At 41.4% G+C, this 121896-nt stretch overlaps 5 protein-coding genes across 8 annotated transcripts; 4 read left to right on the forward strand and 1 right to left on the reverse strand.

Annotated features, from left to right (window-relative positions):
• Positions 1-5601: 5601 nt before the first annotated feature.
• LOC107326716 (T-cell-interacting, activating receptor on myeloid cells protein 1-like) lies at positions 5602-21850 on the forward strand. Its single transcript, XM_088142708.1, has 4 exons — positions 5602-5891; positions 11241-11543; positions 15786-16076; positions 20078-21850. The coding sequence occupies exons 1-4, from the start codon at positions 5750-5752 to the stop codon at positions 20185-20187; spliced, it is 846 nt and encodes a 281-aa protein (XP_087998834.1). The 5' UTR covers positions 5602-5749; the 3' UTR covers positions 20188-21850.
• A 6278-nt stretch (positions 21851-28128) lies between these two features.
• On the forward strand, positions 28129-42040 carry LOC112542990 (T-cell-interacting, activating receptor on myeloid cells protein 1-like). 4 transcript variants are annotated; one of them, XM_088142706.1, is made up of 8 exons: positions 28129-28770; positions 28890-28925; positions 31549-31851; positions 32695-32982; positions 36527-36583; positions 38465-38563; positions 39779-39816; positions 41205-42040. In XM_088142706.1, exons 1-8 carry the CDS (start codon positions 28740-28742, stop codon positions 41361-41363), a joined length of 1011 nt encoding a protein of 336 aa, XP_087998832.1. In that variant the 5' UTR covers positions 28129-28739; the 3' UTR covers positions 41364-42040. The 4 variants fall into 4 exon arrangements, with proteins under 4 accessions (XP_087998832.1, XP_087998830.1, XP_087998833.1 ...); XM_088142704.1 differs by having other exon boundaries at positions 28129-28925; XM_088142707.1 differs by lacking the exon at positions 28890-28925 and having other exon boundaries at positions 28129-28822.
• A 3894-nt stretch (positions 42041-45934) lies between these two features.
• Positions 45935-66537, forward strand: LOC112543258 (immunoglobulin superfamily member 1-like). Its single transcript, XM_088142710.1, has 9 exons — positions 45935-46135; positions 46261-46296; positions 47092-47388; positions 52482-52775; positions 55190-55480; positions 57755-58045; positions 60147-60248; positions 61251-61288; positions 64586-66537. The coding sequence occupies exons 1-9, from the start codon at positions 46105-46107 to the stop codon at positions 64742-64744; spliced, it is 1539 nt and encodes a 512-aa protein (XP_087998836.1). The 5' UTR covers positions 45935-46104; the 3' UTR covers positions 64745-66537.
• Positions 66538-72664: 6127 nt separating this feature from the next.
• Positions 72665-96620, forward strand: LOC103066371 (immunoglobulin superfamily member 1). The gene is made up of 8 exons (XM_025167652.2): positions 72665-72789; positions 72917-72952; positions 81239-81535; positions 85642-85935; positions 89685-89975; positions 91061-91174; positions 92771-92808; positions 93319-96620. Exons 1-8 carry the CDS (start codon positions 72759-72761, stop codon positions 93472-93474), a joined length of 1257 nt encoding a protein of 418 aa, XP_025023420.1. The 5' UTR covers positions 72665-72758; the 3' UTR covers positions 93475-96620.
• Positions 96621-99517: 2897 nt separating this feature from the next.
• On the reverse strand, positions 99518-120940 carry KMT5C (lysine methyltransferase 5C). Its single transcript, XM_007429784.4, is given in 10 exon segments — positions 99518-104038; positions 104040-104877; positions 105606-105790; positions 106304-106440; positions 107010-107029; positions 110189-110352; positions 110733-110842; positions 112838-113003; positions 113163-113302; positions 120852-120940. Coding segments are annotated over 9 exon segments (1752 nt in total). The 5' UTR covers positions 113273-113302; positions 120852-120940; the 3' UTR covers positions 99518-104016.
• Between the last annotated feature and the right edge of the window lie 956 nt (positions 120941-121896).

The following is a 121896-nucleotide window of genomic DNA, read 5'->3' on the forward strand; positions in this document are numbered from 1 at the left end:
AGAGAGAAATATTGGCATACAGGCTGATAGGTAGACTCTCCTTTTTTTTTACTAGGCTATAGTGATAAAATTAATAAACATAAGAGTCTGAGAAAGAGACAGAGATGCATAAGGGCGGATAGACACATACTGCAATACTTCTTTACTTTTCAGTCATTCTTTCCACAGAGACATACATTCGTCTTGGACTTGCTGGCCTGATCTTGTTTGCCCTGATGTTGATCATAGGATTTGACCATTTCGACCCTTTAAGCAAGTCCTAAATACCTTTGTTCCATTAGCTGAGACATTTCCTCTTAGACCATAAGGGGAGTAACTGGAACCGGTGCCTTGGTGTATAAATGAAAGCACCAAGGTTTCTTTGCGTGAATAGAAATGGCTTCAAAGGAAGATTCAAAGCCCTGTTGGACTGGACCTCAAGAGATGTGCAGAAGGCCAACATTGCTCTGCTTCTCCTTTTTTAGATGCATCTATTAAATGGCAAAGTTCCTTGTGATAAGAAAATATCTGGTCAAGCATTTTTTTAAAGTTCTTATGTTTCCGGCTTTCCCAAAATATTTCTCAAGATTCCTACTTTTGCTCTGGACTTAATTCTGTCCAGTCCTGGTGCTCTTTACAATTGAAGGAGGAACCTGTCCTACAAGGAATCTGTGGACCAGTTCTGGTATCTCAACCACTTTCCCTAGCATGGTGCCCTTCAGTTGCCTTGAACAGCCACTCCCATAGATCATCACTGCCCTAGTGGCCAAGCCCCAGGATATTTCACATCTATCAGTATAGGCCAAATGTAAGTATCAATTAAAGGGTCACAATTAACAATAAAGATGATGTGAAAGACTTCCTGAATTCTATGTTTTGTTACCTTAACTGATAGATTAAGCCCATGCCAAGAGATGCACACTTCCTGAGGAACACCTTCCTCACAACTTTCTTTAGTAGGAAAGCAGTTACTGTAATACAGTAGAAAAGTTGAGCAAATATACTGATGCCATTGGCATGTTGTATGTCAAAAGAGTGTAATGAAATGAATTCCTCTCTAGAGGAATCTTGGGGTGGGAGAGGAATTCCTTTTCCCATTGTTGCGGTTCAATTCATCTTTTGCAATTGGTTTATGATTTGATTTATTTCCAAATTTCAAACGAGTTTTGACTATGAATTTAACTTGTGGAAGAGTAGATAGAATGCCTGTTCAAAGAACAAGACTGTTGGTTTTACCATCCTGATCTGTCTTCCCGTAAGACTACACACAAGCTATCCAGGGAGATCCCACTACCAGTTACTTGCTCTCCTGCCCACCTTTGAGTCTCCTCCAATGTTTTTGCTGCTGCATCCAAAGAGATGGGCCCCCCGATGTAAACCCACCCTCTTCCCCAGTCGACGGGTCAGACATTCCCAGGAGACATCCCCTTTTGTGGACGTTGGGCTGAACAGAGGATCCACATCCCCAAAGGAGGCATGGCTTTCGGTCAGGCACAGAGGCCCATTATCCCGGCTCCTCCCTCTGCTGGAGTCAGGAAAAACTTGGTCCTTTTAAAACCAAGGAGCAGAAGTCTATGGACTGATGCTGCATAAGAGTGAGGTTTACTATCTACTCGGTAACCTCTGATTTTAATGGAATCTCCCAAAAGAACTTTTCCTTCTTAAAATGGCTGTTTTTATAGGAACAGGTAACCAGTCCATGACTGTGTGTAATCTCAGCTGGGCATGAACACATCATACTGTCTTTAAACTATTCTTGTACATTGTCCTCTTTGCCAGACATCTTCTGTTTCACCTTCTTTGGTGAAATATGTTTTGTAAATTTCCCATTCCAGTTGCCAGATCTGACACTGTGATCTGAGCAGCTGTATAATTCATCTTCACCAACATTGACTAATAAAGACTTTGACTATTTGCCTCTTGTGAGATTCAGCCATCTCCCTAAAAGGGGGAGAAAGGGGGGAAATCTTGAGCCACATACCTCTCTGTTATATGGGGAACAGGTTATATTATAGCAACTATTTCCATTGCTGCTTTTGTTTCAGAGCAGGGTGCCGAGATCTAGAGGGCTTCTGGGAAAAGGGTTAAGACCTCCAGCCTGCATGGTATGGGCTATTCAGCCTGCTGAAACTGCCATGAGTGAACATACCTCTGAAACCTTCAGGAGAGAATCTTCAGGCACAATGCAGAGTTAAACTTTTGGGTGCCCTTTGGGAGTTCTCTTGAATCCCTGGAAAGCCACCAGCAACAAGAGATGGCCCAGACACTTTATGCTCTGCCTGTCAAACTATTCTGGTTGACTGCCACGTTGTCTAAAGAACTCTGGGAGATGAAGGTGAAAAGTGATGCCAGGAAGACTGGCATAAGAAGACAAGAAGTCATTCTGTCCAAGCACAGGTCTCAGTTCAAACTGGACCCTCTAGTGTGGTCATAGGGGAGCCAAAGTATTGTTGCTCTTCCTCCCTTACCACATTGATGGACTGTCAGGCAGCAGCCTTGTTTAGGGTCCTCTAGCCCTTTTAGGCAAGGGGCAGCAGGTAGATCTCCCACTTGGTGGGATTTTGCAAGTGGTTGTTTTTAAAGAGACATCTTCTGACAAATTGTGGTATTCACCTCCTCCTTAGAAGGCCCTCCTTGAATCTGATGGTACTTGAAAACGACTGCTCTATCTCTAATCCTTACTTCTTTGGGAAGGCTATTAAGGTTACGAAGAGAGATTATCTGGATCATTTTCTCTCAGAGTTCTGGCCTGGGCCTGGGATGAAGACAGCACTGGCTTCTCTTCTTAGCACCTAGATGGAGGAGTGTGCCCTTTCTGGCCCTACTGGAGCTCACTGGCAGCCTCCAGTGCAATCAGTCGGACAGCCCTGTAGACTCTCTGTGAGAGCTGAAATTTTGAGGCAATGTTTTGCAGTGGCTCCACTCATTCCTTAGTGGGCAGTTCAGTTGGTGGGAGAGGGAGGGCAGGCCAGCTCAGTGGTTGTTCCTGTGTGGGGTACTGCAGTGTTCAGGTCTCTCCCCTCTCCGTGATGCCTCTGGGGAGGTCATCCATCCGTCTGGGGTATGGCATCAGCACTATGCTGAAGACACCCAATTACATATCATTTCCCAAGGTCGTGCAGGTGATGTTAGAAATATCTTATCTCAATATCTGGAGGCTGTCAGGATCTGGATGAGATAAAAGGCTAAAGTTGAACCCAAGCAGGACAAGATTACTGTTTGTACATCAGAGTGCTATGAGACTAGTGTTGTTTCTTGACTGGGTGGCAGTCTCCCTGAAAGATTTTGGAATGTGATTCAGAGATCTCATGACAGTGACTATTGCCTTCATCACCATGCAGGTGGACTACTACATGGAGCAACCTGTAAAGACTACTTGGAAGATACAGCAGGGTCCATAATTCAATAGCCCACTTGTTGGTTGGTGCTTATCTACAGTTTTCCAATGTTGGACAATTATTATTTTGGCTGCTAAAATTAAATGGATACAGGTAGTCCTCGGGTTAAGAATGAGTTCTGTTCCTAAGTCCTTCTTTAACCCAAATTTGTATGTAAGTTGGAATTTGTACTTACGAACGGGATGCCTGTTACTAAATATGGCAGATGTGGTTCCCCTTTCTTCAGCCAACAAACCGCCGAAGCTGCACAAATCTATCTTAACAGTTGCCTACAGCTGGAGCAGAGGGAGGTAGGTAGACCACCTGGAACTCTGAGAGGATGGGCAGGATATAAAGCTAAGAAGGAAATAAGTTATATCTGACATTTACCCTCTTTCACATCTGATCCTGACATTCAATGGAGGCCTTCACTGTTCTGTGATCTCAGGGCAAAACTACCTTAGTTTGGAAAGCAGGCTTGAACTCTCCTGGGGTTGGGCCCTTCAAATCTCCCTCTCCCACCTCTTTTTCCCCAAAGAGCACATATGGGGGAACATGTTCAGAGCTCCAATCCGCATCAGGGCCCTATGGCTTCTCTTCACCTTAGATTTGCTGCTGTGGATGGGTTATAGAAAAAGAAAAAGGAATCTAGCTTTGCTGTTCTTACAACATTCTTCAGTGGGCCAAGATGTTGGCGGTGGAGGTCAACTACAATGTGGGAACACCAAAAAGAAGTCAACTGACTCAGCCACGTAATCCCAGGGAATTAAATGTAGCTCAGACCAGGCCATGGACAGGCTTTAAAATCACTCTACCAAGTTAATTTGATCGTGGGACCATCTCATCCCACTCCATAGAGCCATCTTGCCCAACTAGCCAGAGGGGGCCCAAAGGCCAGCACCTCCATTACCAAACTCATTGCCAAAGCATGAGGATGCAGGTGGATCCTCAGCTCAGCCCCACCTCCTGCTTGCCCTGATGCAAGGACAGCCCATTACCCATCCCGTGAGGGGAGCAATGCGTGAAGCCATCTTCTGCCTGCTCCAGTTCCCCATGAGGTCAACTTCTCCCTTCTTTTCCTGCTCTCCGTCAAAGCGGGGCTCTGCAATGGGGTGAGATGGCATTTTCTCTCTGCTCACTAGTCCCACCCCTCCTGAAAGGACCTTTGGAACAGTGAAATGCTGAAATATGGTTGGGCTTTGTTCTGTTTTTCAGTTTTGCTAGTGGTCTGGTGAAATGGTGAACTTGGGGGATTTTGTTTTTGTTTTTTACAACTTTATTGGTGGTTATTTCTCATTTTCTTTTTATAGGTGCACAGTAACTTTTTTCTAGATAATGTTATTTTAATTTAGAAGGAGATCTGTCTAATTCTCCTTCTAGCTAAGTGACTGGAAGAATAGTGAAGAGTTGGTTCTTTCTTTCTTCCCATCCCCCTCCCCAAATTGGCCCACCACTGGATGTCTTGGATGGGAAGTGGAGGGTCCACCAGTGGATGGCTTGGATGAGAAGACATAAAGTAGGAAGGAGAGTGAACAGAGGGGGATTGTGCAACAGGTCTTCTAAGCACAAGTCCTCTGGACCCACCCATGGAAAAGAAAGTGAGTGGGAGAGGTAAAGAGGACAGTAAAAAAATGGGACAAGTAAAGTGTGCGTCATACTTGACCCTTCATACTACAGGTGCTGGAAGTTGTATTCCTCAGAGATGCAGGACCATCTATTCTCCACTCCTGTAGTCACTGCTTGGGGCTTAATGACAACTGGGTTTTTTTCTAAAGTAGCAGACTTGGAAGCTTACACATCCTCTGTGCAATCTTTCAAGTTTTTCGGTGTGCAATTTTCCTCTTCTTTACAGGACAGGCCATCATTCCCCAAGGATGTTGGTGTGTAAGTTACCACCATCCCATCCACCTAGGAACAGGTCCTCCAGAGGATGGAGAAGGAGGAGGCACGAAGCAAGATGCTCTCCATTCCAGAGGTCATAATCCTTTTCGTGAGATAATGGACCCTTTTCATAATGCTAAAGGGAAAAACTCATTAACTTATCCAAGTTCATCTTGAGGAATCCTCACAATTCTGTCTGTTTGGAGCACATTCCTCCCTCTGGGTACATTTTATGCTTCTTCTGCAATACAAAATGGGATGTGGTTTTGCAGATGACAAGTCCTGCTCCCTGTGGACAACATTACGGTGAGATCTCACCAAGTTCCTGTTCATGATTGCAAATTACCATATACGTAGTCCAGTCCTTGTTGTATTTTAGGAGGTACAAATCCTCAGTGGAGACCATTTCCTATAAAAGAGGAGAGCTGAGAAGACTGTACTGGGTGCAGAGCAGAGGAACCTTTCAAAATGAAGTTATCCCCCAACTTCCTCTTCCTGGGTTGGTATTTGACATGGAAGGGGAAGAGAATCATATATGCTGCTTGACAGAGGTGGGAGACTCACAACTGCTTTGTTTGCTCAATTGCTTTGCCTCTAATGGCCTGATCTCCTTTCCAGGATGGTGGCTGGCCAGGCAGTGTTGGACCTCTAGAGGTGAGTCAATATGGTTCCTTGCCCTCCTTTCCCTAAATGCTGAGAGGTTGTTGGGGGGCAGGGAGGCTTGGCTTACCTGAGGTTGTATTCCTTGGAGGACGTGGTCCTTGGGTGGTTATGGACCTTCTGAAATAAATGTTTACACCTGGAGGATTTAAGCTTAGACGGAGGTGTAAGGTAAGCACTCCAACAAGCAGTCACATCCATAGATGATTATTTTAGACCTAGGCTTCAACGACAAGGGTCAGTCACAGTATTTCTCTCAAAGGTCTCTTCTGCAGTGAAATTTGGGAGGAATCCTTTGCTCTTCAGAACCTCAGGGGAGCATCTTTCCCAATCCTACTTGGAAACGCCGTAACTGGATGGCCGAGTTTGTTTAATCTTTCTTTATCTGTTGTACCCTAGTGTGTTGTCAGTTCAAGTCACTTTAACTGAGTTAAACACGCATCCAGGGTGCGCAGTCCACGTAGTTAGATTATTAGATGCACCAGCTGAGCGACCAGGATAGCTATGGGTGAGTGCCCTTCTGCGTAAGCATCACTGGGGGAGAACCGACTGAAAAGAAGCCGCTGTGGGGTTTGTGTGTATCTTTGCTGCACTCCTGGTGTTTTGTGTGCACTTTTCTGTGTGCAGTTTGCAAGTGATGACCAGTAGTTGGCTGACAATCTGAATGATTTGCAGGGAATATTTGAATATTGTCTGATAAAATACTAATCTGAAGGTTAATGTACTGAAGACCAGGGGGGTTGTATTTGGCAAAGTAAATAGAGTGAAGAGCTGCAGGTGATGATGAAAAACTGTAGCAGGTAGACAGTTCTGTGCGTCTTGGTAAAAAGCATTGCTATGGCTGAAGTGAGAAGAGAGTTTATTTCTAGGACACCCCCCCCTGACCTTGGAAACATGACGAGGACCAGGTTCAGTTCCCCACTTTGCATAAGCCCCTCAAATCCCCCAAAAAAGTATTCCTGCCCCTAAAGAGAGCCCACCCCAACTAACCCTTTCCTTGCTGAAAAGAAAGAAATATCGCTCACCACTAACAAGGCAGATGAAATTGACGAGAGGCAGGGAAAATCTAGCCCCTTGCAATTGACTAGGGCAGTGCTTCTGAAAGTGTGGTCCTAGGACCCTGGTGGGGGTCACCCAACACCCTCTCAGCAGTCCATGAAATCAAAATTATTTGTCACCCTATGTTCAGAAGAATACACCAAGAAAATCCCATCAAACAATCATGAGAAGCAATAGTGGCAGTGGCTGCACCAATTTTAATTTTTAATGCAATAAACATCAATAAGAATAACGAAACAAAAGCTCTTTGGGTCCTCCATAATTTTTAAAAGTGAGAAGGGATCCTTAGAGAAAAAAGTTTATCAAACACCGGGCTAAGGCAAACCTAACTGGCCCCTAACCCCACCAATGGTTCTCTCCTTGCTAACAAGAAACAGTGTCTATTTCCAGCATCTCTGAAAAGTTTAGTGTTTCTTAACAATAAAACAGCTCTCTTACACAGTCAGACTTACCCAGTTTTCCCTATATGGTCCCAAGATCCTGAGAGTGAATCAGAGCCCTAGAATTTCCCACCCCATACTTCAAAACCCTTAGAAAAGACCTTCCTTTCTATTGTTCCCTGTTCCTCTTTTTGGTAAGCTGGAACTCGGTGATTGTTGTTTCAACGTGTGCAATCTTCTTCCCCAGAATTGGGCTCCATCTTTCTCATCCACCACATTTCCTAAAGTTGGGGAAATGGAGGGAGAACCTTTAAGAGCTCTGAGTCCTGGTAGAAGGTAGTGGACAGCATATGGCTTGCTGTGAAGAATGAATGTCAAAAGGAGTGAAAAGGGCAGTTTGATACCAGAGTGAGCTTCTGCCCCCTTTTCAAGAGGGTTGGAGGGGGGCAATGAGGAACAAACAAGTTCAGCTGCTTTTGTACATGGATACGGTTGCACACCGTATGAAGCACATTGAGGTCTCATCATAAAGAGACAAGGTAGGGGGATGAAATCACAGAAGGAAATAGGAAGGATGAGCAAAGGTTGTGTTGAGAGGAAGGGAGGAAATGGAAGGAACTGTGATTAGATGGAGTTGATTAGATCCTGAGTAAGTGAAAAGCCAGACGTTTAAAGAACAAAGATCATTATGAAACTGTGTATGGATGTAGTGAACGCAAAGACAGTGGTTTGCAAGAGCAGAAAGTGACAGCGGTATAGTGAATCATGTAGCTATAAACCTGATTCAATTTCTTTTCCTTTATCTCCTACCTGTAATGTCATAGTCTTATGCTTCCTGCTCTTTTTCTGTGCTTTGCATAAAGTTCCTCACTCCACTGGGTATGTATCTCGCCATATATGTTAGTGCTCCAGACAAAAGGGAGCCCTCTCCAGTTGGAGTTTCAGATTTTATGGCCCCCTTTAACGGTGTTCAGTGGATCCTAGTTCCTGAGTGAAGCATGGAGGGGACATTCTTATCTACATATAGCACCTTTGGTTGGAAGGACAGCATGAGGATCTAAATACACAGAACTCTAATATCTTTGGAAATAATTATGTCAGTTAGTAAGCTATGGAATGTAATGTCTAATAAAAAAAGATCTGATCCCTTTTCCCATGCTAAATTGACTCTATGGGGAAACCCAACATTAAAAATTGGGGAAAAGATGGTGATATGGAAAAGTTGAATGGATGCAGGGATATTGACTCTGGACTAACTGATAGAAGATGAAAGTGAATTTTTAACATACTCTGCATTAAGAGATAAATATCATCTACCAGATGTAACCCAATGGCAATATCTACAGCTACAACATTTGTTAACATTGTTTGGACCAGCAGCATTTTCAGCTTCCAAGACCCTGAGATACTAAGAGAACTCGTTAAATCCTTTCAAACTAAAAATCTACAATTAGCTTTTATAGATATTTGTTATCAATAAATAAATTTGATATGCAGATGTTAAGGATTGAGTGGAATAAAGAATTAGAGGTTTCTATATTGCCTAGACAATGGGTAAGTGTCTTAACTTCTATAGCAAGAGTGTCAATGAACCTTAAACTACAACTTATATAACAAAAACTAATATTTAGAATTTACTGGACTACACTACGTTTGTACAGAAAAGGATTGTCAAAAAAACCAGCATTTTGTTGGAGATGTAATAAGGATACTGCTTCTTTGAAACAGATGTTTTTACAATGTCCTATACTTACTAAGTCTTGGAAGAAAGTAGTGGATTATGTATACATGATTGTGCATCAAAAGCTAACATTTTCAGAGGATAATATTCTTTTGAACTATATACCTAGTACATGGAATTTGACATCTGGACAACGTAAATAAATCCTTTGTGCCCTTTCTATGGCCAAAAGACTGATATTGCAGCACTGAAAAGATAAATGTATGGCCCCATTCACTCAGTGGATTGAAGACCTGGTTGCACTTGCCACCTATGAGCGGATTGCCTATAGACGTAGACTTTGTATGGACAAGGATAATGGAATATGGGACTCAGTTATACAAAATACAGTAGGTTAAAAAAATGATATCAATGTATTGGCAATATATGCATTTGAATAATATTTGCATTAGCTAAATATATATAGATTTGTAACTATTTACTGTTATAATGGTATACAATGCTTTTATTTTTTTGTTGTATTTTTATCACTTTTTTGTAATAGCACCTTTTAATGTTTTTTTTTCTTCTTCTTGTGTATTATTATTTTTGTGTGTTGTTTTTCTTTTTTCCTTTCTGTTATTAATGAAAGAACAATAAAAAATTATAAAAATAAATAAATACATGAGGTACAACGAGAAAAGGTGAAATATAGAATATTGAATAAACTAGATGATCGTGATAGTGGAATAGGATCTTCTCTAATCTACTTCCTCGGCTTAAACACATCAACCAATTTGCAGATCATTACTGTGGTATCATATCACTAAAAACATCAACAATCTGAAAGCATGAAAAATGGTAATAAATGGCAACAAAATGGATATTATCGAAGGCGTATTTTCTGGTTAAGGCGCCTGACAATGTTACACACAATATGAAGCACATTGAGGTCTCATCGTAAAGAAACAAGGTATGGGGATGAATTCACAGAAGGAACGTAGGAAGGATGAGCAAAGGTTGCGTTGAGAGGAAGGGAGGAAATAGAAGGAATTCTGATTTGATGGAGTGGGCCAAGAAAGTTTGTAGGAATAGAAAGATATGGAGCAATACATTGAATCATGTAGGTCTCAATAAGATTTAGTTGCATTTTCTTTCCTATTCCCTTATCTCCTACCTCTAATGAATGTTTCATGCTCTTTTTCTGTGCTTTCCATAAAGTTCCTCCCCACACTGGGTGTGTATCTCACCGTGTCTGTTAGTCCTCCAGGCAAAAGGGAGTCCCGTCCAGTTGGGGTTTCAGATTTATGGCGCCCTTTAACTGTGTTCAGTGGATCCTAGTTCCTGAGCGAAGCATGGATGGGAAATTCCTCTAGAAATCCTATCCTGGGGCTGTTTAGTTTCAGACAAAAACTTTCCAAGCAGTGTATATGATGGGTGTTCAAAACATTTCAAAGCCAAATGCCTCCTTTCGAATTCAAATTACCACACTACGCATGCAGATCAGTCCACTTTGAACTAAGCAGACTTCAGGTTTGGGTCATCATTAATGGAAATGTCCCTATTATAGAGAGAGAAGAGATGAAAGGGTTATCACACAAAAAAAAAAAAAACCAGGAAGGCAAACAGAATCCAGTGCTGAAAAGCAGTTTATATGAGAAAGAGTCACTAACTGGTTTTGACCAGTAAAGGAAGTGGTGCAGAGGTTATACTAAAAAAAATGGATGTCATAATCTTTCCATGATGTCCCAGAATAAATAACAAATGCATGAGGTAGAACTAGAAAAGGTGAAGTATAAAATATTGAATAAACTGGAGGACGGTGATAGTGGAATAGGATCTTCCCTAAACTACATTCTGGGCTTAAACACGTCAACCTGTTTGCTAATCACTATTGTTGTATCATATCACCAAAAACTTCAACGATCTGAAAGCATGAAAAATGTTAATTAATGGCAACAAAATAGAAAACTTCAACGATCTGAAAGCATGAAAAATGTTAATTAATGGCAACAAAATAGATATTATTGGAGGGTGTATTTTCTGGTTAAGGCTCCTGATGGTTATCATGCCTTCCAAAAAGCATTGGCCGCTCTTCATGAAGGAAAATTCTGCTTCTGAACACAGCAGACGTCTCGCTTTTTCCTTTGGTTGTTCCATTTCTGAGGAGGGGGATAAACGGATGCTCCATCATCCACATTTTATGCCGCTGATTTTTTTTTTTTTTTTTTTTTTCTTGTCCAGGTCAAACTCCCCCAGAGGCATTTATATCCATCAGGCCCAGTGGGATGGTGGCTCTTGGGGAAGAGGTCACCATCTTCTGCAGAAGTGAGGAGGAATTTCATGGAGACTTCTATCTCACCAGACATGAAAACTCATCTGATGGAGGGACAACTGCAGGTACCAAGCAGGCAAAATCCAACGAGGCTGCATTTTCCTTGACCAATCTCAACCCATCAGATGGAGGCCTCTACAGCTGTAGATCTCACCGGCCTGAAGGCGATAAATTCTCGCCTCTCAGTGAGAAAGTCTATCTCAGTCTAAGAGGTGAGGTCTGCTCACTACTTATTTCTTTTTCACACCAATGACACTGGAAAGAGTTCCACAGTTCTGCACGAGCCAAATATTTCCTTCCCCTGCCAGAGAAGCTCATGAGTAACTTTGGGGAAACTTCTCTCTATCTACCAACATACTTCACAGGGTTGTTGCTGGGGGGGAAAAAGGAGGAGGGAGCACTCTGCACACCACCCAGAGCACCTCTGTGAGAGGTGGGAAATAAGGCTTTATAAGGCATGAACCCCCTTCATGGATCACTGCCTTGTCGTGGCGAAGGGGCTTGCGTAACTCAGTGAAGCCATGAGCTATACCGTGCAGGGCCACCCAAGACGGACAGGTCATGACAGAGAGTTCTGACAAAATGTGGTCCACTGGAGAAGGAAATGGCAACCCACTCCAGTATCCTTGCCAAGAAAACCCCATGGACAATGTTAAAAGGCTAAAAGATATGACGCCGGAAGATGAGCCCCTCAGGTCGGAAGGTGTCCAATATGCTACTGGGGAAGAGCGGAGGGCAATTCCAAGTAGCTCCAGAAAGAGTGAAGCGGCTGGGCCAAAGCCGAAAGGACGTTCAGCTGTGGATGTATCTGGAAGCGAAAAGAAGGTCCGATGCTGCAAAGAACAATATTGTATAGGTACCTGGAATGTAAGATCTATGAACCAAGGCAAGCTGGATGTGGTCAAGCATGAGATGACAAGACTGAACATCGACATCTTGGGAATCAGCGAACTGAAATGGACAGGAATGGGTGAATTTAATTCGGGTGACCATTATATCTACTACTGTGGGCAAGAAACCCTTAGAAGAAATGGAGTTGCAATCATAGTCAATAAGAGAGTGGGAAAGGCAGTAATGGGGTACAACCTCAAAAACGACAGAATGATCTCAGTGCGTATCCAAGGCAAACCATTCAATATCACAGTCATCCAAGTCTATGCCCCAACCACTGATGCTGAAGAAGCTGAGGTTGACCGCTTCTATGAAGACCTACAACATCTTCTAGAACTAGCACCAAAAAGATGTCCTTTTCATCATAGGGGATTGGAATGCTAAAGTAGGAAGTCAAGGAGTAATCGGAATAACAGGCAAGTTTGGTCTTGGAGTACAAAATGAAGCAGGGCAAAGGCTAATAGAGTTCTGTCAAGAGAACAAGCTAGTCATAGCAAACACTCTTTTCCAACAACACAAGAGACGACTCTACACATGGACATCACCAGATGGTCAATACCGAAACCAGATTGATTACATACTTTGCAGCCAAAGATGGAGAAGCTCTATACAGACAGCAAAAACAAGACCAGGAGCTGACTGTGGCTCAGATCATGAGCTTCTTACTGCAAAATTTAGGCTTCAATTGAAGAATGTAGGGAAAACCACTAGACCACTCAGGTATGACTTAGATCATATTCTTTGTGAGTACACAGTGAAGGTGATGAATAGATTTAGAGGATTAGATTTGGTAGACAGAGTGCCTGAAGAACTATGGACGGAGGTCCGTAACATTGTACAGGAGGCAGCAACTAAAACCATCCCAAAGAAAAAGAAATGCAAGAAAGCAAAATGGCTGTCTGATGAGGCTTTACAAATAGCTGTGGAAAGAAGGAATGCGAAAAGCAAGGGTGAAAGGGAAAGATATAAGCAACTGAATGCAGATTTCCAGAGAATAGCAAGGAGAGATAAGAAAGCCTTCTTAAATGAACAATGCAAAGAAATTGAGGAAAACAATAGAATGGGGAAGACTAGAGATCTCTTCAAGAAAATTGGAGATATGAAAGGAACGTTTAGTGCAAAGATGGGCATGATAAAGGACAAAAAAGGCAGGGACCTAACAGAAGCAGAAGAGATTAAGAGGTGGCAAGAATACACAGAAGAACTATACAAGAAAGATCTTAATGTCCCTGATGTCCACGCTGGTGTGATCGCTGACCTTGAGCCAGACATCCTAGAGAGTGAAGTCAAGTGGGCCTTAGGAAGCATTGCTAACAACAAAGCTAGTGGAGATGACAGTATTCCAGCTGAGTTATTTAAAATACTAAAAGACGATGGTGTTAAAGTGCTGCACTCAATATGCCAGCAAGTTTGGAAAACGCAACAGTGGCCACGGGATTGGAAAAGGTCAGTTTACGTTCCAATTCCAAAGAAGGGCAATGCCAAAGAATGCTCAAACTATCGCACAATTGCACTCATTTCACATGCTAGCAAGGTTATGCTCAAAATCCTACAAGCTAGGCTTCAGCAATACATGAACCGAGAACTACCGGATGTACAAGCTGGGTTTCGAAGAGGCAGAGGAACTAGAGATCAAATCGCCAACATTCGCTGGATCATGGAGAAAGCACGAGAGTTCCAGAAAAATATCTACTTCTGCTTCATTGACTATGCAAAAGCCTTTGATTGTGTGGATCACAACAAACTGTGGCAAATTCTTAAAGAGATGGGAGTACCAGACCACCTTACCTGTCTCCTGAGAAATCTGTATGCAGGCCAAGAAGCAACAGTTAGAACCAGTCACGGAACAACCGATTGGTTCAAAATAGGGAAAGGTGTACGACAAGGCTGTATACTGTCACCCTGCTTATTTAACCTATATGCAGAGTACATCATGAGAAATGCCAGGCTGGAAGAATCACAAGCCGGAATTAAGATTGCAGGAAGAATCATCAACAACCTCAGATATGCAGACGATACCACCCTAATGGCAGAAAGTGAAGAAGAACTAAAGAGCCTCTTGATGAGGGTGAAAGAGGAGAGTGCGAAAGCTGGTTTGAAACTCAACATTAAAAAAACTAAGATCATGGCATCTGGACCCATCAATTCCTGGCAAATAGAAGGGGTAGAAATGGAAGCAGTAACAGACTTCATTTATTTGGGCTCCAAGATCACCGCAGATGGAGACTGCAGCCATGAAATTAAAAGACGCTTGCTCCTTGGGAGGAAAGCTATGGCAAGCCTAGATAGCATATTAAAAAGCAGAGACGTCACCTTGCCGACAAAGATCCGCATAGTCAAAGCTATGGTTTTTCCAGTAGTAATGTATGGCTGTGAGAGCTGGACCATAAAGAAGGCGGAGCGCCGAAGAATTGATGCCTTTGAACTGTGGTGCTGGAGAAGACTCTTGAGAGTCCCCTGGACTGCTAGGAGGTCAAACCAGTCAATCTTAAAGGAAATCAACCCTGATTGCTCATTGGAAGGATCGATAATGAAGCTCAAGCTCAGATACTTTGGTCACCTAATGCGAAGAGAGGACTCTTTGGAAAAGACCCTGATGCTGGGAAAGATTGAAGGCAAAAGGAGAAGAGGACGGCAGAGGATGAGATGGTTAGATAGCATCACTGAAGCAATGAGCATGAAACTGAGCAAACTCAGGGAGGCAGTGAAGGACCGGAAGGCCTGGCGCAGTATGGTTCATGGGGTCACGGAGAGTCGGACACGACTTAACGACTAAACAACAACAACAACAAGGCATGAACAGAAAGCCAAGTTGCTTTGACTAAAGCATCCATGCATTTTGCAAGAGATTCCCCACCTATGTCCATAGTGATGCAATCTAGAGTAAAATATGTTCTCTTTCTTGACCTGGGGTGAATTAACTTCTTTCACAATCCCTGAAATGCTAAATTCGTATCTCTGTTGGGCATCCATGGGGGGTAGACAGAAAGGAGCAACTGATGGCATGTGCATAATAATATCAAAATGCAAATAATGTAACTCACACATTTATGGTCACGTATAAATCAAATAAATAAATAAATAAATAAATAAATAAATAAATATTCCTGTCAGGTGTCAAGACATGACCCAAGTCCTGACACCTGATGGAAATATTTATTTATTTATTTATTTGATTTATATGTGACTATAAATATGGAAGTTATATTATTTGCATTTCATGACATCATGACACCTGCACCATCATTTTGACATCTTTCTGCTTTTATAGATGCCATTCCTCTCTGTGAGCTAAAAATGTTTAGGGTATTGCTTTGAAGACACAGAATGTAATCTATGGGAAATTTGGGATCTGGGATGGGAGGGTGAGGGAAGGGGAGACGATAAAATGAGCTTTCTCATCAGCATCTGACGAACTTATATCTGAGAATGAAGAAGAGGAGCCTTCTCTTCCAAAAAGGTTGAAAATGAGAGGAGGAAGGGATGTTATTCATGGCTGAATCAGCAGGAGATATTTGCCGACAAGGATCTCTGACCTTTCACTGAATCCTTCCTCCTCCTAGATCCCAGCCTGACCAAGCCTTCCATCCAGATTATAAATGAAGACAAAGATGCTCCAGAAGCAAATGTCTCTATATGGTGCAATGGGACAAAAGAAGATCTGGCTTTTGCTCTTCTGAAATCAAGGGAGCAGATAGTTTACAAGGCTGCAAAGCCAGAGGAAAAGGCAGTGGATTTTTTTCTCCACCAGATGAGGTTGGAAGAGGCACAAAATTATACCTGTCAGTACCACCACAAAAGCAGGCCCTTTGTCTGGTCAGAGCCCAGTGACCCGCTGGAGCTGCCTTGGGGAGGTAAGATAGCAAACTCAGCATATTTCCTTTTCTCCATTCCCCCCCATCAATGAATCATACACAGACTGGATTTCCGGAAGTTCTCATAAGATGTGGGGAAGACCAGAAGGCTTCAAATGGATCACAAGAATGAGGCGCACAATTTGGAGAATGGGGTGAGCGATTTGGAGAATGGGGCACGCAACTTGGGGAATGAGGTCTTCCAAAGCACCCTGAGAACAGGGCTCCTGCCATTCCCCAAAGTGTGCCCCCATTGTCGTGAGACCTGGGGAAGATCAGAAGGTTTCCAAAGGATCGTGAGAATGGGGTGTGCAGTTGGGAGAAAGAATGGTGTGAGCAGCTTGGAGAACAGCGTGAGTGGCCTTGTGAAGAAGGCCAGTAGCTGCCTCACATACAGGAGGGTCGGGTTGCATGCGCCTCATCAGCAGTGGGAGGAAAACGGTACAGGTCAGCTGGGCACAATAGAGCTGGGAAGCACAGGGCGGTTAGGGCAACGGGGGCTTTGCGTGATGGTGCTGGGGTGACTGGCCGCAGTGTGGGGCTTCAGGTGGCATTTCTCAGTGGCAGTAGCGGTGTTGGCGCTGAAGCAGAGGCCTGGGGCGCTGGCAGGTGGCCACCTTTTCTAGAACCTCTTCTAAATCCGCTTTTATGATAGCCGACAATCTTAAGAGTGACTTCTCCACCTACGTCAGTGGTCCAGGCAATGGGAAGCCCTGCGAAGTTGGAGTTTCAGATTCTATGGAGCACTTTGTGCATGAAGAAGTAATATTGCTTTGTAATTACTCTTGTAATTTGCAATATAATTTGGAAGCTGGTTTGGATGTGATGGAAGTAAGGATGGTTTGTAGGAACAGAAAGATACGGAGCAGTATATTAAACCCTGTAGGTCTAAATAAGATTTAGCTGCATTTTCTTTCCTATTCCCTTATCTCCTACCTCTAATATCATTGTCTTATTGCTTCATGCTCTTTTTTCTGTGCTTTGCATAAAGTTCCTCACCCCACTGGGCATTTATATCCATCAGCCCTAGTGGGATGGTTGCTCTGCGGGAAGACGTCACCATCTTCTGCAGCAGTGAGGATGAATTTCACCTGGCAGGAGATTCCCACCGGCTGAACTTCACCCTCAGAGAACTCGCTTTCCAGCATCAATGGGACTTGACCATTCTCCTCCGCTCCCGAAGCAGCTCTTCCTTTCTTTTCCAGCCTGGGACTCCTCAGCGGGTTCCTTGCCAGCTTGGGTTTTGCTGCCGTCTGCGCAGGACGGTTTTGAGGGCAACTCCCGACATAGTGCCCCTCTTCTCCGCACTGGAAGCATGAATGACTCCCTTGTCTCTGATCCTGGCCACTCCCCTTGGTTTTCCAACCCGGTTTTCTGGGTATCGGCCCAGACAAATCCACGGGGGGTCGATTGCCTTTCCTTTTAACAGACATCCAATCGGCCTCCATTTTCCTGTGAGGATGACCCACTCCTCTAGGGTCTTGGGGTTATCTCTGGCCAGCACGTGCTCCAAAAGATCAGGTTGCAGCCCCTTTTGGAAATACTCGACTTTTAATTCCTCAGGCCAGTTTCGGAGCTTCCCGGCTAGCCCCTTGAATTCCAGAGCGTAGTCCAAGACCATTCGATTCCCTCGTTTGATTTGCTTGATAGTCCTCTTTGCCTTGATGACTGCAAAGGGGTCTTCAAAGTGTCTACGCAAGACAGTCATGAACTCATCCAAATTTCTCAGTTCAGGAGCCCCTGCTTCATGCATTGGGACAACCCAATCGGCCACCTTGCTCTCAAGATAGCCCAGCAGATAGGCTACCCTCTCTGCATCATTCTGAAAGAGGTGGCCACATCCTTCCATGTAAATCCACACTTGCCTTAGAAAACACACCAACTGGTCGGGATCCCCCCCGAATTTCATCTTCAGACCCCACTGCTGTAAGCAGATTCTTCTCCTCTCTCACGCTCCTTCTAAGCGGGATGTCCTCCTCCTCTTCACTGGACAACGACCCTTTGCTTGCCACCTCACTGCCCCCCAGGGACATTGGGGGACCCCCAGCCTGAAGTTGTCCAGTCCCGGTTCCCAGTGCTCTCTTGAGCATGGACTTCAATGACCTCACGTCACCTGCCAAGGAAGTTAGCTGCGTCTCCAGCCTATCCACACAACCCTCCAGCACCCCGGTTCAAGTCTCCAACTCCTTCTGGGTTTGGGTCGCTTGTATCTCACCAAAGCCCATTGACCACCTAGTCACCGACTTCTCCCTCGAGGGATTGGCAACTGCACCCTCTTCCAGAACCCTGGTGTCTTGGAATTGAGCCCCGTGTGTGGCTGGCTTCTGCTCTCTCCTATTCACTGCTGGTTTCTCCACTGGCTTCGGTGACGACACATCCGGTCTGTCCACTGGATGTTTCACAACACCGCCAATAGCTCCAGCATCCACCTTGATGATTTTGTCTGGCATCTCTTCACGAACCCCAACTTCTGTCAGAGCAATCCGCCAAATTTTCCTCAATGAGCTTTCGCTCTGGGTAAAATCCGAAAAGGGAGTTTCAGTAATATGTAAGAAACTGTGATGGAATGGTTTGGTGAAGGCCGCGCTCGGGGAGATAAGCATTTTCTTAGCCCCCAGAATGAGCGTGGGAAGGTGAAGAGGATGAGACTGGCACCACCATAAGGAATTTGCAGTGTTTGCTTGCTGGCTTGGGAAGTTTAGATTCAGTCTGGCAAGATTCTGTCTTGTAGGTGGAAGCTAATAACTGCTGTGGAACTATATCTATACTGTCTCATGGAGTTCTTTGGGCTGAACCTGACAGAAACTGCCTGGCTTGGTTCCCAATGAAAGCAACTCCCACTGAAACCAATGTAGGTTCAAAGAAGAATTCATTTATTGAGGACTAGTGTATAGACCTAGAGCATTGCTGAAACTAAAGCCTGCACGTGCCAAACTCAATTTTACCCCTTTCCCCTTTCACCTCCCCCTTCTATCCCACAGTCCTTCCTGCCCATGCCACTGGGTCTCTCTTGGTCTCACGCTGGTACGACCTTGGGCGTTCCCGAGAAACAGATAACAGTCCATTTGCGCCTAACGGCTCACCTCCTAGCTCTTCCCTCCCCCCCCGCCCCCCCCCCCCCCCGTAATGGCAGAAACGAAGCAAGCAAACTAGCAAGACGGTTCATTCATTGCGAGGCTTCTGACCCTTCCTGCTCAGAGAAAAGATTGTGATGGACTTTTAGAAGGGTGGTGGTGGTGGCGATGATGGTGGCGGTGGCGGTGATGGTGGCGGTGGTTATTTTCTTGTTTTCTGAAGCCTGCCTCTTTACCTAAGGAAACTCTGAGGCTTATTTGAATGATTCCTAATTCCATTTATATAATATCTAGTGTTACAGTATATTTGTACATTCTTTTTCAAAATCCTGTATTTGATTCCAAGCATAGAATCTCCTTGTGCGTATATATCTTTGAGGACCCATATAGAAAGATAAAAGCAGCAAACGATGAAAGAGGCTTACATAAAGGGGAAATAATTCACACAGTGATGATCAGGTGGCAGAGAAGCAGTATTTTGCAAGTGGGAATGTCCTGAAAATGGCTTGTGTGAGGCTTTGGGTCCATCACTCAGACTCTGATCTTCAACGGGACTAGAGGAAGACATCTGATGATGGACTAGGGTCAATTGTGTTGTGATGGTTTCTGGGTTTCTACGGGTGGTGACTTGAGGGTGGGACAGGAGCAGGGCAGGGCAGTCACTCTGATTCCTAGCCTTGAAAAGACAAAAAAGGGACAGGAGCAATTGTTAAGCACTTATTAAGCTAAAGAAATTTAGTGGTTTTGGATGCTGAAGTCTTGGCTACTACAAACGGCAGGTGGATGCAAGTGGAGTAGTAGCCTGCATGAAATCTGTGGACCATAGGTTGGCCAACCCTAGTTTAGAAGACGCCTTATTAGTTACATCTTCACCATTAATTTCATTGCAAGCAATTGTTGACCATTCTTCTCTTCTTTACTTTTCAGTCATTCTTTCCACAGAGACATACATTCGTCTTGGACTTGCTGGCCTGGTCTTGTTTACCTTGATGTTGATCATGGGATTTGTACATTTTGGCCCTTGTAACAAGTCCTAAATGCCTTTGTTCTGTTAGCCAAGACATTTCCTCCTTGCCTCTTAGACTGTAAGGGGACTACCTGGAACCGATGGCTAGGTGTATAAATGAAAGCACCCAGGATTCTTTGTGTGAATAGAAATGGCTTCAAAGGAAGATTCAAAGCCCTGTTGGACTGGACCTCAAGATATGCACAGAAGCCCACATTGTCCCAATTTTGCTTCTGACTTTTTAGATACATGTATTAAATGGCAAAGCTCCTTGCAGTAAGAAAATATGAAGCAATCTGGTGAAGCAATTTTTTAAGTTTTCATGTTTCTGCTTTTCTCAGAATGTTTCCCATAGCTCCTTACTTTTGCTCCGGACTTAATTTTGTCCAGTCCTGGTACTAGTTAGAATTGAAGGAGGAACCTGTCCTACAAGGAATCTGTGGACCAGTTCTGGTATCTCAACCAGCTTTCCCTAACATGGTGCCCTTCAGTTGCCTTGAACAGCCACTCCCATAGATCGTCACTGCCCTGGTGGCCAAGCCACAGGATATTTCACATCTATCAGTATAGGCCAAATGTTTTATAGAAAGGTACAGGTGTAAAACATTCAAATCAAACAGTGCATCCTCTCATGCCCATACAAGGGATTTTTGGGATAGTCTAGGGGAGAGGTAAAGGTGGGTCCTAAAGAGGTGAATCTAAGTTTAACTTTTTTCTTCTGGTTACCAAGGAAACATCCCAGATCAGTCCTTATCTCTTTGTTATTCAGGGTCTCTCTCTTGACAACTTTCTCTACCTGGTACCAAGCTAATTTATGGTTTGTTTATTCAAAGACAGGTATCTAATCAGCTGGCTGCCTCACGGCGAAAGAAAACCAAAGGAAAATGGGGTGGGGGAATGCTGTGCTCTTTAAAAGGCAAAAAGCAAGTTAAAGTTTTAAACATACTGTGAGGTAGAATGCACTATTAAATGTATGTTATACATTATGTGAAATATATATATATATGGTATAAAATTATGTATTAAAATAATGCCCTTCAGGTGCTTCTCTGTATAAAGACTCCAGAACCTTTTGGAAATAAATTTCCAGGGCTTTCACTGCTCCCTCTGTTCTGGATTGTTGTATCCCTTCCAAAACCTGGTGAAAATATTTTAAATCAATGTTAATGGAGCAGGAGCAACCTGTCACAAATATAGCAAATAACATTAGATCAAAGTTACTTACCCTTCCACAGTGGGAACCAGTGCTAGAGAAAGAGATTGTTATATTAAAAGTAACAACTGGCAAGGTTCCTGGCCAGGATAATATATCCATTGAACTCCTTAAACAAAATCTGGACTGGTGGGGCCCCTTATTAGCGGCCCTATTCCCTGCAAGAGATAGCTCTGGTTTAATTCCCTCGAGCTGGAATAGGGCTATAGTCGTCCCCCGATATAAGAAGGGAGATATAGAAAACCCTGCCCAATATAGGCCAATCACTTTGCTATCAGTCCTGGGAAAACGTTATGTAAGACATTTAAATGAAAAATTAATTTCCTACCTTGAGGAGCGTTGCCTTTTAACAAAAGCTCAGGCTGCTTTTAGAAAAGGCAGATCAACAATTGATCAATGTTTTGTATTAGCCTATCTGACAAGAAAATATTCTATCTTCCTGAAAGGTAAACCTGCTTTTATAGATTTTAAAGCCGCTTTTGACTCTGTTAACAGAACCAAACTTTGAGTTCAATTAGAAAATGTGGTTCCTGACAGGCGTCTTACATACCCAATAGAGGCACTGTATCAAGATAGTATAAGGCACGTTAGATGCAACAGAAAAGGGTCACCTGCAGATGATATTACAATGAAGAAGGAAGTGAGAAGAAGGTTGGATCCTGGCCCCTACACCATGTAACATCTATCTCAATGATCTGGAGACCATATTACTTCAGGTTGAGGGCCGTTGTCCATCTTTAGCCAAAAGGAAAATTTGTGCTTTGTTATATGCAGCTGACGCTGTTCGTCTTTCACATACTAGATTGGGCCTGAAACACCTACTTGAGGCCCCAGTTAAGTAGTGCCAAGAAAATCAATTACAAATGAACTATGATAAAACTAAAATTTTGGTTTTTGGGAAAAAAGTTTAAAAGTGCATCTGACAAATTCAAGATCATATAATAACACACGTAGAGGATTTTAGTTATCTGGGCATTTTATTTGACCGTGCTCTAACCTGGCAACTTCATCGTAAGGCAATATTTCCAAAAGCAAAATCTACCACGACGGGCTTGCTTCGATATTTTTACTCAGAAGAAGGAAGATTTGTTCCCGCAGCAATAAAAGTTTTCAGTGCATGCCAAAATTGCATCACAAATTCTATATGGAGCTCCAATCTGGATCCCATTTGCTAATGATAATGAAGGGCATTATTTTGATACACAATTTTATATTCTATATATACACAATTTTATATTTTATATATATATATATATGTTTTACATCATGTATAACCATATCTGTAACAGTGAACTCTATTTTATTTCTAAAGGGTTAACTTGCTTTTGTTTTGTAAAGAGCACTGGTTTCTTTCTTCCCCCCTTATCTCTTTGCTGAATGCCCGATTGTCTTCGAATAAGCAATTAGCCGAGTACAAGCTGTTTGTTGTACCAAGCTTTTTGCAACAGTTGTGAGGCCCTGCATTCTAGAGAAAGATAAGAAAAATCTTGTATGCCATTCCCTTGGTAACCAGAAGAAAAAGTTACAGTTAAGTTTACCCTCCTAAGAACCACCTTTCACTTGCTCAGACCGTCCCAAAAATCCCTTGTATGGGTATGAGGGGATGTACTATCTGATTACAGATTTAAATGTCTATAAAGCCTCTGATGTTTGTTTTGTGAGGTGTGATTCCATCAACATCTCTTGTTAATGTGTTGATTGGGGTCACCCAGCTGTGTGTTGATCAAAATACATCTGCTATTCATCAGAAGTCTCATCTCAAGTCTTCTTATTGGCATTTTATTGAAACTTGGGAAATAAAAGTGCCATACAATAACATAGCACAATTGCAGGCAAATGTTTTAAGATCTCTTTAAGTGTCCCAAGCTCTGCTCCAAATTCTGTTATTCTCTTGGAAACTGGGCAATGCTCTTTGAAAACAAAGGCCCGGTTAAGCACTCTTAAGTTTTGGGGACAAATATACAGTATGTTTTTAAAAATAAGGAAGGATTCCTTCAGGAAATTCCAAATGAACCTTTTGTAGATATGCAGTTTAAGCAAGTGACTCAGAAAAATAAGTCAGATTGGCATTGATCCTGATTATTTGTTTTCCAGGGGTATGTCATCAGCATTTCATTGTATCAAACAGAGGTTATGGGATAACTCAGTACAGGAATTAACGACCAAAGCCAAAGTATCATGTTCACCTTTTGGCATTAATTACAGGTATATTTTCAACTCCGTAAATATTTGGAAAGCTTATATTTAAGTAAATACAGAATAGCTTTCTCAAAAGCCAGATTAACTGTATTGCCATCAAATATGCTATATGGAGACTTCAAAAAATTCCCATCTCTTAAAGACTTTGTCCCTGTAATGATACTGATCCTGAGACAGTGGATCGCATTTTATTGTACTGTGAATTTTGTAAGAGTCTTTGGCAGGAAGTTGTCTGGCCTATTTTTAAATCTAAACCAGGAAGGGATACTTCTGAGTATGTAAAAAGTTTACTTGCAGATGAAAATCCTGAGATTACAGTGGCAACAGCCAGATTTTTAACTATGGCTATAAAAACAGGTTTCTTAGTAACAAATCAGTGAGTTGGGCTTTTAAGTATATCATGTAATATTTATTAAATATGTTATCTGTTAAATTGCTTTCTTTAATGTCAACTCTAGATTATATTTGTAACTTGTTGTCGGACCTTTGGGCTGTAAATAAATGAAAATAAAATAAAATATTTAAGGTATGATCACTTTAAGTTAATGTAGATTTTAAAAATCATTTTATTAGATGTGCCATCTTGAGGAAATGGAACAGATAGATCTCCCACCTGGTGGGATTTTGCAAGCTGTTGTATTCAAAGTGGCATCTTCTGGCAAATTGTGGTCCGCACCTCCTGCTTAAAAGGCCCTCCTTGGATCTGATGGTATTTGAAAACGACTGCTCTATCTCTAATCCTTACTTCTTCGGGAAGGCTATTAAGGTTACGAAGAGAGATTATCTGGATCATTTTCTCTCAGAGTTCTGGCCTGGGCCTGGGATGAAGACAGCCCTGGCTTCTCTTCTTAGCACCTGGATGGAGGAGTGTGCCCTTTCTGGCCCTACTGGAGCTCACTGGCAGCCTCCGGTGCAATCAGTCAGACAGCCCTGTAGACTCTCTGTGAGAGCTGAAATTTTGAGGCAATGTTTTGCAGTGGCTCCACTCATTCCTTAGTGGGCAGTTCAGTTGGTGGGAGAGGGAGGGCAGGCCAGCTCAGTGGTTGCTCCTGTGTGGGGTACTGCAGTGTTCAGGTCTCTCCCCTCTCCGTGATGCCTCTGGGGAGGTCATCCATCCGTCTGGGGTATGGCATCAGCACTATGCTGAAGACACCCAATTCCATATCATTTCCCAAGGTCATGCAGGTGATGTTAGAAATGCCTTATCTCAGTATCTGGAGGCTGTCAGGATCTGGATGAGATAAAGGCTAAAGTTGAACCCAAGCAGGACAAGATTACTGTTTGCACATCAAAGTGCTGTGAGACTGGTGTTTTTTCTTAACTGGTGGCAGTCTTCCTGAAAGATTTTGGAATGTGATTTGGAGATCTCACAACAGTGACTATTGCCTTCCTCACTATCCAGGTAGACTACTATAATGCACTCTACATGGGGCAGCTTCTGAAGGCCACTTGGAAGATACAGCAGGTCCATAATACAATGGCCCACTTGTTGGTTGGCACTTCTCACCATGGGCCTATCGATTGGTGTGCTGGACTTTGTGCTGACTCCCATTGGGCTCAATCCAAGGGCTGGTCTCAAACTTTAAAGACCTATATGGCCTGGCACCAAGGTTCCTGCAGGGCTGTCTTCTCCAATCACCATCAGACTGCCTGATTTGTGCATCTGAATCAGGTGGGATACAAGATCATCATCATCATCACCACCAACAACAACAGAAACAACATCATCATCCTTGGTGAAACAGCTAGTGGCCTTCTGCTTTTGTGATGTGAGGGGGCTGAGAGTCAGGGTTGCTACTCTCTGGCTGGTGCACCTAAGTATGGAACAGCCTCTGTAAATGGTGAAAACAGAATGGAATCTTAGAGCTCTTGCTGAATGAATCCACGCCATTGGGTTCTCAGTTGCTGTGACACTTAGAGATGTTATTTTTTTATTTTTATTTTTGTGAGCTATAGCTCATTGCATCAGATGCATTCAGTAGCTCCCCATTTTTTAATTCAACTATGATTAACAAAGAATATTAAGTAACAACATTAACATAAATCCCAAATGCATAGAGAAAAAATATATACTACAATGTAAATAAAGAGACAGGTATTATACATGTAAAAATTTACCATATATGTACTGTATACTCTATTGCAATAGTCTGTTGCTATTGATGTAAACCATCAAATCCATCCAAGTTTGATCAAACTGTGGTTCCTGCCTCTGGTGTCTCATTATTTTAACTTTCTCTGTAATTTTTCTAACGTAGCAAATGAAGAGGCCCTGTTCATCCACATTTCAACTGTTATATTATCTAAAGTTTTCCAATGTTGGGCAATTATTATTTTGGCTGCTAAAATTAGATAGATACAGGCAGTCAATGGGTTAAGAATGAGTTCCGTTCCTAAGTCCGTCTTTAACTCAAATTTGCATGTAAGTTGAAATTTGTATTTATGCCTGTTACTAAATATGGTGGATGGTGTTCCCCTTCCTTGAGCTGACGAACTGCTGAAGCTGCGCAATGTTTTCATGAACCACTGAAAACAGGCTGTATGTTAAAAACTTGCAGCTTCAGCGGTTCATGAAAATATTGCGACATTGCATGGCTTCAGTGGTTTGTCCACTCAAGGAAGGAGAATGTCAGTCCTTTTGTCTCTGCAGTTGGCTACAGTTGGAGCAGAGAGAGGTAGGTAGACCACCTTGAGCTCTGAGAGGATGGGCAGGATATAAAGCTAACAAGGGAAAAAGTTATATCTGACATTTACCCTCTATCACAACTGATCCTGACATTGGATGAAGGCCTTCACCGTTTTGTGATCTTGGAGCAAATCTACCCTAGTTTGGAAAGCAGGCTTGAACTCTCCTGGGGTTGGGCCCTTCAAATCTCCCTCTCCCACCTCTTTTTCCCCAAAGAGCACATATGGGGGAATCTGAAGAGGAACGGGATCAGGCCCCCATGGTTTCTCTTCACCTTAGATCTGCTGCTGTGGATGGGTTATAGAAAAAGAAAAAGGAATCTAGCTTTGCTGTTCTCACAACATTCTTCAGTGGGCCAAGGTGTTGGGCGTGGAGGTCAACTACAGTGTGGGAACACCAAAAAGAAGTCAACTGACTCAGCCACGTAATCCCAGGGAATTAAATGTAGCTCAGACCAGGCCATGGACAGGCTTTAAAATCACTCTACCAAGTTAATTTGATCGTGGGACCATCTCATCCCACTCCATAGAGCCATCTTGCCCAACTAGCCAGAGGGGGCCCAAAGGCCAGCACCTCCATTACCAAACTCATTCCCAAAGCCTGAGGATGCAGGTGGATCCTCAGCTCAGCCCCACCTCCTGCTTGCCCTGATGCGAGGACAGCCCATTACCCATCCCGTGAGGGGAGCAATGCGTGAAGCCATCTTCTGCCTGCTCCAGTTCCCCATGAGGTCAACTTCTCCCTTCTTTTCCTGCTCTCCGTCAAAGCGGGGCTCTGCAATGGGGTGAGATGGCATTTTCTCTCTGCTCACTAGTCCCACCCCTCCTGAAAGGACCTTTGGAACAGTGAAATGCTGAAATATGGTTGGGCTTTGTTCTGTTTTTCAGTTTTGCTAGTGGTCTGGTGAAATGGTGAACTTGGGGGATTTTGCACAGTAACTTTTTTCTAGATAATGTTATTTTAATTTAGAAGGAGATCTGTCTAATTCTCCTTCTAGCTAAGTGACTGGAAGAATAGTGAAGGGTTAGTTCTTTCTTTCTCCCACCCCACCCCACCCAATTGGCCCACCAGTGGATGGCCTGGATGGGAAGACATAAAGTACGAAGGAGAGTGAATGGAGGGGGATTGCGCAACTGGCCTATTAACAGAGACCACAAGTCCTCTGGACCCATCCATGGAAGAGAAAGGGATTGGGAGAGGTGAAGAGGAGAGTAAGGAAATGGTACAAGTAGAGTATGTGGCCAGGCTATTGACAGTCTATAACCACAGAGGCAACACGTTTCTCATGCAGGGACTAGGTGGCCCCATCAGCGGAAAAGTCATTTTCATTCTAATCAGAACACAGAGGAATAACATCCGTGCATTGACTCCTCAGGGTTTGACATCCCCAATTTGTTCGCTATAAAAAGGCCCTTTGGGACCATAAACAAGTCTTCATTAGTTGCTTTTCCTGGTAAAAAGCCTCACTCACCCACTCACGTCTGCCTTCATTTTCTTCTCCCCTCGCCAGGTAACGGCCCCTCCTCCACCATCCCCACTATCCTCTACAGGCACCTAAGGATGAAATTAGCCATGCAGTTGTCCATCCATGAAGGGAAGCCAGGGAGGGATAGGACCCTTTATAGTCGCCGCAAGGGAGGGGGTGTGGTGGGTGAGCTTGTCCCAGTAGAGTAGCCTCTGAAGCCTGTGGAAGCTGGACTGAAGCAAGAGGTGGCACCAGACTCTGATGACAGGGGCTGGGGACTCTGCAGCCCTTTGGATGTTGCTGACTACAGCTCCCAGGATGCATCATACTTGATCCTTCATGCTAGAGCTGCTGGAAGTTGTATTCCTCAGAGATGCAGGACCATCTATTCTCCACTCCTGTAGTCACTGCTTGGGGCTTACTGAAGACTGGGTTTTTTTCTAAAATAGCAGGCTTGGATGCTTAAACATGCTCTGTGCAATCTTTCAAGTTTGTTGGTGTGCAATTTTCCTCTTCTTTACTGGACAGGCCATCATTCCCCAAGGATGTTGGTGTTTAAGTTACCACCATCCCACCCACCTTGGAATAGGTTTCCCAGAGGCTGGAGAAGGAGGAGGCACGAAGCAAGATGCTCTCCATTCCAGAGGCTGTAATCCTTTCCATGAGATAACTGGCCCCCTCGATACTGCTAAAGGGAAAAAATCATTAACTTATGCTGGTTCACCGTGAAGAATCCTCACAATTCTGGGTATGTGAAGCACATTGCTCCCTCTGGGTACATTTTATGCTTCTTCGGAAATATGAAACGGGATGTGGTTTTGCAGATGACAACTCCTGCTGCCTGTGGATGGCATTACTATAAGATCTCACAGAGTTCCTGTTCATGATTGCAAATTACCATATACGTAGTCCAGTCCTTGTTGTATTTTAGGAGGTACAAATCCTCAGTGGAGACCATTTCCTATAAAAGAGGAGAGCTGAGAAGACTGTACTGGGTGCAGAGCAGAGGAACCTTTCAAAATGAAGTTATCCCCCAACTTCCTCTTCCTGGGTTGGTATTTGACATGGAAGGGGAAGAGAATCGTATATGCTGCTTGACAGAGGTGGGAGACTCACAACTGCTTTGTTTGCTCAATTGCTTTGCCTCTAATGGCCTGATCTCCTTTCCAGGATGGTGGCTGGCCAGGCAGTGTTGGACCTCTAGAGGTGAGTCAGTATGGTTCCTTGCCCTCCTTTCCCTAAATGCTGAGAGGTTGTTGGGGGGCAGGGAGGCTTGACTTACCTGAGGTTGTATTCCTTGGAGGACATGGTCCTTGGGTGGTTATGGACCTTCTGAAATAAATGTTTACACCTGGAGGATTTAAGCTTAGACGGAGGTGTAAGGTAAGCACTCCAACAAGCAGTCACATCCATAGATGATTATTTTAGTCCTAGGCTTCAACGATAAGGTTCAGTCAGGGTATTTCTTTCAAAGGTCTCTTCTGCAGTGAAATTTGGGAGGAATCCTTTGCTCTTCAGGGCCTCAGGGGAGCATCTTTCCCAGTCCTACTTGGAAATGCCGTAACTGGATGGCTGAGTTTGTTTAATCTTTCTTTATCTGTTGTACCCTAGTGTGTTGTCAGTTCAAGTCACTTTAACTGAGTTAAACACGCGTCCAGGGTGCTCAGTCCACGTAATTAGATTATTAGATGCACCAGCTGAGCGACCAGGATAGCTATGCGTGAGTGCCCTTCTGCATAAGCATCACTGGGGGAGAACCGGCTGAAAAGAAGCTGCGGTGGGGTTTGTGTGTATCTTTGCTGCACTCCTGGTGTTTTGTGTGCACCTTTCTGTGTGCAGTTTGCAAGTGATGACCAGTAGTTGGCTGACAATCTGAATGATTTGCAGGGAATATTTGAATATTGTCTGATAAAACACTAATCTGAAAGTTAATGTACTGAAGACCAGGGGGGTTGTATTTGGCAAGGTAAATAGAGTGAAGAGCTGCAAGTGATGATGAAAAACTGTAGCAGGTAGACGAGTCTGTGCATCTTGGCAAAAAGCATTGCTATGGCTGAAATGGGAGGTGGGTTTATTTGTAGGACACCTCTCCCTGATCTCGGAAACATGATGGGGACCAGGTTCAGTTCCCCATTTCACATAGTTCCTTGCTGAAAAGAAAGAAGTATTGCTCACCATTAACAAACAGAATAAAATTGACGAGAGGCAGGGAAAATCCAGCCCCTTGCAATTGACTAGGGCAGTGTTTCTGCCTTCAAAATCCTTATAAAAGACCTTCCTTTCTATTCTTCTCTGTTCCTCTCCTTTTATCAGCTGGAAGTCAATGATTGTTGTTTCAAAAAGTCTTCCACAAAATTGTTCTCTATCTTCCTCATCCACAACAGTTTCCTAAAGATGGGGAAATGGAGGGAGAACTTTTAAGACCTGTAAGTCCTGGTAGAAGGCATATGGCTTGCTGTGAAGAATGAATGTCAGAAGTAGTGAAAATGGCAGTTTTCTACCAGAGTGAGCTTCTGCCCCCTTTTTCAAGAGGGATGGGGGGGGGGCAAGTTCTGTTCCTTTTGTACACTGACAATGTTACACACAATATGAAGCACATTGAGGTCTCATCATAAAGAAACAAGGTATGGGGATGAATTCACAGAAGGAACGTAGGAAGGATGAGCAAAGGTTGCGTTGAGAGGAAGGGAGGAAATAGAAGGAATTCTGATTTGATGGAGTGGGGCAAGAAAGTTTGTAGGAATAGAAAGATATGGAGCAATACATTGAATCATGTAGGTCTCAATAAGATTTAGTTGCATTTTCTTTCCTATTCCCTTATCTCCTACCTCTAATGAATGTTTCATGCTCTTTTTCTGTGCTTTCCATAAAGTTCCTCCCTGCACTGGGTGTGTATCTCACCGTGTCTGTTAGTCCTCCAGGCAAAAGGGAGTCCCGTCCAGTTGGGGTTTCAGATTTATGGCGCCCTTTAACTGTGTTCAGTGGATCCTAGTTCCTGAGCGAAGCATGGATGGGAAATTCCTCTAGAAATCCTATCCTGAGGCTGTTTAGTTTCAGACAAAAACTTTCCAAGCAGTGTATATGATGGGTGTTCAAAACATTTCAAAGCCAAATGCCTCCTTTCGAATTCAAATTACCACACTACGCATGCAGATCAGTCCGCTTTGAACTAAGCAGACTTCAGGGTTGGCTCATCATTAATGGAAATGTCCCTATTATAGAGAGAGAAGAGATGAAAGGGTTATCACAAAAAAAAAAAAAACCAGGAAGGCAAACAGAATCCAGTGCTGAAAAGCAGTTGATATGAGCAAGAGTCACTAACTGGTTTTGACCAGTAAAGGAAGTGGTGCAGAGGTTATATTAAAAAAAATGGATGTCATAATCTTTCCATGATGTCCCAGAATAAATAACAAATGCATGAGGTAGAACTAGAAAAGGTGAAGTATAAAATATTGAATAAACTGGAGGACGGTGATAGTGGAATAGGATCTTCCCTAATCTACATTCTGGGCTTAAACACGTCAACCTGTTTGCTAATCACTATTGTGGTATCATATCACCAAAAACTTCAACGATCTGAAAGCATGAAAAATGTTAATTAATGGCAACAAAATAGATATTATTGGAGGGTCTATTTTCTGGTTAAGGCTCCTGATGGTTATCATGCCTTCCAAAAAGCATTGGCCGCTCTTCATGAAGGAAAATTCTGCTTCTAAACACAGCAGACGTCTCGCTTTTTCCTTTGGTTGTTCCATTTCTGAGGAGGGGGATAAACGGATGCTCCATCATCCACATTTTATGCCGCTGATTTTTTTTTTTTCTTGTCCAGGTCAAACTCCCCCAGAGGCATTTATATCCATCAGCCCCAGTGGGATGGTGGCTCTTGGGGAAGAGGTCACCATCTTCTGCAGAAGTGAGGAGGAATTTCATGGAGACTTCTATCTCACCAGACATGAAACCTCATCTGATGGAGGGAAAACTGTAGCTACCAAGCAGGCAGAATCCAACAAGGCTGCATTTTCCTTGACCAATCTCAACCCATCAGATGGAGGCATCTACAGCTGTAGATCCCACCTGCGTGAAGACTATCAGTTCTCATCTCTCAGTGAGAAAGTCTATCTCAATCTAACAGGTGAGGTCTGCTCACTACTTGTTTCTTTTTCACACCAATGACACTGGAAAGAGTTCCACAGTTTTGCACCAGCCAAATATTTCCTTCCCCTGCCAGAAAAGCTCATGGGTAACTGGGCAAATTGCTCTCTATCAACCAACGTACTTATTGTTGGAGGAAATAAAAGGAGGAGGGAGCACTCTGCACACCACCCAGAGCACCTCTAAGAGAGGTGGGAAATAAGCCTTTCTAAGGCATGAATAAAAAACCACGTTGCTTTGACTAAAGCATCCATGCATTTTGCAATCTAGATTAAAATATGTTCTTTTTCTTGCCCTGGTGTGAATTATCTTCTTTCACAATCCTTGAAAGGCCAGATCCATATCTCTGTTGGACATCCGTGGGGGGTGGACAAAGAGGAGCAACTGATTATGTTCATGATTAGGTCAAAATGCAAATGTGATAATTTACATATTTACATCAGATGTTGTGATATCATGACCTAGATCTTCCATTCGTATAAAGACATCCTAACAGCTGCATCATCATTTTAACACCCTTTTGCTTTTACAGATGCCATTCATCTCTGTGAGCTAAAATTGTTTAGTATATCTCTGTGAAGACACAGAATGCAATCTATGGGAAATTTGGGATCTGGGATAGGATGATGGGGCAAGGGGAGACAATACAACAAGCTTTCTCATCAGCATTTGAGAAACAAGTATCTGAGAATGGAGAAGAGGATCCTTCTCTTGCAAAAAGATTGAAAATGGGAGGCGGAAGGGATGTTATTCATGGCTGAATCAGCAGGAGATATTTACCAACAAGGATCTCTGATTTTCACTGAATCCTTCCTCCTCCTAGATCCCAGCCTGACCAAGCCTTCCATCCAGATTAAAAATCAAGAAGAAAAGAGTCCAGAAGCAAAAATCTCCATACGGTGCAAGGGGACAAAAGACCTGGCTTTTGCTCTTCTGAAATCAAGGGAGCAGATAGCTTACAAGGCTGCAGAGCCATACAAAAAGGCAGTGGATTTTCTTCTCCACCAGAGGAGGTTGGAAGAGGCACAAAGTTATACCTGCCAGTACCACCACAAAAGCAGCCCCTTTGTCTGGTCAGAGCCCAGTGACCCGCTGGAGCTGCCTTGGGAAGGTATGATAGCAAACTCAGCATATTTCCTTTTCTTCATTCCCCCCATCAAAGTATCAGAGACGGACTGGATTTCTTGAAGACTTGGAACCAGGGCAGATCTCCTAGTAGAGGGTATCAGATAGGTTGCTGGTCATATAAATTAGGGCAGGAGTAGGTGACCTTCCTTGGGTCCGGGTCTACCTTGGGTCCTTTGAAATGTTTTGTGGAGGCAACCAAGTAAAGGCAGAGAAAGAAAAACATTGGCATGCAGGCTGACAGGTAGTTTCCCCTTTTTCGGTAGGCTATAGCGATAACATTAATCACCATAAGGGACTGAGAAGGAGGCAGAGATGCAGAAGGGTGTATAGACACATACTGCAATAGAGACCCGAGGCTTATCTGCACTCCCAGATTGTTCCACCACCAGTTTATAACAGATCATAACAATTGTACATATTGTAGGATATTGCTCAAATAGTGAGTCCTGGCAACGGTTGTCTGGCTTAAGCATAAAACAAGGAGATTTGGATGATAATATTTTAAAGTTATCCTTTGAGAGCAACTGCTCAAATTATTTGCCAACGACAAGGAAATACTCTAAGAGAAACAAGGAAGGGATGGTGGTGTTAGCAGTGTACGTATTCCTTGTGGGCACATGGATGTATGTCCAAACAAAATATTGGTTTTCAGTCACTCATTCTTTGTTAACAGTGCTTCTTGGGCCTATGTGGTGGTCCAAAGATATTCTGGGAATCAACCATATTGCTGGAGAATGTTGCTTTCTTTTGCTGTATTGGACATAGAGCCTTCCTAGCCCCAGGACAGTTATTTATGGTCACTTTCCACTGTATTGAGATCTTACAGAAAATAGGACAGAAAGGGAAAATAAGTTAAACACATCTGAGGTTATAGATGTTTTGGCAGATTTGAGGGCGGTAGGGATCATATTTCTGCATATATGTGGCCCCTGTTTTTCTTACTTAAATGTATTACATGGATTTTCAACATTCGTAATGATAACTTTGCATATCCATTTCCTACCATCTTCTGACTTGGATTGCCCCCTACACTTTGGTGTTCTCTTGATCTTTGCAACAAATTCTTATGGCTGTCATCTGAACTGGTTGGGTTCCAATAGACGTGAATATGTGTAGCTCAGGATTGAACTGTGGAGTCCTTGGGGTTCTCTGAGCTTGGTTGTTTTCCTTGCAAACGTTTCATTACCCAGCTAGGTAATGAACATCTTCAGTGCTAGGTGAAGCTAGCTTCAGAAGCTAGCTGAAGATGTTACCTAGCTGGGTAATGAAACATTTGCAAGAAAACAACCAAGCTCAGAGAACCCCAAGGACTCCACTGGTTGGATTCACAGAATTCCGGAGCTGAAAAATCCCACTAGGGCCATTGAGACCAACCACTTGCGCAGTGCAGAAATCAGTGACGTTTGCAGGGTCTGCTCAAAACAGGCAAGATGGTGCCTCAACAATGTGATCCAAGCGCCGCTCCTTTGTACGTATGTGCAATATTACCACACATAGAAATGGGGCTGGGCTTCAGTTGCAGTGGCACAACCACCGTCTTCTTTTTTGGACACCCCTGGCAGGAATTCAAATTAAATTATCTCAGGGAAACGGCTGCCTAGCTTTCACTTGAATACATCCAATGAAGATGGCTCACCACCTCATTGCTTCCACTGCAGAAGTGCTCTTACTGTCAGGAAGTTCTTATTGACGTTCAATCAAAATCCGTCTTCCTAGAACTTAACTCCATTATTCCAGTCTTGTGCTTTGGAATGAAAGGAACAGGTTTGACCTCCTTCTGTGTGAGATCCCTTCAAGTGATTTGAAACATTGTACTTTGAACTTCTTTTTTCAAGGCTGAACAATCAGATGGTCTTGTTCTCTCCTTCATCACTGCATGTATTGCACTTCTTCATGTTCTCTGTTCTTCCATTTCCTAGTCCTATTTTACTTATTAGATTTGAGCTCACCTTTTGCATAGGAGCTCAAGGCAACATGAATAACGCTCATGTCTATTTTTCCCCGTAGCAAAGACCATTGAGATAGATTGGGCTAGGAGAGAGTGACTGACCCAAAGTCATCCAGGCAGCTTCCATAGCTAAGACCCTCCCTGCTCCTAGCCCAGCAACTTCACCACTACACTACACTGGCTCTCTTACATTATGTACAGTATTTCCAATCCATTAATGCTTCTTCATAAAGTCCACGTGTATTTTCCTCCATTTTTTCTATGCCTCCCTTTTTCAAGTTATGTATTCTGATATTATGCGTTGTTGTGAGCATTTTTCTGGGCAGTTTCCCCTCATGTATCCATATTTGTACATATATGTTGAAGATGGGGACTCCACTGAATATTTGGAGAATTATGAAGGTCAGCATATAACTGTATTCTGCTTTGTTCTTACTTTGGGGAAATGCAAATGAAAAGTTCACATAAAAATGCAAACCTAGCCCGACTGCATCCCCCATGTCTGCTGTCATCAAATATTTCAACTTCCACTTTAAACTCAGTTCTCTGCTTTATTTCCCCAAAGCTTACAACACAGTCCTCAGCGCACATCCACACAATCAGCCTCCAGTCTGTCGAGTGGCAAAAAGTATGACAGCAGACGTGGGCTCTGCCCACAGAGCTGATCTCTGCTCTCCTCCAGCCACAGGGCTGACAAGTGCTGCTGCCCTGCCAATTGTTCCCCATAGCATGGGCTGGAGTGGGGGAGGAGTGGGTTTTGATAGGTAGCTAGAGTAGTGGGTTTAGCCATCCTTCAGAACCTGATCTGTGGGGTGGGCATTTTCCACCTCTCCTCTTTTATTGGAAAGCCTCCCCTCATCCCACCAGTTCTACCTGTGGGTTGGGTGGGCTTCCTCCAGAAAGCAGGAGAGCCTCACCTACCTCACCAAGGAGTCCAAATGACCTGCAGATGATTTCTCACTTGCTCTCTCGTTCACTTTCTTGCTCGCTCTAACACTTGCTCTTTCACTCTTTTGTTCCTTCCCTCCCTCTCACTTACCTGTCTCTCTCTCATTTTTTCTCACTCTTCTACTTCTCCCACTCTATCACTCTCTCACTAACCTGCTCATTTGCCTTGGCCCTTCTTCTCCCTCATCTTCCTTGCCCTCTTGTTTGTCTTTCTCATTTGCTCATTGTCTGCCTCCGGTACTTCTCATGCTCATTCCTTCATGTATTCACTCTAATGGTATATGGGAATGACCTTGGGAGACAGGAGGAAGAGATGCAGACTGGACAACAGGCATGTAAAAGCTGTCTCAGCCCACAGAAGAGGGTAGGGCATGGGAACACTTCAGAAGGAATCCTCTCTAGTTTTCCAGAGAGTAAAAAGAGAGGAGGGGAGAAATACTTTCAGATTTGCAAGATTGATGTTAGCCCTGCAAGGTAGTCCAGAGAAGAAGCACAACCACAAGTACTAGCTCTATCTTTATTGTTGCAAACATGCAGAAAGAACCTTGGTATTTGCTATGTGATTTCATGAGAAATATTATTGAAATTCAAAGGAAGAAATTAATCTTTCTTGAATCCTGACTGTTTCTAGTTTCCAAGACGAGCAAGCCCACCATCAAGACAATACCCGGAGGGTCCAGTGCTTCAGGTAGGCATCTCCCCATAGAGTCCCAGGGGCTAAGAAATGATCTGACTTTGCCCTTCGTAAATACAAATGAGGACCGTTTTGATCAAGATTGATATTAGCCCTGTGCGGTAGTCCAGACAAGAAGCACAACCAGGAATATTTGCTCCATCTTTATTGTAAGGTTACATCAACAGAATCTTGCAAGGCTGAAAGCATTTCTCCCCTCCTTTCCTTTTACACTCCAAAAACTAGGGAGGGACCCGTCTGAAGTGTTTCCCATGTCTCCCTTTCTGTGGACAGAGAAATCTTTTACATGCCTGTTCTCAGTCTGTGGCTCTCTCTCCTGTCTCCCAAGGTCATTTTCACATACCATTACATTTGCACACTCTCTTGCTGACTTGCTCTTGTCTAAAAACAGCCAACTGACACTGGTGGGATGACTCACTGCTTCACCAGCACCGCTCCACCACACAATTTGCCTGCCACCCAAGGGTTTGTTTTCTTCCTTTCTTTTTTCTTTTGCCACATGTCTAGCATGTGAGAGTACTAGATCTGTGCAAAAAAAGGAGCTACAGTAGATAAGGAGATTAGGAGCTCCTTTAATGCCTAACAAGCATATTGTGAGGCACTGACCAAGCATTACACAGGCAGAAACCCAGTGCCTGATCACATCTGCTCCCAACAAGCCAAAATGGACATGGAGAGAAGTCACCAGTGACTGAAGAAAAGGAGGGGAGGTGTTCCTGGCAGCCCCAAAGGGCCATCAGGAGCTCAGAAGATCTCAGTCCCTGCTTCATCATCACCACAGTTGCTGCCAAAGTGCCACATATGAGTAGGTGAAAATACTACTTTAACTTTGAATTTGGTAAATCTAAAGTTAGGCACCCTTGGCTATGGGTGGGAGAGAGTAAAGCTAGGCCATGAGGACGTGTCCTTCAGGAATAGTTAGCCAGGCATCTTCAAATCTATCTTAGACAGCTGTGTATAAGTGTCCTCGGTTGACTTGCCCTGTCTCAGTTACTTCATTTAAAAATGCTTATTATAAAGGATTTTCTCCCTTCTTCCCCAGTTTCAAATCCCTCCTTCTTAACTACCCAAGATGGTTTGTCTATCCAAATCTCAGCAGATTGCCATCACCACTGTAAGGGGCAGGTGTTACTGAACCACAATCCAGAAGCCACTACTGCTATGTCAGTGAGAAAGGATGCTCAAAAGTTTATTTCAGCAATATCTGAAAAGTTTCAAGTTTCCCACCCTGATTTATCCATTCATCAGGACATATCATATTCACATATTCTTATAAAATCAAACAGGGATGTGATGACTTGGTTTGAAGAGTTAAAGGTACAAAACAGCAAATGAAAAGAATGATTTTTTAAAAATTTTACAGTAATCATGTATTGCATCTTATAAATATTGTAGGAGAGTCATGTTAGCCTATAGTAGCCAGATATTTTTTGGATCTGATACAGAAACTCAGAGACAGCATGGCAGTTTGAAATAAAAGATGGTGGGAAGTGAAACATAGGGACGAAAAATTTCAAAAGACCATATTCCTTCAGCCAACTTTGCCCAACTTATGAGCTTCCAAGTGTGCGTGGAAATGTGTGTGTGTGAAAAAGAGAATGCATGGGATGGATTGAGAACTGTGTGGGAAAAGAGCTCCATTGAGAGAAACCAACAGACTGATTTAAGAATCATGGTAGCCTTTTCTTCCCCACTGTCAATAGATGGTGTGGAAAAGCCATAACTCTATTTTAGAGCACATACTTTGCCTCCTGAGGATCCCAGTTTCAATCAGTGTCATCTGCAGAAGGGTGAGGAGGAACTTCTAGAGGAAACTCTGCAGGAGATGAACCTCTAGAGGAGCAGCAGGATAATGCAAGTGTTTTGGCTTTACAGGTGTTCCGAGCCCATACTTATGGGGAGGTATTGCTGCAAGCCTTTTCCTGCTTATCTTGTTGCTATTGGTCTTTGTATGGTACAAAAAAAGGAGAAAAGGTAAGTGGGGATGATCTAGTAATAAACACGGTTACAGAGTAATAGATGAGTAATATTCTACATACCATGCTAAACATGGTATATAAAGCTCACAGGATGAGCGCGTTGCCTCCATTTTCACAGAACAGCACAAAAAAGCTTCTCTGCAAAAGCTGATTCATTAGTGCCAGAAAGAGAAGTTGGTCCTTTTGAAAGCAAAGTAAGTTTCTACACCTTGTGGCTTAAGAGAATCTTGAAGCTTGCTGGCAATAGGTGATAAAACATGAAAACGTTGAAAACTGGCCCAGGAAGATTTCTGTTCATCCAAGGGAAGGGACGTGTATATCTTGTTTTCTCTTTTTGCAGAGTGAAAGAGAATTAAGAAAAACCAAATAGGGAGATGAACTAGGCTGGCTTAAAGAAGTTGAAGAAATGCATAATGGTCATTACATTTCAAAACTTTCCATCTTTAAACTGGCTTAAAAAGTGGCTTACAACAATATTTAAAAGCAAAAGAAGCCATCTGATGAAGGAGAAATGCAAAATTAAGAAATCTGCACAATAAATCAGCAGCACAATATAACATTTGCAACATTTTGAATAAAAAGAAGAGACTTAACCTCATGCCTGATTTCAACCATGTGGCAGCAGCAAACCTCTCCAGGGAGGAAATTACAAAACTCGGGTGCAAAGACCTAGCGTGGGAATTGGGATGAAAAAGCCTAGTGTGGGAATGGGTAGAATTTGCTTTAACTGCAGGCTTCATAGGAAAAGTCCTCCAGGTACACCAGCCTCTCTAACTAGAATAATATGAAGGTCTCAGCAGCTGTATTTTGAAAAACAGAGCAAGTTTTTAAACACTGGAGCTGAATAATTATTAAAAAAATAATAAACTTGTATGTCACCCAACTCTCAACAACTCTGGGTGACTCACAACAATCAAACAAAGAAATTACAACAAAATCAGTAAAAGATAAGAATCAAGATAGAAGATGGCAAATGCGATGAAGCCAAAGGCCTGGCTGAAGAAGCAGGTTTTCACGGCTCTTCTAAACGCAACAGCAGAGGGAGGGCCATCCTGGCAGAAAACTTTTCTGCTATACAGTAATCAGCCCTGATGGAGACTCAGTCGCTGAAGAATTTTGAGAGTTAGAATACTTTGGAAAGGAGCAGCTGCTATGATTTTAATGAGATACAAGTTAGGCAAAGGATCTCACAGGTGTCTCTGATCCACAGGCTCCATAACCAACGAAGACAACCCAGCGGTGAGCACGGTAAGATATTTCCTTCCATGCGTGTGCCTTCCTTCTTTGCATTATCTCATCAGATCCAGATGTTAGAACAGGAATGCCTGTTGTATGCCTCCCCGAATCCTTCCAAAGTTATCTCGCAATTCTCAATTTCCATTTGATATAAGGAGGACGTTATTAAATGCACGCAGAGTAAACATATTGACAGTAATTAACTGATGACGTTCAACATTAACTACTAAACCATTGATTTTTTGCCCTGGGATCACTTGCTTTGGGGAGCGTGGCTTGAAGAATGACATTTGAGCTTGAAGGTGGTTGGGCATCTTTGACTTAGAATTTAAGAAACTGCCCCACTTAAGGAAATTGGTGGCATTCAATTCATAATGACATCATGGGAGTAAGTGAGTGGGTAGACATAAGTGTGCATATGAATACTCTAAGCTCAGAAATGATCCACTAACAGAAAGGAGGCTAGATCTGACCATTCTTGTTCGAGGCAGGACTAACTCCCCTTGTCTCATGCAAACCATTTATCAGGGAACTTGTGGAATGGGAAAAATGGGGATCCTGTTCCCATACAGCCCTGTGCCACTGAGCAACTGCACAATTTGGCCCAATTTCTCTGAAGCCAAAAAGGTTCCATTACAGGGTTCGTGCAAAAATGGGAGTTCTCTAGCTCTCTCTCCCAACTGGAAGTACAAGCACTGTGTGGATACATGTGAGGGTCCTAAGAACAGGAATCTGGCCTGAGCAATGAGCAGTGATTAGTGAATCCATTTTTTTTTTAGCTATAACAGAAAGGAGGTTTATTTACAAGAAATATATGATAGGGTCAGGTAAAAGCTAGCACCTTCATCCTATCAGAAGGAGAATGAAAGAGCATATGCTCCATTTGGGGGTCTCTGGGAACAAAAGTCAAAAGAAGTGATCTGAGATCAGCCGGCAGAGTGATGGACAAAGGGAGGACAAAGATCTTGCTATTTAGATCCCACTGTCCCTAGTAGATCGTAGGTTGTGAGTAGCTAAAGAATCACTGCATGTAATGGGAGTAGGAATAACCTTGAGGAACAGGAGGAAGAGCCGCAACCAAGACAGGGGTCAGATAAATGAAATGTGAGTCCAAGGCAGAAGTGTAATTTGAGAAAGTGTCTCACATTTGACCCTCCCTAGCTCTCACAAATAGGCAGGAAGCTCATTGAGATTGGCAAGATTCTGTTATTGTGACCTTATAATAAAAGTAGTATTAGTATTCATAACTTTGGTCTTCTAGTCTGGTCTACCTTGAAGAGCTGACATCAATCTTGCAGGTTTGCAGTGCCAAATTCTTTTCTTTGGAGAGACCACCTGATTTGTTTGCTTTGCAAAAGAGGGGGAAAGTATGCCGTCTAAGTTTTTCTTCTTTTTTCCAGGCCTTAACAGCTGATGCTGGAGAACACCTGGATGAAGTCTCCTATGCTGTTTTGCATCACCAGCCACAGAAAACCCAACAGGCCACCAATCCTGGCAAAACCTCTGAACTTTGCTTATATGCAACAGTGGCCACAACTACAACTGCAAAGAAGCAATAGGCAGAACTTTTCAGGCATGGATGTCGTATTATAGGACCTTGGGGGACTTGAGTCAAACATTACCAAGAACGGCTTATTTTTATTTCCCCACAGTCATGCAGATAGACATGTAACTGTAGATGCCAAATATAAGGGCCAGATCTTACCGGTGGCTCCAGAAATGCGATCATCAGAATGCTCTTGACTACAGTACTTAGGACAACGGTGGAGACTGGTGAAGCAATTCACTCTGTGAAACCATCAGGTGCCATGGAGCAGTAGTAGAAGCCATGTGGAGCATTGGAGTGCTGGCATATGGGAGGTGGTTCCCTGGGCATTGAGGCACACGCTCTTCGCATATCACTCTTGCATCCATCAGTAAACTCACTTATAGGAAATTGAAGGAAGTTGTTGACGCTGAAATCTACTCCTGATCTGTGGCAATGGTTCCTTCCCATATGCTCTTAGTCAATCTTTGAATTAGTCTTTTTTGAGCAAAGTGGCCAGGACAAAGATTTTCAAAAAGTGTTGTCATATTATTTATAACACAGCTTCCAGGCCTTTTTCCCCTTGTCCTTTCCCCTCTTTTTCACTGTTGTACTTGTCCATTTTTAAGACTCTGTTGATCTTTTGATGCTATTGCATGCCTTTGTATTTTAATTTCCTTCATTGGTTTGTCATAATAAAATAAATCTTGATTGCCTCTGATTGTATGTCAGAGCATTGCTTATAACTGCCAGCTAGTGGGTGCCGGGAATGGAGTAGTGTGAGTGTGACAGCCCACAGGAGGCCACACTGGGGCAGAATACTCTCCTTTGTGAATCTGTCATGGAGGCGTGAAGGCCAGTCACCCAAACAATACTTTTGTTTTAGTGACCTGATGAGTAGAACCTGAGAATAGGAGTTAGCTTAGTTTCTCATAGGAAGACTTCCCTGTAGGAGAGAGAAGAGAGGGCTGTTGAGCTGGCAAAGCAGGGTGGACACAGCATAGATCCACATTTTCTGCTTGCCCCATCACCAGTCCTGGCCTCTCACCAATTCCTGAGTGCAAGAACGAATCTGTTTCATATTCTCTTCTGCCTTGATCCTGAAATGCAGAGGGCATTATTTCTGAGTTCCCCCTACATGGAGATATTGGGGTGCATATTAGCTGTTCAAGAGCACACACCCAGCCTGCTGAGTTTGGCTGCACAAGGAGTTTCAGTTTGGACTGATCACTTGTGAACTTTGCAGGAATCAGCCTTAGTGAGAGAATGGCTATTTCCATCTCTCTTGCATTTTGGAGAATGCAGATTTTCAATTCCCTTTACAGGTATAGGAAATAACCAGTTTAGTCTCATTGATGAAAACAACATGGAAAGGCTCTTATTTTGTGCAAAGATATAAGCTGGGCTGCTATAGTGTGACTCAGCTGAAGATGTCTTGTTGAAATATGTGCAACTGTATTTCCCCCCCATGTGATTTTTTGGGCTTTGACAATCTGAAATTCAGCCTCATTGCTGTGTGTCTTAACTGTAGGGTAGTTTATAATTTGAGCAGAGGTTTCTTTCATTAGAATGAAAGTCAATGTTACTGGGATACACTGAGATGGAAGGTTGGGGATAATATTGTCCTGGATAAGAGAAGAACAAGAGAGACTTTATAACATGGAGAACCTAGAAGCAGTTGTTTGACTGTGTAATGTGGGAGAGATTGGTAGGTTATATATATAGCCACAATAGATCTGCTGTTATTTCTGGTTACTCTTAATGGACTTTTGTTGATCAGGAATGAAATGATGAGATTTTTAAGGATTTGTTTATAGATAAGACATGGGATATGTTGAAGAAGAGATCATTTGTTGTATTTTAAGAGAAGGTGATAAGCTACTAAAATTATGGATACTTGTGATGAAGGGGGAAGTCATTTCTTTATATATTTCTTTTCTTTTTCTTTACTATATTCTTATTTTTTCTTCTTTTCTATTTCTTTTCTATTTTCTTTTCCTTTTCTGCACCTTCTACTTTTTTACTTTTCTATTTATTTTTCAGTTTGTAAAAGATGTCACCTCCATCTTCAGTTCGCTGTTTCTTTTCCAGAAGTCCTTCCTGCAATATACAGCATTCCTGTAATCCCCGCCATGCCTATTTCCTGAGCTGTCTGAACAATGTGTGATGGGATTTCTGCCCTTTCACTACATTTTACTACCGTTTTTTCAACATCAGAAGTGAGGCAGGCATTAACTGTGGGTGGCCAGCTGGAGGTCCCTGTTCCGCCTCTTTGTGTACTTTTCTTAGACCCAGGAAATACACACAATTGCTTTGGTTGCTGTTTGTGTTCCAGGGAAGGGAACAGAGACATTTTACCTCAAGGTGCACAATCAGGAGAAGGTTTATCTTCCCTTTGTTGCTGTTTATAATGGACTCCAGCAAAATGTTCTACCTCTCCTGCTGTAGGACAGTTTTACACTAGGAGAACTGATGATAATTACAATATAAATAATCTATCTGTCTATCCTATCCTATCCTATCCTATCCTATCCTATCCTATCCTATCCTATCCTATCCTACTACAGTAAATTACTATCATTTATTAAATCATACTATGCTAGACAAGACCATATGATATCATTGAACCGATAACAGACTTGTAAAAATACCGCCACCCTCCCATCCCCCCCCATCAAATATTCCGGCTGAACATTATTATTATAGAAAGGTATGGAGGAAGCCGTTCCCTAGGTGGCATCTCTTCACCCCATCTCCCAGGGTCTTTCCCACATACCATTACATCCAGTCCCAACCCTTGACCGTCCTACTGTCCTCCTTCGCAAGAGACAATCAGCATATTGTGCTCATAAACAATATCAGGTCCACATTATATTGATTCCATATCAGGCAGACCTGGCTATTATGATAGCTACTCTTGCCAAAGATGCTGTTCCTGGACCTTCTTTTCTGTGTACAGATCATCTCATTTTAGTCCCAGGAGTACAACAATCTGAGAGAGAGAAATGGATTGGCTGTTAGATGTTGCTTTTACAATACACCATTCTCCCACTTCTCCTTCCATCACACTATATCCCATAATATTCCTAAGGATTTCCTAATTCTGGAAGTAGATGGGGAGATCAGGGCTGCAGGGAGGCAAAAAGAATGCCCCTTCTCTTGCATGAAGTCTCTTCTCTTCGAGGAAAGCATCCAGACTGCAATGCAAGCTGAACTTTTCACATTGCAGGTTGAGCCATGATTGAAAATGTGTTGAAATGCTTCCCCTAATTTATTTATTTATTTGTGCATATTTTTATACTGCCCATTTCCAAGGATAGATCATGTCAGAGGGCGGGTCAGGATAGGAGCTGATACAGACCCACACACGGCCAGCTCTTAAACAAAGGAGGGAAATTATTCTAAACACTAAGATTCTTATACAAATACAATAGTGTGAGCTCATATATACAAGTGAAAATATAATTTACAAAACCTATATTCAGAACAATGTCTATAGGTACCTATCATGGAAGGAATATGCTACTTCATTCCCACCCTCCCAACTCTCTTTCCCTCACTTTTGCTTGTGCTGTATTTCGGCTTCCTTCATCCTTCCTTATCGCGATGGCTGATCCTGGGATGTCTGTAAGAGATCTCCTGGCTATCTTGCTGCCAATCAAAGCCTTTAATTCACTCAGCTCCACTGCCCAGTACTGAATCTCCTCAGACACCACACAGTCTGTTCTCCCGGCCTCTCCACATGTTCACGAGCCACTCCAGGGTTTCCTTCCCGGTCTTCCTCCTCGTCTTACGGCTGGAATCTCTCGACTTGCAGGCTCCGCTTCGCTCCGTGTCTGCCAGGAGACGTCCTCTCGAGCAGCACGTCCTGCAACACTGCAATAAACAAAAAAGAAAAAACCCTTTCTCTGAGCAGATAACAGGATACTAGAAACAGAACTTGAGGAATAGAAACAGAATGGTTCATTCATTGATGAATAAAATACTTTAAACATAAAATACTGAAGTTTTATCTATGAAATATCGAGCGGTTGAGTGAATATATCATTTAGTTTATGTGAATATAAATGTATATAAGTAAAATCGTACATTGGTCAGTGACTAATAGAATATAACAAGAAAGATAAAACCTAGGAATGATGCAAGAGACAGAATGAACATTTGCATTAATAGAATCAGAGCATTAAGAAAATAGTTTCCTGCGTAAGGCAGAAAAATGTGTGACTCTCCTGGTAGTGTTAGTGTCTGACAGCAAGGAAAAAGTAAGATTTACTTCCAAAGACTCACAGCAGTTGACAATCAAAGCAGCAGAATCAATAATACAGTGAGAAATATCCTATCCAACCTAGGAGCAGCTTTTCCACCATCAAACCCAAAGGCTCTGCAGAAGGAAGAAGGGACTTAGTTTTTCTTCTTTTTTCCTCACTCCCAAGGGCATGCTGTAGAGTCTTAAAGCTCTGGATCTTCTGCAAATGATGCTTCAGTTCCTCCATTTCAACACACCCATTTCACCCAGGGTGACTTCCTCTATTTTCTTCTTTTTCTTTCACAACTGTTGCTGAAGTTTTAGATTATTATCAGGCAGAATAAGGAGGCTGTTGTCTGAATTACGCTGCATTTTGGGGACTGCATGAGCAGGAGAAGATCTCTTCCATAGATTCCTGTTGCGTTTCAGAGATCCCAGCAGCAAACCGAGAGGCTCATTTGGGCAACAGGGCAGGACGAGACAGAGGAGCTCGGAAGCTGGAAGAGCTGCTGCCTACCGAACTCCCAACATGAGGCTCATTTTCAACCTGTTCCTCCTGGGTTGGTATTGCCGGCAGGCAGAAGGTGGGAGTGGTGGGCATCAGTGGCCTGGTGCCAGGATCAAAGATTCGGGATCAATTCCTGCTGCTCAGATATCTTGACACTAATGGAATCATTTTTTTCAGGATGGTGGCTGGCCAGGCAGAGGTGGATGGCTGAAGGTGAGTATCATTAGAGAGACAAATGTTGGATGGATGCAAAATGGGAATTAGATGCCACGGCCTCCTCATAGCAAATCCATTTTTCTTATCCCAGCAGTATGTTTCTGTGTCTTGGTTTATGCAAGCAGGCAACCAGGGAAACGGCATGAATGGAGAGTGACAATTATGAAAGCCGAGTTTGTTAAAGGGAGAACTCTGGATGTTCCTGTCGCCTCAACTCCAGAGACACTGTGTGGTTGGAGTTTCCAAAACACATTACTCACAACTTGTCCTAAGAGTTGTTGCTTCTCCTGAGTTACTTGTCCTAAGATTTGGCTGAGTGGAGCATTTTCCTCAGAAGGCAGAGGCCTAAAACCAAAGCAAGCTGTTAGAGGCGAGAGAGCTATTTTCATATTCTGCCCTGTGCCCTCAAAAGCAAGGTGGAAGATGCTCTCCCGTCTAAAGTGGGGGGAAAATCACCCCCAGTCCTTTGGGTTTCACTCCTGGAACCAGAGGGGCCCGGAAGTGTTCTTCTCTCCTGGCAACTACAGTATCTTGCACTAGTGCAGCCTTTCTCTCTCTCGATCTGCGGCAACTCACACGAGTGTGAATCACTGAGCAAGGGAAATATTGCTGCTCTTTCATATACGGAATATTTCATATTTTACAGGCTTCCATATATAGCCCTCACAGCACATTAAATATTGCTTGTTGGCTAAATATATAACCTACCAATCTCTCCCAGATTACACAGTCAAACAACTGCTTCCAGGGTCTCCATGTTATAACCTCTCTCTTTTCTCTCCTCTTATCCAGGACAGTATCCCCAACCTTCCATCTCAGTGAATCCCAGTAACGTGGTTGCTGTTGGAGAGAATCTACGCATCAGTTGTAAAAAGGAAAGGACCCAACGAATAGCATTAACTTTTGTTCTAATGAAAGAAATCTCTAGTCAGTGGTATGAGAGATTCCCTACCATTAAGACACAGAGTGATGAGGCTGTATTTCATATTGTCAATGCCCAAAAATCACATGAGGGGAAATACAGTTGTATATACAAGATATATTCACTTTGGTCATACTACAGCAGCCCAGCTTCTATCTTTGTACGAGGTAAGAGTCCTTCCAGTCTCTGGTCTTTGAAAAGGAGGAAGACCTTTTCCTTTGCAAAGCTTTTGGGTTTGGTGGTAGAAAAGCTGCTGATAGATTGGATACTTTTAACTGTATTATTTATTCGGTTGCTTTGATTGTGAACTGTTATGAGTCTTTGGAAGTAAATCTTACTTGTTCCTTGCAGTCATACCCTAATACTACCAGGAGAGTCGCACATTTTTCTGCCTTACGCAGGAAACTGCTTTCTTAATGGTCTGATTCTATTAATGCATATTTTCATTCTCTTCTTTGGAATGGATATAATGGTATGTGGGAAAGACACTGGGAGAATGGGCAAAGAGATGCTAACCAGGGTACAGTCTGATAAGGGACAGCATAGTTGGGAGCTGGATACTGTGCAGGAGAAGAGGCTCAGAAGGGACCCTCTCTAGTTTCTTGGGCTGTAAAGGAGACAGCAGAATTGTATGTTCAGACATGCAAGATTCTGTTAATGTAGCTTTACAATAACGTAGAATGAGTTTATCTGGTCATGTTTCCTGTCTAGTCTACCTATTAAGACTGACACTGAATGATGTACCTTAAACTGGAAACCTGAACAGCAGAACTGGTCTCTACTGTTCTTGGCACAAATATCTATCTTTTCCTCCCTTTTGGAAATTTCAGGTTCCAGTTTGTTTGCATGTAGATGTCTGCCCTCATTAAGGGTGCTTCCTCATGGCTGGGCCTACATGCGTTTCTGAGTTGGCTGAAAAAGTACATCACCCTAATAGTCCCCACAGCTGAGCTTTGTTGTGCCTCAGCAATGAGGCTGATGAGTGTGCTGTCCTTACAGATCTAATGTGGCAAAGTTTCAGGGCCACCATTGGTAGATTCCCTGGCTTCCTTTGCCCTACCACCCAATGAATGCAAGTTGCTCTCCATAAGATTTGGCTTGGCAGTGAAGGGTTGGAACATGGATTATGGCTCATTCCAATATGTCTTCTGTCAGCCATCACAAACAGAAAGCTAGGCAAATACAAGTTTGAAAGTCTTCATTGTTGTGTTGTCCACTTTCTGATAATAGCCAGGAATCAGGTGAGTAATTAGCCAAGAACACTTGAGGCTTGAATTCAAAAAGTACATAACTGGCCTTGTGACATGGGTTGTAGGGATCTGCTAATAGGATAAAAGATGGAGGTGGTGCCACAGGAGTTGTTGGTGACAGCCCAGGGTTCAAGGCCCATAGAATTCCATGAGCCAGAATGTCAAGCCTGGAGTCTCAGTGCAGGACCAGGAGCATGTGTGAGAGGAATGCTTGTCTGGAGTATGAGAGTTGTTTCCAAGAGAGGGCAAAGGCTTGGAGGCTGCTCTTAGAGAGATCCTGGGTGCAAGATTAACTTGACTGAGGAGTTGCTTCCCTGTTCTCTCAATGCTGACCATCTTTGCTCAGCCTTTTGCAGCTGTCAGCTGATGTGTTTTTGGGCTAGGTGTCTTGCCAGCATCTGGCCCCTCATGATCTGAATTAGATCTTACCCTCTTGGGGTCATTGTCTCCTAGAGCAACTACAGGGTCCTGATTGCCTGCTGGTTCCTCAAGCTGATGGTTTGTCTGAATTGCCTCTTCAACTTCTGACTCAGATGAAACCATACCTGTCAGCCCTTCAAGTAGGTCAGATATCACCAGAACTATATTGGTATGGGCTATAATAACAGAGTCTTAAAATCCTGACAGAGTTTTTCTTTCCCTCCCTCTTATACCCAGGAGAGCCAAGACAAGGCAACCTTGAGTTTCTTCCTCACCCCCTCCTCTCTTTCCTGGCTAACCAGATATTTTTGTAATGGCTGTTGCATATTTTCTTCAAGGCTCCCTCTGTACTTTTCTACAATAATACTGCATCATCCAGCTCCCTCCTATGCCTCACTGAATGTTCACCCAGAATACTTGAAGTGGGGGGAAGGGAGGGCTACATGTATAACCTACCAACCTCTCCCACATTACACAGTCAAACAACTGCTTCTAGGTTCTCCATGTTATAAAGTCTCTCTCTTGTTCTCCTCTTATCCAGGACAATATTATCCCCAACCTTCCATCTCAGTGTATCCTAGTAACATTGACTTTCATTCTAATGAAAGAAACCTCTGCTCAAATTATAAACTACCCTACAGTTAAGACACACAGCAATGAGGCTGAATTTCATATCGTCAAAGCCCAAAAAATCACATGGGGGGGAAATACAGTTGCACATATTTCAACAAGACATCTTCAGCTGAGTCACACTATAGCAGCCCAGCTTATATCTTTGCACAAAATAAGAGCCTTTCCGTGTTGTTTTCATCAATGAGACTAAACTGGTTATTTCCTACACCTATAAAGGGAATTGAAAATCTGCATTCTCCAAGATGCAGGAGAGATGGAAATAGCCATTCTCTCACTAAGGCTGATTCCTGCAAAGTTCGCAAGTGATCAGTCCAAATTGAAACTTCTTGTGCAGCCAAACTCAGCAGGCTGGGTGTGTGCTCTTGAACAGCTAATATGCCCCCTTGGGCTGTAATCCATTTCTTCCTCCTCATTTTTCTAACCACCCCAATGCATCCATGTAGGTGAAACCTTATGAAAAAGGGCTCTCAGTTTCTCTCATCTTTATTTCCTTACATTTGGAAGCCAAAGGGATGACAAATTTTGCTAACAGAAATGTTAGCAAATGAGGTCCCAGGTTCAAATCCTGGACGAGCCCCCATTTCTGTTAGCAAAATTTGAGAGTTTCTGACTCTCCCCAATTAGGATTCAGTCCGGCAGAAGATCAGACATGAAAACACCAGCTGAGATTTTAAAGTTTTTATTGAAAGCGGGCCAATAGAGTCAGCTGGGGTCTCCCCTTAAGGTAGAGAAGAACCCCGGTCACACCCAAAGAAGATGATTTTATACATGTTTCTTAGACAGAGATACAGCAATTAACAAATGATTGGCTAAAATTGGCATAAATTTGGGTTCCTCCTTATTATTGGGGGAAACATATCTTCCCAATGACCCATTGGTTGCTAGTCAGAGTTCGGGGCACCCCTTTTGATCTTCTGAAATTTATTGTTTCATACAATGCAGAGGTATAGCAGAGCAGCTAGAGGTGGTTCTGAAGGCTAGAAGATTGGGGTCACTTCCTCCCATATCTTTATGGCCTCGACACTTAAGGAGACAGGTTGTCTGCCTAATGTCTTTCAACATAACAGAAATGAGGGAACTGTGTGAAGGTTCATGAACATCAGTTTCCTTGTCATCCCTTTGGCTTCCAAATGTAAGGAAATAAAGATGAGAGAAACTGAGAGCCCTTTTTCATAAGGTTTCATAGGGGGAACTCAGAAATAATGCCCTCTAAATTTCAGGATCAAGACAGAACAGTATATGAAACACATGTTTTCCATACAATTATAAGGGAAATAGAATGCCTGGAACATTAGGAGTAAACCTTGTGCTGTATCATGTATTTCTTTGTTGATTTATTGTTCTTGTTTAGGTTAATTATAATACTTGTAGTTATCAATGCAGACAAGTCCCTCTTTTCATTAACCCTGATCTTGTGGATGGTTCCTAGATTTGTTCAGGGGTCTTTTCCAGGGTGGCCAACTGGACAGTAATCATTTAGCCTAAACAAACTGGACTTCTTTGTTCTTTATTCGATGGGTATTGAAGCAGGAAGCTCAGAAAACTGTTGACCACAGAGATTTACACCAATGCTGGTTCCTGGATGAAAGAGGTGTTGTTATACCTGTGAGACTGAAAAGCAGAAATATCTACTAATTAGTCAAAGCTTTCCCAGCTGGATATTTGGCAATTAGTATCTTTTCTACCAGCAGGTTTAATAATCATAGAATCCTGTGGGACCATGGTTACCGTTTTGAATGCTGGTATTTCAAATTGCAGGGAGAGATGATCCTTCTGGGTCAAATTCTGTCAATCTTAGAACAAAACCTCTGAAACCAAGGAGCCAATTTAGTCATCAGTGTCAATTAATACATTCAATTAAGAGGATTTTCTAAGGTGGCTGCTGTTGCATCTCTCCCTCCCCCCACCCCCACCCCCCGCCAGGCCCCCAAAAAGGGAGAACAGAGGACACAAATTTGCATGGATTTGGTTCATCCCTGCAAGTTTAAAGAAACATATTACAGTTCAAATCTCTCCATCTAAGCCAGCAGGAAATTATAATGGCATGACTGTGCTGTCCTTTTGCTGATACCTAACCTGCCCTATTGCTCCACTTCACAGTCATTTGACTGTCCTCCAAGGATAGTGGGTGATAAATGGACTTTATTTCTTTACAGGGTGTCCGTGGCCTGGGTCAGAATAAGGCAGGAAAATATTACCTTAATATTGCAACAGGTGGCTTATAGCTCTCAGCAGCTGGCGATGAGCTGAAGTCAGTATTATGAGGACAAAGGAGGCAATTCGTGTTCTTGAGGAATGATTGTGCCATGGTTAGGTGGCTAATATTGCAACAGGTTACTTATAGCTCTCCCCAGCTGATGTCATGAGGACAAATGAGGCAGTTGCTGTTGTCAAAGAATGATGGTGCCATGGTTAGGTATGAGGGGACACCTCACCTAAGATGCAATAAGCTTCAGGAGATCAAGAACTATAGAGGTTAGCAGACACAGTGCTATTTTTGCCTCTTCTTCTGCACAGAAAGGAGGGAGTCACTGGGTGAGATTTAAGTGGCCCTTCAGTTCTTGACCACCATCCATTCTATGTCACTGACAGCAAAATGGATTTTAAAAGATTAGGAAGGTGCTCATTTTATGGACGTGCCTGATCAAAGCCTATTGAAACAATTGCAGTCTCTAGAATGTCTCCAGGGTGGGATCATTAAGGCAAGATGAGGGCTGCGACGATATGACTGAAGCCTTGACCCTTTTTTACATTCATCTCATGCTCAACACAGGAAAAAAAAGGCTGGCTTGGATCACCTCATGGTCACAGCTGCTGTCTTGATTCTTGGCCTCCCACCCCAGGTGGATTTTGACCTAATCGTAGTTGTTTCTGCTTGGAAATGCAAAGACCATTTTAAAGACTCAGGCTGTTGCAAATATTGCAGTATTAAAATCTCACTTTTTTCCCTCATTCAGAACAAACTCATCCCAGCCCCTCCATTTCGGTGATCCCCAGTGACATGGTGGTCCAAGGAGAAAAAGTCACCATCCAGTGCACAAATGAATATGACCAATTTGCAGAATTTAGTCTCATCAAACAAGGGGCTTCAGAACAACCACCAGCCAAAAGCACAGTGCAGAAAATAGCCGAATTCCTTATTCCCAGTGCCCAAGAATCAGACGGAGGGATCTATTTTTGTGACTATCGATTATACCAGAGCTTTGACAGATACTCAAAATTCAGTAACAGAACATATATCAATATAACAGGTAAGGACAGGATTCATTTTCTTCAGAGTTCTTTCACAAAAGAGACTTCAGTGTTTTTGCATTTTCTGTACATAGAATACAAATAATATTAGCAGCTGAATTCTCTTTTTCATCCATCTCTTAATGCATCTGCAACTCTATAAACTTTCATTGTTCTCCTGCAAATCAAAGAATATACAAAAGTCATAATCATAGTGTGATGCTACCCTCTGTTGTAGGGTGACAGACCATGCTGTAGAATGAAGGCCTTGGTAGCAAACTAGCAAACACAAAAGCATTTGTGTTCCCTTTTTTGTTTTTTGGGGTTTTTGGTGCCTTCGAGCCAGTTTTTGATTCCTGGCAACTGCCTGGACTAGTCCCTGCAGTTTTCCTGGCAAGATTTTCAGAAGTGGTTTGCCCTGGCCTGCTTCTTCTTAGGGCTGAGAGAGAGGGACTGGCCCAGGGTCACCCAGCTGGCTTTGTGCCTAAGGCGGGACGAGCACTCACGGTCTCCCAGTTTCTAGTCTGGTGCCTTTAACCATTACACCAAACTGGCTCTGGATACATACATACATACGTACATATGTACGTACGTACATGCATACTATGAAATCTGCTAATTCATTACACTCTAAGCCCTGTTAAAGGACCATACACTATACCAATTCCATAAAAGCATTGAAAAAAGAGGTACTTTTATTATGTGTTAAGGTTGTATGATGCATTAAGGAATATGGATCTGGAATATCATGGATCAAAGAGCAAGGTATGTGGCAGGAAATAAAGAGCAAATGATTGCAAGTTCTACATAAATAGTGGAAAACTAAAGCAAGGAGATACATGTGTGTACCTTCATAAAATCTTTACTAAAGATTCCAATACCAAAAAAAGGAGACTTAACAGAGTGTGCAAACTATCATATAATATCCTCAATTTCACACGCTAGCAAAATAATGCTCAGGAACATCGAATGCAGATTAGGGCCCTACATGGAAAAAGAGCTGCCAGATGTTCCAGCTGGTTTTAGAAAAGGCCGAGGAACACGAGACATTATTGCCAATGCATGCTGGATAATTGAAAAAGCCAAAGAATACCAAAAATAAGTCAGTATGTACTTCTTCGATTATAGAAAAGCCTTTGATTGTGTCAGTCATGTCAAGCTGTGGTATGTGCTCAGAAAAATGGGAATCCCAGAACATCTCGTTGTCCTCATGCGAAACATATATATAGGTCAGGAAGCCACAGTCTGGACTGTGAATGATAGTGAAATAGATTGGCTCCAGGTTGGCAAAGGAGTGTGACAAGGTTGCATACTCTCCGCTTATTTATTCAACCTATATGTGGAATATATATTAAGGGAAGCTGGATTGGAAGAAGCTGAATGTGGGTTTAAAATTGGAGGAAGAAACATCAATAACCTGCACTATGCTGATGATACTACTCTGATAGCTGAAAATGTAAAAGATCTGCAAATCCTAGTACTAAAAGTCAAAAAGCACAAGGAAAAAATACTTCAGACACATTATATGACGATCCAGCTCTCTGGAAAAGACTCTAATGCTGGGAAAATAGAAGGAAAAAGAAGAAGAGGATGACCAGCAGTTACAGAGGCGATGAGTGCACCGTTGGGAGACATGAAAGAACAGGTTAGGGATAGATCGTCTTGGAGAAAATCTATGTATGTGGTTGCTAGGAGTTGAAAACGACTTGATGGTACCTAATCGATGGATTAAATATTGGTTTTTAACTTGTTTTTGTTAGATTGTTGTTTTAAATTGTTGTGAGCTGCCCAGAGTCACTTAGGTGAGATGGGTGGCCATACAAATTCAATGAATGAATGAATGAATGAATGAATGAATGAATGAATGAATGAATGAATGAATATGAATGGATGGATGGAGATGGATGGATGGATGGATGGATGGATGGATGGATGGATGGATGGATGGAGAAAAAATGTAGACTGTAAAAGTGAGGAACCGTTATGAAAGAAATAGATGGTTTGGTCATATAGAGAGAATGAACAAATGGCAAAACAAAGCTATGAAAGAGTGAGTGGGTTGAGGGGAAGAGAAAGACTGAGAAATTATGTTTGGATGGAGTTGAGAGTTCTCCAGAGGAAATCCAAAATTATTTTCAAGCAAGCAGTGAACATGAAACCTTGCTCAAGTTCAGGAATGCTGCTTGTTTCGTGATCTTTATTCCTCTATTTTTATTTTCCTATCCAGGAAATTCCTCAGCAGTTACTTCCATCTTACTAGTGGTTTGCATAAATCTGAAAGAGGTGGAAATTGTAGGTTCTTGCCATTTTTAAGGCTTCTCATTTGAAATTACTTTATTGTCATTGTACCTCATACAACGAAATTAAATGCTTATTTGCGAAATTTGATGCTTATACTGCCTTTGCTCTTTCTCTAATATTTCCTGGCTCTCAGATCCCAGCGTCTCCAAACCTTCCATCCATGTGGAACCAAAGGGACAGCAAATTCTTGATGCGAATGTCTGGATCCACTGCCAGGGGCCAGAGAACAACTTGACCTTCTCCCTCTATCGGTCAGCAGACTTTATAACATCCCAAAGGACAAAACCAGAGAGTTCCTTGGCCAAGTTTCCCATCTTTGGGGTCAGGCTGGAAGACACAGGGAACTACAGTTGTCGCTATCAGCTGAGAGGAAAACCCTTTGTGTGGTCAGGGTTAAGTGACCCTGTGCAGCTGGAGGTGAGAGGTGAGGACTTTGGGTTGCTATTCCCCAATCCCCTAACTTCCAAACCCCCTACCCTGATTAAGACGCATGAGTAAAAATGGAGGCCGCTTATTCAGATCCATTTGAGGCAAGCAGAGGATGAGATGCTTTAATGCCATGAGCAAAGGTTCACAAAATCAGAATGAAAGAATTGGACCCAAGGTCATTTGCAATACACTTATAGGAGTGAAGACCAACATGTGTAGAGTCAGAAGCAAAGGATCTGGGACCAATCTGACGCAACACCGGTGTAATACGTGCATGCATCCATCGGTTCTACCACTGGAGGTGGGAAGCCCTCAGTCTGCTAAGCCACACAGGTGGGGAAGAGACATAAATGGAGTCCTTGGTGCTCCCTGAGCAATGGTGGTTTCCTTGCAGACGTTTCATTACGCAACTAGATAACATCATCAGTGTGAGTGAGGACGGGGTTTGCTCCCTGTTAGATAGATAGATAGATAGATAGATAGATAGATAGATAGATAGATAGATAGATAGATTTTTATTTAACATTACAGTTAAAAGGATAAAAACTAATACAAACTAAAAAAATAAAAGAATAAAAAAAAAATAGTGCAGAAAAGAAGAGAAAATAGAAAGAAAAATAGAAAAGAAAAAATAAGAATAAAGTAAAGAAAAAGAAAAGAAATATATAAAGAAACGACTTCCCCCTTCATCACAGCTAGTATAAACAATGTTAGTAAATTATCACCTTCTCTTAAAATACAACAAATGTTCTCTTCTTCCCATATCTCATCTCTTATCTATAAGCAAATCCTTAAAGTCTTGTTCTTCAGTCCTGGTCAGCAAAAGTCCACTAAGAGTTACTAGAGATAACAACATATCTATTTTAACCTTGATTAGATAAGCCAACTTTTATTCTTTCCTTTTACTTTTAGCAATCTTGGTCTTTAATCCCTTCAAATAATGTCCTAGAACTTGATTTCTTTTCATTTTTTCTTTGTCCCTTCTCACAAAATTCTTCTAAACCTCTCTTTTGTAAATCCAATATAGGAAATTATCCAGGTCACTCTTTTGGTTTGTTATCTGTATATCCCTTTTAATTATTAAGAGATCAGCCGGTTTCATTTGTATATCCAGTGTAGCATCTTTTTCCATCTCATTCTTGTCTATCTATAATAGCAGACACTCTTAAAATTAACTTCTGGGTCCACATATATGCTTCAATATGTCTAATGTTAAAGTATTTTTAGCTGAAAAGCAGTTAAGAAGCAATTTCTGAAAACGATTAGAAAAGGAAATATGCAAACCAAGTGTCCATAAAGGCGCTGATGGCAGTTTGAACGAGATGGCTATTCCCTTGTCCCCCAGAGCTCTAAGCCCACCGGAGACCGCTGTCTTGCAGTCTCCTTGTGAGGAGCAACTGTCTGGAGCCCTTGTAGGCAATCCCAATCCTGTCCTTGTCTGGAGAGGAATTACGAAGAGCCAATCTACTCATTGGCTCTTCATTCCACCATGATCGTCAGTTTGCCATTTCTTCCCCAGAAGTCTTCAGCCAAGGTATTTGTTTCAAAGGTCTCTTCTGCAGTGAAATTTGGGATGAATCCTTTGCTCTTCAGGGTCTCAGAGGAGCATCTTTCCCAGGCCTACTTGGAAATGCCATGACTGGATAGCTGAGTTTGCACAAAATGCTTAAGTTGTCCAGTTAAAGCTGGTGATTGTATTTGCACAATGAAAGAACCTTGATTGGTTTTAATCTTTCTTTGTCTTTTGTATCTTAGCATGTGGTATCAGCTCAAGCCACTTTACCTGGGTTAAACATGCGTTCATGGATCACAGTCCACTTAATTAGATTATTAGATGCACAAACTTTCAAGCTGAGCAACATGGATATATATACGTAACCCTAACCCTAACCCTAACCCTAGTATTCGAAAGATTGTCTGATGGAACAAGGAGCATTGGGCACCTACAATTTCATTTTGACATCTTTGTGCTTTTATTGATGCCATTCATCTCTGCAAGCTAAAATTGTTTAGTATATCTCTATGAAGACACAGAATGTAATATATGGGAAATTTGGGATCTGGGATAGGATGGTGGAGCAAGGGGAGACAATACAACAAGCTTTCTCATCAGCATTTGAGAAACGAGTATCTGAGAATGGAGAAGAGGATCCTTCTCTGGCAAAAAGATTGAAAAGGGGCAGGTGTTATTCATGGTTGAATTCAGCAGGAGATCCTTGCCTACAAGGATCTCTGACCTTTCACTGAATCCTCCTCCTCCTCCTCCTAGATCCCAGCCTGACCAAGCCTTCCATCCAGATTATAAATGAAGACAAAGATGGTCCAGAAGCAAATGTCGCTATACGGTGCAATGGGACAAAAGAGGATCTGGCTTTTGCTCTTCTGAAATCAAGGGAGCAGATAGCTTACAAGGCTGCAGAGCCAGAGGAAAAGTCAGTGGATTTTCTTCTCCACCAGATGAGGTTGGAAGAGGCACAAAGTTATACCTGCCAGTACCGCCACAAAAGCAGCCCCTTTGTCTGGTCAGAGCCCAGTGACCCACTGGAGCACCCTTGGGGAGGTAAGATAGCAAACTCAGCATATTTCCTTTTCTCCATTCCCCCCATCAATGAACCGTAGACAGACTGGATTTCTGGAGGATCTTGAACTGGGGCAGATCTCTTAGTAGTGGAGATCAGATAGGCTGGTGGTCATATAAATTAGGGCAGGAGTAGGGGACCTTTACTGGGCCTGGGTCTACCTTGGAACCTTTGAAATGTTTTGTGGGTGCAACCAAGTAAAGGCAGAGACAGAGAAACTTTGGCATACAGGTTGACAGGTAGACTCTCCTATTTTTAGTAGGCTATAATGATAACATTAATAAACATAAGAGACTGAGAAAGAGGTAGAGATGCAGAAGAGCAGATAGACACTTAGTGCAATACAGACCAGAGGCTTATTTGCACTGCTGAGTTATTCCATCACCAGATTATAACAGATCATTAAAATTCTACATGTTATAGGATATTAATCAAATAGTGAGCACTTGCAACGATTGTTTGAGTTAACTGTAAAATGAGAAGATTTAGATTTAGATTTAGATTTAGATTTAGATTTAGATTTAGATTTAGATGATGATGATGATGATGATGATGATGATGATGATGATGATGATTTTTCCCTTGACAGCAGCTGCTCAAATTATTTTGCCAATGACAAGGAAATGCTCCCAGGGAAACATGGAAGGGGTGGGGGTGTTAGCAATGTACATATTCCTTTATGCAGGGGAGGGGGGAGAAGAGGGGATTTGATCACAACTGGACCTTCAGGAGCTTCAGCTGCAGGCCTGCCTGTCCTTGGAAGTTGATCATGTGACCAGCTTCAGGTGGAAGCCTGTGCCAACATGGAAGTGTGCCAAGAGCAGAAAGAGCCTCTCTTCTTGGAAAATAGTGGGGAAAGAGACATACATGAGGTCCTTGGTGCTCTCTGAATTTGGTTGTTTGTTTGCAGACGTTCCATTACCCAACTACTACATCATCAGTGTGAAGGAGTGTGGGGTTTGCTCCCTGTTTATATACAGTAGTTTGCCCTGCCAGTGTTGGTGGGGTATGGTCTTCTCCTTGGTAGTTCCTTGATTAGGGTATTGTTTTCTGATTGATTGTTTTCCTGGTGTCAATCCCTGCTTATCTGGGTGTTGCCTGCTGGAGAGGATGTGTTCTGGTTGTCTTGTTCCCATCTTAGCTTTTGTTCTGATCTTCTTAGCTTGAGTCAAACAACCAAGTTAAGACAGCATCAAGGACTCCACAATTCAATCCTGAGCTACAGATATTTTCTTCTATTGAAAAAAGAATAAAGTTTGAATTTTCAGTCTGTTATATGTATGGGTAGAGTGTTACAGTTTGCAGTTGTTGATTTTCTGCACTAAGGATTTTTCTTGCATCTAGTTTGACTATCAGCCAGGATGGAGCCTGACAACTATTGCTATTATATTTACTTAGCTAGAATTGGCACACTTTTGATGCATTTTAGTATTCTTATGAAAAATATTGCAACCAGCAGTGACAATCATAACGGCAAGATCTCTTGTTTAGAAGCATCTGCCATATTCCACACCAAAAAAACACAGCTGTGCAACTTGCATAAATTATTGAAAGTTGCATTGTCTGTAAACTACAATAATGTGGATTTTAAAAACCAACAAGCAGGTCTAGTATTCTTCCCACTACATGACTGATGGTAATGAGCTGGTGAGTGGAGGAGGACAACTCCAAAAAGCCACTTTGGTGTAATGGTTAAGATGGTGGACTAGAAACTAGGAAACCCCAAGTTCCAATCCTCCTTTAGGTACAGAAGCTAGCTGGGTAACTTTGGGCTAGTCCCTCTCTCTTAAGCCAAGAGAAAATAGGAGGCGGGAGCATTATGTACTCTGCCTTGAACTGTACAAAATTAAGGCAGGATATAAATGAAATAAATAAACTGGAGAAGACCACTGTTGTCTTCCTTACTATCTCTTGCCTGGAATCTTGAAAAGGTTGCCAAGACACTGGAAGGTAGGGAGGTTGAGTAGATGAGCAGATGAGTGGACTGATAGAAAGATCACAGCAGAAAGTCATTCATTGCCCATTATGCATTTATTAAATAGCATGATTAGCCTTCTAATCAAGATGTCCATGGTTTTATAGCTGGACTCTCAACAATTCTATGGGCAAGCACTGCTGCAGGCCTTTTCCTTCTGGCTATCTTCCTGGTACTTGTCCTCATTTTGTACAGAAAAAGGAGAAAAGGTAAGAGATACGGGTTGTTTTACAGCAGCTGAGATTAAGGCTATACTTCTTCATGTTTGCTTAAGAGTCTCATTTGATAAAAACCTGTTCATAGGACAAAGATGCAGTTTGCATGAGAAAGAGAACTGTTTTCCTTTAAAAATGAAATAAGATTCTAGTCCTTATGATAGCAAGGAAACAGGTTGCAGAAAGCCATGGGTACCTCTGGAGCACCTTAGCACCAGAAGTAGAAATGGCTTCAAACTGACTTGGTTTTGGGAAGGAAGTTAAAGCTGTACTATTCCGGCAGTCTTTATCTGGGTTCAGGTAACCATCATAGGTAGTTTGTTATTATTGCTATTATTATTTAATTATTGTATTTTGGAACTGTTGTTTGCTGCTATAGCTTGGAGTAGTCTATAAATATTGCAAATACATTAAATCGATGTAAAGGAAAATCTAAGATTTGTTTCTTTAATTAATAGAAGGAATACCCTTAGCAATCATTTCTGGCCCACCTGCATTGTGATATTGAACTGCCAATCACGTGACTTTAGTCCACTTTTCAGGTTGGAGGAGGCATAAAAAGTGGGAACAGAGTGGGGTGTCCCTACTGCCATGTCCACCTTTGAAGCAAAGGTGTTTAAGAAGGGAATGTTTCCTTTCAGAGATCTCCCCTCCCATTCCTATCCTTAAAACCTATCCACAAATTTTGCCACATTCCTTTATGATGAGGACATCACATCACTGGATGATCTTCAGTCTTCCAGAAGATTGGAACCTTTCCAATTATATGATCCCATGATTTTGTTTGAAAATTCCCTGCATTTCTGTGGGGTCCAGAAAGCCAATGTAAAATTTACTTGCTTTATTGCAGAATTCTCCTAATGCAGATAATATGCAGCCAGACAGTAAGCCCTTCCCTATTTTAAGACAAGGACCTTGGCTGTAGAAAATAAGCCAGCAGTTCTCATTTAAAATAGACTGGGGAAAGATTTTTCACAAGATCTCTTTGACTTACAGGCTCTACTGTCGAAGAAAGAAATCTGCCAGTGAAGATGGTAAGAAATATCCTCTACACACTAAAATCCTATAATTGTCAACCCCTCATCCATGAATCTGTATGTCATAAATCCACATGACAGGGCTAATATTCATTTTTAGAACAAGTGTTTAAAGACAAGCTTCCCCAAAAGCAAAGAGAGCCCTTAAGAAAACCTTCACATTTCATGTTAGGCCAATACTTTTATTGGGTTTCCTAAGTGATCACAAGCAGTATACAAGTTTTCAGGGTAAGTTTGAATGTCAGCAAAGGAAGAGGCAAGGTTGTATACTCTCTTCTTATTTATTCAACCTATATGCTGAATAAATATTGAAGGAGGCTGGATTGGAAGAAGATGGTTTTAAAACTGGAGGAAGAAACATCAATAGCCTGGGCCATGCTGACAACACTACTCTGATAGCTGAGGATGCAAATGACCTGTAAGCTGTAATAATGAAAGGCAAGGGGTACAATGAAAAAAAAATGGAACTATGATTAAATATAAAGAAGACCAAACTAATGAGAATAGGTACAGCAACCAGCCTTAGAATTAGCAACAAAGATATTGAAGTGATGGATGGCTTCTGCCTTTTAGGATCAGCTATTAGCCATAAAGGAACCAGCAGTCAAGAAATATGCCACAGGCTAGCACTCAGTAGGGTAGCAATGAAGGACTTAGAAAAACATATTCTGATACCATGATGTATCTATATCTACAAATATTAGAATTGTGCAGGCAATTCTTTTCTTTGTGACACTCTATGGAAGTGAAATTTAGACTTTGAAAAAGCAAGGAACTGATGCTTTTAAACTTGATCAAAAGTTGAAGTTGAAGAAGACTCCTGAGGATATCAAAGATAGCCTAGAAAACAAACAAATGGATCATAGAACAAACCAACACCCAGAGTTCTTACTCAAGTCACAAAAAAACAGGTTCAAACTATCCTGTTTGGGACACATTATGCAAAAACTCAGTTCCCTTGAGAAATCCACAATGCTGGAAAAAGTGGAAGGAAAGAGAAAAGGACAGCCATCAGCACTTTGGATGGACTTAACTATAGCAGTGATGGTGCACCATTGGGGGATTTGAAGGGCCAGGCTGGGGACAGATCATCCTGGAAAAGGTCTATTAATGTGGTCTCTAAGAGTCGATGCTGACTTGATGGCACTTAATCAAAGGGCAAAAAATAGCTACTGATAGACATACTTGACTTCCAACTCTGCTTCTCCAACACATTACCATATAATGATTTCCAACGTCCCCATCATCTCAGGGCACATGATTAATCTGCGAAAGTTCTGATGATCTTTAGGGGGCCTCAACTCAACCCTGGAAGTTTTCTTCATGATTTTTCCAAATATTCATTCTTGTTTGGGCCAAGATTCTGCCTAATGATGATGATGTGAAATGAAATTTGCTTATTTAGAACTACAAGGCATGTGGCCAGTTTTCCTTTCTACACTGTCTCTTTTAAGATGAAACCAAAATTAGTCACTGTATAACCCCAGATTATGTAATCAGGGTGTGGATGATATCTCGAGGAAACCATGTGACCAAGTAAAATGTCCTGCAAACACTATTTCAAGAAAATTAGCCATCAATAATGCTCTTGGAAGTATATACAGTCAGAGAAGGAAAAATGGCATAAAGTGTCAGGCTTGATTGATATTATCCTGTTTCTAACAGAGCAAAATTTGCCTTTCCATGGAACATATTCTCCCTATGGCATGATGACTATATGCTGATGGCTTCCTCTGTAGAGATGATGTCAGCTGAACTGAGATCTGAAGTGTCACCTTGAACTATATACAGTATAGCATCAGAGAGCTGAGAAAAGAGAGAGAAAGCAAGCATATTATGCATCTTAGCATACCCGCCACCCAGAATACCTTCTCAAAGAGATAATAAAGGCTTAGTAATATGAAATCTTTGTGGATGGGACCCCTGATGTGTTTCATGCTGAAGAGGAAATATTTACATGAGGAAGACTGGAAATCCAACAGCTGAATGATTCCTGGCCAAGTCTTCTCAAGGGAACTAAGATCATTGCTAAAGGATGAGATCACACCTCTGAATTCAAGGAAACATGCTGAAGAATTCAAAGAAGGAAGCACTTCCATGAAGAACCAACCATTATAAAATTGCTTTATTGCTTTGAGCATATAAAAGAGTTGCAGTGTTCATCAATGCCATGGGTATGCTCCTAGAAGGAACCACGGAGATGTTCTCAGGCTTGTTCTCATCTTTCCTTAATGACCAGCAGTCTCAGAGGGGAAAAAAAGTTACATAGTTTGTGAAGTCTCAGCCCACTAGAATCCAAACAGGAATGAGTTGAAAGAATTTTGTTCGTGTTATAAAATCAGGAAAGGCTCAAAATTGTGCATCTGTCAGGTGTAATAACAACAGTAAAATGATTAGAATGTCCATAGAGGATTTTTAATATAAGTTTGGGGTGGGGAGAGAACTTATGCAGAGTGGACAAGAAACCAGTCTCTGGATTTGAGGAGATGCATGCATATATGTGTATGTATGTATGTGTATATGTGTGTGTATATGTATATATATATGCACACACACATATCCTGCCTTTTTATATATATAACTCAAGGCGACAAACATACTTAATTATCCTGCCTCCTATTTTATCCACAAGAACCCTGCAAGATGCGTTGGGCTGAAAGAGAATGACTGGCCCAAACTCACCCAGCTCCCTTTCATGCCTAAGAGAGGCCTAGATCTCATGGTCTCCTGGTTTCTTGGCCAGCACCTTAACCACTACACTGAACTGGCTTTCAATGACTATTGAATGAATATTGTTGATTCATAGTGTTTTAAATTGTGATCTACTTTGACTGGCCAACCCAGCCATAGGCTTCTGTGGGGAGGACATGGGGGCAACTGACAAAACATGTGGCATATCACAACACAAAACCACCTGTTTTGGCATATGGGGACACAAAAGAATGAAAGGATGGGGTTTGCATTATGATTTACAATGCACATTTCATTATTGTGGCATCATCATGGTTAGGTATGGATTCATCAAGCATCATTTAGCTGTTTTCATTGTTCTGAAGAGGCCACACGTCGTGTTTCTTTAGAGCAGTGTTTCTGAACCCTGGCAACTTAATGTGTGGACTTCAACTCCCAGAATTCCCTAGCCAGCATGCTGGCTGGGGAATTCTGGGAGTTGAAGTCCACACATCTTCAAGTCACCCAGGTTGAGAAACACTGCTTTAGAGCATCCTTAAAGGCTTCCATTGAAACATCAGCAGAGGCACCGTACCCTCAATCTCTTTCTTTTGTTCTCTGCAGCTGTCAGAACCTGCCATTGAGGAAACCCCTGATGAAGTTTCTTATGCTGCAATAAACCACAACTCACTGAAAATCAAATCAACAGATCTTCCTGATACAGCTCCCGAATCCTGTGTCTATGCAGCAGTATCTACAAAAAAAACTAAGGAGATCCAATAGACAAGGCTATTCAGAAGTGAAGTTCATTCTGAGATGTTGCTGTACCCTTCTATACCACGGATACACATGTTCAGGAGGTCTTGTGTATACATATCCTCCTTCCTCCTCCACAGTTTTAATTGTTCAATCTCAGGGATATGCTGGACTCAGGCTGGCATGTATCCTGCCCATAAGTGTCTTCACAAACAGATTATTATGTCCAACATTGCAAATTGAATCCTGGTATCTGGCAGCTCAAGTCCAACTCTTTCCAGAACTGAGATGGGCCAACAGCAGAAAGGACCAGACAGGGAGATGTTGAGAGACTCACTATGGAGTTACCGTGTCAGAAATTCTAACTGTGACAAATATGAATTGTATATTATTTCAAAATAATTATGTTAAAACATGTAATTAAATTAAGAAAGACATGTTAAGATGGAAAAATTAAAATTGTCACTGTTGGGGAGAATTTCTGTGATAAAAATGAATGTTTTGCCTAGAATGATAGCTTTGTTTTAGACAATGCCTGTTTTGATGACTGATGTACTATTCAAGCAATGGCAAAAAGATATATCTAAATTTTATGGCCAAAAAAAAAAAATGAGTTAAATACCAACTGTTATTAGATGCAAAGGAAAGAGGAGGATTGGGTTTACCAGATCTGAAATTGTATTTTGCAGCTTGTTTCAATTCTTGTTGAAAGACTGGGTGTTGCTGAAAAACAAAAGACTTTTAGAGTTAGAAGTCCATGACCTGAAGTTTGGATGGCATGGATATTTATGGTATGATAAAGTTAAAGATAATGTGGATTTTCAAAACTATTTTATTAGATGTGCCATATTGAGGATATGGAATAAATATAAAGCCAGGCTGTGCCCAAAAACACTTTTATGGATCTCAGCACAAGAAGCATTTTATTGAAGAGAAACAACAGGCAAAGACAAATGGTTAACGTACCAAGAATTACTGGAGAATCACCAAGGGGAATATAAAATTAAATCAAGAGCAACTAATGGCAGGATATAGGGTTAGGGTTAGGGTTACATTATGTTACAATCTGAAATAGAATTTTTATAAAATAATGTATCATTGGTACATAACGCCAGAGAAATTATCTAGAATGTACGAAGGCATTCCAAATGTATGTTGGAAATGTGAACAACACGAAGGGACATTCTATCATGCTTGGTGGACATGTAAAAAAGCTTTAAAAAATTGGATTCAAATACACACATTGATATAGAGGATTTTAAAGATTAATATTCAGTTGAAGCCAGAACTTTTTCTTTTAGGACTGATGAATACACAGTTAGAAAAGAATCATGGAAATTATTTCAATATATGATTACTGTGGCAAGATTATTACATGCACAAAGATGGAAAGATTCGGCCATGGAGGAACAGTTGATGAAATTGACAGAACTTACTGAGATGGGCAAACTGACTTCTTTGATTAGAGAAAAGGTCATTATTGACATTCATCAATGACTAGAAATCCCTTATGGGCTTTTTGTGTAAAAAACGATTTTGTGACTTATGGTTTTAATGATTAGAAAGAATAAGTTATAGAAAGAAGGGAATTATGATGTAATCTTAGAGAGCTTTAATTAGAATTGTATGTATAATTGCTGAGAGGAAGATCAGAAGACATTTCTTTATATCTTCATGTTTTCCATTCTTTTATTTTCTTTTTCTTTTTTCTATCTCCTTTTTTCTTTGTCTCTTCTTTTCCTTTCCATTTTTTCTTTTTCAATTCACTTTACTATTTTTTTGGAAAGCTTGAAGAGTTGCTGAGATGTGGCTAACTACAATTTAATAAACACATAAATAGCAATATACTAACTACAAAGTGAGTAATTTATCATGATCCTGAGGATTTTGGTATCTTAATACAAAATGCAAATCTTACTTCTCTTCTTGTCCAGGCCAGATTTCCAGGCTTCCCATTCAGAGAGATCTAGTCTCAGGGTCATCCTGGAAAATGTCCGCATCATCTAAAAGAAAGGACTTTACAAATCCTGCATAGTTGAGCCATTCTTTTATTTTCTCACCTGGCTACTATGGGGAGAAAAATGCTCACTTTAATTAAGAAACCAAAATGTTTGGAGACAGATCTAACTATGCTTTTATTGGAATCTGCTACAGCAGTCACCAGGCTTTTCAGCAACAACAGCTGGAGAGAGCGCCTCGACTGAAACGACTCTACAGATTATATATGTTTGGTTTGTGTCACTACAAAGAATAGATAAAAGGAATATTATAAACAAAGGACAACCCTTATACCAGAATGCATTAGATCCATGTTTTTCAGATTTGGCAACTTTAAAATGTGTGGACTTCAACTCCCAGAATTCCCCAGCCAGAAAGAAAATGGGGCGTGCATGCTGGAATGTTCCTACATCTTCAAGTCTCAGAGAGGAATTTAGGTTTCTAGTCCCTCTTGTTTCTTTTTTAAAAAATATTGCAATTTTTAAAAAGAAACACAGAGAAAACAACATAAACAACTTTTAAGAAGCCAGTAGGTTACCCAACAAATATATATCAATGTATATATGTATAATATCAAATGTTTTGGTATAAATGTATAATACCAAAACAAACCAAAATGAACACCCCCTCCCTAAAAATAACCTAAGTATGTCACATATTCATTTCACAACAGTATGCTCTATTATTATGCATAAACAGCTGGCTGTTCTTGTATAATAAGCTTCTAGTTCCTGATACAAAATGTTCAGCAGTTAGTTTGAAGAGTTATTCTTTGAAGCAATGTCATAAGCCTTCCTCATCTTCAGCAACTCAGCAGCCGTATGATCTTCAAAGGCTATTCTGAAATGAGGAAACTGTTAGAACCCTACCTCCCAAAATGTTCCCAAAAATATTTGCATTCCCCTCCCCGAGCTTTAGATTTTAGGGAGCTGCACACAAAGGCAGGTGGGGGAGGAGGAAGAAGAGGATGGCAACCACTTCTCTGTCTTATTCAATCTGAATCTCAACCATGTTTCCATAGATGAAGAAGGAAATGTCTCTCCATAAGCATGAGATTGTGATTTTGTTGTAGAAAACACACAGTTGTCTAAACTCCTGCTTGCTGATCTTTGCATCGCTTAAGGGAAATGTTTATAAAGGAGATTTGGGGAGGAAAGTGAGTTGTTTCTTTGCAAATTCTCCTTAAACTGACTAGGAAACAATGTAAGAACATGTACTAATGTAAGAGGAAATGTGCTATCAAAGATGATTTTTTTTTTTAAAAAAACCACATTTTTAACATGAGCCGGGCTTGACAGAGGGTGTGAAATAGCTGCTTTATGCAATTCTGACTCTGCGTAACAGCCAGCTCACACGCAAAACACTATACGCAAAAGAGAAATGCTGTCATTTTCTATTGCCAAAAAATAAGGGGATTTCAGGAATTACATTTTTCTTTAGCCCTTACTTGGTAAACGTTGTTGTTGTTGTTTAGTCGTTAAGTCGTGTCCGACTCTTCGTGACCCCATGAACCATATTGCGCCAGGCCTTCCTGTCCTTCACTGCCTCCCTGAGTTTGCTATTGGTAAACACTTGGTAAACACTTGGTAAACACATAGAAGCTAAAGTTGCCACTTAGGTCAGGAAGCAGATTAGGAGGGTAATAAATCATGCACCCTCACTTACTCTCTGCCCCCAGAGCAGTGTTTCTCAACCTTGGCAACTTTAAGATGGGTGGACTTCAACTCCCAGAATTCCCTAGCATGGCTGGCTGGGGAATTCTGGGAGTTGAAGTCCACCCATCTTAAAGTTGCCAAGGTTGAGAAACACTGCCCCAGAGGCTCCAGAGCTTCAAAGTTTGCCCAGCAATCAGTACATCATTGTGATGGAATGGTTTGGTGAAGGCCGCGCTCAGGGAGATAAGCATTCCCTTAGCCCCCAACAGGAGTGTGGGAAGAAGATGAGACTGGCACCACCCTAAGGAATCATGGTGTTTTGGTTTGCTGGCTTGGGAAGTTTAGATTGAGTCTGGAGAGATTGATGTCAGGTTCGGCCCAAAGAACTCCACAAGCCAGTACAGATACAGTTCTGTTGCATTTATTAGCTTCCACCTCAAAGACAGAAATTTCTCCAGACTGAATCTAAACTTCCCAAGCCAGCAAACCCAAACACTGTGAATTCCTTAGGGTGGTGCCAGTCTCATCTTCTTAACCTTCCCACGCTCCTGTTGGGGGCTAAGGAAATGCTTATCTCCCCGAGCGCAGCCTTCATCAAACCATTCCTTCACAATCATCCACCCAGATGCCATCCCTCACTCCAGAGAAAAGATTTTTTTCTCCCCGAGAAATATTTTGAGCAAAGGCAGCATTTGCAACCAAGGGTTGCTGCTGCTTTTCAACAGCAGCACCAAACACGCCGAGGGGATAGCATCATAGAAGGAGTAGGTTCCGGCAAATCCCAAAATGGCTGCCCTGGAGTGGGAATGGTCATAGAGTTCAGTTCTGCAATAGAAACATGAGTTTCCCAGAAAGTCTAACTTTGGATGTAAACTTCCTCCTTTGAAGACATCCTCTTCTGCTCCCACGGGACCCCATTTTCATAGAAAGCCAAGATAATCTTTTTATCTACCTCTGAATGGATGGATCGATGATGTGCCATCAAGTTGTTTTCGACTCCTAGCGACTAGATAGATAGATAGATTTTCTCCACCTCTGAATAAGTGCTTCTAAAGCAAATTCATCCTGCAGGAGCAGCCATTGCATTTAACCTTGGAGCAGAGCTGCATCATCCTTTGTTCACACAATAATTTTCCTAGCAAATTGAGCCTCTGGAGACAAATGCTCTTTCTTTTCATTTGAGCGTGAGAATGCAAAACAAAAAACAAAAAAACCCTGCCTCTCTCACTGTCTCTCCCTTTCCTCTCCTTTCTGACAAATGTGTGCTGTAGAAATAGGTGGGCTGAAAAGAAAAACTAGTTGGATTTGATTCTTCGATATTGAAATCTAATTAAAATCAAACATTGTTAATAGGATTACTCCCCAAGCTGAGAGGACTGTTTCTGGTGGAAAATCACGGGTTCAGCCAGCTGTGCTCCATTTCCTGACAAGAAAAGGAAAGAATGTGCAAATGTCAGATTAGTACAAAGTTCCTTTTTCTGATAAATGAGAAAACTGTGGTGGACTGGCTACAAATTACATAAGATTCCAGATCTTGGATTCTCCCCACTAGAAAGGATCCAGCAGTACAAGTCTGCCCTTTACTGTAGTGAGGTTGTTCAGCTCCTGTCTTGCATGCATTCAGCAGAGTGGATAAAGAAGCCCTATAATCTGTCAATCTAATCACATAATTGATGTTTTCCCAGGTAAACACCCTGTTGAACCAGCTGCAAACAATCAAGGAGAAAACAGGAGCAAATATCTTGGCAGGAAAATCAGATTGTACATCCTTTTTTTCCTATAGCTGGAGAGGGGAGGATGAAAAATCTGCAGTAGTCTAATCAGAGGCAGAGGCAGCCCAAGTAGAGATAAGTAGAGATTTTAATGATTAACTCATTAAAAATCAGATAACTTTGTTAGAGCAGCTTCACTTTTGCACAAACCCTTCTGCCACTCAACACTGTGCAGATCTACATTCACAGTGTAGGGGAATTCTACAGGGGAATGCAGATCTACATTCACAGGGTGGGTAATTCTGAGTAATGGAGTTGAAGTCCATTCATCTTAAAGTGGCCAAGTTTGGACAACACTGCCTTTAACCCAGGTAAGGGAGCTGTGAAATATGGCTTATGGATATGCCTGGCATAGTCTCCTAGAAAATCTGACCATGCACTTCATTTTAATTTAAACAAATACAGTCGTGTGAAAAAGAAAGTACCCTCTTTGAGTTCTTTGGTTTTACGTATCAGGACATAATAAAAATCATCTGGTCCTTAGAAGTTCTCAAAAGTAGGTAAATACAACCTCAGATGAACAACAACACATGACATATTACACCATGTCATCATTTATTTTACAAAAAGAAAGCCAAAATGGAGAAGCCATGTGTGAAAAACTAAGTACACCTTATGATTCAATAGCTTGTAGAACCACCTTTAGCAGCAATAACGTGAAGTCATTGTTTTCTGTATGACTTTACCAGTCTCTCACATCGTTGTGGAGGAATTTTGGCCCACACTTCTTTACAACATTGCTTCAGTTCATTGAGGTTTGTGGGCATTTGTTTATGCACAGCTCTCTTGAGGTCCCACCACAGCATTTCAGTCAGGTTGAGGTCTGGACTTTGGGCCATTGCGACACCTTGATTCTTTTCTTTTTCAGCCATTCTGTTGTAGGTTTGCTGGTGTGCTTGGGATTATGGTCCTGTTGCATGACTCAATGTCGGCCAAGCTTTACCTGTCGGACAGATGGCCTCACATTTGACTCTAGAATACTTTGGTATACAGATGAGCTCATGGTCAACTCAATGACTGCAAGGTGTCCAGGTCCTGTGGCTGCAAAACAAGCCCAAATCATCACCCCTCCACCACCGTGCTTGACGGTTGGTATGAGATGTTTGTGCCGATATGCTGTGTTTGGTTTTCGCCAAATGTGGCACTGTGCATTATGGCCAAACATCTCCACTTTGGTCTCGTCTGTCCAAAGGACAGTGTTCCAGAAGTCTTGTGATTTGTTCAGATGCAACTTTGCAAACCAAAGCCATGCTGCCATGTTCTTTTTAGAGAGAAGAGGCTTTCTCCTGGCAACCCTTCCAAACGAACCATACTTGTTCTGTCTTTTTCTAATTGTACTGTCATGAACTTTAACATTTAACATGCTAACTGAGGCCTGTAGAGTCTGAGTTGTAATTCTTGGATTTTTTGCAATTTCTCTGAGCATTGCACAATCTGACCTTGGGGTGAATTTGCTGGGACGTCCATTCCTGGGAAGATTGGCAACTATCTTGAATGTTTTCCACTCATGAATCATCTTCCTCACTGTAGAATGATCGACTTTAAATTGTTTGGAAATGGGCTTATAACCCTTCCCAGATTGATGGGCAGCAACAATTGCTTCTCTAAGATCATTGCTGATGTCTTTACTCTTTGGCATTGTGTTAACACACACCTCAATACTCGAGACCACTTGGCTGCTACTTAGCTTCTGGAAACAGTAAGGGTATACTCACTTTTTCACACATGACCACTCCATTTTGGCTTTCTTTTTGTAAAATAAATGATGACATGGTATATGTCATGTGTTGTTCATCTGAGGTTGTATTTACCTACTTTTGAGAACTGCTAAGGACCAGATGATTTTTATTATGTTGTGATATGTAAAACCATAGAACTCAAAGAGGGTGTACTTTCTTTTTCACACGACTGTATATGAAGTTGTTTGCTATGCACATTAGACAAAGGGTGGTCCTGAAGCAGGATCCAAAGAGTTCACATCTTCTGGTCATCATAGAGCTGCTAAGGAATTCTCCATCTCTAAGAAATCACATAATGTACGGGGCATAGTTCATGAGTAAGCAACCTTTTGGTAAATCTCCCATAACCATGTAGCATGATTAATGAGCCAAAAAGAACCAGTTTGCTGTAGGGGTAAAGGCACCAAGCTAGAAACCAAGAGACCATGAATTCTAGTCCCACTTTAGGCAAGAAGCCGGCTGGGTGACCTTGGGCCAATCACCCTCTCTCAGCCCTATGGAGGAGGCAAGGGCAAACCACTTCTGAAAAACCTTGCCAAGAAAACTGCAGGGACTTGTTCAGGTAGTTGCCAGGAGTCAAGAGTGACTCAAAAGCACAAAAAATAAAAAAATGAAAATGCCAAAATCATGGGAATTATGGTCTAAAGACTCTAAGAAAGCACCAGTCTGGCTACCAGGCTGAATTGCTGAATTCTCAATAATAATTAGCTTTCGAAATGATTCATTTCCTCTGATGGGCAAGTGTTGCTTCACAGGGAAAAACTTCAGTCTTTGCCAAACACGGCAGGGAGTTAAGAAAGATCAGACTGCGAATCAGAGAAAAGTAGTACAAGAAGCCAACAGGAACCTGCCTTCGAGGTGTAAGGCATCTTACAGAATGAAGTTCTCTTTCAACATCTACTTTCTTGGTTAGTACTGCAGACGGAAGGCTAAATGCAATCAGAGGGTTTGCAATGGCTGGGTGGCTGTTGGATCAGAGATCTTAATTTCTGTTGCTCAGACATTGTGTTGCTAACTGAATGATCTCCTTTCCAGGATGGTGGCTGACCAGGCAGTGGCAATTATCTAGAGGTAAGACAGTTTCAGCACAAAAATAATTGCTATGTAGAAGGAGGTGGGAAGGGAGCCATGTTGCCTACCCAACATCCGTTTTTTGCTGTTCTCCATGAGGACAGATCCAGGCACATAAAAAGCAATTGCATAGGTAGGTTGGTCCATGAAAAAAAAAAAATTATAAATGGGCCATGTCTTTATTTGGACCAACCAAGATGACACAAACAAGCCTTTGAATTCCTAGAACTCTTCCATGCAAAGATATTACCAAAAGCCAGAGTGGAGCAAGAGTTTTAAAAGTTCAGAATGAATCTACTGTACACATTTCATTCATGAGCTCTACAATTTGAAGATGGTCTCCAGACAAAACCTATAAGTTGAATCCATTTGTTAGCAGAAGGTGTCTGCAATATCTAGTTTTGCCTTACTTTTAGGAACAAAGAAGATGATTCCTCCCCCTCCCCACTCGCAAACAGAAAGGAATTTTGTACCTAGAGTTTCCCATGATGTTTCTCCTTGGGCTGAATTGTGAATGATTGGTTTTTGTTTAAAAGTCCCCTTAATGTGTCCCTATTTTAGCTAAGCCACTCGTTGGCCGCACTTTGCTGTTGTTCAGAAGAGCTATGAAGATCTGACTCTTCACCCAGAACGTTGGCAAGGGAGAGTGAAGCCCCTTGTGTCATTGTGCTTGCCATCTTATATCAGTAGATTTTTTAAAATATAAATCCGATTAAAAGTTTTAAAGATAAAAACAAAACCTAATATAAAATAAAGACAACAAAGAACGAGAAAGAGAAAAGGCAAAAGTGCAGAAAGAAAAGATAAAAAGAAATAAAAAGAAGCAGCTTCCGATTTCCTTTGCAGCAAATACAAGTATGATTACAAAGTTATCTCTTACTCTATGGTTACCAAAAAAAACCCAAAACCCTCACTTTTTTCTATTATCTAATTTTTTTTCTAATCATCAAAACCACAAGTCACAAGTTCTGTTTCATGCAAAAAGTCTATAAGGGGTTTCCAGTCAGCCATAAATATAGATTTTGTTTTTCTCTTTAATCAAGGAAGACAATTTAGCCATCTCTGCAAATTCCATCAACTTCACCAACCATTCCTCTGTTGTGGGTAACGTCAAACCTTTCTGTTTTTGAGCATATAATCATCTCGCTGCAGTTGTCATATATAAAAACAAGGTTCCATTTCTTTTTCTAGCTGTCTGTCCATTAGTCCCAAAAGGAAAACCTCTGGTTTCAATTGTATATTAGTCTTTAAAATTTCTGAATTAGTGTATGTATTCGTATCCAAATTTTTTTTAGCTTTTTTACATGTTCACCAGACATAATAAAATGTCCCTTCATGTTGTTCATATCTCCAGTATAAATTCAAGGTACCTTTATACATTCTAGACAATTTTTCTGGTGACAAATACTAATGGTACATCGTTTTATAAACATTCTGTTTAAGTTTAGAATATGATGTAAATTTCAGTCCTTTCAACCACAAATTTTCCCATTGATCCATTTGTATATTATAACCAAAGTTTTTAGCCCATTTTATCGTACATTCTTTCATTTGTTCTTATGTCTCAAATGTCAACAAAAGTTTATACATTTTAGCAATAACATGTTCATCATTAGTAATAATTTTGTTTCAAACTCAGTGTTACATTGTTCAAAACCATAAAATCTTTTATCCATTTCAAACCATTCTGATAATTGTACATAAGAAAACCATTGACAAGTATTTCCGTCTGTTATCAAATCTTCTCTTGATTTTATTTTACATTCTTCTTGAAAAAATTCTAGTATATCACAATAAGTTAACTATTTATGTTTACTTATCATTTCTTGTCTGTAAAATGCTTCTTGTGCTGAGTGCCACAAAAGTGTTTTTGGGCACAGATTTGTATTTATTCCATATTCTCAAAATGGCACACCTGACATAATGGTTTTTAAAAACTACATTGACCTTAGCTTTGTTATATCATAGATACCCATGCCATCCAAATCTCAGATCGTGTTCTTCTAATTCCAATAGCCTTCTATTTCTCAGCAACATCCACTCTTTCATCCAAGCTAAACAGCATGCAGCAAAATATAATTTCAAATCTAGTAGACCCAATCCTCCTCTTTCCTTTGCATCTTGCAATACCTTATATTTAACTTGTGGCTTTTTTCCCCTGCCATACAAATTTAGATACAGATAGTCCTCACTTAATGACTATTTGTTTAACAACACTTCAGTTACAACAGCCTTGGAAAATGTGCTTTATGACTTATACTCGCACTTACAACCATCACAAATTGTCACAACACTCCCCACGGTCACATGATTGCAATTTGTGACCTTTTTTAGAATGGTTGTTGAGTGAAACACCACTGTTGTTAAGCAAATCACATGGTCGTTAAGTGAATCACATGGTCATGAAGCAAATTTCAGCAAAAATGTCCATGGGGAAGCTGGATTCACTTGATGACCATGTGATTCACTTAATGACCATGTGATTCGCTTAACAGCCATCATAAAAATGGTAAAATCAGGTCCAGTCAAGTGGTGACTTGCTTAATGACCACCCCACTTAACAACCAATTTTCCAGTCCCTACTGTGGTTATTATGCAATAACTACCTGTATATCCTTTTGTCATTGTTTAAATGGTACATCAGATGTCAAAACAGGTATTATCTGAAAGAAAAATAACATTCTAGGTAAGACATTCATCTGAATCACAGAGATTCTCCCCAATAGTGACAATTGTACTTTCTCCCATCTTAACATGTCTTTTTTAACTTCATTCTGTGTCTTTATTTATTTTTATTGTTTTTAAAATAACAACAGAAAAAGAAACACTAAGATAATTATAATGTGAACACATACATTTAAAAAAAAAACTACACATAAAAAGTGCTTAACAAAAAAGGGAAAAAATACAACAGAAAAAAGAAAAAATATATAAAAATGACATAATACATAGTTATAAGAATTAACAGTTATAATTCTATGTATACTTATCTAATGTAAATAACATTCAAGTATGTATATATTAATTTCTAATACATTTATATAACCCTGTCATTCTTTTTTTTTTTTTACCTACTGTATTTTGTATAAATAAGTCCCGTATTTCATTATACTTGTCCATACAAAGTCTACGTCTATAGGCAATCCTCTCATAGGTGGCAAGTGCAACCAGGTCTTCAATCCATTGAGCGAATGGGACCATACATTTACATTTCCAGTGCTGCAATATTAGTCTTTTGGCCATAGAAAGGGCACGGAGAATCCATTTACGTTGTCTAGATGTCAAATTCCATGTATATCATTGGTTCTCAACGGGGGCGGTACCGTGGGGGGCGGTGGGAGGATGCTGAGGGGCAGTGAACTTGTTTTGGGCAGTAGGGGGGCGGTGGGCATGTTTTGGGCGGTAGAGGGGCGATAAGCATGTTTTGGCATTCGAACTTAATTTTAAAACTCCCAAAAAAATTTATTAAATCGATTATCCGGTTTACACCATTTGTACCAGCAATAAAACAAACTTACGTGACAGCTGCCCTCACGCACTTCTAAGAATGGTGAGACAAATTTGTATTCTAGGTAGGCTGACCTTGAAGAACTCGACACTACAATTCTTCTCCAATCCCAACCAGCACAGCGCATGCGTCAGCTGTTTTCCCGCGCGATTAATCGCAGTGCGTGCATTGAGCGTCCTTTCAATATGAATGTTTGATTTGACCCGTGTTTCTTGAGTTGCTTTTCGTTTGCTTCATTTCTGTTTTTTCCCCTCAGTTTCGATTTACTTTCATTGTTTATTTGGCCAGTCGGCTAGGTAAGTGCGCTTATTAGTTCTTTATCGTGGTCGTGAATTATTAATTTTGAGAAACTAATGAAAGTTTGAAAGCCAGCTTCCAGAATGGTGATCGTCTCACAGAATTTTGGCTTCAAAGTAACATCAATCGCCTCTACCCAGGACTGTGGACTATCATCAAAAAAATTTTTAGCGTATTTTTTGCTGTTTTTTTAATTATCTAATTAAGAATAAAGAATTTTTAAACATTAAAAAAGGATTTGCAAAAATTTTTTAAAAATTTTTAAAAATTTTAAAAAGACCATCAAAAAATAAATAAACGTATTTACAGCATTTTGAAATAAGCATATTTACATAAAAGAGCATTTAAGCATTTTTTTTTGCATTAGTCATTTTAATTTTAATAAAAGGAATGCAATTACCTTCCAGGGCAAAAGTATCGAGTTAAATCGAACAAATTTGGTGTGTAAGTCTACTGAAAAAAATTACTTAAAATTTTTGCCTTTTATAATTCAGTAACTCCAGCTCCCCGTCCCCATACCCTAAATTACAGGAATTTCACAAAGGGGGGCATTGAAAAATTTTCCGCTCCTTAGGGGGGCGGCAGCTTTAAAAAGGTTGAGAATCACTGATGTATATAGTTCAAAAGAATATTATCCTCTGAAATTTTTACCTTCTGTTGCACAATCATGTTTACATAATCTGTTACTTTCTCCCAAAACTTAGAAGTATAGGACACTGTAAAAACATCTGTTTCAAAGATGCAGTACCCTTATTACATCTCCAGCAAAATGCTGTTTTTGACAGTCCTTTTCTATACAAATGTAATGGAGACCAATAAATTCTAAATATTATTTTTTGTTGTACAAGTCATAGTTTAAGGTCCATTGACACTCTTGCTATAGAAGTTAAGACTCAGCTTAATCCTTTTCACTTCATCAGCCTCTGGCCAATGGAGGTTTTCCTTAATTCTTTATAAAATTTTCATCCCAATTAACTTATGCTGGTGTGGCTTCCTGTTTCAGAGACTAACCACCATGGATGCTGGCTTTGTAGTTTTGCCAGCTGTTCAACCAGTCCTATATTTACCTTCAGCTTGATCTATAGCAAGCAGGTGGAAACAGCAGAAACAGTTTAATCATCTAAAGTGGAATATATCTTTTCTAATAATTAACCTCAGTGTGTTTGTCCTTTAATAAAAGCTTTATGTGGAGTAACCTCTTCACCAGTCAATCAGGGTTAAGGGTTTTAAAAAGCAGCCAGAATTTCTGCCCAGAGACCAGAGTTAACAGGACCATCCACTCAGAGGGCGGGTGGGGAGAAGCATCAAAGACCCACTCATTTTCTACTTGCAGGGGATGTAGCAAGTAACACACATGAAAAAAAGGGCAGAGCTTCAATCACAAAACTGCAGCTGCCATCTTGACTTTTTGATACCTCTGGTGGATGCCCCTGTGGCTATACTCTTTTGAAGCCCCAAGTGGGCTTCAATAGAGTAACAATTTGTCCAAGTTATTCACTGAAATTTCCACTATGTTTGGCTCTTTAGTCCACCCCCATACCATCAAAATAACCCGCCTCTCCTACCGCTTGGACTCTGTACATGCTTTCTTGCTATTATCTGCTAGATCCATAGCCCACCTCTACTTTTTCTCCTGGAACTCAAGGCAGCACTTTTCCATCAACCGTCCTCTATGGTAGTTTGGTCTGAGAGACTGGGGCTGGCCCAAAGTCACCCAGGGCTGATCTGCACTTCCTTGATTGCTTGATCATTGGAACAGGCAGGCAACTGTTTCTCTGGAGTGGAGAAACAGACAATAATGCTCGTCTTAATCCCTATGCACCTTCAAAAAAATAATAATCTCAGAGCATGTTTCTCCATTCCACTGCTGTCCATTTGAGGTGGAGAACTTCAGTTAGCTGTAGACTCAACTCTGTTTGGGGCATTGGGCTTTGAAAGGCTGTGGAAGAGTTTGTGGTGGAAAATTCAGAAGCACAGAGCACCACACTGAGGAGAAGGAACCATGTTTCTTGCAGTGATGATTGGGTGCCTGCTTTACAAGAAAGAGGAACCCCAAACAATGGGAAAGCAAAGATTTTTCTAGAAGTTGAGGGCAGCTTCTGGCAGGAAATCCTAAGGATCTGATTGGGTAGCAACTTTGGGGGAAGCTAGGCAGGTCCTTGTCCATGTGTGTGTGAGTGCCTTCAAGTCAGTGTTGACTCCTGGCAGCTGCCTGGACAGGTTCTTCTAGTTTTCTTGGCAAGGTTTCAGAAGTGGTTGGCCATTGCCTCCTTCCTAGGGCTAATAGAGACTGACTGGCCCAAGGACACCCAGCTGGCTTTGTGCTTAAGGCAGGACTAGAACCCATGGTCTCCCAGTTTCTAGCCTGGTGCCTTAACTGCTACACCAAACTGGCTCTCCTCCTTGTCCATGTACCTGGGGTTATTTCTCTTGTTAGGCAAAGTGGCCCTTTCGGGAGGGCAGCAGAGCTGGGGAAGTCCATTGTTAGAGGAGATGGAATGTGGAGGTCATCAGGCTGATTGAGCAGGCTGGGGATTCTCTGTGTGGCCCTTCCTTGGTTAGGGCTGCCCTTCTTCTGTACTGTGAGCTGGTGAGCCAGGCTTCCCTTCTTTGATTTAGATGGGATTGCAGGGGGCTTTGTCTGGGGGCAGGGAGGGTCAACTGGGGTCTGATAGGATTAGGCAAAGAGAGAAGCTGGGTATGACCTTGGTCATGTCCAAAAGACAGGGAGGAAAAAAGGTGTAGTTCCACTTTCTTTGCTACATTTATGTTTTCCACCACAAGTTCAAGCAGGTTTAGGATAATGCTACCAAGATGCTATGGGTTCTGGAAATCAGGCCCTGTGAAGAAAGGTTAAAGAAGCTGGGCATATAACCTCACAAAAGGGAAGAGTAGAGGAGAAAGGATCATGGTCTACAAATGTCTACCACCATCAGGGGCTGCCGAGCAGATTCCTGCGCTGAACAGAAAGCTGCATTTGATGACCTTGAAGATCAGACATTCTATGCGTCTAAGAACTAGATACATGTTAGTTGCCACATCACCAGGGTCATCCATGGAGAGAGGTCAAAAAGGTCAAGGTGGCAGTCTCAGCTGGGCAACTGAAGCCTTGCCCCTTGCATACAAAGGGGCAGAGCTTTGATCACACAATTACAATTCCATCTTGTTTTACCCTCCTTTGGAAGCCACAGCACATCACATCTTTTACCTCTGTTTGCCACCTTTTCAACATCTTGCTTTACAAAGAGGGACAAAGAGTAGTTGAGCATCTTAAAGGAGGATCACTAAGAAATCTCCTTCCTTTGGTAACTCATTCTGGAGACAGAGAAGAATTAAGCCAGCTGCCACTCCGTACATGCAGAAATGAAAAGGGAGCGAAGTCAGTGCTCTTGGTTAGGGATGTAAGAGAATTGGATTGGTTAGAAGTTTTTGGATGTCTCTCTGCCACCAAGCTTCACAATGGCAGGAACATAAGCACGAGATAAAACCTGCTAGCATTTAACTTTCCACAGAGCAAGGATCTACAAATAAAAACCCAAACAGAATGCAACAAATCAAAAACATAAATACATGATAAAAGGGTGCAGGCCAAAAGGGTGAGTACATTTCATAAGAAATTTCATCAGAGGGAATTTGCATTTTTAAAGCTTTTACAACAGGGGACATTTATGTAATACATCCACAGTAACCTCTTAAAAATAGCTAGTTCCTAAGCAATTTAGATTAGCGTGTCAGTACTCCAGGGGAAGATGCATAATGGGGCCTCTTTATGTTATACATCATTGTGAACACATTTTAAAAATCTGTAGAAAAAAATGCTAGGCGCACATACTAATATAGATTGTAAAATACATCTGTCTAAACTATATTAGTAACACACATACTAATATGGATTGTAAAACAGACAGAAATTGCACATTTCTACTTGGGTCCTTGTTCAGCTTAAAATATTGATCCTCCTATAAAACTTGAGCTGCGTGCACAGGCTAAAATAAATCATTAAGATGCTAATTAATATAATACCATAGAAAAAATACGTTCTTGTTACTCTTTCTCTTGTGAACTAAATGTAGTCATCTCACAATATGCCAGTTTCCCATTTTATGGGATCATATAGTCATGAGTTTGCCGACTCTTAGCGACCACATAGATTTTTCTCCAGGAGAATCTGTCCCGAGCCTGCTCCTTCAGGTCTTCCGATGGTGCACTCATCACCACTGCAACTGAGTCCATCCACCTTGATGCTGGTTGTCCTCTTCTTCTCATTCCTTCTACCTTTCCTAGCATTAATGGACATTTCCAGAGAGCTAGGTTTTCATGTAATGTATCTGAAGTAGGATAATTTGAACCTGGCTATATGTGGCTGCTAAGAGTTAACATTGACTTAATACAGTAGCACATAATCAATTAATCAATCAGTCAATCTTTGTTGTGAGTTTGCCACCTTCCAGTTTTGTTCTTTTCCCTTTTTCCCATCCCAGGACAAAATGACTACAAGCCTTCCATCTCTGTGAGACCCAGCAACGTCGTCCCCTTGGGGGAAGCATTTTCCATCAGCTGCACGAGTAAAATGAACATGGAAGTACAGTTCTTTCTGTACAGAAGTCAGTCACTTAGTCCCGTGAGAAGATCTCAGATGGCATACCACGAAACTTTATTTCATTTTACTGATGCTACATTGATAGATGGGGAAATATACTATTGCACGTATTGCTTCTTCATTAATAGAAGGTACACCTGCTCATACCACAGTGATAAAGTAAAGATCACAATAAAAGGTGAGAACCAGGTCTGCATGCTATTTTCACCAATGACACTAAAGTAAGAAAATTGCATGTTAGAGGTAAGAGACATTTTTTTCTATTTTGTTTCCTATCTTACTGACTTTGGTCACAAATGACATGTGGTACACTAAAAAATTCATTTTAGGGAAGGTCAGGTCTCCGACTTGAGCTCAACTCCTGGGGACCACACGGGCAGTTTCTTATGACCAACGAGGATGTGATTTGGTATAGCTTCTGCTGGTTCTGTTTTTTCTGCTGCAGAGTGGCTAATAATCAGTCCATTCAGTAGCCTTTAAATGGTATTTTACTTGATTAAAAAGCAGCTTAGACAAGCAGCCTACAGCTGATATAAAGACAAAACTCAGAAAAGCTTTGGGGAAGGGTGTGGTAATTAATAGGAGGCAGCAAAAACAGCGTTCGAGTCTTGCCATGTCCATTTTGTGGTTTTACAGTGCCACCTAAAGGCCATATTAGTTCATGGGGGCATTTCACCATAACTGTTGTGATTCCCTGAGAGTTTTCTTCTAGTGACAGTCAGCCAGGTGTTGTTACCTGCTGAGGCCACCTCATTTCAGGTAGAGGCAGCTTTTTCCAGCATTTCATGCATCCACCAGCAATCAGTTTTGTTCTTTTAAGTAGGCTCTGGTACAAAATGGCCATAGTCACAGTAAGGCAGGGGCATTGTTGGGTCAGGCTGCCCTAGCAATGAAGCTGCACTTTGACATGCCATAATCCTGAAGTTATTCTGGGGAGGGAAGAGAAAATCCACTTCCAGGCCCATTGCAGCAGCCAGCTCCATTCCCTCAAAAGAAAGGCTGAGAAGAAGGCTACATCATGGTTTGAAAAGGTCAAGACCTTGTGGACATACACCGTTTTCTCCAACTTTGGTTTTCTGTGGTCCTCTGAAGCAAGAGTAAGTAAGATCTTCAGGGGTTAGCTTGGCCTCCTGATCTTTCAGAGTGACAGCAGGCTATGGCTGTATCTCAGAAAGGGGCAGGACGAATGTTTTCTGCCCCATTTTTTGCCTTTGTGTTGGGGGGACGGGGTGGTCAAAGTACTTCTGAATCATCTGGGCATTTGGGAAGAAAAACACCTTCCATTCTCATTCTTAAATCCTCCCCGGGGGGAAAAAAAGCCAAAAATTGTGCCCTCCCCCCTTTCAACTGCAGAATAGTACCTTTCAGCAGATGTGAGAGATTACCAGGAAGTGAAGGACAGGAAGAAGAGAACACACATATATAATTTTAAAAGAGCAGGAGGAAGTGAGGCTGTTGGCAACCTATCTCACAAATAGCAACCCAGCCCAAGCAAGGAAAAATCTGGAGAAAAGCATTTAAAATATTCCAAGAGACTCCGCCTTAATTAACTATTAACGAAGGTGAGAAAATCCTCTTATAATATTCTGTATTTCTGTATAAAATCCAAGATTCTGTATTTATCCACCTCCCTGCCCCCCCCCAAAAAAACCCTAGCATTAAAGCTACCTTACTGAAATCTGTATAGTTCTGACTTCCTTGATCTTGCCCAGCCATGTGAGGGTTGATATCAGTCTTGGAAACTGTAATAGGAATTTCCTGGCCTCACTGATAGCAAGTTAGTGAGTTAGTTAAGCAGTGTGAGTGATTTGAAACTCTTCTTCCCAGATTTCTCTTCACCTGAGCTGAGTTACAGCTTATGAAACAAGTTGTTAAATGACTTACCTGCTGTTATCCCCACAATCTCTCCACTCCCCTCACTACGTCCCACCCCTAATTTTGGAGGGAAAAAACGGGCTGCTCAAAATTTACAATCTTGAGGTGCTGGGGGACATATAGAGGCTGGGGGTTATGTACTTCTGTTGAGAGCAAATGAGGGCAATGACTGCATTTTATTTACAGTAGTTAGCTATTTTTTGTGCTACTGTAGAATTACAGAATCTGGAGTTGAAAGCATTGTGGAAAAATGAGTTTATGTGGTCAGAAACAGCATAGTTTAAATTTATGTAGGCATGAATGGATATAATTTAAAAATCTCACATCTTAGAAATGTAGGTTCTTTCCTGAGTTTAACTCTAGGGTTTTTGCTCACTTTGAAAATTATTTGGCAGAAGCGCTTCAGACCTTGCGCAAGAATGAGCCCAACTCTTCTCTTTCAATTGTTAAAAACTATTTTTTTCAGGCTTCTCTTTAAGTATCGCATTAAATTGGCTCCTTAAAATAGCTGCAACTTTTTTTCAGAGCCCTGCAGAAGCCTGTACGGGGGAGAGGTGGTTTTCATGAATGGCAAGATCCAAAGTACTTCTGAATCATTTTTGAAGCGTGCACAGGCCTTATTCTCCTTTCTTCTCCATTCTTTTTTCTGGTAGCATAATATGGGATTATATTCCGTCTTTCATTTATTCAGAGGATTGGTTTATTAGAAACAATTAACACTGTATTTAATAATTACTCTGAACAGATAGTATAATATCGTTGTTTCTCTTTGAAGAGGTAAATTAATCTAGCTCGCAACAAGGCAAAGCCTTTTAAAGGGCACTAAGTTTACAAGCCTCACTTACTAATCTCTTTTGAAAATTGCCTTTTAACCACCTTAAAGCTATGAGAGACCTTTGGAATGACAAGTTTGAAAAGTCGCTGGGTGAGTTTAGCTTCAACTCTGAACAAAAGAAAAATTAATTATAAGCTTAAGAATTTAAAGAATTTGAAATAAACAGCAAAAAGCTAAATAAGAGTTTGATTTAAGAAAGTTATAAATGGATTAAGGGTCCAGATAAATTTGGAATATTGACCTTTACTACAAGATTTTGGAATTAACTATAAAAAATAAATAGCTTCTCGTGGGAATCGGAATTATTTTGGCTATCTTGGCTCATAACCAAAATGAGCAACTTTATGATTTTAGAAACCGGATACTAGAGGAGGCTAGAAAGGGGGAAAAAATACAAGCCTGCTTTTGGTGTCAGTTAATTGGGATTTACAAAATAGCACAAAACGTCATAACGTTGGAAATATTAAAGGAGATCTTTGAAGAATGGAGCCAGAAATTAGTAGCTACAATATCAACAGTGTCAGTAATGATGTCTGATTTTATGGATAGATTATGTCCAAAAAATGTTATGAGGGAATGACAAATGTGGAGTAAATTTTGTCACAAGACAGAGAAAGTACCGAAAGTGGAACAGACCAAGAGAATGATTTAGAAAAGATGCTTTATTGGATATACAAAAGAAACTGGCTAACCTGGAAATGTTTTCTTGCTAGATCTTCAAAAAAACTTGTTAAACCCTTGAAGAAGTCTGTGCAATGGGATAAAGAAGAATTGAAGAGAAATCAAATCCTATGACAATATTTGAATGAACTAAAGTTTAAGACTGTTAGAAGTAAAAGGAAGGAATATAAAGTTGGTTTATTTGATGAAGGTTAAAATAAGACATTTTTTTTTACAAAGTTCTGGCAACCTTTACAACATTTTTGCTTGACACTAGGATTGAAAAGTTGATGTTTTATGGAATTGCTTATAGATAAACGATGGGATACGACATGAAGAGATATCTGTTTATAATCTTTTAGAGAGTGAAGAATTACTAAATTTGTCTATAATTGTTGTAATGAAGGTTGGAAGTCACCTCTTTATATATTTCTTTTCTTTTTCTTTATCATATTCTTCCTTTTTCTTCTTTTTCTTTTTTCTTGCACCTTTTATTCTTTCTTACTATTCTTTTTTCTTTCTTTAAATTTAGTTTGTATTAGTTTTTACTATTGTAATCAAAATCCTTAATTTAAAAAAATAATATACAAAAAAAAAAAGACACCACACAAGTTGCTGGGGTCGCATTTCTGGGTGGCTGGGTGTATTTAATTTTTGGAGGTACCCATCGGTGTCTGCATGGGGTGACAAAATAGCAAGAAGCAGGTGTAACATTGCCTAAGATAATTCTCCTGTTAGTGATTTATAGGATTTTCATACCATCACCAAACCATTGCTGAAGTGATATAAAGCCTGTCTCCATTACTGTTACTTTGGCATGACTCTTGAAGGCACTATACACTGCTAACATAGAAATTACTTAAATCAAATTTTTTGAGTTTCCAGACCTCATTTGCATTCTGTTTCTGATCTAGGACAGCTTTATCCCAAACCTTCCATCTCAGTGAGTCCAAGAAACATGATCACCGTGGGGGAAAATGTCGACATCCACTGTAAAATTGAAAAGTTTATTCAAGCAGAGTTCTACTTATTGAAAGAAGATTCATCTCTTCATTTTATTCTGAAGACAGCTGGGAAAGAGGCTACATTCCCTTTTATCGCAGTTAATAAATTGGATGGAGGACATTACCGATGTAATTATTGCAACAAATCAACCTTCTATGAATTATGTTCAGATTACAGTGACCAAGTACCTATCAGTATAAGAGGTAAGAGGTAATCTCAGTCCCTGTATTACAAAAAAACTAATTTTTTTGTATTTTTCATATCAGTAAATCAAATAGAAAACCTGTATTAATTTTAAAAAAACACTTAGATGATAATGTTCATGAAAAATGCATCTCACACCATAAAATGTTCTTTTCAAAAGTGTTCTGCAGAATATATTGGCTGAAAAACAAATTCCTCATGGATCTTAATGCCACAGTACTACTATATTTCTAAATCTCAGGGAGCAGTGTATTCTAGTCATGACTGTCACCATCAGATACATGATCTGATTTTCACTGTCTTCAGACTAAGGGACCTGATGTAGTATAAGATATTAGAACCAATTGCTAAAAGTGAATTCTTGTTCCACAAGACAGTTTCTGCCTATCACTCAGTGTCCAGGGCATCATGAGACTTAAGACCAAGTGCAGTTCCTCCCATTTCCCAAAGCTGCTGGTAACAGCAGCCAAATTTGGCAGGGAGAATCAGAACTTCCACCATCTTGAAAGCTGGAGTGTCCCAGAATGCAGGAAGAAAAAAGAAGAGGAAGTATAACCAGTTTCCAAGGGTACATTGTCTAAAGATTGACTGTATTCCAGCCTGAAAATACAGGCTGCCTTGTTTTTTGTGCCTTCAAGTCAGGGTTGACTCCTGGTGACTGCCTGGTCTAGTCCCTGCAGTTTTCTTGGCAAGGTTTTTCAGAAGTGGTTTGTCATTGCCTCCTTTCTAGGGCTGAGAGTGACTGGCCCAAGGTCACCCGGCCGGCTTCATGCCTAAAGTGGGACTAGAATTCATGGTCTCTTGGTTTCTAGCTTGGTGCCTTTACCCCTACAGCAAACGGGCTCTTTTTGGCTCATTAATCATGCTAAATGGTTATGGGAGATTTACCAAAAGGTTGCTTACTCATGAACTATGTCCCGTACATTATGTGATTTCTTAGAGATGGAGAATTCCTTAGCAGCTCTATGATGACCAGAAGATGTGAACTCTTTGGATCCTGCTTCAGGACCACCCTTTGTCTAATGTGCATAGCAAACAACTTCATATACAGTCGTGTGAAAAAGAAAGTACACCCTCTTTGAGTTCTAAGGTTTTACATATCACAGCATAATAAAAATCATCTGGTCCTTAGCAGTTCACAAAAGTAGGTAAATACAACCTCAGATGAACAACAACACATGACATATTACACCATGTCATCATTTATTTTACAAAAAGAAAGCCAAAATGGAGTGGTCGTGTGTGAAAAAGTTAGTATACCCTTACTGTTTCCATAGGTATGAAGACGCTAAGTAGCAGCCAAGTGGTCTTGAGTATTGAGGTGTAGGTTGGTGCCTTCACCACTACACCAGACTGGCTCTCTTACAGGCTACCCAGTGTTGCCATCTTCACCTGGTTTTCTTTCCTCTTCCAACTCCACTGGACCCCATTGCAATGTAGAACTCTCTTGGCCAGTCAGAGCCCCAGACATCATCCCAGAAAGCTGGGTTTAAGCAATAAGTTCTCATTTCTTAAAACTCATACATGAAGCAGAATTTCCCCTGATTCTGATAAATGGAAATTTCACAACTGAGATCTTTGATTAAATCCTTTGTAGGGAATGCTATCACAAACACTGAGAAATACTAAAAGTAGTGATTTTATAAACATAATAGACAGGAAAAGAACTACAACTGAAGACATTGAAAATAAGTATGTAGATTTAGACCAGTGTTTCTCAACCTCAACAACTTTAAGATGTGTGGACTTCAATTCCCAGAGTTCCCTATGCTGGTAGGGAATTCTGGGAATTAAAGTCCACACATCTTAAAGTTCCTGAGGTTGAGAAACACTGGTCTAGACTGAGTAGGATATGTATTCCTACATTATTATTTTCACAATTCACAATCAGAATCCACAATTTTCAATCAGAAACATAATGCATGATAAAGCCAAGGGATACACCCAACTATTATGGGAAGCCCATATCAATCCTGGCTTAAGACATCAGTGTCAGCATCAAATATAAGCAGCTTCATTCAATCCTAACCTCTCCTCCTGAGAGAGAAGACCAAATATAGTTGAGGAATATCTCTTTGTAACATGAATTGCAACAATGCTGCTTTATCAATACGTCCTCCTACATCTCAGGAGGAGAGGTTCTTGTCTTCCTCTGGAATTTCCTACTTAGAAGGATTAATCAAATTTATGGAATTCCAGATGAAACTTAAACAACTGTAACAGAAAAGAAATTTATGGAAGGTAATTCTATTACTGGTTTAACGTGTTTATTTTAAGATACATTGATGTTTGTAATTAGATATACTGTGGATGTTTTAGTTATTTTTTACCATATCTTGTAAACTCCCAAGAGTCATTTTTAATTTTTATGAATGAATTAGTGAATGAATAAATAAATCGGTTATTGGTTAATTAGCCCAAGCATTGCAGTAAAGGGGCTTAAGTGTGCCTTGAATTGCAAAAATATTTTGTATGCCAAGTTAACAGAAGTTCTGCCAAGATCACTATGAAACAATGCAACTTCTCTTGGTTATTCACACATGTAGTTCCTTACTGATTGATTGATTACGTGCCATCAAGTCTTTGTCAACTCCTAGTGACCAGATAGATTTTCTCCTTGATGATCTGTCCCTAACCTGGTCCTTCAGGTCCTCCAATAGTGGGCCCATCATCACTCTAATTGAGTCCATCCCCCTTGCTGCTGGTTGTCCTCTTCTCCTCTTTCCTTCTACCTTTCCCAGCATTACAGCCTTCTCCAGAAAACTAGATCGTCACATAATTTGTCTGAAATAGGATAATTTGAGTCTGGTCATTTGTGCCTTGAGTGAGGAATCTGGGTTGATTTTTTTTCAGTGATCCATTGGTTTGTTTTCTTGGCTGTCCATGGTATTCTCAGGAGTCTTCTCCACAGTAAAATGGAAGATCTCTTTTGAGTTAAATTTGATTCCTGATAACTTAATGGACAACCCCATGTGCTTTTCTTGGCAACAGTACAGAAAATGTTGCCATTGTTTTCTCCCAGAACATTTTTTTTAATTTCCCAGCACAGCCTACAGCTACCAGAGTTTCTGGTAGTCTCCCATCCAAATACTAATCTGGTCTAATTCTGTTTAGCTTTTTGAGATGGGCCAAGGTCAACTAAGGTTAAGTTAGAAAACTGTGGCTGTGTTCATTCAACACATTGAACTGCTAAAGAGCCAACCACATTTTAGCCTAGCATGTTTGTGATCTCATAAAATTGGGTTGATTCTGTAAACCATAGTTAATCATAGGTATTTCATGTAAATGATTTGTGTGTGTGCATGCACCTTCAATCAGTGTTGACTCCTGGCAACTACATGGACTAGTCCCTTGGCAAGATTTTCAGAAGTGGTTTGCCCTTGCTTTCTTCTTCCCAGGCTGAGAGTGAGTGACTGGCCCAAGGTCGCCCAGCTGGCTTCGTGCCTAAGACAAGTCTAGAATTCACAGTCTTCTCTTTTCTAGCCTAGTGCTTTAACTGCTACATCAAACTCACTCTCTTCATGTAAATGAACACCTTGTATTATGTATTAGTTAGCTTAATCCTAAACCTTGCTTCCAGGCTACATATTTAAACCAGCCTAGCTGTGCACCAACAATAGAAGAGTATCAATTCAATGGCAGACTGATTGATCTGGACACAGTTAATAGCATTACAATGAACAGATATGCAAGATGAATATCATCCAGCTTAACTCTGCTTCCTCAATGACTTTTTTCTCGGATCTAGATCCCAGTCTCCCCAAACCGTCCATCCAGGTGAAACCCAGAGAAAGCATTACTCCAGGACAGAATATCACCATTGAGTGCCAAGGCCCGAAGAGTGATCTGAACTTCTCCCTACACAATGCCAGGGACCTGCTAGCATCACAGATTACAGCACCAGACAAGAACTCAACTGAGTTCCCTTTCTTTATGGTGGACTTCAAAAATACAGGAAACTACACCTGTCAGTATCATTTAATGGGATATCCTTTTGTGTGGTCAGAGCCAAGTGACCCTGTGGAGTTGTTAGTGAAAGGTGAGAAGCCTGGTTTATGTTGCATTCTAAAATATTAGAACAATTAGACCAAGTCTCTCTCCTTCTGTATGAAGTAAGGGCTGTCGGGGTGGCCTCAGGAGGAATATATGGATCCTGCTGCCTCAGAGATGGAGCCCTCTCACCCAGCCCTGGATCCTAAACTAGCATGACAAGGGTTGCAAACTGTTGGCTACAACTCCAGGGAGCTGCAATTAAAAAAAAAAAAAAGTGGTTAGGCTTGTGCAGGCAAAGCAGAAAGCAAATCTTGAGAGCTGGCAAATGTGGGTCTAGACATCTACCATGGCAGCACAACAATTGGTGTCATCATGTTGCTGGCATGGCATTTCGTAGTAGTTTTTGGAGAATTTGTAAAAAATGTACAAGTTAACGGAGTTCAGTATTTTTATCCATTATTTTAAATTTCTAGGCTTTTTAAGTAAAAAAGGTTTTGTTGAGTGGTAAGAAAAAAAACATTAAGTATGATGGAAGTTATGTATCTTTTAATAAGTAATATATTTCTTTCTTGGCTAGCCCTAATCCTAATGCAATCATTAGTTTTATGCCATGATATGGTCGCACAGATGTAGCAATGAATTTGGGGGTGGGGGGCGGTTGCAGTATCCCAAAGTTGGAAAGCCTCTACACTATCGAGCAAGGAATCCCTGGTACCCAAGGAAAGTGGTCCCCACATTTGTTTGAAGGACTGGGATGTTCTGTAGTGGGCGAAAGCTACAGCTGCATTCATTGCATTCATACGTTGCAATAAGCCCAAATCAAGCAACACTACAGCTTAGTGTATAGTACATAGCCATTTTTGGTTGAACACCGAGAGACTGATGGGTGGGATACAAACAGATAACCTCACTGTGTTCTTGGCAATGCTTCTCAGTACCCCTGATCATTGACTATGTGATGTGAGGTTTGTGGGAATTGTTCTAAATATTTTTGGCCCTCTATTGTCAACTCTGGAGGTAAATGAATACATGTCTTTTTTCTAATTTCCTATTAAACTTTAGATATTGTCTGTGTTTGGTAAGACAGATCATCTGCAGACATTCTAACTTCTGATATCAATGATTTTTCAGAAGATACATTTCCAGAATTCACGACACTAATCTGGGTGGGCACTACTTCAGGTCTTGTCTTGCTTCTCGTCCTCCTCCTGTTGATCTTTCTCCTGTACCAGAAAAGGAGGAAAGGTAAGAGGACCTCCAGATGGACTGCTTGACAAAAGCTGATGCTCAAGGATACACAGTTGAGTCAAGCCCTGAGAGAAGCTTTATCATGTTGTGTTTGCAATTTTTTTTAAAGAAAAAGAACGATTTAGTCAGAAAGAGACATTTGCAAGTTCAAGAACAGCAAATATTTAAATTCTAAAATTGCAGTTCTGACACCCAAAGTGCCATTAAAAATAAAGCTGACAAAATATTCACTTCATTAATTGAATCTTGAATGTGCCTAAATGTTTAATTGATACATTTTAAAGAAAGCTAGCTGGAAAAGACAAGGCCTATTGGTCTTTATTCAAAAACACAAAATTTACAACACAAATCTTTATGTGATTATTCAGAATGACCCAGCTATGCTGGAAGAATCAATCATGATTCTTCCAGCATAAATGTGTAACTGCATATAGGACAGAAGCCCGTGCTGATTCACTGGAATATGACTTATACAATGATGTTCTCCATAATTTTAAAAAGCATTTAGAACAACACTCCAAAAACTTGAAGCCCTCCAATAGCATTGGAGTATAAGTCATAACCACCAATCAGTTCCAGTACAAATCATGCTAGCTGGGTTATCTATTAATACTTAGAAAGCACCAGCTAGGGAAATGAGTTGTCTGCATAGATATCCTGGAACTCTTTCAATACAGTCATTTTGGGAGTTCTGCTGTTAAGCCCAAAGTAGCTTTGTTCATAGAGAAAGAGTACAGGTGCACTAGAGCAATATATATGTTTACAGGAGGCAGAAATTCAGAATCACATTTGTGTTACATAGACAATGTAGTTTTTTTCTAAAATAGAAAATAAAAATAAAATAATTAGAAAAACCCCCTAACCTAAATGTCTGCTTTTGTAGCCTTCAGAATTAATAAACAAGATTAAAACAATATACGTGTTAATGGTACAGGCTAGGAAAATTTTATAAACTTATAAAGTAATTGAATTGATATAGTGCCACTAGGGGGAAAAATAATAGTGCAGATGTATAAGCTGCAGTTCTATACATACTTACCTGAGAAATGTGTTCCTAGGATTTAGCCTAAGTATGAATAGGCTTGTCCTGTTTATGAAGGCCAAAAGTCTAAAAATTACTCAATTCAATATTTAATATTTAATACTTAGAAATATTTCAAGAGAGCACAGTCCACATATTCTTTCCTGTTGTTATTTCGATTTACATGTGGAGGGAAAAGAAGGAAATCACATTTGTTCACTTCAAATATGCCTCCTGGGGAGAATAACCTGAAGACAATTAATTACAATTATTGAATTGAGTGGTACTACATTCATTCTAATTGACTAAGTTGATTTGTATTCTTATGAACCTTACTTTATTTCGTAAAACAATCCATTTCTCAAAATAGGAATTGCAGTAAAGCAAACACTTAAAGGAACTGGAAAATTTTCCACCCCACCTCATTAACTTGGGAAAGGGCATTTTTCTTCCATTATTTCACTAATTATGAGCAATAATTTCCATACAGCGGCATTTCCAGTTTCAGCTGAAACTGGCAAGGCAAACAAACGAAAACCCTCGTTAACCTCTCTCTCTCTCTCTCTCTCTAGGTCCTATTGCCGAGGAAAGAAATGAACTAGTGGATCCAGTAAGATTTTTTCTACCTTCATGACTGTCTTCAGAAAATGCAATATGCCAGAGTGTCAACCTTAAGTAGCCACTGTACTGCATGATTGTTCTATTTAAAGCCCAAACACCTGCATTAATGTAGCAGCCTCACTAATCATGCCTTTCTGCCTATCTAGCCTTGACAATTCAAGTGGAAGGCAGGTCAGTGTCATACTGCCACTTTTGATCACCTGGGAGCTATCTTTGCAGAAAAGTGGGAGGGCTGTCCTTAATTCCAAGATGTTGCACCACTCTGTCCTTAAGCAGTGGGAACAGCACTTTATTCCCTAGAACAGTGTTTCTCGACCTTGGCAACTTTAAGACGTGTAGACTTCAACTCCCAGAATTCTGGGAGCTGAAGTCCTTGCTGGCTGGGGAATTCTGGGAGTTGAAGTCCACAGGTCTTAAAGTTGCTAAGGTCGAGAAACACTGCCCCAGAAGGTGGCCTTTTTGCAGTTTCAATCTCTTCTTCTTCTCTCCCCTCTAACAGCCCCAAAATGTTTATGCTGAAATAGCTCCCTGTGAAATCACCTATGCTGAACTAAATTTTGACTCACTCAAGACCAAGCAAGAGACCAAACCTGAGGAAGTCACTAAACCAGGTGTTTATGCTTCAATAGCCCTGCATAAAGCCCACTGGCATTAACAGAGAGGCTGACTCAGGAATGTAAGTTCTGCTAGGACCTTGGCATACCACTCCATGGATACGCAGCATAAGGCCTACAGAGGGATGTAACTCCAAAGCATTGCTACCAACATGTTGTGGTCAGATCTCAGCATTTTCTAGACCTTCTAAAACACGTATGCCTCCCGGAGACCCTGTTGTTTAAAAGTTTTCTTAATTTAGATGAGCTGGAAAAAAATTGCCTGAAACCACAGAGCATGGGGAAGGGGAATAAAGAGGAGAAGGAACAAGTTTTACTCATATTCTGTACAAACACCATTTAGTACTGTGAACTCAAATGACCCATTTCATAAGTATATTTCACATGACAGGTAGTCATGCAGAATTACAACTGCGGGATACACAGCGATGACTGAGTTGCTTTTCGCACATATAAACCATAGCTTAATTTTCTACCACCATTTAAGGGACATTTTCCCAATTACACACTAGGGGGTTTGTAATTCTAACCTTCAGCAAACCTCACAAAGAGTTTAGTTCTTATTAATATGCATATATGAATTATACTTCAACATTTGGATTTATAAAAGATGGATTATCACTTCAAGTTCTTTAGCACTTCAGATGCTAAAGTGGGGGGCGGGGGTTGCTAGAAACCAAGAGTCTGAGGCCAGACTGGTCTGTTACAATACACAGTACACAGGGGTGAAGTGCTTTTCCTGCACCACAGATGCTAGATTCCTTCTTTTCTAGTTCTTGCAGTATCACAGGTTCTACTTTAAACTTGCTTAACGACCACTTGTTTGATGGTCTGGAATTACAACAGCCTTGGGAAAAGTGCTTTATGACCACCCACAGTCACGTGATTGCGATTTGTGACCTTTTTTACAATGGTCATTAAATGAATCACATGGTCGTTAAGTGAATTCCAACAAAAAAGTCCATTGGGGAAGCTGGATTTGCTTAACAACCATGTGATGCACTTAATGATCATGGATATTCGCTTACCGTCATAAGGTAAAATCAGTTCCAATTCGCTTAACCACCAAGTCACTTAGCCACCTAAATTCCAGTCCCTATTGTGGTCAGATAGTGAGGACTATCTGTATCCAATTAGATTAACTCAGACTCAAAAGACACAAAAGCACTGGACCCTGGACAGATGGTTCCTTTATATCTCCCTGTAAGGGTTGGGGAGATGTTTTATTTTGCAAAAACAAACATATAAAAGTGATATGTGAAGGCTTCCTATATTCTATTCTATCTCTATTACTATGGTAATTACCAATAGAGGTGAATATGTGTAGCTCAGGGTTCAACTGTGGAGTCCTTGGGCTTCTCTGAGCTTTTCTTCAAACGTTTCATTACCCAGCTAGGTAACATCTCCAGTGCTAAAATGGGATGGAGTTTGCTCTCTATTTATGTGCTGTGGCCTGCCTTGCCAGTGCTGGTGGGGGGTTTGTTTTGCTCCTCTGGTAGTTCTTTGATTGGCATATGTTTGCTGCTTGACTCTGTGCCTGGTGCTAACCTTTGCTTATCTGGGTGATGACTGCTGGTGATTGATTGCTGGTGAAGCGATCTTCTGGTCTTTTGTCTCTTTTGAATAGTATGTAGATGCTGTTAATCTCTATGTGTCTGTTAATTGCTGCCTTGTCTGAATGCCAAGCTTCAAGAATTCTCATGCATATTTGGATTTAGCTTGGTCTAAAATGCTGACAGTTTCCCAGTTAAAACTATGGTTCAGTCTGTCCGTGTGTTGTGAGATTAAGGAATTTTCGTCATGTCTTCTGACTGCTAGTTGGTGCTCATGGATGCACTCTGCTAGTGTTCTGCCTGTCTGTCCTACGTAGTGTTTGCTACAGTCCTTACACTGTATGTTGTAGATGACTCCTGCTTTTTCTTCTTGGGTTACTGGGTCTAGCAATGGCAAGGCAGGCCACAGCACATAAACAGAGAGCAAACCCCAGCCCATTTTAGCACTGAAGATGTTACCTAGCCGGGTAATGAAACGTTTGCAAGAAAAGAACCAAGCTCAGAGAACCCCAAGGAATCCACTATGATAATTACTATTACAATACACTATTATTCTTCAATTACTATTACTATGACAATGTTTATACTCTACACTATTACTGTTAATATTCTATACTATTACTATTCAATTACTATTACTCTATTACTATTACCTATATCCTGTATGAACAGATTTTAAAAAATATTATTACTAGTAATGTATCAACATTTCTTCATCCTGTGTCCCCTCTCTCTGAGATTTACGGCCAGCATATAGCACTCTTGCACCTTTTTACATTGTGCTTTGTCTTCCTGGGCTGCTAGACTTCTCCTCTCTTTTGGATTGTCCACTCCTTCTGAAGGAAAAACACCTCCTTTCATTTGGCTGCTGTACTCAGTTAGCTGGCGGCTGCAGAGCTCCAAAACACACATCTTCCTCCTACACACCTGTGTCATTGGCAACTCTGCCACAGGTGCCTGCAATTCTGCTACACAGCCGGCTCTTCCACATGCAGTAAAACTAGCTTATCAAGAGCTGTATCCCTGAATCACTGCCTATGGCTTTATCTCCAATACTGGTCAGGAAGAAGTCTGACAAGATATTACAACCAAAGAGCAGAGTTTTGTCCATCCTGTGATATTAATACAGGGTTTTGAACAGTAACAATCCCAAGGAAATATTCAACATCCTCTGAGTATGTAACATTTTTACGGAGAAATTATGCATCTATCCAGCTTTTCCACAATACTCAGAGAAGCCCAGAATATTTATAAAACACAATGAATATGGACAAGGCATCAAAAGCAGCATTTGCTCAACTAGCACACGGATAGCCATTTAATGTGATCTTTGCACGCATGAAGAACCAAGAGAAGGGGTGATTGGTCACATGATAGAGGCAGTGTGGAAAAGGATCAGAATTAGGTGTTTTCTGCACCAACTTCCTTCTGCATCTGTTGGGATCAACAACCCATACTGAAAATTTCTACAATTTGGGCCTAAGCTGGCAAACAGAAAGGAGGCTTTGTAGAGGAGACTACATTGTATAAAACAAGCAAAAAGCCACCATGTTGTAGTCCTCAGCTGTGAAGTAAAAAACTGAAACTACAGGTGAAACTTGAAAAATTAGAATATCGTGCAAATGTTCATTTATGTCAGTAAGGCAACTCAAAAGGTGAAACCAATATATGAGATAGACGCATTACATGCAAAGCGAGATATGTCAAGCCTTACTTTGGTATAATTGTGATGATTATGGTGTACAGCTTATGAAAACCCCAAATTCACAATCTCAGAAAATTAGAATAGTGTGAAAAGGTTCAATATTCTAGGCTCAAAGTGTCCCACTCTAATCAGCTAATGAATCCATAACACCTGCAAAGGGTTCCTGAGCCTTTAAATGGTCTCTCAGGCTGGTTCAGTAGGAATCACAAGCATGGGAAAGACTGCTGACCTGACAGTTGTGCAGAAAACCATCATTGACACCCTCCATAAGGAGGGAAACCCCCAAAAGGTAATTGCAAAAGAAGTTGGATGTTCCCAAAGTGCTGTATCAAAGCACATCAATAGAAGGTTATGTGGAAGGGAAAAGTGTGGAAGAAAAAGGTGCACAAGAAGCAGGGATGACCGCAGCCTGGAGAGGATAGTCAGGAAAAGGCCATTCAAAAGTGTTGGGGACTTTCACAAGGAGTGGACTGAGGCTGGAGTTAGTGCATCAAGAGCCACCACACACAGACGGATCCTGGACATGGGCTTCAAATGTCGTATTCCTCTTGTCAAGCCGCTCCTGAACAACAAACGTCAGAAGCGTCTTACCTGGGCTACAGAAAAAAAGAACTGGCCTGTTGCCCAGTGGTCCAAAGTCCTCTTTTCTGATGAGAGCAACTTTTGCATCTCATTTGGGAACCAAGGACCCAGAGTCTGGAGGAAGAATGGAGAGGCGCACAATGCACGATGCTTGAAGTCCAGTGTGAAGTTTCCACAGTCTGTGTTGATTTGGGGAGCCATGTCATCTGCTGGTGTTGGTCCACTGTGCTTCATTAAGTCCAGGGACAACGCAGCCGTCTACCAGGAGATTTTGGAGCACTTCATGATTCCTTTCGCAGACGAGCTTTATGGGGATGCTGACTTCATTTTCCAGCAGGACTTGGCACCTGCCCAAACTGCCAAAAGTACCAAAACCTGGTTCAATGACCATGGGATTACTGTGCTTGATTGGCCAGCAAACTCACCTGACCTAGAGAATCTATGGGGCATTGCCAAGAGAAAGATGAGGGACATGAGACCGAACAATTCAGCGGAGCTGAAGGCTGCTATTGAAGCATCCTGGTCTTCCATAACACCTCAGCAGTGCCACAGGCTGATAGCATCCATGCCACGCCGCATTGCGGCAGTCATTGCTGCAAAAGGGGCCCAAACCGAGTACTGAGTACATATCCATGTTTATACTTTGCAGAGGTCCGATATTGTTCTATTTCCAATCCTTGTGTTATTGATGTCATGTAATATTCTAATTTTCTGAGATTGTGAATTTGGGGTTTTCATAAGCTGTACACCATAATCATCACAATTATACCAAAGTAAGGCTTGACATATCTCGCTTTGCATGTAATGCGTCTATCTCATATATTGGTTTCACCTTTTGAGTTGCCATACTGACATCAATGAACATTTGCACGATATTCTAATTTTTCGAGTTTCACCTGTACTTCCTCAAATGAAGCCAAGGAAAAGAGTTATATAAAAGTCAAGTCCGAGCATTAGAGACATCCTTTAGAATTTTACAAGAACCACAGTGGTTATTCTACCATCTAATGAAAAAAATAAGTGAATTATTTTAATATATTGCTTTTATCTGTTTCACTGTTTCTCTTCCCTTTTCAACTGAAGCTAAAGTTACTTACAGCATGTGCATCTCTGAAAGACATGCTTAATGGGTAATTAGAAAATTAAATATATTTGGATTAAATATCTAATTGATTAGAAAATTAAGTATTTTTCCAATAAATATTTTATTAAAAATTAAATATCAAGCTTCACAGAGAAAACAATTCAATACCAAAGTTTAACGATATTGTAGCTCTTTTCAGTTGATCAGTAGAAAGGCTTTTTCTATGATAGATTCTCCACTGTGAAAATATAGAAATAGAAACAAGTTTTATTTGCAAATTTTACATGAAAGAACTAGATCATTTGTACCAAGTCTTTAAAATATCCAGGAAGGGCAATATGAGGGTAACTGACCTATTTATTGGGAAGTATCAATTAAACTATAACCATTTCAGTTCCCTTTTTTTTCCTACTGTGAAGACTCAAATATTAATATCATGTATTCTAATGTATTTGGGTCCTTTCCCTATTTTTGTTTAAAGTATTTTCTTTTTAATTCATGCATGTAAACAAGGGTATATAAATATATTAATTCTTATTTATGCATTTTACTTTTATTTACTATACAGTGGAACTTCGGGTTACGAACGCTTTTGTTAACGAACTTTTCGGGTTACGACTAGCTCCGGCCGCAAAATTTTGCTTCGGTTTGCGAACTCCGCCTCGGGGTACAAACAGGATATGCGGCCATTTTCCCTCCCGTGACATGGTCCGCGGCCATTTTCCGCCCAACACATGGTCCGCGGCCATTTTTCCGCCCCGACACATGGTCCGCGGCCATTTTTCCGCCCCTGACACATGGTCCGCGGCCATTTTCTGCCCCTGACACGTGGTTGTAGGGAGGGGGACTCTCCCTCCAAGCAACAGCCGCCTCCCTGTCCTCCACGCCATAATGGATTAACGGTAATTACACTGAACCTTATGAGGAAATTTGCTTCGGGTTGCGACCAATTCGGGCTGCGGCCAGAGTCACGGAACGAATTAAGTTCGTAACCCGAGGTACCACTGTATTTTGGGTTCATGACAAAATAATAAAAGACCTGAACTGAAATATGCCTACATTAAGATGCCATGCAGGCAAGATGTAAAGAAACAATAACATATCTTACTAGGAAACATTATTGTTCAGCACTCAAACTATAACATCAGATTTATCCTCAATGTTGTGAAGCATTTTCATTTTGTTTTTAAATTTGTTTGCTTGAGCCCCAAATTTCCTGTGTTCAAAACAGACCTTTCTGCCAAAGCATGGGAAGGAAGAACAATCTATCTGTTGCTAGATATTATGTAATCATTTAACAATGAAGCTTCATTTTCAATCATTATACCACAGGTATACTGTTTTTTATTTGTGTTTACAAGACATTCTGTCTCTGCAGAATGTTCTACTTCCCTTAGGGAGGAGAATACACATTGAGTCCAATGTTCTTAGCATTCATTTATCAGTCTAGATAATGAAATAGTTTATAAAGTCCATTTTTAAAATAGCATTTGTTATACCTGAAGTAATTCTGCAAATATACCTTCTAACAGCCAGTCTTACATTTAACCTTCTCATGTACTCAATACATATATCACAACATCAAGAAACAGGAACAGTTTTAAAAGAGTTTATTTCAATCAAGTATTTTAAAAAGTATTATGCACCCCCCCAACACACACCATTAAAAATACAAACACGTATTTCTGCCTTTACCCCACTTCAGGATACCGGCCTGATCATGGGGCAGGAAATACCCTGAGGCCTCAAATTTCCACACCCGGAGCTGAGAGTAGCCTCCATCAACCCTTCAAATATAGCACCATTAAAAAGACAGACAACCCTCTCCTACCCTCCCCACCCTCTCCTGCTTAGTCCAAACTAATATACACCCAGGGCTGTATGCACTCAATCATGCTGCACCAATGCAAGATTTGAGCTTGAGTCCAGGTCCTGTTGAATTTCTTCTACCTAAGAAATTCTAGCCCTTAACATTGGGATGGCAGATTTGTAATATACAGACCAGCTAGGCTAGATGGGAAGCACTCATCAATTTTTCCCGTGGCAAAATTTCCTGTAACATATTGCCCACTGTAACAAAAGAAAAAACATAAGAACTGGTTTTCATAATTCATGCAGATTCAGAGCTTGGTTTATGTTACTTCTTCTTTTTTTAATGTAGAGCACACACATACCCCAGAAATATGCTCCATGTTACCCCTTCCACCTCTCCTCTCTTCTGGATGGTCAACTGCTGGAAGAGTCCTCTACTAAAATAAAGCATTGCAAGTATGCTGAGAGATGGGAGTGGTACAATGGAGCAAATTTCCCACAATCCTAGTTAGTGCATATTATGGGCTGAGCAACTTGTTTCCTAATGAAGCAAGTTTGTAATGACCCCACCGTAAAAGGCAGGTAGTTAGACTGATGCACTGTGGTTAAAAACTGGGGCAGAAAATGATATACAGGCTTCTACCCAACCACTCCCTGAGGAACCCAGCCAACCAGAGACCTTCCCCAGTGTCCAGGTTGCTTATTTTTCCCACCTATGTGAAAATCAAGGTATCTTAGCATACCCTCCTGAGCATAACTTTTATGGAGAGGTGGAATTTTTCTTTTGAAATGGGGGCACATTGGCTCCAGGCCAAAAGCATGTTTGAAAAGACTTATAACAGATGCAAGAAGTAATGTAATAAACCATGGTATTATCTGGGAAACGAGCAGAGACTGGACATGGAGAAGTAAAAAAGCAGGCTGATCTAAAAACCTACTCATACAGGATGCTAGAACAGAAAATAAGTGGATCTGCTACCATTCCACCTCATGAGAGCATGCGTGTTTTTAATCTGGAAGCATGAAAGTCGGAAAAGAAATGACAGGACTTAATGGACACTGGACTGAAAGAAGACTGAAGTCAGAGACTGGAAGAGTGCCTTGATGCTTCCCTTCCCAAACGAGGTAGCACAAACCATAAACCCACCTGGAAAGATGGGAAAAACAGAGGCACAGAAAGGTGAAAACTGAGCCCCAGCCTGCCTTTTCACAGAGAGTGTACAGTATCCTGACTAGCAACATCCACCCTTCCCACCCCTGACCTTTCCCCACACAAAACCCTTGACCATCTTGCCCTCTTTGTTCCTCTCTCCCCTCCCCCCATTACAGCTACTACCTAAAGGCTGTGCCACTAGCCTGCAACTATTATCTAACATGGAACATCCACAAATGGAAAGTAGCAAGCAAGAAAGCAAGTCTGGGCGCCCACATTAATAGGAGTCATGAAGTCAGAAAAATCACTAAAACCCCTGTTTCTTTTTAGTACATTTATCTATGCTGTGTGCAAACATTGATACACAGATGAAAATGCACATCTTGTAGAAGAAGCCTCTTTAAAACTCAAAAACTAATGAGACATCATCCCTTATATTTAGGTCAAGACTATTGTCATAGACACTCACATATAGGCACCAAAACAGTACCATATATAGTGAATCACACATATTCTGTGATGCAACTAAACAACAATGTGCAATTAACAAGAAGTCACGGGGATAACTGTTATGAAATATTAAATGATTACTAAACTATGGAACTTTTGGGGAAGAAAAAAATGCCTACTTTTTTAAATTTTAACAAATATAAAACAAGCTTATAGAGCAGGAAAAGATGTGCAATTTCAGCTACTGTATATCCCAGTTCTTTTAGTGAGCATTGTGATATCAAGTTCACTAACATTTTTTAAACTAACTTTTTCATATATACATAAATATATATGAGGGTCTAGGAGAGTAGAAGGAAGAATGTGCATTGACTGTGGTAATTCTGGACAATCACATGAACACCTGTAAGAAAATATTCAAATCACTAGCAAAAAGATGCTATTGTTATGCCTTCCTAATCAATATATAGAAAAATGCTGTTTCTGTTATCTCTGCATGCCTATTTTTTATGTGATGCTTTTACACGACTATGCACAATTACCAGTCTATGGTCATTCTTCCTATGATTTCCTTCTCAGGATAGGCTGAACAGCTTCAGCTCACCCTACCTCTTAAAGGCTAACATCTAAAAACCACTTTCAAAACCACAGTGATTTCCCATGAATCAGCACCTATTTGCAGAGCAATGAAAAACCCAGAATTGCAATACATTATGAATCTCAGAGCAAAAATGCATGCCAGACAAACTAGATGCTACTCTAAAAGCTCTATAAATTCCTAACTTCAGAGATCAAGAAACCTTTGCTGGATTCTACCCATTGGTATTCAAAAGGAAGTCTAAGTTTAATGGAACTTATTCTCAAATGCGCACAGCTTAACTCCCAACTTAACATGACTTTCAGTGTCATCTGGAAAAGCTTAACACCAAATGCACCAAATTACAGAACAAACAAAAAAGGAGGGGTTGGAAAAGGAACATCAGGCTGTCCTAACTCTTGGATATTCACTCCAGAGTCAACACCACAAAGGATTCCACAAAATTTCAAAACAAAGCAAGAACTCAGAGGGAAAGCTTGACTGCAGTGTTTTCACCCATTCAATAGCCACCACCTCCCCATATAACTTGCACTCAGATTTCTAACACCAGAATGTGCCATACCTGCTCAAAATCCTAAGAACTGTCATGGCAAGATGAATGAGAAAATATACAGAAAATCCACTTACCATGTGTGGCTTTGAACTGAGCTCAGCCACATTTAACTGAGTAGAACTTTTATCCTGCTCATCAGCCTCTCACAGAAGGAAGCCCCTTTATCACAATGCCCCTGAGCCAAGCAGCTCAACTTTATCAAATATAAAACACCTGAAAATCTAAAGTTCATTAATATTCTAAAAAGCCCCAGTAGACATCTGTTTAAAACTCCAGCAGGGAGAAGAAACAAGTCACACAGATTAACTAATATAAAAGTAGCTTCCAAAACTAGAAAATTAGACGTCTTGTAACAATAGGCACCCAAACAGTGAGATGGCAAAAGAAGAGGAGCAAGAACATTTAACCCCCTATTTAAGCCTGTTGAGCAAAGAGCAGCCTTCAGGCTGAATGCCAATGTGCACTTCTGGTTGCTGGTTTTCTCACAATAAATTTTAAAGAGACTTCCCTGATTGGATGCTGGTTTTCTTTTCTCCACAAGTCACTTCACCAATGCTGCCTCACTCTGTAGGGACAATAAATACCAAAATACCACGTCCATCTGCCAAGAAGTCTATGATTATGGTGCTATAAACCAGAGCATGGGGACATCTAGAGTAGAGAGATGAAAGGACTCTGTGGCAGAGAAAGCAGAGTTCAAAGAAAAGACCAGGCGGCAATCCCAAGCATCCATGCAGTCTACTATATGGCTTAAGTTTCAAGGGTATACAGTAAGGTTTGGCAAAGTAGTGGAGAGCAATTTTTTAAAGGAACAGTGAGGATATGATGAAGGAAGTACCCTGGAAAGATAACTGAAATATCATCTTCAACAGGAAAAAGAAGGAATAGAACAAAATGCAGTGTTTCTAGCAGAGAATACCTTGTGCCCACTGGGGACATTACTTTAGAAGAGATGTTATCAACCCATACAAGGTGATTGGGAGAAGGGCTCAACAAAGACAAAAAGTTGGATAATTTCAGACAAATTCTGGTAGATGGGTTTTGCCCTGGTTATCAAGGGTAAATTCAGTCAGAAGCTAAAGTCTGTTTTCAGTCACAGGAGATCAGCCAGATCAGGACAGTTCCTCACAGGAGCTTGCAGCCACCTCAAGGTTTATGGAGCCATGGCTCACTACCAGTCGAAGCCGTTTGGGTGGCACAAAAGGGGGGAAGGAAACCATTCGCTTAGGAAGATGTTGCTCTTCTGCTTGCTCCTTCTCCATCTTGTCTGAAGAAGAGTGCTGCCAGCACTGCCTGCCTCCAAAAAGTGGGCCTTCAAGGCGGACATGAGCATACTGGGAAAGCTTGGGGTCTACTGTTGCTAATGACAGCTGGGATCTGGGCAAAACCTGAGCTTGGCGCTGGGCCATGCTCCTTGTTCTGCACAAGAACTGACGGGATGGAAGAGGACCTGAAGAATCAAGGGGGACTTGCTGTCCTGAGTGGAGAACCCCAGATCCTGATTCACGGGTTTCTATGACATCAGCATGACTCTCCATATCTCTTGAATCATATTCCTCAGTTCCTTGGCTAAACTCCCCATTGGTGATAGGAGGTTTTCTCTCCTTAACGTCACACACTACTTCTCTATGAAACCGCGCCCAGTCCAAGGGAATTCTTTTCCCAAGATTCACTACCAAGCTGCACTGGCCTGCCAAGCCCAGGCTTCCAGGGCAACTGTGCACTTTTATGAGGGAGCAGTGCTGCTGGGCCTTGGAGTAGCAATTCTTGTTTCTCAAAGATTGCCTCAGGTGCAATACAGGCAGCACAGGAGGAGGACAACGAAGCAGACACACCAGGGGCTGCTTACGGAGCTTGCATCTACGTGCTCTGCAGGCCAAGCAGTTGTGCAGTGGGATGTATAAAGGCTTTAGCATCCTGGGATACCAGCGCGTGGTATATCTGTGTACAGCACCTAGAAAAGGAAAAGAGATATCAGTTCTAAGAATACCACTCCTCTCCCCAATTTCATCTTATTTAACTACTGCTGCCAAGTCTTCACTACACAACAGGCAACTTCCATTTCTCCCTGCTGCAACAGTAAGACTTTTCAAGGGCTTTAAGAAGATGAAGCAAGTGTACTACTGCTTCACCATTCAACCTCTGACACTAACAGCCATAATCCTATAACACTCTTTCTCAGAATATGCAAGTATGTGACTCTAAACAGATCTGGCATAGGTAACCTCGCTGTACTTGTCAGCGGCCCCACAGAGAAACTGCGCATTTTCCTGGGATCACACAATAACTGCAAGGTCCCAAAAAACATTAAAGAGGCAGCAACAGGGTTGCATACCTTTTCCACTTTGGAGCCAAATATCTGAACTTTGCTTACTCTTCCCAATACAGGAACTATAATGTTAGCTACCCAATTAATTCTGCCAGGCTCTAATCTAATAGCTAGAATGGTTCTTGATTATCCATTTTAATAAAGAGCAAATTGCTACTTTACTTTTGTTACCACAAAGGGAGCTGAGATAACTACCACTGTGGAACAAACACTGAGGTTGACAGGGATGGAATGGAAGGCTCATTACAGGGGGCACGATGATCACATCACAGGGGACATACAAACTATATTGCCCTGCACAGCACTATGATGCACAAAATCCATTCCAGTTAAGCATTTTTTGCATATCTCACCATGTAATTGTGACTTCCTGCGCCGGGCTTTGTGTCCCACTTTCACACTACGTTGAGCAAGCTTGCGAGACTGGTTTTTCCACCTCTGCAGACGACCATCTGTCTCTCTCAGCAGGTATTTTTCATTGACTGAGGTAGATAGCAACGGTGTCTGATTCAGGAGGCGAAAAGCTCCTTCCCCCTTTCTAAGAAGTTGAGAATGAGAGACAATATAAGGAGCAGCCCAACATTAATCAAAAAGATCACTGCTTACTTAAAATATTTATACATCCCTTTCTATCCTTGGAAAAAACAAACTCTAAGGTAGTTGCCAAATGCGTGAAAAATTAAGACATAATAATCATAACACTGATGATCTCTGTGGCAGAAGAGCTATAACTTCCTCTTCCTAGTCTTTAGATGCTACTGTTGATCTTATGAAGGCTCTTGGGATAGTTGAAGAAAAAATACTGCCCCTCCCCCCTCAAAATCCTATGCTAACTAGCAATCATCCCTTGAGAACTGGAGCTTGTTAACACCTGGGCATTAAGCAGTCTGCACTTCTTGACAGGAATGATTGCTGAAAGCACTGGAAGATGGGAGCAAGAGTTAATGGAGATTATCGTTTAATTTCCCATCCTCCAACTGTTTCTCAAAAGCTCAGAAATCTGACCATCCCAGCTCCCAACCTTTGAGATCCCGCTCCTCTCCATCTTCACCTTTCACAAGTGTAGCATTCGCATAATTCATTGTTCTCCCCAAAGAAGCCGTCACCATAGAAGCATGTGATCTCATCATCTGGCTCAATGTCCCGCAGCACCTTGACACAGGCAGTGTTTCTATCCATTGGGACAAACTACAGCACAAACATGAATATGGGGTAGAAATAGCAGGAAAGAAAGGATAGCCAGAAAGGAAAGGCAAGAAGCAGATTCAAGAAGTCCACAGGAGAGGAGGAGAATGCAGCAGTCTCTTCTTCCTTCAGAAAGCCCACATTTTCCAGTTTCCAAAATCAACTCTTTCTCAAGGCTATTTGTTTACACTGGTGCTTATGCCTTTGCAGCCCAGTTTTGCAAAACAGCATATCAAAGAGAAATTTGGTTTCTTCTGGTCCTAAACTATGGAAAACTGTATCATATTTCCAGCTTTCAGGATGGGAAAAAAGTCTGGTACCTCCCGTGAAGAATTAGAAGAGTAATGGGGTAGGGCTTGTAGGATCACAAGGAGATATTTTTCTAGCTCAGGCACTTTCCTACTCCTACTACTGTATTGTGCCCTTGGTCTATTTCAGCCTCTCCCAAAATATATTACCTCTCATTCCTATTCACTGCAGTCAGTAATACATTTAGGGCTTATCCCAAGTTCAGAGTCTTGTATTCTAACGAACAACATTCCCTGCCCCAACAATAAGCCAACACAACTTACCTTACAGTTTGGTCTGCAGTCTGATTAGTTCCACAACAGGTAGGAATTACATTTTGGAGGGGAGCAATAAGAAGAAAAAGGGAGATTTAAAAAAAGAGGTAAACATGAATTACAAGCATTCCTTCCTTACAGGTTAACAAGCTGCAGCAGAGACAACTTGCTCATCTTTTCAACAATACGTTTTGCTTTGCCTTGAAGCAGTTATAAATCTGAATCAATTGAGGTGACAAATTATGGTAACCAAATAAAGAGAAGTATTTTGCTTAAATCCTCACTTTTTTCCATGCTGGAACTCAAGGTAGTATATTTGACATTCCTACATAGGCTCCCATAAATGTATTATATCAAAACCTCCCTTACTTCAATAAGGTGTAAAACAACTGTGCCTGATAGTCTTATTCAGTGGTACCTCGGGTCACGAACTTAATTCGTTCTACGACTCTGGTCACGACCCGAATTGGTCGTGACCCGAATCAAATTTTCCCATAAGGTTCAATGTAAATATGGTTAATCCATTCTGACCCCTACGAATTTGGTCACCAACCAATTTTGGTCACCAACCAAATCAAATTTTCCCATAAGGTTCAATGTAAATACGGTTAATCCGTTCTGAACCATATGTATTTTTTTTAAACCACAAAAATATGAAACAAAGTACAATATAGTACAGTATGGAGAGAAAGAACACTAACCTTGCTTGAGGCGACTTCTGGCGTGGAGAACAGGAAGGCGGGTGGGGAGGCGGTTATTGTTTGGAGGGAGAGTCCCCCTCCCTACAGGAAGCCACGACCACGTGTCACAGCAGGGAAAATGGCCGCGGATCCTGTTCGTCACCCGATGCGGAGTTCACGAACGGAAGCAAAATTTTGCGAACGGTGCTGTTCGTGAACCCAATTGTTCGTGAACAGAAGCGTTCGTGACCCAAGGTACCACTGTACTTTTGCTGAAATTTTAAAAATACTGAAAGGAAGCATGTTTTTCTATGAGTTTGGTGGCTGAATAAGGAGAAGTTTCCAGGAAAATTCAATTCATTATTGCCTTTTGCAGTTACGTTCTGAACCCTAAATCTATCAGATAATCCCTTGGTCATTTGAAGACCTTACTAATGCAGCATTTTAGGCAATTAACAACTAGGGAAGCTTTCTTAAAAGAATACCATCTCACAAATAGATTGTAAACAAACATTTAGAACAGCTTATTCTTAATGTCTTTTTATGCCTAGGGGTTTTCTTATGGATGAGACACAAGTCTATGATTAAATTTTGAGGGAAATTGTTTCCAACTTCAAAAAATTGGACAGTCCTCTATTCAACACGAAAGCAACAATCCTGGCTAGATGGTCAAACACATCTAGGATAAGAAGGTCTTTAGAAAGCGCCAACTAATTTTTCATCAGCCTTTTTGCAATCAAAATTCTATCAAATTCTCAATTTTTATAGGACCAGTCACATGATTAAACGTCCCTCGCTATGAAAGCTCACACAAGAACTAGCATCAAGTGATCCTAATCTACAGGCCACCTATACTGATAGATAGCACCCACATTTCTTCCAGTTGCCAAAATAATCACAATTCTTGGGAAATGCTTAACTTAGAAAATAATAGATGATATAACTTGCACAGGTGCACATACAGAGTGACATGACTAGGTCAGTCTACAAAGGAACTGCTTATGTCCAGTCATTAACTGGGCAGATATCTAGGGATATTTTTATTTCTTTAGAACAAATTGTCCTTCTTTAAGCCTCAGTGCCTTTACATTTCAGTAATTCCACCAAAGAAATAGCTGAGACCATAATGCTCTTTTCTTTTTTACTAAAATATCTCAAAATAAACCATGTCATTAGTAACAATTCATCTACACATTATCCAAAGACAATGATTTTTATAGTCAGTAATAAAGATGCCTGAGCATTATTATATGTCAATCATATTAACTAGGAAAGTCTACTCACATTTTCCTAACAGAAAACTGAAAAAGTATCTATACATTAAATAGACTTTTAAACATTTTTTCAATTAAAACAATGCAATTTTGGACACCCCAGTAAGTTGTTAAGTATATAGTTTCCTGACATGAGATTATTAACTCTTAATGCTGTAATTAGGACGGTGCAGCGGTTCAGATTTGAAGGGGGAAAGGTGATTTGGAGGCATGAGGGCACTCACGTTGCTCCAGTGGCAATTCTGTAAAGAAGTTGTGTCCTTTTCTTTTTTCACACAGTAGCTCATGAAATGCCACACTGGATTTAAGGAGGTGTCAACAGGTCTAATGAGCATTCCCATGTGAGCTCTGAATCATATTTTCTCATCTGAATCCTGATTACTGTACTGCCCTATTAATAACAACTGCATATTTTCTAAATACCAATCTCCAGTCTCCACCACTGTTTGGTTTCAATGTATCCTTACCGATATCTATAGAAAATTCAATTTCCCCAAATAATTGATTAGAATATTACTTATTACCTCTCTATGATTTGGGATCGTTATCTTGATTCACCTCATCAAGCTAATCGGTTGGTCTAGTCTTATAACTTTACTTTATCCATTATCATTTTCACACCAATTTAAACAGTTTAAAGCACCTGCCCCTCTAATTTGCATAGTGGAAAATGTGAATTCAGATGTTTTTATTTTTTGTGTCAGATTAGAGTTATTACGAGCTCTGCAAAATAGCTGGTACTTCAGTCACGTCTAAGTTCATCTATAACAACACTAAAAGAACTATACTCAAAACAGCACTTTTTTCCCCTTGCACCCAAACTAATTTGGGACCAGCATTGAAAGCTTTGGCCTTACAGTATCTTGCTGGCCAATGACCAACATTTTCTCAGAAGTACACGAATGCAGTACATGAATGGCTCTTTAGGATCTCAGAGATTTCCTTGATGGTTTGCTAAATTTCACTGAAGAAGCAAAATACCTAATTTAACTAATTCAGGGATAAATAGGCAAAGTTTTATTCAGCATTGGAAGTGGCATTCTAAGGTTATTCTAGAAAGAGGTTTATTCTGTCATCACTGTTTTCCAAAAATATGGATAAGTATACAGCACTATAAGGCAGGTAAGAACTTTCCTGGTGCCAGGAATAAAGAGTTCCAGCAAAACTATGGGTGGAAAAAGTCAGAAGAGGAAGAGAAAGAAAGAACCAGGGCTAACTGAAGGCTTCCACCTACCATGATTAATGAAGGCGGCAGGCCCTAGCCAGAGCTGGGCACACTGTTTCCGGGTGGAGTACATGATGCTGAAGTCATTTTCACCTGCTCGGAGGAAGCTCTCATCTGGTTCTGTCAGTTCTGCAATGTAGCCCTCTAAAAGCTCCAGTTTATCATTCTTTCTCCTTATGGGAGGGAAGAAAAGAAATAACCTCTCCTATCAAGAGGACCATACTGCTGCAATCTCAGGTATAACAGGCAAGAGCACATACAGGGTTGCTTCACTATCCACTTCCTTGCATGCTGGTCGGAAAGAACGTTTTTCTGATGGACATGCCCTCTTATAGAATACTCTCACCAGAAAAGCACTCCTTGCCCCTCCCTTTATTTTCCTCTCAGGAAAGACATGTTTTTAACTTTCTGACACTAGAATTCATTGTACTCTATTATACATTCTTGGTTTTTATGGTTCATAGTTCTATTTCTATTTTTTTTTAGTATAATCCAGCATGCAAGTAAGTTAATAATTTTGCCACGTGGGGAAGGAGTAGCACTATGATCTTACCATGATTTTGTAGATACCACCCGGGCTCCATTTATTTCTAAGGAATATCGACTACAGCGTCTGATGGCAAAACCACTCTCAGGAAGGAAAATGCGAAGATACCGAAAAATCTGGGGTGGTGAGGAAGAGAGAGAGAGAGAGAGAGAGAGGGATGGCTCCCATCAATCCAGGTTCCAAGATATTCTCCGAATTAAACTCTATGTCATTTTGGCTCCCAGTCTACCCCCATCTTAGGATTCTAGACAATTTCTCTTCTTTTGAAGAAATAAGGTATCTTATTTTGGCCTGCTGGAGTTTACCCCTTCTAAGAAAATGCATAGATTTTGAAGTTAGACTGCTACTGAGTCCTGAACATCCTTACAGTGAAAAGCCTTTTTAGATTTCTTTCGTCATCTAGGGAAGCTTTATTTAATGGAGATAATTTCTCATCAGTAATTGGCTACCATAAGGAAACAATGGAAAGGGGCAAACATTGTGATAGACAGCACAGTCTGTTGTCAATCTGTAAGCGAACTTGTATTGTGCAGACTAGTAATGATGTGGTTTATCACAGGAAGAGGAAAGATCTACAACTGGCTAAAGAACTAATTGTATCATTTGGAAAAGAGACAAAACCAGAACCAAAAACAAAATATTGATACTGACACCACAGAACATCAGGATTTTGTGAAACCAGTGAAGGCATAGTCAGAAAAACAGAAAGATATCGGTATTCAAAAATAAATAAATAAGGAAGATGTAGAAATTGGGTTAATTTTGAGTAACGGGTTATTCATATGCAATGAATACTTTATTATAGCAATTGATGACACCTGTGACACTAACAGCAGCGTGCCTCTAGATGAACAGATGGAGAGAACAAAAATCTCTCTGTTAATAAGAGTTATCAACCAAAAAATAAAACTCTCATTATTCCTTGGATCTGCCTTTAATGACTTTCTATAGAGCAAGCAGAACAAAGCAATTCTGGTTATTAAATAACCGTAATTCATTAAAGAGAGGAAGAAAAAAATCAAGTTCCCACCATACATATAAATACGGAGATGGAAGACAGCAGTGGAATATTTAATACCTCTTGAAACCTGAAGCGCTAAGTATCAAAATTATCTATACACCCCTGAAATAACTAAATAAGAACTTGAAAGCTAGCATAAATATTCAGTAAGAGGAAACAGAGATGAGGCAGCACTGGGTCAGATTAAAAAGTAGACATATATTGTGTGTGTGGGGTTGTTATTAGCACAGAGATACACACACACATGCACACATATATATATTGAACAAGGTATCTTCTAAATGTGTTACAAGATATGGTTTATGGGAGTTGGTCCAAGAGATATGGAGGATACCAGGTTGAATATAGTTGGACATAGGCATTTTAGAATGCAGACAAAGTATTATATGATGGATAAGATCAGTGCAAGGCAGCTAATTGGAAGAATCAGTGGAGGGAGAGGCACTAGGTTAGTCACAATGTTCATTTTCTTTGAATATGCTTGCTCTCTTGGCATATAAAATGTATCTAACTGTAACAATTTTCTCTTTATCCAGCTCACTTTCATGTCAGTTGAAGATGCTTAAAAACACCAAAGCTCAGCCAAAAAGGAAGGAAATCATACTTCTTTGTCCTTTCATCAACAGCCAGCCTCTGTGGCTGCCAGCTTGTGTTACAAGTAACATAGGCAAGTTACAAGTAACAGGCAAGTTAAAAAAAAAGATGATAGCCTAGTAATTGTTTGTCACTTAATTACAAAGTTAATGCTAAGTTGTATGTGGCCAGAGCACCAATACGATACATCTAACCTGGTCTAGAGAAAAGGAAGGCATAGACTAGATTAGGGTAAGTACTTTTTTCTCATTTACGTTCTTACATGATTCACTTTTAATAATAAATAACACGTTATGGAACAGGCTTTCCAAGCCTGTTTCTTTGGAATGGTGTTAAAATAGAACTCCCACCACCCTAACTGCCATGCTGACTAGCGTGATAAGAGCTATAATGTAATAATCTGAAAGGAACTGGCTTGGGAAGAAAAAGTCTATCTAAATAACTCTTTCAGACTTCAACATGCTCTCCAGCCAATAGGCAAAAGACAGGATTGTACATGAGTCTTGAAGGCGGCTTCTTGCTGATGGCTCCGGTTTGCAAAATACTGGCAGGCCCAGCCACCCTGCATCAAGGCTTGATACGCGGCTTCTAGGTCCTTGCGCTTCCGGAAAGCCTCCACCGCCTCCCGTAAATGGTGCTTTCTTCTGATAGCTGGGAGTGGGCTGTAGAAATGAAAGAGGATTTCTTTTGAAACATACTTTTTTCCTTACTACTCTCAATCCTCACCACTTAATATCCATATCCAATCTAGATAGATAGACAGATATTCATTCCTGCTTTGCAACCTAAATTTTCAGAGTTATTCCATTCCCATTCCTTACCTTACATTCATTTTATGTGTCTTAAAGCCAAGGTAGGAGTCAAGAATTAGTGTCGTGGCAAGGTCGTCATTCTCACATAGCTCTTTTGCAGTCACCCGAGTAGAGCCCATCTTCTTTCCAGAACCATGCTGTTCTCAACTCTGCTAGCCACAAGAGAGAGGCAAGGCAGACAATTAAAGCCAAATACACAGGGAAGTTGGGAACATGAATCTAAGCTCCAATAAATGCAGACTAGCAAATATTAAAATAAGCAGAAGCACTCCCTCCCAACACAACCATAATTTTATCTTGCTATTTGCACATCACATGAACACACAGCAGAGATTTTCTTTTTCTAAGAAAGGCAGCCTTTATTAGAACTGTTCCAACATACTAAAAACTAAAAAAATGGCGTAAGGACATTTTGCCACGTTTGCTCATAATTTTTCTACTATGTTGACTTTTCTATTGTGTACTGTAATTGTTATAATTAAAGTATAAACCAAGAAACAGTTTTTATAGATGTAGGTTAATCAGTAGCAAACTCAACATGAACAAAAATTATTTTACTATATATTATGGTTGATGTAACTTTTTAAATATATGTGGCAAATCTTCAAGCACCATGTTATTAAAGCTGAAGTTCATATAACATTCATTTGATCTAATCAACAAATCACAAACTTCTCCATGGCTAGGAAAGAGGGAATAAGCACTGCAAAGATCTCTCCTGAAATATTCTCTTAGTAAAATGTTTCAAAAGCATACTACATAACTCAAAACATGAAGTATGAATATGTTTGTGGGGGAATCTAGACTCCAAAGCATTAAATAATTCCTGTTCAATCTCCCTCAAATTGGTACCCTCTATAATGGGAGTTAAAATCCTTCTAGAGGGAATCTTTGGAATAGATATCCAGCAGGTGGCAGCACCTGACCAACCTTGTGGGGCTCACCAGCCAAAAAGAGTCAGAACTGATTTGTCCTTGGATAGGAGAACACCAGCAATCCCTGAGATGTAAACTAGATTGGGAAGTCAAAGAAACATTGTGAAAGGTAATGGCAAATCACTTCTGTATTGTTGTCCATGTAGTCAGCAAAAGTTCAGCTTGACCCAGAGAGACTACATTTTAAAATACAGAAACATTTAATGTTTCTTTTGTCTGTGAATTTTTGCTTCCTTCTAGTTCTGGAGATACTACAAAGATGGCGTAGTCTTATAATTGGCAGGCCCCAAAACCCAAAGCCACTCAGTCTTGCCAGGGTTCAGTTGAAGCCTGTTGTTCCCCATCCAGACCCTCACAGCCTCCAGGCACCAGGATAAGACATCCGTGGGGGCAGAAATATATAATTGAGTATCATCAGCATATTGATGATACCTCACCCCATGGCAATGGATGAGCTCACTCAGCAGTCTCATGTAGATGTTAGATAGGAGTGGAGAGAGCACCTAACCCTGCAGCACCTAATCATCACTGACTGGAATCGACCCCGGAGAAAGGAGGCGAACCAGAAAAACACTGCTGCCCACCCCCAATCCTGAGCCAATCCAGAAGGATACCATGGTCAATGGTACTGAAAGCTGCAGAGAGGTCAAGTAGGATGAGGATGGATCCACAACCCCCCATCCCACCCTCGCCAGAGATCATCCAAAAGTGCGACCAATGCCGTTTCCATCCCATATCCGGGCCTGAATCCTGACTGAAAGGAATCCAGATAATCTACTTCATCCAAGGTCCTCTGAAGCTGCTGTGCAACCACATTCCTCAAAAACTGTCCATATAGTGGAGTCCAGCAATGGCTTCTTGAGGAGGGGGTGAACCAAGCCCTCTTTAAGAGGTAAAGGTACTCACGCATTCAAAGAACGCTGTAGATGTCTCTTCTTTTGTTTCATCTCCCTCAACTCCTCCATGAACCACAGGGAGTGGCGGGATCCATGAAAGGGGAGGTTGCATGGGCATGATCCGATCCAAAGCCTCAGCCACCCCCCTATTCCAAGCAGTAACCAAGTCTTCAAATGAATCATGCCACAGACCAGCAGGAACAGCCCCAACTCTCTCTGAAACCCATCCGGATCCATCAGTCGCCAGGGGCAGACCAATCTAATGGGTACAGCCTCCCTGCAGTGGATAGTGACACTAGAGAATCCCATGGTAATCAGTGCATGATCTGACCATGACAAGGGAGATATCAAGAGCTCCCCCAATTTCAGATCACACTGCCACTGCTCCAACAGGAACACCAGATCCAGTGTGTTACCACTGTCCCGTGTCAGGCTCTGGATGATCTGGGATAGGCCCATGGCCATCATGGTGGCCATGAACTCCTGAGCTGCCTCAGCCACCACTCCTAGAGAAGGCAGATTGAAGTTCCCCAAGACCATAAGTCTGGGGAACTCCCCTGCCAACCCAGAAATGAAGTCAAGGAGCTCAGGCAGGGAGGTTGCTGTGCAGCAGGGAGGCCGGTACAAAGCAACAATCCCAAATGATCCCTAGAGCCCAACTTAATGAACAGGGTCTCACATCCAGTAGCCTGTGGTGCAGTGCCCCTGAAAGCTGTAAGAGATTCCTGGATGACAATCGCCATACCTCCACCCCTGCCCCGGGGTCTCGGCTGATGCCTCACTGAAAATCCAGTTGGGTATGTCTCCGAAAGGGCTACCCTCCCCCTTCTGGGCCCAGTCATGTCTCCGTAATACATGCCAGGTTGGCCCTCTCACTGATTACATCACAGATGAGAGAGACCTTATTACAGATCGACCTGGCACTTAGAAGCAGCAGCTGAAAGCCAGGGCCTCTGAAGGTCTACTGACTGGGTACAGAAGCTGAGACCAGGGAGCTGGAACAAGAAATTGGTATAGGACAACGGCCCCACGTTCCCCGAGAACAGCCTGCTCCCTGTCTCCCACCATATCTCCCCATGCCCATCACCTCCATAATACTTTGGCCCACCCCTACCCCCCCAAAGGCAGCACCATCCCCCAGTCCAGGCCCTCCAATTCCCAAAGCCGGGGACCTCCCACTGTCCTCCACTCCATGCATCCCAGGGAGGGGAAGCCAGGAACCCTGAGGCACTTTAGCTTCACTAGCTCTCAGCGCCATCAGGGTACCGAGCGACCACCTCCCCACTCTACCCACAAATACACTCACAACACTCCCACTCAGAGAGGCCCCTCCCTTGCTGCTCTCACCAACTGGTCAAGGGCTCCTGTCCATTTACCCCCATTCCCACCAATCTCCTCCTCTGGCTCTTGCCCAGAGGGGAGAATCAGACTACAGTAGGAAACCCTCAGTCCACAGTCATAGGCAACTTAACCAGTAGATGGAATCCACGCCAAAGTGGTCAGTAGTCGAATTTTTCCTCTCCGGAACTGGCAGAAGGGAAGGCAAAATGGCCTCCACGGGGAGGGAGAATCCACAATAGTCTGCCACTCTACTATTATTCTCTCCCCGCCTAGCCACTGCCAACTCCTCCAATGTCCCAGAGTCGTCTCAGATGGAAAGCTGTCAGGGTCACACAGTGTCGCGGTGGGCAGAGGGCCTCCACCATCAAAATGTGATTGGAGTCCCTCAGCATCGCCAACCAGCCGCAGGAATCGCCCTGTCCTCCACCAAAAGTCCATGGGGGGAGAGATGTCTATGGGGGCAGAGATGTCTGCAGCAAAAAAAAAAAAAACTGTACAGCACAAAACTGCCACAAAGTCCACAGGCACGGCCGCAAAGTCCTCAAGCACAGCAAACGTGGCAGGCACAGCAGGCAAATGCAGCAGGCACTGCCGGCACAACAAATCCCCGGCCTGCTCCGGCAGCCCAAACAGGTTCTCCAGCCACCTCCAACCAGGTCCTCTTCCAGCCTGAACATTCCATGACAAAGTCTGAATCCTGACTGAAGAGGGTATAGATAATCTACTTTATTTCTGCACAACCTTCCCCAAAAAGGGAAGATTAGAAAGTGGTCAGTCATTCCTCAAAACCAGTTGAATATTTATTCAATCCATATGGCTGCTAATCTATCCAATGGAAATGTTACAGCTTCCTGAGTAGGTGATATATCAACACCTCTTTCAGGGCAGGCAGAACCAGCCCCTCTCTCAAGGATGCATTCATTACTCCTCTGACCCAGTCTTTTGTCACCTCCTTGGGAGCCTTCACCAACCAGGAAAGGCAGGGATCCAATCAACAAGTGGCAGAGCTAAGCACTTTGCCCATTTCCTCAGAACCAACAGACTCAAACTCATCCCAGATAATCTTGCAAGGAGACCCCTATTTCCTGTAATGGACTTGCCCAGTTGGCTTCTAACTAAATCAAAGCAATTTATATTCCAGATGAATATAAATATTGTTGTGAAAACAGGACCTTGAGGCTTTTTCAAGAGAACATCAATTGCTGAGTTAGGAGGCCCCATGACTCTTAATATCGTGGAAGCTATACTACTGGGATATCAAGTCGACATTCTTGTCATCCCTTTGTCTCTAATCAACCAGCTCCCTGAGCAGTTGTAGTAACTTCATGAACTTACTTAAAAGTCTTATTGGATTGCAGCAAGACAGAAATGCAGATCAATCAGTTAATGTGGTTTTCTTGGCAGCAATATACAGAAGTGATTTGCTGCTGCCTTCTTCCTGGATATTTTTGCAACTTCTCATACTAGCCCATAGCTATGGTTTTCATTCAAATACTAACCAGCTTCCAAGCCCAGCCAGGTGCTGCCTCCTGCTGAGACCATATGGCTAAGAAGGCCAAAGTAATAATTTGAAGTGAGAGCGTAGCTATGCTCACCTGATATGCATACCCATGGTTAACTGAACCACAATTTACTCAGCCCAATTCTGTGGTTTAATATGACACACTGAACCACAAACAAGATATTTTTAACCTAGTATGTCGGACAGATCCAATCTATGTGATTAGTCCATGCTTCAATTATGCTGTATGAAACCATAAAAGGATACAGCACATAGATGGCATAAAACATAAACTCCTTTCCTTGAAAAATCAGGAAATTGGGGCCTGAATGCCAGAAAAATTGAATAGTCTTAACAAGTTATCCAAACTTACTTCAGTTCCACATCTTACATTAAAATTCTTTGTTTGAATTACTCATATGCAATTTTTTCATTTGTACAGCAGATGTGCAAAGTACTGTAAATCCACTGTGCCAAAGTGAACGGAGCAGATTCTCCTCTTTCTACATGACTATCTCTATCTTAAGGTAGAGTTGTTGAAAAGTTATACTTCTTTTTCACATACAGTGTTAAGCTTGTCTGTAAGGTGTTCTTCAGAAGAGACAGGGTGTCAAATTAAAGATTGCAGTAATTTATTTGTAAGGAATGCAAGTCTATTTCCATGCAAATTCCTGTTTCATAGTCTGGGCCAGAGAATTTCCTGGCTTTTGTTTTCTGAATTATAACAGGCTAGCAGTTTCTTACTTTTCTTCTCCTAATTCCCAGCACTGCCAGAGGAGGAAAATGGCAGTTAATTAACTCAGGATGGCAGAATTTCTGTAATTACATTAATTTCTTGGGAATGGTTATAGGAGCATTTTATGTTTTTAAATAAATTAGCTTTTATATGAGTAGATAAAGCAGCATTTCCTAACCTGGCACTTTTCAGTTGTATTGGACTAAAATTGGTAGAATGAGGACAAACTATAGCCCCAAGATTCTTCTGACTATAACTGCTGAAAATTTGTAGAAATATTTGTTACTGTTTTGAGATACAGAGCTTGAAAACTGTATCGCATATCCTACAGTAAGCTTAACATAGTTTAAAAAAACAAAAATACATCTTCAAAAACCAAGGAAAAATGAATACACACAATTTGCATCATTGTTCTGTTCATCATGCTCTTGGATTCCCCCAGTGTGTTAAATGCAGCTCTATGCCACCAAACTTTGCCCACCCTACTGCACATTGGGAAGGCATCAGTTTGGGGCAAAGAACACAAAGAGTCAAGAGACTGTATGCTTGCTATTTACCAGTATATAATTGTGTCAGCCTATTTTTCAAAGTTGTTTCAAACCAAAATCCTCTGATCTAGCTTGTATATCACTCTACCATCAATCTAACCAGGGTTTATTGGGTAAATGATAATTGGTTCCATTCATACATCACACTAAGCAGCAAACAAGCAAACCACATTATGGCTGCTGGCACTGTATGAACAACATTACTGAGATATCTCTCCTTTACAGTACCTTCACATTATTAGTTTTGTTTATGAAATAAGCAAGATGCACTACCATAAGTTTACTGGATGAAAATGAACATCCCAGGATGCTATGAGGGGAAAAACATTATGATTTCATATACCTGAGTCCTTTGCAGAAGGAGTGGAAACCAAATACAGTGATAATTGTGTACATATCAAAAAGCTCTAGAAATAAATGCTAGTAAACAAGAACATTCTGAATATGAAACAAATGGTACAAAGTTTACTCCCATTCTTCAAACAGCTTCCCATGCCAGATTGCTGTGATAAAGATCCTGCCTCATTCATCAGTGAAGGTCTAATACAATTTTCTTTGCTCATATTTATCTTTAATTTCATTCTTCATTGGGGGGGGGCATAATACTAAAGACCAAAATCAGTGCAATAGCAGCTTTAACATTAAAGTGTTCTATAAATGTCCTAACCACCTACTACATCAGACATCTTGAAGAATCTGCACAGTCACTTATTTTTAATGTAACAGTTTTAAAAGTCAGCGACCTGCACCATATAGAAACTTTATATATAGCAGCAGTGTGTGAGACAGTGTGTGCAATAATGGGCAAGAGCCTCAAATGTACTACCATGCTGGATTCCGGTGCTCAGTGCAACATAGTTGAGGAAAGGAAATTTCTGGACCACTTCTATAAAGGGAAGATGCTTTAACACAGAACTAGGAGAGCACAAAGTGAAGAGGTGAGAGAAAGCGAGATCTGACCATGTGACAGATTTGAAAAAGAAGAATTTAACTGGCGACTAAGTCTAATCAGACTTTCCAGCCTAGTGTCCTGCAGATGCCTTGAAGCAAAAACTCTTTTAATCCCATTGGGAATGCTGCCTAAAAATTATGGGACGTTCAGTATGTCTGGAATACACCGAGTTAGGTAGGCTAGTCTAAGTGTAAACGCGTGTTTATTTGCAGAAAGCCGATTACAGAGCACGAAGGGGGGGGGATGCACCCTTCATGGCAAGGGCAGGCAGAGAATGACAACCTGGTTTTGAGGGGGAGCATGAGCAAAAGGGGCTTTTCTCATTCGTAGAGGCTATTTATGATGAAACAGTAGAGGAGCGAGAGGGAAAAGGGGGCTCTGACACCTCTGAGAGGAAATGGGGCTTTGTTAGATCAGGATTTGGACTGGAAGAGAAAACGAAATGCGGGCGGAAAGAGCGGAAAGGGGGTTTCTTGATATCTTCCCCACGGAGGGGAACTGACTGACTGACAGGCGAAGGCTCAGGCGCCCACTTCGGCCCCAGCCTCGCGCAACCCTCACGCGACCCGAGGAGACGTCCCCTCCCTCTGAAACCCTCCCCTTTCCTCGCCGGATCCCACGCGCACCGCCTTGGTCTGATCGCCGCGCGCGAGAGAGCCCCCGTCCTTCTCCTCCCCCTCCTCCACGCGCGCCGGCGTTCCCAACGGACTTTGCCTCCACAAACCCTCCTTCGCTTTGCCTCCACCCCCCCTCCTCCTTCCCCCCGTTCCCTTTCTTCCTTTCTCTTACACTCAGACCCGCACGGGCGCTCCGTTTCTTATTCTCCGCTGTTGGTTCACCCGCCTCACAACGAGCGCGCGCCCACCCGTCCCCCCGCGCGATTCGCCCTTCCGAAAGCCTGTCACTTTCCCGGCCCCGTGGCTACGGCGTGCCGTTGGCCAAGCTCAGCCGTCAATCACAGGCGGCCCCACCTTCTTCCCGTTGTGCCTCCATTGTGCCCCCGAAGCAAAGACGGCCTCCCGGACCTCCCACCCGCGTGCTCGGGGCTGATTGGCGAAGAAAGACTTCCTTTGGAAAGGGGAGTCTCGGCCTGTTATTCGATAGAGTAGATGCATGTTGCCGCTGATTCCTATCTCTGCTCATATAAGGGAAGGGGAGTGGCCACAGTTTATTCGACGATGCCGGTGTCCATTAATCTTCAACCCGCCTTCCGAAGTCGAATGAGGACGCGGCCCCAAGCCTACGCGCCCGATTGGACAAATTTGCCGCCTGTCAAATTGCTTAGTGTTTCTTCTCCAGTCGCGCCTTTTTTGGAACAGCGTCCTGCCTGCAGTGTGCCTACTGCACACATTAGGCTGGAGCAGTATTTTCCTATTGGATAATTGAATGTCAAATGAATGTAACCGCCCCCTCTTAGGAGCTGCCCCGCCCCTTATCTTCATTGGTCAAGTGCAATGCTTATCAATGAGTAAGGCACGCCCCCAGAGCTCATTGGACAGTTCAATGGACTTAGGACCAATCGTCCCCTTTCTTCAGTTCCTATTGGAGCTGCCCGCCCTGGTTGATAAAGAGTAACGTTCGCCTAACCTTGACGTAGTAATAGTTTTGAGAGTGGGAGTTCCACTGACCGAGCCTCGCTGCCCATTACTGTAGATCCCGCCATTTGGAATCTCCCGCCATAATGCCGCCATTCTCTATTGGTCCGACTTGGTCTATCAGCTTGCCTTACCATTAAGCAAGTTTACAGGTCAACTCGGCCGTCTATCACTGAGCATCCACACGATTTGCTTGAGCTTATAAAGTCTCGCCTATCACGAAGAGGAACCCACAGAAA

This window comes from Python bivittatus, unplaced genomic scaffold, assembly GCF_059951505.1.
Source record: "Python bivittatus isolate LINGU-HERP-01145 unplaced genomic scaffold, Pbiv_v1 ctg000440_np1212, whole genome shotgun sequence".
NCBI classification, from domain to species: domain Eukaryota; kingdom Metazoa; phylum Chordata; class Lepidosauria; order Squamata; family Pythonidae; genus Python; species Python bivittatus.

Excerpts from the sequence above, each read along its gene's own strand:
- LOC107326716 (XM_088142708.1), top strand. The coding sequence starts at position 5,750 with ATGGAAGGGGAAGAGAATCATATATGCTGCTTGACAGAGGTGGGAGAC. Across the intron at positions 5,892-11,240 it reads GCAGTGTTGGACCTCTAGAG|GTCAAACTCCCCCAGAGGCA; the intron begins GTGAGTCAATAT and ends TTTCTTGTCCAG. Across the intron at positions 11,544-15,785 it reads AGTCTATCTCAGTCTAAGAG|ATCCCAGCCTGACCAAGCCT; the intron begins GTGAGGTCTGCT and ends TCCTCCTCCTAG.
- LOC112543258 (XM_088142710.1), top strand. The coding sequence starts at position 46,105 with ATGAGGCTCATTTTCAACCTGTTCCTCCTGG. Across the intron at positions 58,046-60,146 it reads ACTGGAGCACCCTTGGGGAG|CTGGACTCTCAACAATTCTA; the intron begins GTAAGATAGCAA and ends ATGGTTTTATAG. Across the intron at positions 60,249-61,250 it reads GTACAGAAAAAGGAGAAAAG|GCTCTACTGTCGAAGAAAGA; the intron begins GTAAGAGATACG and ends TTTGACTTACAG.
- LOC103066371 (XM_025167652.2), top strand. The coding sequence starts at position 72,759 with ATGAAGTTCTCTTTCAACATCTACTTTCTTG. Across the intron at positions 72,953-81,238 it reads GCAGTGGCAATTATCTAGAG|GACAAAATGACTACAAGCCT; the intron begins GTAAGACAGTTT and ends TTCCCATCCCAG. Across the intron at positions 91,175-92,770 it reads GTACCAGAAAAGGAGGAAAG|GTCCTATTGCCGAGGAAAGA; the intron begins GTAAGAGGACCT and ends CTCTCTCTCTAG.
- LOC112542990 (XM_088142704.1), top strand. The coding sequence starts at position 28,784 with ATGGAAGGGGAAGAGAATCGTATATGCTGCTTGACAGAGGTGGGAGAC. Across the intron at positions 28,926-31,548 it reads GCAGTGTTGGACCTCTAGAG|GTCAAACTCCCCCAGAGGCA; the intron begins GTGAGTCAGTAT and ends TTTCTTGTCCAG. Across the intron at positions 36,584-38,464 it reads CGGAGGGTCCAGTGCTTCAG|GTGTTCCGAGCCCATACTTA; the intron begins GTAGGCATCTCC and ends TTGGCTTTACAG.